The sequence below is a fragment of the Echeneis naucrates genome, chromosome 20 (assembly GCF_900963305.1).
Source record: "Echeneis naucrates chromosome 20, fEcheNa1.1, whole genome shotgun sequence".
Lineage (NCBI taxonomy): Eukaryota > Metazoa > Chordata > Actinopteri > Carangiformes > Echeneidae > Echeneis > Echeneis naucrates.
Window position 1 is genome coordinate 2,072,875 of NC_042530.1, and position 144,179 is coordinate 2,217,053.

Consider the following 144,179-nt stretch of genomic DNA (forward strand, 5'->3'; position numbering starts at 1 on the left):
CCAATTTTGAAACAGAGTTGCTGGAATCATCTTCAGTAACAAATTAGGCTGCTTCAGAGCTGCCTTGTTTGTTTGTAATATCAAGGCTACTCATGACAACACCTGCTTAGATCTCATTATTTGTGGTGGTGAATGTTGGAAAAAAAAAAAAAAAAAAGCATCCTGACAAGATTTTTTGTGTAGAAAACAGAGAAACTGCATCTCCGTCTGTCTTATCTTATCACATATACATTTAAAACGTCTGCATTTCTGTATCTACACTCTTAAGTGAAACTTTTATTCAATCATGTGTGAACATGTTATTGCTTCTTTGTGTGTCTGTACTATATCAGTGTATAAATCATGAATGTCTATTTTTGTCCGCAGCTCGCTCTTGAAAAAGTTATGAGACTACCTGCTTAAATAAAGGATTTAATAATAATAATAATAATCTTCTTTGCTCTCGCTTCATGCTCTCTCTGCTTCTTGTCTGCCATCCAATAAAGTGAGAAAAAAAAAAATACAATTGAAAAATCTCTTAAGGTACTGTGGTACATAAAACACTGCTCATTTGTGTCTTATTTGTTGTACTCTTCAAAGGACCTGTTGTGTTTTCCAGCTGAGAATTCAACTGACTTCAAACGGTACAGAAGAGTGTTGTCTTGTTGCATAAAAACACAACAAGCTTCAGGGACATCACACCCAGGTCCTACTTTCAAAATACTCCGACACGTTTCGGAGAAAATAGGTAACAACCAGAAATAATAAACTCTGCTCATATTCCTTTTTTTTGTTGTTGTTGTTTGTTTGTTTCCAAAGTACAGAAAGGAAGCCACAATGAGACACCTGATCCACCATCTGTCCCAAAACTCTCTGGTTCCTCCAGTGTGGGCAATTTAGTTTTTCATAATAGTCTGGAGCTCAAATAATCATACTTTTAATCGACTGCTTAACTGATTTTTAATCGTCTGGAACACTTCTAAGTCAACTTTTCTATTAAGGGTGTTAATTGTGTTTTGTACACACATTTTATGCGTAATGACAAAAAAAAAAAAAAGGGGGCCACAATGATAAATATTTTATCCTTTAAGAGGAGAAAGCAAACCTTTTTGGACCACGTGACATTTCTGAAAGCTCAAACAATTACTGTGGTTAAACTGTGTCAAAGATCAGCTGCCTTCATGATGATCAGTCACCACAAGGTGGACCATGTTTCAAATGTATTATCATAGCAACACTGACATTTACAATTAAAAACACTTTATCCCTGTTTTTAACCTGCTCGCACGTAAACGCTGGTTTCATAATTTAGCTCAAGGTCAAAAGCGGGTGCTGAAAGTCAGCCAAATCTGCAAACAATGGCTTGGCAATCACAAAAGAATGTTCCAATATTGCGCTACCAGGTAGAATATCACCGGTTTAAGGGTAGGCTTGTTGGGAGGGAAGATAAATTCTGTTTAAATGCATCTGTTGATTGGCCACACCGTGGGAATTCGTGGAATAATAACGCTGTGAAGGCAGTGGGAGAGAGCTGGGCTGAGGGGATCTAAATCCGCGCTGTGGACAAACTGGAAAGCCGTTTCCCTGGCACCCTCCTTCCTTCGGAGATTACATGTCTCTCGTTTTCATCATAACATCCAAGTTGGCTTGCCACCATTAATAGGACAGACCTCACTTATCCCATCACATCAACAGGGCCAGAAAAACAGGTCACAGCAGGGCAACTGCGATTTCCATGATATAATATCTCAGTACGGCTGCACTGAGTGAAATTTAAGTAAATTACGTGATCTTGGATAAGGAAGCAACACGAAATCTTTCTTTTCTCCTCAGTGGGCTAGAGGTAAAATTATACAGGCTGAGTGAAATACTAAAATAATCTCAAAAGGCTTAAGTGTGAATCTGGGGGCTGCATTCAGGTAGACAGCATGAAAAGTTAATATAGTGTGGATGGAGAACACAATTCAGAGCCTGCGGTGAGTGGAGGAAGTTTCTGCACCACAGCCCTCCCAGCTCTCCAGCACTTCCTCGTTCCCCCGTTCAATATACCTCCACCTCTGCAGGCTGCAGCCCATATACCGGCCGTTTCATCTCTCGGCAGTATTTAATGTGTTTCTTCCTTCCCACTCCCACTCCAAACCTTGCCAAACACTTGCCTGACAACACATCCCTCAGCCTTTTGCAGCAGACGAGTAATATGGGCTCATTTTGCAGCAGCCCGTGGCACCGACAGGAGTGGGCTTGCGTCCGCCAGGACTGATTGCTTGCAAAGATTGCTGATCAAATTGTCAAATCATCCAAACTTTGTAGAGTTTTCATTCCTATCTAAAAATATGTGACCCCCCCCCCTCCTTTGGATAGTCTGGCAATTTCATTTGACAGAATCTGATGCGACTTTAACTTAAATTGCTTGTGGGTTGTTTGTTCTGGGGGGGTTAGTTTGTTTCGAAAAATATTTTCTATCCGTGGAAATGAATGCCACATTCAATATTATAAATCCTGGTCCAGAATAATTCTCCGAGCATTATTATAGCACTTTTATCTTGAGCTGCAGGAAGAAAAATATCATCAGGGAAACACGCTCCGGCCTCTCTCAACTAAGCGTTTTTAATCTCTTTCATTAGGCTGGCATTACAGCTTCAAAAAAAGCTGATTAGATGTCTCATTCCTTGTGCCTGCACTGATTGTTGTTAATGGCAACCTGTATTGCAGGGGCATTGTCAGACGAAGTGCACGGTGTGCTCCGTTCGGGCTACTCTATGAAACACATGGCTGCTTTAATTACCGCTCCATTCAGATCAATGTGCCGTCGGTGCCGTGATCAGTATTAAGTCGTTTGGGTTTTCCATACAACTCCTGTCGCCGTGCCTCAGGTCTTGATTATGAAGAGCCTGTTTATGAGTTCCTTCTGCTCTGATTTAACACTGTGGAAGAGGACAAGTTCTCACAAGGTAATACCCAGAAGGTCGAGAGTTAAAGATGGTAAAAATCCAGCTCAGGCTCATTCTCACCAATGTGTTACTAGGACGCCTGAAGCTTGTCAAAAAACAAGGAACGCTTGACCTAAATGGAGCCTCAGCCAGACATCGTGAGCTGCAGATTTGGTGTATTTGTCACAGGATAATGCCCGTCCCTCTCCCGCTCATAATTGCGGTGAAGTCAGACAGGGGGAGGCAGACCGGGGCTCCAGATGCTCTCCTCTGGGCCAGACCTCCCCCAGGACAGGCTGGTCTTGAGCTGTGTGATCCAGAGAGAGAGAGAGAGAGAGGTGGACAAGTGATTCCATTAGCTTAGCTGCTAATCAGAACTGCACCTGGGTCCTTGTTGTCCTGCGACACATCCCCATCTATCTATCCCTCCCTCCTTTCCTCTCGGTCACGCTCCAGAAAAATAATGAGGCGAATAATAAATAAATAATTTGGATAAAAAGCTCTGAAATTTTCTCCAAAGGCCTCAAAAAGTCCACCCTCAAAAGAGCTTCACTGGAAGTTTACTGACACGTCATCACCAAGCTCAGCGTGCAGCTCCCATGATCCATGTGTATTTAAGATAAACACCTTTTTATTTCTTCTATATCATGATTAGTAATTTAAAAAAAAAATAGCCATCGCACTCCTCTGGTGGCCAATTAAAGTTAAAAGATAAACCAGACGCAATTAACTCAGAATTATTACTGTGCATTAGTTTGACAGTGTAAATACTCCCTTAGCTTATTAGCTATTCACAGACATAATTCACCACACACTGTCTTGATTTGTTACTTGAAACCAATCTTACGATATTTTAATCAAATAAGAAAGTATGGATCTATCCCGTGGAAATAAATCCAGTATGGTGGCACTGCTCAGCGTGTCTTCATCAGTATTTATCTGTGAACAACTTGGCCAACGACCCCAAAATGATCCGAGGCGGTGTTGACTATGATAAGTTTCAAAAGAACGAATGCAGGTGGGTGGATATTCGGAGAGTTGGGAACAATTTTTGGTGTTCATTCCTCTGTCTGCGTCTTTGTTTTTAAACTTCAAATTGCCACATGAAGTGCTTTGAGCTGCATTAGGGTGAAAAACGTAAACGACACAAACGCGACCTGCACGTACCAGGTTGTGTTAGTTTAATATTAATTTCAGCAAATGCGTTGTTGAGAGTTGATGCTGTACAGTCAAATATGCTGTGCACCAACATGAGAGGCCAGCAGCAGTGTATCATGACCTTCAATTAAATGTCAGCCACTTCTTGTATGGACTGATGCCAGTTCATCCCCAATTCTCCCTCGCTCGCCTATATGCACGCTCGTTTGGGACACTTTTGTTTCCCGTGCAGCGGCGGGCCGGTCTGAAAAGCCCTGATTGACGCCTGACTCCGAGCATCCGTTCCACCTCTTGCTTAGCGTCATCTGTGCCAAGAGGATTAAAAATGGAGTCCTCTGGGCCACGCCATGCCATCTGGACAGCGTTGATCTGGGAGCAGGGTTGTCAGCCAGGACCGCTGAGTGCATAAAATGCTGCATAACTACATTCAAATACAGCTTTCAGCTTTTGAGAATCATATTTTTTCTTTGGGGAGGAGGGTAAAAAAAAGAAAAACCCCAAACAAAACATCAGTGATTCACTGCTCATCTTTCACACATCGCTTTCTCTTTATATCGCTTCCTCTGAGGAGTGGAAGCAGATTATTTATATTCATTAGATTTTTTTTTTTTTGTTTGTTTTTTTAATTTCTGTTCCTTGATTTTCTCAGTCTCCTGTCATATTATTAGAGAAATGGGATCCAAATGGAGGAGTCTTCAGTGTAAAAATTCCAAGATGATTTCGTATTTGTTGCTTCATATCGTTCGATAAAGATCGTCACACTCAAGCACTCTACTATTATTTAGCATTTTGATGGCAATGGCACCTGTTCTGGAAGTTTAACAGTTTAAATGTCTTGTGAGAGGACTGAAAAGGAGAAGAGGGGATTTAGTTTCTTTTGGAGCTCTGTCCATCTTCAAGACAGTTGAGATGAAATATGGAGAGGACTAAATGCTAATGCCGCAATAACCTTTTCCATAGGGTGATGTGTGCCACCTTTGATTCCCTCACCATATCAAGGTTGAATTTTAAAGGTTAAACCTGATGTTTGCACCTCAATATGCCAGAAAGAGACAAGATGACATCTGTGTTCTGCATGACCAAGTGAGGCAAGAAGCAGTGCATTAAATCATGCAGGACATGAAAATTAGAGAATTTAGGTCACTGTCAGCAACAACTGCCAGACTTCAGAGCAACCCGTAAAGTTTTGATGTTTGGATGATCTAAGTCTTTCTCTCTGGTGATATCTCTTGGGAATAGAGGGGGGAGGTAATGGCTTCCTTTATTAGTTCCTTCTCTTTGAGAGGTTACGGTATTAGCAGAAGCCAGCTGATGCCTCCTCTTACAACTGGATCCCACCCCCAGGCCATTCCCCTTACCCTTGTGCTTTATCACCTTTTACAGCCAGAATGCTGGGAGACGTTTCACAACCCCAACAACATATCCCTGCACACACACACACACACACACATCTGGATTACAGCCTTATAGAATCCTCCATTTACCCCGCTGAACATCAATGATCGGCCATGTTTCAAATTTTATTATAAACCCAAATACAGAAATCTATACTGTGAGATCCAAGCGGAAAGCTGAAGCCAACCTGGAAGTGTCAGAAAAATGTAGTTCTTCAAATGGCCACTGGAGTCCAGCTCCAAACACCATATTTGGTCCATATTGAGAATAGATATAAACATATTTACATCCTTTATCCGTATCTCTACAGATAATTTCCTCTTTCATGACCGCAGAGGGGGCCACGGGTTTCTCTAACATGTCTGTTTAAATTTTATTCAGACTTCAAGAGCTGCATAATTGAGGACTCGCTGAGTTAAGTGACAGGTAGAATGAAACAAAGACGCTCCATCCCATCTGTCTGGCAGATCAGCCCACCTTCAGAATCCTTTATCGGGAACCTACGATTAGAAACCATTCAAATCAAAGAGAGGTGAATTATATATGAAATTAAATTCTAAATTCCTCTCCTATATCCCGATGGAGCTTTAATGCCATTTATGTCGTCACATCAAAACAGGCTTTAATATCTGTATGTGGCCGTGATGAGTTGAGGACAAATATTCAAGTGAAACGTGTACTCAAAAGCAACAAATTCGAAACTAATTTGAATTAACCTTTTTGTTCAGAGGATGTGTAACCGTCGCTCAGGGCGCCAACATTTTATTTAAAGCTGTATAAGCGTTAAGCTGTAATTTTCAGCTGCCTACTGCAGCACAACTCCAACCCTGGCAGCCAGCCATTCATGACATGGAAGGAACAAACGTGTGAAAACACGGATGGGCACCTTTGCCAACGCAAAGTGTCTATTTTGTCTACAAGCAGGAAGACAAGGCACGCAGAGGCCAACAGCAAAGTAAATGTCCCCCCACCACCACCACCTCCACCTCCGGGGAAAATGGGCTAGTTAATGTCATTATGTAGGCTTCACACTCAGTAGGTAGGAAGCTGCAGCAGCTTAACCAGCTTTAAAACTTTCTGGCATATCTCCAGACTCAGACTCAGGACACTTTTGACTGCGATAAGACAAAGATATGATATCATGTAGCGCCATTCCAGCATCAACGGATTGAGTTTGTTTACATTGTAGTCCCCCTTTTTCTCTTCACAGCTCAGCTGGCAGTCAAAAAAGAATAATGAACCCCTCCGCCCCTCCTCCAGCATCCACACCCTTTGCCCCAAAGCCCAACCTTCCTCATACAACATTAATAGAAAGAGAAAGGAAACCTTTTTTCTTCATTCTTTCGAAGAAGAGAGTAATTAAGTCGCTGACTGCAAAGAAGCAGAAGTTCTCCAATTTGAATTGCGCATGAGCTGTGCACAGAAGAAGCAACTCTACAATTAAAACGTCCCTGGTGACCACAACGCAGACCGCTGGCTCTGTGCTTATGTGTCATGAGGAGGTGGGGGGTGGGGGGTGAGGAGGGTGGGGGGCTTTCTAGTTGGCTCTAATCTGCTTGATGAAGATCCCCCAGAGCTCAAAGAACCTGACGAGAGAAGGAGGAGGGAGGAAAAGGAGGAGTAGGTGGGGGGGATTTGCGCTGCTGCCTTACGCCAATGCAATCACGGCTGTCGCTCGCCACTGAGCCTGCAACGCTCACAAACCCTCTCACAGTCTTTCTTCCCCTCTCTCTCTCTCTCTCTCTCTCTCTCTCTCCACACACTTCCTCTCTCGCTCCCTCACACTCCGACACATGCAAACACACTGGCTTCTCTTCTCTCACTTCACCGCTCACTCTCTCTCTCTCTCTCTTTCTCTCTAACCACCCCCCCCTCATCAGTCGTCATCCTCTAACCGCACAGACACTCCACTTTAGTGTGTATTCTCTAGCTATTCTGAAGCCGCCGTCTCTGTACGCCACGCAACGCGCACTCTGGGGCATCTGCACTGTTTCAACGTGGGGCTCACACTGTACACAGAGAGCCGGATAATGAAAGAAGAGCACCAAAGAGAAAAGCAGGGTGAGAGAGGGAATTAAAAAAAAAGGAGTAAAAGCAGCAAAAGGAGAGAGTCTCCCCTTGCGTTTAAAAAAAAAAAAAAAAAAAAAAGGTTTGATTCAGTGAACATTGGGATTAAACTGGCTACATCTCTGCTCAAAGTGTCCCACTAAAGGTAAGTCTTGCTTTCTTTCTTTTTTGCTCCCCCCTAACTCTGCCTGCTGTCCGTCAGATGCAGCCTGGCGTTCACCTTCATACAGATTGAACTGATTTCCAGCTCCTGAGCTGCCAGTCGCCGTGTGCTGTATCCTGTAGCTTGTTGACAAGAGCTTTGCAGCTTTTATTCGTTTACTGATGTCGTTCGCTCTGCAAACACAGTTGAGCCACTTATTTCCAACAGCCGGTTAAGTGCGATGACATGTGGCTCGGGCTGTGCCCTTGATGATGTTTCAAACCGAAGGACTTGGAAGGACCGAGGCAGCCGTTTGCGTCGGACACTTGGGCAGTTGTGCTGCGCCTCCTGGGCTTCTCTATCACGGCTTGTGCAGTCAAATGTGAATTAATTTTGAGTGTCAATTAAAGTGGACTGGTTCACATGTCAGGCACACTTCACTCTTTGGTGCGTACACCTCATTTGTAGGGAGTTATTTGAGTTCATCTGCATATGAAAGGGTTGTTGCTTTTATTTGTATTTACCCCCCCCCCCCCAGGCTCTGTGTCGCAAGTTGATTATGTGAAGTGGTTTTGACACCTTGATCTGAGCTGTGCATAAATCAGGCAGCAAACTACCACCTTTTGTTTTCCTCTTCAGCGGATGTAATGAAAATTGGAATAATATTCATTTGTAGTCGACTCCAGGGGGAGTTAACAGCTTCAAGGGCAACAGAATGTGTCCACTTGAAATGTTACAGATAGTGTGGCGTCTGTTTACCCAGTGCAGTGCTAATAAAACTATTTCAGCTGAGAGTTGAGGGCACGCTGGGCATGATGGCTCAATCACAGGCATGGGATTATTCCTTTTGTTTGCACACAGTGTACATCAGCAATATTATTAGTGGGTAAGGCTGTTCTTGTGGTGTGGAGAGGGATTAGAGTGAACAATCTGAGGGGATATCAAAGAGGCTTTGACAGAATCTGATTTGAGAAACACAGGATCCCAAATGCAACCTTGCCCCTTTTCTGCAGGAGCAGATGCTTCGGCTGAGCCAGAAGGGAAATATAAGGACACAAAATATAGAAATGTGCCCCTGAGCGACGCTGTACTGCATCTGCTGTGAACTCTGATTCCAACATTTGATTGTTACATCAGCAGCCCCACTGCAACTTGTTATAACATCGAATTTACATCTCCTGAAATATTCTGAGGTACACCGCTCTCAAATGCTCTGTTGCACCGACCGCATCCAGCGCCTGACTGACTTGCAGCCACATGAACAGGGGCAGACAACGGCTAATGTCAATTTATGGACTTTAGAAGCAATGAGCTCACTATTATTAACACCAGATTACTCATCTGCCATCACCGGTAAATGTATATGACCTTATTTCAGTCCGACTAAAGAGATTCTGTGTGAATTTCAGCGCCGCTTCTCAAAGTCAATCCCATTTTCGCTTACATCTTTTAAAAAAAAAAAAAAAAGCTCTTAGGTTCCTCTTAGCTTACTTAAAGCACATCTAATGTAACTCACCTCAGTGTCAGAGGCACTGGGTCTTATCAGCATGCAGCTGAAAACACCTGCTTTGGAATAATCAAATTACACTCCAAGGAGTCCACTTCCAGAGGAAAAGAGGAGCTGGACGCCGAGTACACAGAGGCTACTGTGCAGAAAATGAGCATTCAAGGAAGGCAGCCACCAAGCACTCAGGTATTACAACTGCATTAAAGTGGATAAATGAAGAGACATGCAATATACTGGCAGTGTATTAAACAGTGGTGACAGCGGTCTTACCTGCGTCAGGTGCATATCTTTATCAGAAATTTCACCCTACTAGTGACGGAGTTCAGCGCGAGGGCAGGAGCAACAGCAACCCATCATATCGTGTTATATTGAACAGCCTTCTACCAGATTGCCTCGTTTCACACTGTACCACGCCGGCTTCTGTTTACACAGATTTAATCAAGTCGTCTTCTTGGCCAATTTAACTAGCAATTTAACTGGATTTATGATTAATTCAACTTGAGGCACCTTTTGCCAGAAAAAGAAGACACTTTTTCCAGCCCAAACCTAATAAGTCACTTGACGTGAGCTGACTGTGTGGGATTCAAGCTGTGACCTGCACGAATCAGTTCATCGGTTCATTTTTGAGATACATTTCTATCTCTGAATGCACATGGAGGACCAGGGGAAACCTGACACGACCAAAGCACAACATGATGTTATCAATCGCCTGCTGACAGACACACATCGACCCCGGCAGGACATCAAGACCACTTGGCGGGGTAAACACCAAGTCAACCTGCTTCCTTATGCTTTTTCTCCTCTCCCAACCGAGTCCATGTAAATTTAATGGCATGACTGAGTGCTCTGCGGTAAATTAAAGCACGTGTCCACCTCGCTGTCACCACACCATCGCGTCTGCTGCACTGTTTGATTAGGGCGAGCTGTTATTCATGGACAGTCCGTAGCCTTTGCCGTAAGCACAATTACAGCGATCAGTCATGCGGATATGCCACCTATCATCGCATTTTCAAGTGAGTGTTCATCAAAAGCCTTGGGCTTAAACAGGATCAATACTTGAGATTATTTGGAGTCTAAAGACTCTCCCTTACCTTGGGCTCTTCAATCTCATACCCCCACTCAGTGGACTCATTTTGACATCATTCTGCTCCAGCTGAGGTGTGTCCAAGTGTACATATGTGAGACTGAGAGTCCGTCTGTGTGCGTGAAAGCCCAAAGTGCTGTATTTCTTTCTGCAATGGTAAACTCACTAATGCTGATGGGGACTTTGTTTTTTTCCGTCTGCTGCTTTGAGGCCAATCACTGATGACACTATTGTTCTTGTATGAACACGCTTTGTGTCAGGGGGCAATTTTTCCCGCAGCGGGCAAGATTCAGACAAGACCCCTGCAGACCTCTAAAAGAAGTTTCTCCCCAGCTCTCAGACAATCATCAGCCACAGTCCTAAACATCTCAAATTAAAGTCTCACAGTGATGGATGACTCTCAGTCTCCAGGAGATATTGTGCACGCTTCTGCTCTGAATGATGGGCAACTCCTCCACACTCCACTTAGCAATTATTTATATAGATTTGTCTCTGTTCGTTTGTCAGTTTTTCTCTCTCTCTTTTTTTTTTTTTCTTGGACTTGCAGTTTGAGTGTTCGAAATACCCCGCAGAGGTTAAACCTCAGTTTCTGCAGCCTACTGTTGCCGAGGCTTTTCTGCAAAAGCTAATAAATATCCTTCCCTGTGGTAAATGTGCGTCGTTAGAAGGAGCAGAGAAAATAGAGTAAGGAGGGATACAGTCACCTAAAGATGTGATTTTTGTATTAAGGACAACTGATTTGCACTAAAAACATCCAATACGATGAGGTGGTTCTTCTCAGACAGGCCTCTTAGGAGTTTGAACACGGATTCATATGTATTTTTGTGGCTTCAGTAACATTGCTAAGCTGCTCTGCTTAGTTCAAATCCCCTTGAATTTCAATTCACAAGCTTTTCCACATATTTGAGGAAGTGCCAAAGCGAGGTCAGTACATTGTCTCTCCTTTTATTACAATGCTTTAAGACTTTGCTCTACTGTAGTCAAAACTTGAATGAAATAAAGTTAAAGTAGCCTACAGAGACCTTGGGGGCCTTTTCCGCCTTTGAATATACAGTTGTGGTCATACAAATGTAAAAAAAAATAAAGAAAAATCACCAGAGGCCGCACACACAGCTGGAAGATAATGGAGGGCGTTTCTTCACCAATGTGCTGAGCTACTATTAATACAGCTGTTCTGTGTTGTGTCTGCTGAGAGGCAGGTTTCCCTTGCATGCCAGGACAAAGAAAAAAAAACAAAACAAAACAACAACAACAGGAAATTAGCAGGTTACATACGTATTCCCCAAACCTTTGCATTTATAATAGAATGCTTGAGATGTGACACACATTTAATCATCAGGATCCATCCAAACAACAAACAGTCATCTCGGGCTGGACTCGACTCTATAACCTTAAACACAACCTCGCCAGCCCCCAGTGGCAACTTGGGAAAGATTTCCTGTCACACAGGTGAATGACTATTAGTTTACTGACCCTAGAGGTAGGGGGAGATTGTAATGATTTCTGGAGACGGTGCTCGGGGGCCTTTCATTACAGGGGCTGAGCAGCACTGGAGCACTCCTGCAGTAAGGTGCGAGTTAGAAATAGATATGGAATACTCCATTTTGGTGAATTGATTAAATCTTGAAGATGACTGCAAGACCATTAACATGACTTCTCTCTCACTATACCAATTTCTCTCTCTCTTTTTTTTTTCATGTTTATTTGAGTTGGGCCTTGACCAAACCACCAATGACCACCAAGGAATATTAGCTTTCATTGCGCTGATTATTTTGGTTATTAATTATCAATCAGTTAATCATCTAGATAAACAACTGTGGGGATGCATAATCCAGTCAGGTTAATCTTATTTATGTAGCGGCAGATTACAGCAGAAGTTATTTGACTGCACCATCCCGATAGACCGGGTCAAGAACAGCTCAGTGAAATCATTTACTTAGAACCAACAGTTCCCACTACGAGAAAGCACTTGGCACCATCAGCAGAAACCTGGAGCACATTCTCAGTGAATGCAGACACCCATCTGCCTCGTCCGGCTGGCTTAAAAGACACAAGCATAGCAACCGTGACGCTGCAGCAACAACAACAACAACAGTACAATAAAATGAGAGCTGGTAACATTAGTTATTGTAAATTACAGTTAATATAGCAGAAAGCGGCACGTGGTTTAATAAACCTACATATTCAGACTGAACTATTTCAAACATGACAACAAATTTATAAAACAAAAAAAAAAAAAACAAATCCTCCATTTTGAGTCTTTTTGCAAGTAAAACTGTTAAAATCTTGTATATGAAATGTGTTCCTACCATGGCCACAGTATCTTTACATTATCTCTAAAAATGCACCCTCCCACTCTCCAGAGGCTGCTATAAAGAAGTTGAAGTAAAAAGCAGTGGCTCTGTTACTCACTTGTCTGTAGTTGTGACTGCCCCCCCCCCCCTTCCCCTCTTTTCAGGAAGCCTCTGCAATTAATTCCATCCTCTACTGTATGCCACATAAAATTTTCGCTTTTATTCATCCACGTCAGAACTCATCTTCATTTCATTAAAAGAAAATGTGCTCCTTAAATCACATCATTTCCCAGTGCAGCAGACACCACCTTACTGTGAAGTACCTCTCACAAACTATAACATTTCACATTTTGCTTAACATGCTTCAGCAAGCTATCCTCCCCAGCATACAGTATAGACTAGTTTAAATGCAACCAGTGCGGCATAAATGTTTTGTCTGTATGCAATTTTCTCAGTAATACTGAAATCTGTGTAACCTTTTAGTCTTGGGTACCACAGTTCAAACTGCAGGAGGTAACCTCTGCTATAAAGACACTTTGGGGGGCGGAAGGCAAACTCCAAAAAGCCCAAGGCATCGCTACAAAATGTCAGAACAAAACAAGGATGTAGACATTAGGAAACTGCTCTGTATGATCTACAAGGTCTGAGCTGCAATTCCAAGTCTGGCTGCACAGAACGGTTCGCGTAGGTGCCGAAGTTTAATTTGAAATATTTGCCCGTGGAAGTTGCTCCTTCTGATATCTGCCGCTTTTATCGTTATCACGGCGGAGGGGAAAATTACATCATAACTTACTGGAGTAGAACAGAGGCTGAGCTAGCAGGCGGCCGTGCGATATGAGAATGGGAACCAACCACAACACCGAGTCGCACTTACCCATGAAATATAAGTCTCATTTATATTATTATCATACTGAGTCTGTACCAGATGGAGGCTGCCAGTCACATCACCTGCTGCTGATATGATGAAGAGCTCAATGCGTGACCAGAGCTGCATTTAACTCCCTTAAACATGCCATGGAACTTTACTGACTTTGCTTCTTTTGTTGTAAAACTGGACTTTGGCTCTTACCGTAAACTTCATCTGACTCGTGGTTTAAAATATATATCTATATCTGCTTCCGATACTGGCAGCGGAGCGACAGTTAACTTCAGATCATTTGAGCATTTTGCACAATGGGGTTCCTCCAAATTATGAACAAAGCCTGAAATAATAATTTAATCAAACTTAAGTTAGATTTGAAGAATTGCAGCCTAAACTGTGATCGAAGATGAGAGCGTAAGGACAAAGAAAGACGGCATCCATTCAGGCTTATCTTCCAACACGAGCCTCAGTAGAAAGTGTCAGTGAGGAGATATAGCGCGGGGGGGGGGGGCACTGTCATCTGTTTCTTAGTTTACTATTCAGAAGTGTTCATTTAACATAAAATTACCCATTCACTCCCCCGAACACCTAAATCATTGTGACTCTTAAGGACATCTTTTTTTGTGTACAGGTTCTTTTTTTTTTTTTTTACTTAACTTACTTAACTTACCACTTCAAACACGGCTGGTGCTTATGCCTTATATAAACCATGAACCCGGGGAGTGATAAAGCATTGCACTTCCTCGATTAAATAGAATAAGAAATCATCTTGACAGACCCTGGGATCTTGGCCCGGGTGAGCCTTCTTACGAGCGAGACTTCCTCAAGGTCAGCATGATCGTACTCTCCTCAGTGTGTGCAGTGTCTTTGATGAATAGGACGAGGCGTAACGGGGAGAGGAAGTGAGGGCCAAAGGGGCGGGGGGGGCAGAAGACTCGGTGGGGGTTAATGTATTGTGGTTACCTGTAAAGACAGACTGCAGAAGAGAGTTTGGAGTTACTCAGTTGTGACTGAGATGAACTAGACAACAGGAGCCGAGTGCCTTTTTAATTAATGTCACACGCAAAAAATCCTTCACAGCGAGAAAACGCAAACAAGTCGAACAATCTAATTAAAAGAATACTCAAAAATGTCCTTATTAGCCCTGTTCTCAAATAAATCCAAACAATTTCACCATTTGAGAACTCGGCAAAACAATTAATTCAACTGCTGACAAATCCAAAAAGTTTATCTGCACTTATTTATTTATTTATTAGTTAGGGCTGATTTTTAATAAAGAAAAACTCAGAGTTAAGATTGAAGATAAGTAAAATGTTTAAAACTAACAATGTGCCGACAGGAATGAGTCTGATTTGGTGATAAGAAAATATGTACAAATGGAAATGAAAAGAGAACTGCTGCAAGTACTTTTTAAAACAGAAAATATCTTGGAGTTTTGTGTCAAGGACGGCATAGGTCGTTTTGTTTTTGCCTTTAAAAGAAAGGAATTATGTACAGCCAAACATTACACATTACAATGAACCAACCTTACTATGAAGGGGTTGATACACGTTTCTTGTGCACTTCAAAGAAAATAAAAGCCTAGAATGGCATTTCAAAAGTAGAGGACTGGAACAAACAGTGTCTGAACTTTGACAATCGAAAGCTTTGGTCAGTGCAGCAGACAGATAAAATGTGGCAACGGTATCAAATAGTCCCTCTTGCCTTGAGAAAAATAAAGTGGTTGATATAGCTGTTGCTAAGGCGTCGACACACAACTGAACAGAACCAAAAAAAAAAAAGTAAGGAAGAAATAAGAAAAAGGTGACTCAGTCATCAGATAAGGTTTGTATGCTGTTTTATTTGCATACTTGGAGTGCTGGCACGCTTTAGTCCGTGCAGGTGGCGGCGCTTAAACAGGTGAGGCACAAAATTCTGTCCAGTATTCACAAAAAAAAAAAAAAAAAGGAAAAATCTAATAAACATGCATGAGATAGAGTTTGACAATCGATGTCTCTTCCATTGGCTCCCAAAGAATCACCATGTATCTTATGCTGGTGGTCGCTTTGACTTCTTTAACGCTGTGAAATTATGTTTGGCACAAAAGCACACAAGTGAGCGCCTGTGTCTTTAAACTGTTAACGTGCATTTTTGAAAGCTGGGTGGTGGCGGCACCTGACAGGATGATGGGTTTTATTCATTCGAAGCACGGTTAAAATGGATGCACAATCACAGGAGTGCCCATTGTTCTTACTAAACCTCCGAAGGCGTCGCTGTACTTTACTTCATCAGAGCAGAACAATGAGTCAGACGGAAGCAAAATTCAAGACCAAACCCCCAAAGGCTCGAGTCTTTGTATTTGACAGCTGTGACCTACCCCCACTGAGTTTTTGTTGATGAGCAAGAGTCCTTTGACTTCACTGAGTGTGGCATAAACAACAACACGCCCAGTCACCCTTGTGCAAGCGAGGCCTCCACCAGCACCATTTCTGGTGGCCTATAAAAGTCTCCAGGACTTCAAGATCCATTATCTTTCCGAGATGGAGCCATGAATCACTTTGGTTTTATGTTTCTTCTGAAACAGCTCAACTTTTAAATGGTGAATTTTTAGGTTTCTCTTTTTCTTCTCTTTTTTCTCCATCTAATTCAAATTAAGGGCCTGAGACATTGCACACACTTTGGCCTCAGACCAAACCGAAAGCCACGTTTCCTGTTTTATTATGCAGAAGCCTCTAATGGCTAATACACTCTGCCATGTGGCACATTTGCTCTGAATTCTTAATGTACGAACACAAAGGTATCTCCAGCCGTGTCGGATCCCGCCTTTGTGACATCCAGCTAAAGAATTAAGTGTTCATTCATTCCTTCATTCTTCTGCACTTTAATTTCCTCACAAAGATCACTGAAGGAAAGGTAGCACAGCAACAGCAAGCCATCGCACACAACAAACCCACCAATAGCCATTTTCCATTCAGTCTAATTATTTACTCTGTTTGACTCCTGCAGAAAACAATTTACCTTTCACCTTGGAAAAAAAAAAGAATTAAAAACACCATGGAGACATTTCTGGGTGATCTATGATTTTGTCTCCACGTGAATCTGACAGCACAGCGATTGATCGACAAACCCTGAGTGGAAAAAATAAAATAAATTTAGAAAAAAATAACAGACATGCGAGTCATTCTATGAGCACACGGATGAGCTGTTATCGTATCATATGAGCACGGATTACGTAATTAAAATTTGCTCTGGGGAAATCATGATCTGAAGCTGCTGGGAAAAAAACCAAGCATGCGGTGTCGTCACATTAGACAGATTATGTCTCACAGTCGCTGCTCATCAGCCCTTAATCAATTTTTTTCTACCCCTCAGCTTAAAAATCCCCCCGCCCCCGGCCATCCACCAGACTCTCTTAGTGGGACATGATAACCTGTTAGTCTTGATTTATTTCCCCGATTTTATGGAAGCAATTTCTAGTAATATGCAACATGCTGTAACGCTAAACCTATGCATGTTGCAGCATTTCATCTATGCTATATTACACAGGAAGCCATTTCGGTGTGATTCAAATCCCAGATAAATAACCTTAAACGCTAATAGTTCTACATCATTATCCAACATCACATATCTGGAGACAGGAGATGAAGTCAGGGTGACGGAGAAAACGCTATGTGAGACATAAGGTGAAAAGGATTTTTCCCCGTTTCACTCCAGTATCAGATTACCTGAGCATATTTTATGGCCTGCAGTAAGAACTGATTTGGGGGGGAGAGACACAACAAAACTCTTCGAGAGCAATTTTTTTGATATATATATTCAAACAACATAAACAACTTTGATTTTCTGGGGAGGCTTTTTATCTTTTTTTAAAGGAATGCACATTAACCTGCTCCACTTTAAATACACAGTGATAGCTTTTCACAGTTTACTTGCTAACTGGAACTGAATAATGTAGGGAAGAGAAAGAGGAAAAAAACGCAGTATCTGACGTTATTCATAAGCCCTTTATAGCCATTGTCAGCATTAGACTCCATCTATTCAATATTTCAATACAGCTTGCAAAGAATAAAGTACAAATGGAGAGTGAGCGAGGGAGAAAGTTCCACCCTTTGGGACTTTTTTTGGGCCAGTATTGTTGCAACAGACCAAAGATATTGCATACTGTCTGAAATACAGAATAATCCTTTCTAAAACTCCACCAGTGCCATGAGAGAGCTGCTTCCATTTCTATTTCTAAAACACAATAAAAGACATTTTGACGGATACTTTGCCATCTCTAATTCAGCGGTAAATTATGTGACTGTTAAATACAGGAGTTTTCTATTGTTAGACACTTCAGTGGTGTTTGTTTTTTTAATATGCACAAACACACACTGGGAATGCCAAATAAAGCGTTCAACGCTGGGAAACCAAAGTGATACAGACAGACCATCAGACCTGTGTTTATGAGCAGGCCAAGTATTAACTTCTCCACTCTTCACTCCTCCACTTGGTGGAAAGGAGAAATAGATTCCATTTTGTTCCCATCAGCTGGAGCCATGAAACCCCAGTACACCATCCACAAATCTTCTTTCCCCCAATTCTGTATGCTATACCATTATGCACCATTGACCCAGTGAGACAGAGCCATTACAGAAAAGACTAATTCTTAATCTAGGATATTGCTTTCTCATTATTCTCTCTCCCTCTGGCCTCTTGCGTGATAACTGTTTGATTGAGGCAGTTATGTCACTCGAGAGCCTGAAAGAGCCCACCTTTTAATATTACCTGGCTGACTGATTACACCAGCGGCGCTCGAGGCTTACAATGCCCCCTTACTGCGATGCCTGATTACGGACGGCATCGGGTCGCTGGTGACAAAGTAGCCCTCAGAATCTCCAAATATTAAAATCGATAAATAACGCTAATTAATTTTCCCCAAACACCGCACCGAATGGATCTCATTTCCAGCAGCTCATTTCTTAATAGTGAACAGCTGCATTTCAAAACTGTAACTTATAAGTTGCCTCATTTGTCTGCACTGAAAAAAGGAGAATGTAGAGTGGATTTAAAAAAAAAAAAAAACCCAGCAGTCCACTTGTCATACCTTGAAGAACGCTTTGATTAAACTCGGTGGGAATACTTCTTGAGTCGCATTAATTAAAAGCTGAAAAACACTGGTGCTTAAGTAGTTTTCTGAATGCCTTTGAGGTCAGACCACTCCGCTTTAATAGTGAAGCTCAGTTGAGGGTCCATTAGATTATGTGTGATTTGAGATGGGAGCTTGACAGTCTTAGAAAAGGGGAGGAAAAAAAAAAAAAATCTCAAGAAGGGAAAAGCCATGACAGTCAAACGAAGAGAAAAGAGAAAACTCTCCAAGGGCCAAGTTACCAGACAATAAATAAAGATGAATGTTCCAAGCTTGTTATTTACTTCTAAAATCTCTCTTCGCTGTCAGACAAGCATCAGACTTATGGGCCATGCAATTCCACCAAGAGGGGAGGCTCAAACGCCGTGCGTGAAAAAAATAAAAATAAATAAATAAATACTTCCTTTCTAATTGAAAGCACATCACCCTTGCCATCCCTAATGTTCTCTGTCAGATTTGTGCCTCATATTGTTCTCAGTAATCACAGCCAGATGACAGCAGGCAGTGGAGGTGGCAAATAAATGAGATCTCGAGCGTTTCCAAACTGTAGTCCCACAGAACAGCCACCTCAAAGTCACTGACTCTCAAAGTGACTCAGCTACTATTTGCACAAACACTATCTCAGGTCAAAATTGACTCTTTTTTTTTTTTTTTTTTTTTGCTGGTGCTGAAAGTAATATGGTCCAGCAGAACAGATCACGTGGCTGCAAACATCAATAGCTCGCGGTGCCGATTGCTAAAGGGGAGGAAGATGAGATTCCATGAAGCGTATCATTTATAACGCATACTGCGGTCACCCGGGGCCGCCTAAGGTGAAATCCTGAATTCAATTCTCTTCTGCTTGCACTCATTTGATCTGCACCAATTAATTTGTAGATAATCATTACACCAACTGTATGTTTTGTTTGTATTTTCTATGGCATCTTTTCTCCCCCTCCTCTCCTTTCACACTTACTGTCTCTCTCTCTCTCTCAAACCAACCGGTCGAGGCAGATAAACCCCGCCCCCACTACCACCACGTGCCCAGTTCTCTCTAACAGAGTTTGGTCTGGACCTGCTGTATGTGTAAAGTGCCTTGATGTAACTTTGTCATGATTTGATTTGATTTGAGTTTCGAATGTGCACGACAGCCGCTGCGTTTCCAGCACTGGTCGATGAAAAAGTTAGCTGTGTTGTTTGTCGGTCCTCTTGCACCAGGCACACTGTGAAGCCCTGCGTTGATATCTAACTCTGAGGGACGCGGTACACGGCCATTAGCATCACACTCATACACACACAAACACGCGTGGAACTCAGACTCCCATTAGCATAACCAATGTGATGATCATAGCTATACATCAGTGAGCCCCCAACCCTAATGCTTTTTGAGTTTTCTGTCTTAATGAGGCTCAGCTTAATGTGACTGTGTGCCTAATAACCCATAGCACCGTAGGAGGGGAGGAAAAAAAAAAAAAAAAAAAAACAACAACAAAAAAATATATATATGTTTGTTTCAGTCTCTGTTCCCAGTTTTATTTTGCAGCACAGCTGAGCAGAAAATGGACAACCAGTAGGAGAAAATGAAGGACACATTAAGGCAAGGTTAAAAACGGAGCCAGTTGAGTTGAGGCCACGGCGTGGTCACCTGTCTGAGGCTGATTCACTCCCACCCTCTCTGACAAACTGGAGACCAGAGAGTTCAACTGCATCATTTTAGGTTCACTGACTTGGCAAAATCTACTGTTTAATGAAATTAGGTCCAGAGTGCTTCGTCGGGAGGTTTCATTTCAAGGACACAACTCCAATAAAAGGGTTATGCTCCTGATAAGATATTCCTGTTCAGGGTTGCACTGCAAATATTTTCTTTTTTGCATGTATATTTCCATTTGAAAAAAATCTTGTCTATTTGTTGAGAGGACGTTCTGAATGCAGATGAGCGATAACATTTCAGTAAACAGGTTGCAGAATCACTGTGTTATACAGTAACATGTTTTTAAGGAGAGCAGGGAGGAGAAAAAAGTAAATAAAAGCATCAACACCAAAGCTGACCCGTGCAGATCCAAATCAAGTGTCAAGAATTATTTGTGCCATGAGTGATTCTGGTTGCAGACAATTTTCCTGTTTTTTCCAGAAACAGGTGCACTCCACTTGAAGCCGGCTTTGTGATAATGTGACAGCCAAATAAGACAACAAAAATAAATCCTGGAAACATTGAAGGCAGCGTACGGCTGATAAACTGGAGCAGTCAGCTAAAAGTACACTTAAAGTGAAAACAACATTACAGCATTGTGTTTATTTATTTTTTTAAATATGGACCCTTTCATGTCTCAGCCCTTTTCTTACAATACAAGACGATGAAAGAAATCGGCTCTTATGAATCCTAAAATTTGGCGCGCTGAAATACATGAGCTACTTTGCAGCCTTAACTTGTGTTTGTGGGGTTTTGCTTTTTTATTTTTTATTTTTTTGTGGTTCACATATTGAACAGTTCTCAAAACAAGCTTTCATTTTCCAAAAAACACAGGAGGGATATAGCATTCAGCCTGTCGACCTTGGCAACCTCTCATTGAAGATCCAGAAGGCTGTAAGCTGAAGAAAATGTCTGATGTGACGAAACTCAGGTTAAACATGCAACAGTTTTGAACTGACTAAAATTCCCTTTGTGAATATGGACTGAATTCATTCACTGTGTCTGTCAGTGTGTTATTAAGATAATTAAACTCACAAGGGGGAAACTCTTGAGTAGACACTGCCTTCAGCAACTATTTAAGAAAGTGTTATCACTTCCATATCAGGCGTCATTTAAGGATTTTTGGAATCATTCCGGCGGTTTCTTTGCTGTGGATGGTGGTGTATTATGGGAATATTTAACTGTACATTGACCATCTAATATCTTAGACTGTTAAATAAGTTCACAGGAACCTTTTTGGTACTTTCACTAATACAGTCAATCTGAAAAAGAAAAAAGAAAAATGCAGTGCAAACTTTCAGCTCTTACAATCACACACAGTTCACTGCATATCTCTCCCTTCAATTTAACTGGGAAAGAGAAAAACCTTGAAGGGTACATTAGGTAAAACAAAAACCCAGAAAATCGCTACAAAGGCGCTCACTAAATAACAAGATGAACACCAGGTTTTCATAGTTTCATTTTAATTCCTCTGCGACGCAAATTTGTCGTGCTGACATTCTGACACTTAAAGCTGAGAGGAATCGATTGGTGGACTCGAGAGGCATTTGTTTGACTATCACCGCGCAACCTCCGTACATAATCCAAAAATCTATCAAAAGTGTAGAACACGCATCAAATTCTCAATCACATTATTGCAGCAAGGAAGGCACCAAGTTAAGCTGGCCGTTTATCAGATCATCAGCCAGGCATGTCACCCACCACAGACTGGACGTCTGCAGCGATATAAAAACCAGCAGACTATATATTTAATTAAATCGACCAGCCAGTGATCTATATCTTTATTAAGTAATCATTAACGCCTCTGATGTGTCCAAATCTCTCATTGGGCGCCGACGCCAACGATGTGTTTTCTGCTCTTAACCCCCCACCCCCTCCTTCTTTGTCCCCCCAGTGTGTGACGGGTCTATCTACTCACTTCGGTATTAATTAAGGTCAGGGCCGGCCAAGAACTCAACATCGGATGGAGCTGGCACAATTATCTAGAAACCTTCATTTGGAAGAGCCGCTGAAAGTAAATATATTCCAAAGTCAAGCTGAACATGAAAGTGGAGGGAGAAAAATAAACCCATCCCATCAGACCATCACTGTTCGCCAAAGAACAGGACTGAAATCTATGGGAAAATTTATACTGCTCCTCACTTGTCTAATTACTTTGTTGAGCATTTTTAATAATGACATTATGGACTCCAGTTTCAAGTCTTCTTCATACAACGTGCTGGGGTTTGTTTTTAATTAGTATTATTATTATTATAATCCCATTTAGAGGAAAATTTAGCATCCATCAGGGATGGTTTATGGTGTATTAATGTGAGGTACAGTCAATCATTCAGTCAGATTCCATGCCCTCACTCCTCCTCAGGCAGTTCACAACTCGTGGGACAACCTAAAAGTGGGTTGCTTTTTGCTTTCAACTCCTCATCCTGTTATACAGGCAGATAAAGGAAGTAACGCAACAAGCTTCACTGAGTACCGGCACATGGATATTTGGGAGGTTTTGTCCCCCCCCCAAAAAAAAAAAAACTTGGAGAACCCCTCAGGCTCAACAGTACCTGCCAAGTACTCAATCAGCTGCAGAAGTGTGCAGCACAAAACATCCTGTTCATTGTCATGTCTGGCTTTTATACACTCCCGATACGTGCTCATTTTTAATGACAGGCACACGTGAAGTAATAGGTCAGCGTCATGCCTCTTTTCCGTGCGCTGCAGACCTCAAGGCACGTCGTTCCTCCTGCATTTAAATGTCACATTTCGTCCAGGCAGCGCTCAATATGGTTGTGTCTTTTGTCACACAGGGTAATTATGGAAAACATTGAACCTAGGTACACACACTGATTAACAGCTCTGTATAATAAATTGACATATTAATGTGCTTCTTCCTGTGCCAGAACCACAGTGGACTCCCTGTAGTCACTCTGCATCTTCGTCATTATGTGTTACAGCAGCAAAGTCCAACAACGGCAGTACCTGTGGAGTCGAGTTATCTCAACCGTCAAAACATAGACAGACGGAAAGCTGTGTTCTCCTGGCCATTACATTACTTCCATGACACTCTGCAGCTGCAGTTGTCATAATAATGTCTTAATATTGGAATAAATTACTTCAAGTCACTGTTTAACATGCCACTGCTTTCCAACAACAGTTTGAAAATAGTGGCATGGCAATTGTTTGTGATTCCAGGAACACAGCGTTTCCACATTGAAATGCAAAGCAAAGCGCTAATTGATAAAAGATGACAGAGAGAGGAAAAAGGTCTGACATGTTTTTGTCTGATGGGGTACTTCCGAGTCAGCAAAAGTGTTTTCTACCTCCAAAACTTCAGACGCTTCATTCAGAGTAGGAGGGAAGTTCTGCAGCAGAGCAATTGTCATCTCCTTATCCTCTGAAGTTCCTCCATTTGATGCAGACTCCTGAATCCATTCGTGGCATTAAATAATTAAGCAGACTATTCTGAGTTAAAAAATTCCTCATCGTTTATTCCAAATGCTTATTGGACTGCAGCGTATTTGCTTTGAAATATAATTATCAGCACAATGATTAAAAGGTTTACATGAATCCATTTCTCTTTCAAAAGCGAAACTCAACACGAGTATACAAATATAGATTATTGGACTGTTGTCACATGCTCACAAAAACTAATTTAGTTCAGAAGTGCTTACACAAGTTATTCTATTAACTCCGAGTTTCTCTGAGCAGCTTTGAGAAATATTTGCATTGGTAATGGACTACAAAAGAATAAACTAGCGCTGATACATTTCTGATGTTTCCAATTATCCTGTTTTATCTTAAAAGAATTAAAATGGGAAACTGACAGACATTTAGCTTGTCGAAATAAAATTTTCTGGTCCTTTCCGTGACCATCATCTCATCTGCACCATCTAATTCTCTTTGATCGGCGTTCCCTCCACCTCTGACTGTATTCTTTCACTGTTGAGTGGCAACTGAATGTCAAAATGTTAGAAGAAACATTAAATACACTTTCTTTGAATGTTCCGCCAACACAGAGACAGAACACTTAAGTCAGCAGGGACTGTAAAACATATAATTAGCCTCTGTCGAAAAAAGGCTCCTCACACTTAAGCACTTATCAGGTATCTCTAGCAGCCCTGATAGCACCGCTGTGTTGGCACCACTTACCTCTCCGATTCCCTGCCTTGTTTTTGAAAGCAAAAATGTTGAGATATTTTGAGGACTGTCCCATTCAAACAACTCTGCAGAGATGAGGATAATTCTGATTTTCACTCGCAACCCCAAAAAAACATTTGTAATTGGTGACAGAACTTGGAGTTATTCTTTTAGAGGACATTAAAACACTGATAGTCTCATAAAAAAAAATAAATAAAAATAAAATAAAGAAAACTGTGTTTACGAGATGTTATGTAGAAATAAAGTTATATTGTTTCTTTGGGATGTAAACAGAAGTGAGCAGACAAACGAGGAGTAAAATAAGCTCCCGAAGGCTCATTTTAAAGATCCTCTCTGCTAGTCCCCTCCTTGTTAACCAGAAAGATGGAAACGATGATAACATCTGTCCCATTCAAACTTCTGAAGCCTGAAAGATGAAATTTCTTCGGGACTTCTATACTTAAAAAGTGTCAACCTTGTATTTATCTGATCATTTCTCTGTTGCAGGTTTAGCCTTCGAAATGAGTCCAGCATTCGTGTGTCGGTCTGAAAAGGAAAGATTTCTTTCTCCTTGTGAAATTGTAACAAAGCAGCCTCCCTGCAGGCATCAAAAGTTTTTCAGATTGTGATTTCGCCTCTTGTACATCAAGTACAATTCTCAACTTTGAAAAAGCTCCTAAACAAACTGAAAATTTCCACTATTAACAGAAACTGTGGACAGCGTCTATGCAGGAGGCTACACAGCCAACAGATGCGTTTTGTTACAGATGAATGTTGCCGAGCACGAAGGAAACGGCAAAGAAACGAATGACGCGGATACAGATATTCGACAGGCTTCACTCCTCTAATGAACAACAGATGATAAAAAGGAAGAAAGTCCACAGCCGGCGTCCTTGACCACATTGATAAGAGCACAATTGAGTGGCAATGCCAAAGCGGCAGTGTGTGGGGGGTGGAGATTATTGGTATCAGACCATCAACACGTGCGTTTAAAGTTACATGAGGACAAACGTGTTTGTCTGCTGCCCTGCGGATGTGTTTACAGGAAGAGGAAGAGCAGAGATAGCAGAAAGAAACTCACCAGGTGTCACTCAGGACTATATCCATGCGGTGAGAATTGATGGTGATGGGGGGGGGGCAGAGCAGGCAGGAACGATGAAACCTTTCACTGTCACCAACCCATAATGGGGCAACCAAGATGGCTGCGGCATCACGCTGCGTGCAGACCGTGTGTATTCTCCCACTCCCTGAGCAAAGAAAGTAACTCTGCTGGTGCCGTCAGCGACTTCAATTGTGCAAAGATCTCATTGAAGTTCACGTGGTAAACGCCAAGCATATGCCCCCCACGAGGAGGCAGCTAAAACTTTCATGAAAAAAAAAAAACAAACAAAAACATTACACTGATTCTGCAGTTTGAGTAGATTCAAAATTAAGATCTGGATCATCCAAGGGGACCAGAATCCATAACTAAACTTGCAGATTCTTCCCTGCGAGGCGATGATTTATTTTAGTATAATTTTGCACTCTTTAGTCATCCCGGTTTTACACAGCTGACGCTACTTCTCTGGATGCCGACAGATCATGTTAGAATTTAAATGAAAGGCTTTATTTTTCTGAAAGCAGCGACATCTCTTCTTTTACACTATGTCAACATGATAAGCGGTCTTCATTCGAGATTAAATTTGCATGTAACGGAGGTAGAATGAAATAATAAAAAAAAAAAAAGATCACGATTCTAGCACACATGCTGTGCCAGAAGCATCATCCTGGTGGAAAACGTGACGGTTGAAATTTGCATTTAGATTACTGTGGTAATAGAAAAACCACGGTGATGAATCTTGGTCTGAAAAAGAGACTAATGTGGTTGCATTTGGAACAAAATGCTTAAGTTAAACGTTCGGGGCAAATCCGTATGAAGAGATGTGTAATGAAATAATCATAATAAATCTATCATCATTAAAACAACAGCTAAGCCACAGCGATTAGCATGTGATAATGAGAGAAACTGTCCTCAGCCTGTCTTCAGCCAAACAGCTTCCACCGCTCAAACATTGCGATGTTGGGTTGTGAAATATTGTTTTCTCCATGCGTGCACATAAAAGAGGCGGAGTTATCGACATCCAACCAATAGGGAACATGGACGAGTCTCCTGCGGAGCGGCTCACTTCACCAACAAAGAGTGAAGAGTTGACAAGTTTAAGAAAAGCAGCACTGCTTTTCCAGACTGCAGCTTATAGACACAGAATGTAGAAGCTTCTGATATCTGACAATCTGTGAATTCCTTTAAATTTGCCACGTCACTCCTGCACTATTTAATACTTATGGCCAACTCATCTTAATCAGGCCTATTTATTTATTATTATTATGTACGTACATATTCTTGTAATAATCCAGTGTTGCTCTCTACTTCTATACCAGAGTAGAGAACGGGGACTAATCAGTATTTCTGATTCTGATGTCTGACTTCCTGCACAGAAGCCCTCAGTTATGGCCTGAGATGTCAAGTGTCCTGGGAACACAACAAACCCATTCAATGTGTGGGACTGTAGTCTGCCTGTTTAACTTTCTGCATCGGCTCCAGATTAAAAGTTCTCTCCTCATCTGAATTGGTGTACCGACGTCAACGCTCCTCTGAGTATCTCTGGACTGGTGAAGCTGACAGATGGATTTCAGTCCATCTGATCAATCTATGCGTCTCATATAGAAACGTTGTCAAACCTTATGAAATATCTTCTTCTCCATGTAAATGCCACACGTTTGTCCCAAATGACTTACAGACGGCAGGAGATGCATTCCCCCTGCGGTATTCCAGGCATGAGAGACGTTTGCCACACACCGCGACGAGTGCTGATTGTCATATTCATGAGAAGCACATTGTTGTCAACTGCGCATACCGAAAGGGCTTAATTTGTTTTCACTTCTCCCCCTCGTCCTCCAGTCGTGAAAGTGACGGCTCCGCGGCATCACAGCCACTTAATTAAGCATCACCAAGCCTCGGGACATGCACACTTTTTAGAGCTGTCTCAAATAATCAACTAATAAGGCGTTCATCGAGTGAGAATCCACCCATCGTTCGCAGTCTTTTCCGTGGAGGGGAGAATGTAAACAAAAAGAATGAAACAATTGAACACGAGCTGGAGATAATTTATTCATCATTAACTTATTCTGTACTTACTTTTGAAGTGGAGGAGAACTTTACACTGCAGCACAGCACGACAACAAGATGGCTGCGACTCCCGCTTACATTATCCAGCGTCTGCCGTTGACACAAACAAGTTCGGCGAGTTTGTAATTTCTGCACACACTGGCAGGGATGAACTTGTTGCACAGCAGAACTCTTGCAGACTGGCAAACAGCGCACTGTCAGATCACATTAGCAACCAGTTGACTGCGAACGTGGAGATGTTGGCCCCATTTAAGGCCTCAGTGGTTAACAATCCTGAGGAGCTTACGAGCCATATAAGATCACATAACTGCCGGCTGGGGTCGACGCGGAATCTGTCACCGGGTGAAAAGCCTTCTGATCTTGACTGTCGAGCATGAGATGCACTATCAAAGCTGTTGCTTTTGAATGTATAAGTGGAGACGCAAATGCAAACGAAAGTAAAATAAAATAAACCCACTGCAGATGAGGAGAAGGGTGAGAAACTGCATAAAGTACCAGCTGCACACTCGGTTAAAATAAAGATTGGCACCTTTGAAAATGCCACAGCAGTGAACATGGCAGGTTCTTTTTTTTTTTTTTTTTAATCATTAAGCGCTATTCAAAATTGTTGAGGCCACTACCCCTCCTCTCTGTCTTTCCCTCTCTCTAATATCTAACTTATTGCCATCTGCTCAGCTCGGGTATAAATCTGCGTGCAGACTGACTTGCTGCCTAAGCTTTATCTGTTAACATTTAGCAATGTCTAATTAAGCGAAAATGGAAAACGGGCTGGCTGAAAAATGCCACGGTCAGATAATGACAGCCCTAATAGTTTGGGATATACGTCTGTCACAGAAAACAAATGCACTTATTACATCAGGGTAATTAGACGAAGACAACAGCTGTAATGGACAGAAGCCGCTCATTTGTGATTAAAGAGGCCGACCCGCGGAACATCCGTTGCTTTCCCGTAAAGTTTCAGATGCGCTCACGACTGGTGAAGGTCAAAAAGGGCAAAACAAGAAAAAGAACTTAATCCACTCGCTCTCACCTACTGAGGCTTTGATGAAAACCTACAAATACTGAAAATGTTCTTTTAGATAATCAGATAGAAACAGCGCTAATTAACTGCGCAGCATCAGTTCTGCAACACTGAATCAGGCAGGCCTGCACAACAACAACAACAACTGAGCTGTTGATTGCCTTTCTATAGGTACAACTTGTCACCCCGGTAGAAATTAATCACTAAGGTACATTTCTGTGCTGCTCACTGTGTGCTTGCTGACAAAATAATTTGCCCAAAAGGTATATAATTAAGTTTGTGCTGCAAAGAAGGCACATTCTCCCCTGGCCAGACATCACTGTCCTGCTGCTGAGAACAACAGCAAAGATTTGTTTTTTGTTTCTTTTTGGGGATGTTTATCGGCTGACTTTAAGTTGTGCACGCAGGACTACTTTCCAAAGTTGGTTTATGAACTTCCAGCCTTCAGTTTTATTTAAGTATTGAACTAAAGTTGAGACATGAAACTGTAGCGCCATAATAAATTGTTTGCCCAGAAATAACAGAAGAACAGCTGACAAGAATGTCGACACATCGTTCGACACTTTTTGCGCGTAAAATTCACTCAGCGTCCAAAATTGACTTGCAAATGCTTCCAGCATGTGCAGAGTAAGATATTCAAAGGGACCAATGACTAGATGATACTTGGCATATCCTCCAAATGTGACTTTTGGCCTTCAAGTTATCCCATCCTTTGGGGATTTAACCCATCACTGAATTTAATGCACTGTATTTAAGGGGCCTCTCGCCTACTTTTCCAACTGTGGGGATAAGAGATGCATTAAATTGAGTAGTTTAAGGGACTCTTGATTTAAATTGTATTATGGATTACAGAAAAGACATTTTAAACTGGCTCATTTTGTTGGTTCTGCAGTCGAGTGCAGTATCCGCTGACTGCTAAATAACCTTTAAGGTGGTATCAGGAGATTTGTGGCCCGACTAGATTGTAGTTTTTTTTTTTTTTGTGTTTTCTTTTTCTCAAATCAGACTCACATATTCGGGGGGGGGGCATCAATGCTTTGCTGCAGCACTTCTGGAAGAATGGTAAATTACAGTGTTGTCAGCGCAGAGCCGTCACCAACAAATTATCTCTTATTGATTCTTCGACAAAAAGATGGGAGGTGCTTTGTTTTTTTTGTGTATTTTTATTTTTTGTCGGAGAATAAAGAAGCACAGTTGCATTTACACTGCTGGAAATTCACCCTTTATGTGACATAAACAAAGAAAATAATAGTTTGCAGAAGGATGTTTTAGATGATTATACTTTTCTCACCCATGTTATAGCCAATTGTGTAATGAAAGACTCCTTCGTTTAACAAAAAGGATTTCAAGCAGAGAGGAGTGTTTATTTCCCATGATGCTTACTTTTCATTATGTATGCCCATGAAGTTGTTTTCAGTCATCCACAAACTTTTTTTCACTAAATTACTACGATTTTTTTCCCCATTACTTGTAATGTAATAATGAGGATTTTCTCATATCCCCCCCCGCATTGTGAGAATGTTTTCTTCTCACCTAGAGAAGACAGAGCTCTTCCCCCTCTTGCCTGTCTTGTTGGAATCTGACTTCCCGTCGATAACCTCAGTAAATAGTTGACATTGCCTTCAGCACACTTTAATGACACACTCTGTAACAAAACAACAGAGTTCAAAATTCACCCCCACAGTCTCTCCTTTCTTAGTTCAAACTGCAGTAAGCAGCAGGGGTGGAGGCGCTATCTGAGTTGGCACTGCACACCCCGTCGTAACAGGCAAAACGAGATTCACCCCCACCGTCAATTCGGCCGGTGGGTTCCCCGTCAAGCTGTGTGCCGACAGTTCTCCACGTCGACACCTTTTTATTTTAATGCACAGCCATTCGGTTCAGATCAGAGAAACAGTAGCAGATCTGACTGAAACAATGGGAGCCAGGCATCGGTTTTCAGCCGCTCCACCGTTTTTGTTTTTGTTTTTTTTTGGAGGGGAGGATTCTTTTCTTGTGTGTGTAATGTGTCAGATAAACTCTGGCAAACGAAGGTTATTGAGAAAAATCCATCATTCAGGTCCTTGGCGCCTATCTGAGGTTTCACATGTCTTTTTCTTTTTAGTCATAACTTTTCTATGGAGCCATATCTGTTGCATCATAATCTTGTTGGCAGGGAATACAGACGTGTTCGCACCAGAGACAGCTGAGTCAGTGCGGTGCTTCTTTATTGCCTCGGGCCAGTTTTGTCGCTCTAGCTAAGCTTTCTATATCTTTGGGGGGAAAAGTTCATTTTTCTTACGGAGGCAACCTTCGGTCAGTAGGACACAGAGCTAATTTATTTTTCAGCATCACTGGATCATTACTACATCAAGGTGACGCTCTTTCTCAGGCAATGTACACACTCAATGATATGACAGCTTCTAATTGGAAAAAATTGAACTGATGAAGGTGCAACAACAACTCATGAAAGGGCTTTTTGTATGCTGCAGGAATAGATTTTGAAAAGAGCCAACTTTCTTTTAAAAGCAGTCGACTGATTTATGACTGAGCCAACTTACAAGGTCATGAGTTACTTTCTTCAAACACGTCAGTAAACATATTCGGCAGAGTTTCTGTAACAAGTGCTTTACGCCTGACGTTGTGGCAGCCGTGCAGCCTGTCCTCCACTGCACACAAGTGCAATGAAATATGTACATTTCGTTTAAAATCAATGCTGCTGCCTATACCAGCCAGGAGTTTGTGTCTCTCTTCATTCTTATTTTATTTTTTTTTTTTGAGCAACTTGCCTCCGACGTACATAAATAGCTGCAAAAAATACGTATTGGTTTATAAGCGGAGCTGGAATGCATGACTGCACAGCAACACTGTGACTGAAGGCATTCAGTGTAGACAAAGATGGCTGAAAGCGGCGCAGGTCTGGCATTATCCGACCGGTGATGAATATCTGCTTATTCACAATAGATGGCCATTAATGAAGAGCTGTTTAAGCAGGCAGTCACAGGGTCACAACTTAGTTGGAATGTCTACATGCTTGAGAGCTGTCTGTCTGGATGACAGCAGCTGCCGGCGCACCGATGGCACTCTGCAGCTAACTTGAGGCAACGGTGCTGCTTCTTTTCATCTTTCATCTCAGTAGCGGCGCGTCTTTCTCTGCTCCAGAATAAGATCAGACGTGTCTCCAGACTCTGAATATTTGTATCTGTCAAAACTTCAGATGCCACGATGTGATGTGATAAGACACGATGAAAGATGGCTGTGCGACACTATCAGATATAGGTTACTTCGGGGCGGAGGGGGGTATTTGTTTTTTGTTTTTTTCATTATTTACAGTCCATGGTTGTGTCGTTTACTTTAAAATGTGGCATGACAGTGAAAAATTAACAGGCCTGAGGAAACAAATTGTTGAAATGCATTTATTAAAATCAAATTTGATGTGCATGTGAAGTTTTAATATATTGATAATTGTAGGAATTTTTGTAAAAGGAAATGTGTAATATCCAACATCGCTCTCTCCCGCCCCGATGCCTTTTATTGAAAACAAACACTGCATTGGGCCGGGTTTAAACTGGAGCTGCAGTCTTTGGCAGGAAGGTGTCCAAACGAAAACGTAGGAGTGATGGATGACAGATTTCACACATGTGTATATCTAAAGAAAATAATGTTACAAGTTTTGGATTTCTTATTGAGGCAAACCAAACCTTGTCTCGTTTGCTTTCATTGCTGACTTCCTTCTGCTGTCACTTGTCAAAGCATTTCCAACCCAAACGCTCCATATTTCTGTAAATGCAGATGTCTTCATGAAATTTCTTTGGCAGTTATTCAAGTTTCTAACATTGTATCTGCTGGCTGTCTGACTTGATTTAACATGTGTCAAACTGAACGAACAAAAGAAAGAGCAGCCAGCACACCCCCAACTTTCAGAAGCTACTTATATAAATACTGTAAGCCCCGGTTAAAAAACTATTAAGTTCATTAGCTTCATTATTGAACTGGGAAAATGCAGCTTCTGAAGTCGATGTGAAACGTTTGGCTTGGAGAAAGAGACCGTTGGAACAAGATTTCTGGCCAATTACTGGTCAACAAACGGGTGTAATTTTGGGCTGTCATCAGTTTACTACCAGAATTAGCAGTCGCAGTAATCAGCGGCTGCTGATGTGACAGCTGCATTCGTCATTTTTACTGGCAAAAGAAACGGTCAGCTCTGGGCATCTGAATGTTTGTACAAAGTCCTCTGCTGATTAGAACCAGAGCCCAGGAGCTGGAATTTGGCAAATCTGTGCATTATTTTAAATCAAGGCAGGTGTTAAAACGCGCGGCCATTTTTACCAGCACACACAAACAAATCCACATTCAAACACTTTCTCTGGCAGACAAGTGGAAAGCTGCACAGATGAGTTACGCAGGACGAAGCATTATTTCACAGCACTGTCAATTTTTGTGAAAAGTTAGTATTTTATGTTTCAAACTAATTATAAGATTCCTTCTGGACAAAAACAATTTCTTCTGCTGTCCAAAGTCTTCTTTTTGGTAAAATTTACTGAGGGCACTTTTACCCAAAATGACCAGAACTTCCTGGTTCTGCCGACATAGCACTTCAGCAAAGTAAGCATCAGAGAACATTTATCACAGAAAGAGCCTTGGCAATGAGAGAAGCTGCTATTTGTCACTATTAAAAGAATGTTTTGGCTTACTGTCTTAGTGTTCTAATGAACTCAATGAAAGATAGAGATGTTTTTCAGGAAAAAAAAGAAATCTATGGGTCAAAAACAACAACATAAAAAAAAAAAAGATGCTGGCATTCAATAGTGTTATTCCCTCTTTTCAACCAACAAGGTTATTTATGACTGAACCACATTTTCAGGAAAGGTAAGAAATTTAAAGCGCCGTGTTGGTGGTGAAAAGCCCAGTGATGTATAAAAGGGGATTAGAGGAAAAACAAAACCACAGAAACCATCAATATTAAAGTATAAAAACTTTTGCCCAAAGGTTTACGATACCTGCATCTGATGTGGAACCACAACGGGTGAGAGCTTTATCATTAAACTGCAGATTGAATCACAACAGTGACACAACAACAGGTGACAAAAGAATATATGATAAAATAAACCAAATAAATAAAATGATTCAATTCCTGGTAGGAGGGCCCAAAGTAACACATTTGGCTCTCCCCAGACATAATGTGTGTGGGACGAGGAAGATGAGTCATCACATCATATTAATGTTTTCATTGTTCAGAGAACAAAAAAAGTTTTGTACACAGATTTTGCAGAAGAGCAGCCGTGTGGTACATATTGAAGGAGCATCACATCCACCATGGTGCAGTGTCGCTGTTTCACACCTAGACGTGCGTTAAGCTGCCTGTTGGCTGAGGCCAAACGGCATCGCAAAGGAGTAAACGTGCCCCGGGAACCAACAGAGCCATTTCATTCACCATTCATTACTCCAGTTGTGTTATCACCCACACATGAGGTGTTCTTTGATAATTTAGCTTGACTGGCCAGCTGTGTTGTTACTCCCTTTTTCATTACATCGCCTCCACCTACACCTCTCTCCTCCCACTCTTCCCGTGAAGAGTTCCAATGATAGTATAGGCAGAGAAAAACCAATGCCTTTGCTTTGATTTCCTTCACCACCGCCCGCCACCCGCCGCAGTGCACATATTTTCTCCTCAGTTCGGTTGAGGTCACCGTTTTCGATCACTGAGGTGACAGCACTGAACATCAACACATCTGTTATGATGAGGAGGGCCTTCACCGTCACAATCAGATTTTGACAGCAATAGAGAGGCTTCAACTGCTTTTCCAGTCTGGTGTTTTCTTTTCTCATCATTGCAGAGAATTGCTAATGGTTGGACCTGCAGGTTTAATGTGCATGCTGGCCATAAATCGGGCAGATAAATGCAGAAGCATTCATCATTTACAACACAACTACTACTTATTTTGTGCTTTTATTTCTACTGAATAAATTACATTTCAGAAGAAATCCCAGGATTTGTTGTTTAAAAAAAAATTATCCTGCATTTCTCCAGAGGCTCTTATTTCAAGAACAAAAGAACTAGAACTTAGGAGCTGTGTTTTCTCCCACTAAAGTCTCTCTCACAAGATCTTTCTAAAGCCTGAACAACAGCCCTGCAATGCATGCAATCAGAATTGATTCAACACTAATGTGGGTTGAGGACATTTATCACCTTGTAGTGTGGCGGTCCCTGTCTGCCAGGTCACCATCCTCAATTTGTTTTACTGGTACTGTTGGAGAAAATAGATGAGAAGTACTAGCTGTCACTTGGTTGGTATGTAAGAAAATGCTCAAAGTGAAACTGAATAAATTCCAATTGCTTTTTTTATTAAATGAAACTGTTAAAGCAGAAATACGGCAAGTCAGTCCACAAAAGCAGCCGTCGGTTTTCAGTCCTCTCTTTCATATCCACACACTCGTTTACATGGTGAGGCCAGTTTATGCAAAGTGAAGGTGTATGAGGAGGAGTAATGTGGACTACATTACAGAATTTATCTCCATCAGTTGCACTACTCTTACCTCTTTGTGCTTTTTTATTTTTTTCTGTGTCACGTTAAAAAGCAACCCAACAACAAACTATCACCAAATCACTGAGGAATACATACATTAAGAAACACCGTTAAAATCCAGATATTCAACCAAAACTCGGAATCATGGATAGGTTATGTTCATAAGAAGGAAAGATGGGGGAGGAGAAGAAATTCCTCTGCCTACATATCTAGCAGGATGTGAAAAATCATATGCAAAACAAAAACTTGATCCAGATGACTCATTATTCCCCTCTATTCTGGAAGTCAATGCCTACTTATTTGTTTGTCATGTTTGTGGCAGTCATGACGACAAATAACTTTCAGTGGGAGACTCCTGTGGGTGTTAATCTGCAGCGGCAGATCGGCTAGCCATATGTTCTTTGATTTTTGAAGGTGGTGTGTGAGAACGCCGTCAGCCCACTGTGTCGTGTTATCTGAAGTAGACACACGGGTCAAGGCTCGCAAACCGAAGCCCCGACACATGCTAATGAACTTATCTCATAAAATATGCATCAGGCCCTCCCCGGGCCACTCAGTGGCAGAGGCGTGATTTTGCAGGAATTATGGGAACAGTCATTTTCCATTATGTCAGGGCTAAATGAGGAGTGACCTGCGGGAGAGGCATGTCTGACCCGTGTCCAGATAGTTCCTGCCAATTTTGCACCAGGAACTTTGCAGATCAGTTTTGACTTTTAAGGTACTGTGGTGACAGAGAATAAATGGATCTGGGTGCACGGCGTAACCTTGTTGAAGTCGTCTCCATCTCGGGCCAGTGTTCCAAGTCGGTATAATTAATCAAAGACAATGATGTCAATGAGGGCCCTGGTTATGAAATTAGAGCCACGCTGTCCTCCATTACTGTACAGCTTATAAGTGCATTAGGAGGGAGAGAGGAACAATAAAACATCTGTGGAAACCATTAACATCATTCTTCATTTCAACCATTTGTGGCTTACCTTCTCTTGTTTTCAGCGTGATTAAGTGTCAACAAACAAAGCGTCAACGCTCCAGCGATGAGTTGATAACCAAGATTGCAAACAAGGTGTGAACATCAACAGTACGATAGCTGTTCATAATGAAAATCACTTCATAAATCAAGTTGGCTGTGCATTATCTCCTTTTTATGCATCAACTGTCATCAACCGCTGTTAAATTAGTCACCTGAATATGTGCACCCAAAGACAAAAACATTAAACCTGATAATTTATGCCATTCTGACATAAAAAAGTTGTACAGAGTAGCCTAACTGATGGAAGCGTGTTGTGTTTTATAAAAAAAAAGTTCTTCAGCCGTCTGTGAGTTGTCCCCTGACTACACCTGCTGATTTTACTCATGCATGCAGAATCCGCCTACATGGCATGACATGACGATGCTGTGACGTGCTGCATCCCTTCCACGCCGACAATCCGACGGTACTTCTGCTGAAATATGCGAGGACATAAAATAAGATACTGGAAGAAGGAACTAATTAAATATTCAACTGCACATCTGTGAGCTGGATTACATGTTGGTAATCTTCGGTACGAGTTTGTTCTCTCGCACAAAGCAGTCTGTCAAATGACATTCTGCAGCGAGCGGAACAATCTCCTGTGGCCGTGCTTGTCAAATCTGTTGTGCTCCTTAACGGAGTGACGCCTGAGAGACGGCAGAGCATCTTAAAGAAATCATTGTGTGCATGCTTCTTTGCACTGACATCTCATACAGCCCATGTGTCATTTTGATAAATGAACTGCCAATGCATCCGCTGCATCTTCACATGGTCGCTGCAACTGATGCAACAGCTGCACGTTTTGGTCAATGGCATGTTTTAAATTGTGTTTTTCCTCCACTTTTAGCAGCTTTCTCAAAAAGGTCCAACTATTCACACTTATTTTTGGCTTTGAGGCCGAGACTATGAGTCATTGCTGAGCAGTTTAAGCCTAAATCCAGGGGGAGGGGAGGATGAAGAATAAGAGCCGTAAATTAGCAAAAAGTCATTGGCATTTACGAGCAGCAAATGATCAACACCCCGTACCTTTTGTCTGTGATGAAAATGTGCTGGCAAGATTATTGAAACCCTAAAGCAACTATCTATTTTCTTTCTTTCAGGTGATGAGCTCCGTACATCTCTAAAAAAAGAAAAGAAAAAAAAGGGGGGATCCCACCAGATCCAGGGAAGCCGCTTTGTGGGATCGCCACACCAGGTGCAGCCCTGCTGTCCCATTCCCGCCATCACGACCTTCACAAGTTGTTTCAGCGTGGCTCAGCTCTCGTCCCTGCACTTTAACTTGGGGACCTGAACCTCACAGACTGCCAATGCTAACAAGGAACTGCCTGCTGCTGTTCCTGTGGATTGTCGTCGACGCAGGCTCAGTGTCTTCTTTGCGTCCGCCCTCGCCGCCACTGGGACGAAGCAGGACGGGGAGGGAGCACGCCAGGAGCTTGGTGGCCCCCATTAGGAATGGGGCAGCTGGATTTCAGCGGGTCAAGAGGGGCTGGGTGTGGAACCAGTTCTTTGTACTGGAGGAGTACATGGGGTCAGACCCGCAGTACGTGGGCAAGGTAAAGAGCCTTATTTTTCCTGTTATTTATGGTGTGTGAGACGTCATAAATCAAACAGTAAGGAGCTTGGGAGAAATTGAATCGTGGTGAATGGAGGGAGCGACAGAAGGACAAGGCAGGAGGAAAATAACAAGAGATCCGTAATACAGGGGAGATTTAAAAGTACTTTGCGTTTCAGCAGCGCAGCATCAACATAATATATCAGAATATTTACTTCTGACAAATGTGCATACGAACATAAAAACAAGTTGGTCTTCCCTCTTCAGCAAAACAACCAAACATGAACCCAGAAAACTATAGTTCACCTTGGGGATGATGTTTTCATATTGCTATGCAGCCCGGTGATTCCTTTAAGCCTTTAGCTGTTACTCTGAGGCTCTTTGTTACATTATTGAGCATTCTCTGCGGTGTAGCCACTGAATTAAATCACCTCCATTTACAGACAGGTCTTTTTTTTTAAACTGTGGACGGATAAATATCCTCCAGTTTCATGCAGCTCAACAATTCTGAGATTGTTTGTTTGTTTGTTTTTTTTTGATGCACAGTTCAGCTGATATTTCTTGTGAGTAGCAACAGACCAAAGTCAGAGTAGCTCTCACCAACACCTCCATTCTGGTTTCATCGATCTGACTCCAGGTTTGATATCTCCTGACTCCAATTCGCCTCTGTTCAAGTCATTAGCTGAGGGGCTTCACATACTTTATTCCTGCCATGTTTTCAATCTGGACCGCAAAACAAGACAATGATTTGTGAGTTACTGGTCAAAGTAGACGGTCTCTTCATGATTATAACTTTGAAGAAGATCCGAGCACATTTATACAAATAGAGGCAATTCCAAAAGACCAATTTGCTCTCTTGCAGTAGTACATTTACTCACTGATAGCAATTGCTGCAACATACTTATTTTCATTTTGCGCTGGCAGTTGAGCTTAATCATCTCAATCTAATGCATTTGTAAACAATAAATTCACTTTTTGCATGCGTTATGTTATAAATGCTTTCCAATGCATCCATACACACTAAAGAAACGGTGACAAGGTTGTGCTAGAGCAGCAAGCTGCACATGCCAGTGAGGTTTGAGGGAACCAATGGCATGGCAGAAATAAATTTAAGCTACAGCGCTTGTAAAACTGTCAGAACATCATGGTTATAAGCCAGGGAAGATGCTGACAGCAATAAAAAGACAGCACAGAGACCCAACAGTCTGAGATATACACATCCCATCAGACACACTTCTTTTTGTCCCACCTCAAATCTTTGCCATCTATGTTTTTAAGTATGGGATTTTTTTTTTTTTTTTTTTTATTCTTTGCTGTGGCTTAAGACGTCTGTAAGTAAACCTTGTGGGGGTTTAAGGCTAAAGTTGTAATTTGGCACTCCTAGCTTACACAGGATAATAGTAAGACTGACTTATCTGCCCCAGTGCTGCTGCAATCAGCCCTGACAAGCTTCGCTGTTTGTGGAAGTCTCGGAGGCTAAAAGTAGGGGAGGAGGGAGGTGGGGGAGAGGGAGGCTGCCGTCTCCTGCACTCTTAAATCACTTAATCCTGAACTGCGGCACTGCTTCAAAATAATTGACCGATTCTATGCCATATGAAAAGCATTTGGAGGTGTTTTCCTGGGATCTTTGTCAGGACGATCTTAAAGGAAAGTCCTTTGCTTTTGAAGTAATTGTTGCTCTAACACGATAAAAGTTGCGTTGCGATGGGAAGGGCAGAACGTTAGTGACACATCTTTTAAAGAATTACCACGTACCATCACAGAGGCCTCTTTCCCAGGGACATAAATGAGCTCTAATGGACAACGAGTGCAATTAACGATTGTCCTGTTTGTGGCAGGATATTCACTCTAAAAGTGTAAACATGATGTTCATTCATGGACCTGCAGTGTTAAAGCCCTTCGACATCAGCAGTAACATAACTTAGACGAAGGAAGGTGGAATCTAAATGTGCAGCAATTACTGCTGACCTGAGCATTAATAAGGATAGCTTGAGTTCTTTGAGGGAATAAATTGTCTCAGTATTTAAAATTGGTTTATAAACTAATGCAAAAAAAATCACCCATCTTAAGTGTTTATTGCCAGAATTATTACAAAAATTGACTGATTATCCACTGCGCTCATCTAAGGTAATGTAGACTTACAAAACAAGCTTTAAAATGCAGTTTGCTTCAGGCGATGCTGGCAGCGTCCGCTAACGAAGGCTAACGGAGGCAAAGAGAAGGTGATTTCCAAACATTTTTAATGGAAAGTATATACATTTTTATTATCCGTCTAAATTAGAACACTTGAGGGTGAAATCCAAGTGGGTCCGTTTTAACATCATGATAATATAAGCACTTCCACAGTGTTCATTTGATCCTGCTTGTGTACATCGAGAAAACACATTTTTTTATGACTGCTTGTACAGACAGCACAGTTTCCTCTTAAGATCATAAATAACATCCCAACACAAGACTGGCATGGCAGCTGCGAGTCTGTTATCTGAGCCCCTAGATCACCTGAGACGTGTAAACCCATGCTCAAAATAAAACAATATTTGGATTTATTTGTACACACACACACACACACACACACACACACACACCTTTCCAGCAATAGTTCTTTTGATCCGAACAAGTAGAAATATTAGATTAAATTTGGTTTCATCTTTACCTCACGGCACACTGAGACCCCGTGATCGTTCCGACATTAAAGTCTTCCTGAAATTTTGTAACAGTTGTATAAAAACTTGAGTGTGTCAGCAATAATAAAATCTATTTCACGAGTGAGTTAAATTAAATGCATCGCTAGCAACTGTAATTGCCGCAGACTAATTGGCACCGTCCATTAAAAACGTAATTCACATTACTAACAAGACGCAGTCATTTCTCTGTCAGCTCCGATTGTGTGCAAAATGCAAAAACAACCAGCAGAGGAGGAAAGGAGGAGGAGGTTGAACCACGGACGACGCAAGGAGGAGTCAGAGTAGCAAAGTTACGGATCAACTAGTTTGTCTATTAACTGGTGACGCTCACCTGAACGCACCGGTGCTCTCTTTTAAAGGCGGCGGCGGCAGACGTTAGGAAACAAAGCCATAAAAATTTCACTGACCTTGTGAACGTCTGTTTTCATTCCACCAGAATTTCAATACATGATGCGTCGCCTCAGTCCCCGAACCTTCAACTACAAGAGGCACTTTGGCACATTCGTCACCATAAATATATGTATTAAAAGAAAAACATCTAATGCTATTTGATGCCTTTCCATTTCACCACTAAACCAGTTTAATCGATGCAGCTTACAAGATTATAGTGCATCTATAAAATATTACCCCATCTCTGTGCGTTAATATAGTCGACAATGAAAATATAGATTTCAGCACAGTGCAGCAATAAAGCACCGCCTCGTTGCTACAAGTTCAACGACTTGCATTAGATTTTTTAGTTGCATCATATTTGTGTACATCTTCAGCACCCACTACAAATAATTGGATTTTTGCAACAAGTTAGGTCTCCCCCCCACCGATTTTTGTTTGGTCATTATTTTGTACTTCAAATTCAAAATTGCACAAACATTCATCTTAAAGCACGAACTGTCCTTGGCACTAATTACCCATCCGTATTCAGCCCTATTCATCTCTATCTGCTGTCCGGTCTATTGTGGACTCATAAGCAAACAAAGAGCTTTTTTTTTCTCTCTCTCTTCTGCAGCAACAGTCAAAAATGTGCCTAGTCTGCATTTCCTCTTATTTTACTCCAAAATAAAATATTTATTTCGATTGATCTTGTTTAATTAGACATATCCAACGCGTGCCTCTAATATGAGAGCAAACAATGAAAAACTGAGAAAGTATTATGCATATCGATGTCGGACACAGATACATTAATGCCAGAATATTTATGTGCTGGTCTAAGGAGCTTCTTGGTGAAGCCAGCTGAGAAGGCAGACTCTGAATGTGAAGAGAATGTCAGGAAAGCTGCAGTCACAACTGGACGCTGCTACTTACACTACTTAATTAATTATCCTCTTTGCACCATGAGGTGCAAATAAGGTCATGACAAGCTTCGGCATGGTCTGCAGAGCTACCACTGGTACCTCCTGCTGGCATGAGTGTGGGAACAACCACTTTATGGTCTTACTTAAAGGCCAGTGTAATGCGATGGTTTAAAAAAAATGCATTTATTTAATCTTTCAAAAAGTCACTTTCTCCTGAGAGCCGGTAATAAGATAAAACTGGAAGTTAATTTGATTTACATTTACTTTTAAAATTTGCACGAGGGGGGTGTTAATACCACAACGGACTTTGATTATACTTCAAGCATCCAGTGTCATTAAAAACAAACACACATATCCAGAATTTCATGTCTTTCTTCCTCATTACCTTCCACAAGACAAAAGACAACTGTGAAAAGAAACTGATTAGAAGTCACTTTGAGCTCTGATGTTTCTCATTTGATATCAGCCTTCACGTCAAGAAACTTCTGTTGACTACGGCCTCATCACTCCAGATTAGCAATTAAAGCCTGGAGGGCTTAAAATGGTTAATCTAAAAACCTTGCGCGCTCACAATTAGAGAGTGCCAAGGCCGTTCCCTATGCTGTGTCGTGTTTATCTGCAAGAAAAATCTGCCATTAGTGGTGAGGTCATGCATCAAGCCAAGCTGCCTCGCCTCACTTTCTGTTAAACTCTCCGCTGAGTTCAGCAGCATTTCTGTCTGGCTTCACAGCGCTTCCCTTCCAAGCATGAGCAGGAATTGCCATTTGACTTATCTTCTCTAGAATTACTGTAATGTAGCAATTCAGAATATAAATAAAAAACTGTTTTTGTCATTTCAGCGAATGGTAAATATTCTAATGACCACTTACTACCGGTGGAGGTGTGATCAAAAGCAAAACATCTCCCATCCTCGCCATCACAAACAACACAGGGGACACGGTAAATAGGCACAACACAGCATACCATTGGAAAGTCAAAGCAAACAAGAGCAGGGAAGAGAAAATTTGTTTTCGTTTGAGCCATCTAATAATTCTTACTGACTTTATCCTGTGATGGCATAATGCACACAAAGGCTTTGATATGCGAGAGAAGGAAGAGATTGAAAAACGATGGCGGCAGATGGAGAAAGCAAGGAAGCTGAAAGAGACTACACAGCGTGTGTTAAAAGTTCTATCCTCTGCTATCGTTAAGGGATTGGTCCCACATACGGGTAAAGTCAACTAGAGTTTTTCGGGGTGTTTAACAGACATCTTGGTGCGGCAGCGGGACGCCATTGTGTGCCCTCCGAAAGAAAGCATCAGACGCAACTATGTTTTCTTTCATACAAGTCGTGGGAAGGCGATAAAGGGGAAAATGTGTTTTTCTCAAAGGGGACTAAATAAATTACAAGCTTGGCAGGAAAATGCAGGAAGGGAATCTGTGCCAGAATTTTATTTGATTTTTTTAATAAATAATAAAAAAAAAAAAAAAAACTACTCAGAAATATTACAGCCATTAAGTTCAGAAACCAAGCATGACATTCAATCCCATCAGCTAACATGGCGTCACACTAAGGACCCAGACGAGGACAGAAAAACGTTTCTCGGAGCATGTGATGGCATGCGGCGCCATGTTTCTTACACTTGCTGACAAAAGGTCACTCATTTAAATAAAAGTCAATAAACCACTTTTCCTAGAAAGGGCAACCCCAGTTCTCCCACAACTTGTTTATTCCCGTGCTTCCAGCCCAACGAGAAATGACCATTCTTCTTTTCATTGATGGCTCTTTGCTCCCGGTTCCTCCCCACACCTGGCTGAGATTTATTACTGATGTGGAGCCCGCAATTTAATCTTTTCAATGAGGACCTATAAGGAGGACATAAAAACCTTTTCAACAAGACTCATGCACCGGGACCAACAAAGAGATTCCATTATCTGACCATAAGAAATTTACCGGCCTTACTGGTGATGGCGTGTTCCACGCTGTTAAATATGGTTCGGTTTAAATGCTCCCGAGTTTAACTGTAAAATGCTTGAAAACCTAAAGAGCTCCATATAAAAGCAGCAAACCCGTTTACTCATCGTGATGATGATGATGACTGTTGTGGTAAAATATCTCAGGGGGACAGAGTGCAAGCCAGCAGCTAATTAACACTGTCTCAAAAAATAAATAAATAAACAAATAAATGAATCAATAAATACATAAATCACATGCTTCATTACTTCCTTGCATTGTACTGTATGCAGAAGTCTAGTCAGTGACCTATAGCTAAACAAGGCTGCTGTATGCAGAGCCTGAACAACAACTGCGCTCCATAACATCCATAACTCATGTCCAATGCAGCAGCTGATTGCCTTACACAGGAAAACAAAGATCAGCAAGGAGCTCACCCCCTCACCCAGCTATTTCACAGGGAACGGCATATTTGCATGGAAAGGTGTTAAATATGTAGAAAACAAACTCATTTTAAAATACTTATGCATAATCTTATCCCCTAAACTCATCTCCAGAAGTGTTGCCTCACTAACTCACTGTCAAATGCGAAGTAATTTGAAGGGATTGCTCTCTTGAAGATTATGCATGAGGTGTGCCAGAGAATCAGTTGCTTGTTAGAAGATATTAAGAGGTCGGGGACATTTACAATTGTAACGTATTTTGATGATGAATGTTGCGAGAAATTCAGAGAAGAACAGCTGAAATAAAAGCTAACGATGTCATTCATCTGCCCTGCCAAGGTAATGTATTGCATATATTTTGTCCTGGTGGGTAATGGACTTTTCTCCTGAATTTCTTGGATCATATTTCCAAATGGCATGCTAATATCCCCAATCGGTATCACTTACTACCGCGGTCAACATTTTCCATTTGAATCTTGACATTGATGGGCAATACTGTTGTGGTTCTGGGTAGAAAATTGCATTCTGTGTGTTGTATCAATATCACTGTATTGTTTAATCAAGTGTGATATGAGAAAAGGGAATCAAGCTTTAACCCCCACTCTCCGAGATCAATAACAATCATGTACATTAATGCGATAACGTCAAAACAAAAAAAAAAAAAAAAAAAAAAAAAGTGATGCAAAAGATGGACTTATGTGGAAACGCCCCTTCTTCTTCTTCAGGTCATTTAGGTGGTTTACTTTTATTGACATGTACTGAAGCTGCTACAAACTGCATGTTAGTAATTCAAAAACAGCCGATCTGAGCAAGAGTCGTATCAGGTTGTCAGACTTTTTACAACTGCAGCTGAGAAGTACAGAGCACTGCAATATTACAGCTTAAGAGGTGAATATATCTCTCAATGGCTTCCACTTGCCGTCACACACTAAAGGCTATATCTGTCAATCCATTCCATTTTGTCACTTCTCTGTCTTCTGGTGGTATTTCACCCCCGTTCTTATATACAGAGATATACAGGTGCACACTAGGACTGAGCAATTAATCAAAATATGATCTAATTCCCCCCAATATGGCCGAATGCAGTATCCAAATCACAGAGGCTGCAATGTTTTGATAAAAAGGTAAAACGTGTCACAACACACTGTAATAAATCAGGCAGATCCTGTGCCCTACAAATCATCCTCCAGAGGTAAGAGGACAGACCAACGAATATCACATCTCCATCATTTTTTACTCTTCAGTGGAAATCAAATAAAAAAAAAAGAAATAGATAAATAAAAAAAAAGTTATCATTTCTGCTACAGAACAATCACAATAACAGGCAGACACTCGTTCTCTCCTGCACCACAGCCTCCTGATGAGATGTATGCGTTTTAACTCCATCCCCATTACCTGACTGAGGCGTGACACAACGCAGATAGGGAGCTCAGAGCTGTCAGTGGCAAAGAAATGGCTCACGAGCCAATATCGATCAGCTTTAATAAGCTTGCAGCATTTGACAGTGTTCCCTTTTCCATCAGCAGCAGCTCACCGGCGCACCGACTACTTCCCAAAAAAAAAAAAAAAAGAGAACCTGCTACTGAAAACAGCAGTCATGATGTGGAATGACACGGCGCTGGCCTGACAATGCATGAACCCGGAGCCACCTACAACACGCCAGCACGCTGCCAGTCTGTCACCTCGCCAGAGCTGGCTGGTGGGACAGTAGCTGCACAAAAATAAACTCAAGACATCGATACGGCACACAAATGATGTGGACACTGACCAGATTATCTCATTAACAAAGAATGACCAACACGGAGGATTAAATACGGACCAAAATCAGGTTCATTCCAAAGAATTTTACTGTAAATGTCAGTATCAAAGACATTCAGTTACTTTCATCCTTTACAGGGTGTTTTATGATTTGTAAATGTACTTGCTGGTGAAGACTCGCTGGGCCATTCAAGGAACAATGTTAGCTCCCTATCAGCAGCCGAGTTGTGGCTTCTGTATGCATTCCTGAGAGGAGCTGCACATAATCCCGGTTGCAGAAATCCAATTACAGCATTTTATACAGAGGATGGTTACATTCTCCTCTGAAATCGCTCAAATTAATCAATATGCGAGATGCGAGTTTACTGCATTGCCAGAGAGGGAACGTGCTGCAAAAAAAAAAAAAAAAAAAAAAAAAAAAAAAAAAAAGAGGGGGGGGCCCTCCCCTCCTCCACCTTCAAGTGTAAAGCACAGCCCACTATCATGCAAGCTGCCACCCCCCCATTTACAGCAGTAGTTCAGTGGCTTCAGTCGATAGAAGCATTTTGCATGGATGATTAATAGGAGATGAATAATGCTCTCATAATTATTTGTTTTGAAATGCACCATGACACCTCTGACGGGCCATCTAACGTCGCAAAACTGCACAAGATTGGCTTATGGTTGGAGAGAACACACACTCTGGCAAGATGAGGTTCAGAAAGAATTACAAAAATAAAAACTCCTCCCTGAAAAACTTAACATAGAACAATCATTTGAGAGGAGGAGAAAAAAAAAAAAAATCAAGTATAATTATTCCCACAGATGCTCACAGGGATTTTATTTTGGTTTGTTGCATTACCTCTTTCTTTTTATAGTCGTCATGTCAACTGGTACCGTGAGCTGAGAATCTAATTATGCTCATCATGAAAAGATAAAAAAATAAAAAACGGAGTGTCAAGACATCCTCACTATAATATGGGTGAACGCGCCGGCTCTTCTTCAGTCCTGCTGCGTGTGCTTGATGCCAAGCAGCACGTACACGATTAACCACCAATATCATCATTTGATTTTTTTGATTGTCCATGTGCTCAGTATCAGAAAGAACCGTTACCAGAAATAAATTTAATTTTTCCCCTCCCTCTTTTGAGTAAATGAAGAGTGTAGGTGTGATTGTGTGTCTTCTCCACTGGGACCAAAAAGTGTTTTGTAGTTTAGAAGAAGGCTTTGCCTGATCTTTTTTTTTTTTTTTTTTTTTTTTTTTTATACATACATAGAGTAATGGAATTTTTGATTAACATCAGTCAACTGCCATTTATAATTAATGACGACTATGTGCCTATTCTTTTTTCATTTGCATTTCATCTTTAATTGTGCAGCTCTGAATCGATTTGCAGGTGCCTCTCCTGTGTGCATGCATTGAATCTACTGCAACTGTGAAAGAAAAAAAAAAAATTATGCCAGTCTTCTTATTCTCATCATTCAAAGGACAACCGAATGTAAACATGCCCATTAACCATGAATACAGAGTGATCATTATTCTGCCCACAGTGCAGCGCCACTGAAGCCCCATCCAGCTCCTGTGAAGAAAAGCGCTGTGTTGTGTGAACAGCCTACTGAGTTATCCATACAGTAGTTATTATCTCCATAATCAGAGTCACTTTCCATCTGTCTCCAAATGGCTGTGTGCAGCGTTGTGTACGATGGAAGCCATCAAGCTAAAACAATCTTATGCAATCCAAAACAATGGCCCACTTCCAGTCTGGTGCGTTTGGACGTGAGAGTTGTGAAACATTCAAGAGGAAAAAAAAAAAAAAAACAAATAAAGTAAAAGCAAATACATATATATAGGCAGCGTTAATTAGAGGCAACTCGTGTACGATAGCATCCAACAACACCCAGGTGTTTATGATGATGTGTGCACTTTGTTTTCATTCAACACAGGTTTTTCCTTTTTCCCCGTTTGTCAGAGCTAGAATACAAACATTAAAAAATCCTGATGACTACATCGTTACAACAGTCCATCTGCTGTTCTGATATCTGCAGTATGCCAAAAGCAAAATGAGTCCTACCCCCCCACCCACAGTAGTGAAATTCATTGCTCAGTGGTGCTGACTGTCTAATAGGACAAAACTGTTTGAACAAGTCTGATACATTGGATCTACCATAATGAAGTTGCAGATGATGTGAATGGATTGCAAAAGATTACAGGATTACGGCACAAAAGAGAACAAGACAGATAACAAATAAACGGCTACGCCAAGCGGCTACTCTTGCAGGATTCCCTGCTGTGTGACTGAAACACTGCGTAGTGATTTATTAAAGAAAAAAAAAGAATTAAAAAAAAAAAAAACCCCAGTCACAAATTTCTAGGGATCACCTGAAGGCAACAAGACTCTTAAGCCAGACTGCTGACAGCTAAAAAAGACCCACGAGAAACAGTTCTTTCATTAGAACGTAATTGCTGGATGATTTCATTTTGTTTTGATTATCTATATCCACAGACAAACAAGACAACGACGACTCACTTAAGCTCATAAGGCCGGCGATTGTCGTGGCAATAATGATCAGTCGGTACTCTGACCTATAAATAACGCCAGTAAAATTTAATTACACAACACAACAATAATATTCAAGTATAATCGTCATTGCTTGAATAAGTGCAGATTTTTCTGGCTGCGGCACAACAATGAGAGAGGACGGCGCTCTGCTAAGCTCGTTTCACCAGAGAAGCAAACCATTTTACAACACAACCAGATACAAAAAGAAAAAACACAAAACGCCATTGCCGACAATCCTGCCAGAGGGCAACAACAGCATGACAGGCACACATACACAAAGGCAAGGACAGCGACCAAGATTAATGGCACCACGGCCCAAACCCAAGCAGCATGGAAGACAACAGGAACAATAGAAATGCATCTGTACAAACATGTATCGAAGACAAACAAAGCCATCACAGCATCCATTCCAAAGTTGGATCTTTAGACCATGTTAACAAAATGAGTACACATCAACAATTATAATCAAAACACACACACACAAAAGTCACTTCATCACTTTATGGCTAGTTAGCTCTTTAAAACCCATAAAGTTGAAAAGGAGACCCTGCTGACTTTGTTTTAATTAATAATAAATGAAGCATGCCTATATTTAAGAGGTATTCAATGTCTCACAATGTTGAATTATTACAACAATTACAGGCCAAAATATCCCCCCTTATTTGTCTGATGACACAGACTGACACATAAAAACCAAGCATCACAGCACTTTGGACAAAACCATGACATTTATTCTCACATCACATCGATGTGTAGCGTAAAGGCACGGCGGCCAAGAAACACAGAACACAACAGAAGAGAAACAAGTTTCTTTGGAAGTCAAGATGCCTCCAAGGTTTGTCAAATCTGCCATCTGGTTCGTCCAAGCCGGCATCATCAACATGCACATGTTATGAAAAACGCTTTGTCCAGCAGAAAGAAATCACACATTGCAATTCAAGATGTGAAAGTCAGCGCAGGAAGTTCAAACATTCGTAAATTTGCACATTTTCAGTGGCACAGCAGCTGACAACGGTCAACAGCACAGAAAAAACTGACAACAAGGTTCACCAACAAATTCATGCCTTTGCATATGTGTGCATCCAAACAGACAAATGAGACTGAGCAGCATCTTTCACATAACTGTCCAAATATTTATTTTGTTTCTCCAAACTGATATCATACATGTGTATAATTTGAACAAAATGTAGATATTAAATATAATTTTTTTTGTTTAAACTCACTGCAGTAAAAAAAGAAAACTGGAACTTCAGAGTAATTAGTTTAATTGGGATTTAATACGGGCATATAATGTTGCTGAAAATAAATTGTAAAGTTTTTGATGATTGAGTTGTTAGATTATTGCCCAGTCAGATTTGCGAAGAAACTCCAACGAAACAATTGAAGCACGCAGAAAAAGCAACAGCAGCCAAAACTAGAAGGAAAAAAAAAAGCAGGAAAGCGACAGAGAACGAGATAAAGATTAAAAAAGAAAAAATTATTTCCTACCGTGATCCATTTCTCCGAGTCCAGCTTCCTGACGGAGATCGTTCGTTTCATGCAGAACACGAACCTGGAAGTTCGGACCGTGTTCGGGCAGGTGAGCGTCCATGAGGTCAGCTGAGGCTGTGGCTCTTCAGGTGACTTCATTAGGGAGGTTAAAGGTTAAAGACCGAACCGGATGCGTTTAGAGACTCCAGAAACGGAACTGTTGCAGGAATGATCTCTCGTTTTGACTCCTAGCAGGTAATTTAAGAAAAAAAAAAAAAAACACACACAGTTGACCTTTAACCCTCCTTAAGGCACAGGTGGGGGTGTTAAAGGTGCCTTCTGGTCCCCTTTAAATTTTAGCATATATTTTCATTTAAAGCTCAATTTAAAATCAGCTTTGACTTTCTGTTTTTTCACAAAGATGCACGGAAGACGTGCTGCAACAGAAACGCTGCCAGGAGCGTTTTTCATTATTTTAATCAGGGACAGGTGAAAGAAAACGAACAAACAAACTAAATTAATTAATCATAAAAAGGTCATCTGAGTCCTTCCGAAGAAAATTAAAACAGGTCAAGGATGATTGAGATAGGTTTTCTGGTTTTGGTGACACTTGGAAAGCATTTTTCATTTTCACTGTTTTTTGTTGACTGACGATAAAGGGCTGATCAACCTCAACTTTATCTGGCCCCCTTGTTTGCTCTCTTCAGGCTAGAACAACCTCTTTCATTACCTGATAAACTCTATAAAAAACTCTTTCTGTATCTCAAATTAAAAGTGTGATCCACAGAAATTTGCATTTCCAGTCTCATTTGAGATGGACTTCCCAAAAGCGAAGGTGAATCCAGCGGCAACAAAGAAAAATCCCCAGCCTCCTCTGCAGCTTCAAGTTTTGGGGACGTGAAATTGTTGGTCAGATGATCCACACAAACTTGAGGGAAAAAAATCTAAAGTGAATTTTAGAGATTTAAATGTGTGTTTCCTATATTAGCCCGCACCTTTGAAAAATATCGCCCAAAAAAGTCCACCAAATTGACCGACCTGGCCTGACAGCCGCTGCCTGAACACACCCTGCACTAATCCAGTGCAATGTTGTCTGTCTGTCTTTGTGGAGGAGGAGCACATTGTCGAGATTATTCATACAGATGATGTATAAATCTACATTTCAGATTTAGTAATGTTGTGGAACGTAGTTGTCGCCCCGCGTGGGTCACACACTAAAAATAATGGATTCATTTGAATAGCAATGAGTAATGCACCTTTGGTGGGAGCGTTTGACTGCCCTGTTATGCTTTTGTGAACTTTTGCACTGAATCATCAATCCCCCTCAGTGTGATTGTGCTTGCATCTGCTGGTCTTGTGTTGTTTTATTTTGTTTTTTAACCGCAACCCGGAGAATTCGTAGTTGCTTCCCAAATTTCCCTTCCCTCTCTTTAGCGAGAGGTTTGGTGGAAAATTGGCTACGTGCAAAACGATAGCAGTATGTTCACAACTGGAGGAGAGAAAGAGAGAGGAACTTAATTACTCATGAAAATGTAACGAGGATCCATTCAATGAGTGCTGCACAAACAAAAAGGGGATTACAGGATTCAGTCAGATGCTAAAATTTTAAAAAAGGTTAGTTCACCTCATCTGTGAGCAGCCAAAATAATAACAACAATAACAATAATAATAACACTAAACATTTTAGTTGGAGCAAGACTTAAAATGGGCCCCAGGCTAAGTCATAAAATGCAGAATTAGAGGAATTTCAGTGCCTCTAATCCAAGTTGGCAGCAGGTTGATTGCTATTCAACGGTGTTGGTGGAAAGTCGGTGCCATTGATAGGAAGGCTAAAAATCAATGTCCATGCTCTATATGGTGATGATCACATTGCATTAGAGCCGTTAAATATTTAAAATGCTTTGACCAGTATAATTGATCTCTGCAGGGAGGTAAACATAACTATGTCGATGGGCTTCCTGCCAAAAACCCCCAAATGTGTTTGTCTTGTACAAAGACAGCTGCAGTGGCCTTGGATCGAAATGAACACAGATACTCTCCAGCCGGAGAAGTGATATTTTGCCACTGTGCTGAGAGTCAGGCTGGTCACAGACCTCTGGTGTCGTGTGGAGAAAAAAAAAAGTATATTCAGTACTTACCTGGAGTTGTCACAGTCTGATATTTGAGGCAGAAAAAACGTCTCCTCTCACACGTAACTGAAGCCTTTTGAGGCATTCTTAAGTAGAAGTGAGTCCAAAACGTTGAAGAGTTATCACTGCAGCATAATTGCACAGAGAGAATCCATTATTTATGAGAGATTTAGCCTCATTAATCTCTGAAACGTTTCTCAAAGTATGATCATTTTATTTTTCTCATGACTTAGTGTTCTGCAGGATTTGCACGGAGACGTGAATTTGCTCTTTGATGCTCAGTCACTTTCCTTGACTGTCTTTGTGAAATAGTGCTCTTTGGCAGATTTTCCCCAGCGCTTTCAATTAATCATTATCAGTGCCAAAGTTTGCACTCAACCTGTCTCTTTCCCTATTTTGTCTTGCAGCTGCACACTGACCTCGATAAGGGGGACAGTGCGGTGAAGTACACTCTCTCGGGGGAAGGCGCTGGCTCCATTTTCACAATTGACCAAACAACGGGGGACATCCATGCCTTAAGGAGTCTTGACAGGGAGGAGAAGCCTTACTACACCCTGCGCGCCCAGGCTGTTGACATCAACACCAATAGGCCCCTGGAGCCTGAATCTGAATTTGTAATCAAGGTCCAAGACATCAACGACAACGAGCCAAAGTTTCTGGAGGGACCGTACATGGCCAGCGTGCCTGAGATGTCGCCAGTAGGCAAGTGGCCATCTGAAGTGATTTGTTCTGCCCACTAAAGATAGTGGGGCCCGTGCTTTCGGTAATGAATTGGATTTCTTTTCAGTAAAAGCTCCGTTGTCTCCTCTTTAATCGAGGAAGACGTAAGTTGAGTTTCAGGAGCATCAGGGGGACAAAGCTGCTGCTTCCAACCCGATCTGACAGTTCAGGGATCCACTTATTATTGCTGTGCTCCGGGTACATTCACAGCTCTTTACACCCTCCCCAGGGAGAACAGAGCAAGGTAATTCGCTGAGGGAACGGTTCCTCTTGTTCTGAATTGTAATGAAGCTCCCAAAACTCCAAAATCAGCAATCTCCAGAGTACGAGTAAGGAGCAGGAACAACACAGCTTAGCCTCTGCGTGAACATCATTCAGCACAACACAAGCTGTTTACTGTAGAATCACAGAAGCAGAACAGAAATCGGCTTCAAACATCGATGAGCAGTTAGATTATTCTGCATACAAATCATTTCAGTTTGAACCCTAACCCTATCACTTGAACACGTTTGAAATTTCTGCAGTGTTCTCATACCGAATTATTTAAAAATTGATACGTACGTTATATATAATCATTATTTTAGCCTCTCCATATTAAAATGAATGCGGCTTCCAATTCTTCGGGCACTTTGTAATTTTTGGTGCTCTGTTTGACTGCGTTTCCCACAATGCACCTGGATATGAGCCAGATAAATGCCCACATCTCTACAGTTACATAGTGAAACACCAGCTCTCTGTGTTCAGCCCCTGAGGAAACTTCAGACTTTTGTTTTAACAGGCTGAGCAGCAGTTAACTTCACTTGTCTGCTTCTTTTAATAACGGATTATATTAATCACACATGATTGATAATGGAAATTATTCATGAAAATAATTCCAGCCAAAATCATGACTGATTGTTTTCTAGGTGGAGGCTAAATATTATTCTACAGTGTTTTGTTGCATTTGTAAATAAACGGGAGCAGAAAAGAGAGGAAGAAACATTAAAAGAATTCTGAAACAAATCATCTGTATTAAATAAAAAGAAATAGTTCTGGAAATCAAGCAGAATCACAAAATGTGCACTTGCAGTCTTTCAAATGAACAATTGTGATACAAAACAAAATAAAGCATGGGTGCAGAAATAGCCATCATTGTCACACATTACAGCCGATGCCATATATATCAGCAGGATGATGGATAATTGTCCACAAGTTATGCAGAATGACAATGCGATTAGAAATATCTTTGTTGAGAATTAAAATGCAAGAAGCTGTCTTTACCTCCAGCACAAAGAATAACACACCGCCGGAGATACAGCCATTGTATAAACATAAAACAAACTAAAGTCTTTATCAATATTTATACCGCCGAGACTTGTGTGATCAATGGGTTCATTAACTGTTACAACCCTCCTGTTGTCTTTGGCTAGAACGTCCCTGTGGATGTTTCCATGCTGTGGAGCAAAACAAAAAGAAAGAGAAAGATAGAGTGTCCAAATAAATATGCAATAATGGTCTAATCTATGGCCAAATGTGTAAATATACATAAAAAAACGGGTGGCGTTAGCAACAGGCTTCTGTCTGATTAACTTAGAGAAAGCGATGTTTAAAGACACTGAAGAATGAAACACAATGTGTCTACAAACTTGGATTTGAATTAGTGAATGTCAGACTTTTCCTCTTTCACGCTGACCGCTGCAGAAGTCCTTTTCCTGATCAGTCTTATAATTGAACTTATGCATTTCCTCCATCTTTAGCGTCCTGTTTAATATATGTATATATTTGATTACAATGCTGCACCACATTGTCAAACGTTGTCATATGAGGAATATTTTAATGAAGCCACAACTCCTGCGTTCACCAGCAATGACCTCTGAAGCCAATCTCTGCACCTAGCCCTTCCTCACACACCCCGAATTACCATAATTATACGACGGGAATCTATATTCATGTATTTTTTTGACTCGTTTATAAGCTCACGTTGAAGTATAGGCTGTCACCTTTGTTGCCTCGGAGTCTGTCAGTGTCAGCCACACATAGAAGCTTTTAAATTACACTTCATGTGCGTCCTTAGTCCTGCGGATTTTCTCTCTTCGGCTGAATTGAAAATACATGTGAATGTATTATCTCATCTATTGTATATCCCTGTTGAACACAAAGCGGCCCGTCTCTGTTATGTCTAATCAGGACTGTGTGGCTTTGCTGGGGAGGACTGAGACACTAATCTCTCTCACCTAATGTTTTAATTCCATTGTTACCATCTGCTCAGCCTGCAAAGCCTATTTAAAATACAGCAAGTTCTTTACAGGTGACTGGGAGCTTACCAGAATCTAAAATGACCGTGTAAACGTCTTCCCTGTGGTCAGTGTCTCTGTATTCACCATAACAAATTCCACAAATCCCACATTTTACACAGCATGTGTTCAAAGCTGCTGCCAGATGTGGGCATGTGATTGATACGTGAACATATGTGCACGGAGCTGTCTGCCTGTGAAGGCAACCGTATCAACCTGAGTCTCTCTCCAGAAGCTGGCCATCTGCCCGCACACAAGCCTTGTGTAAAGCTGACATGGCATCTTTCAATTTGTTAAAAAAATAAAAATAAAAATAAATTGATTTCATTGGTTGCTGAAACTGGAAACTTATGATTGAATCTGTTGTCTGTTGTATTAAAGAGGGACGCTGTTTGCATCGCCAGCTAGTTGAAGGAAATGAGCCTAACCTCCAACAAGTAATTACTCTGTCCCTGAATTTGGAGGAGTGCCATCTTAATTCTATTCTTCCCATGGGCTTTTGTTTTCATAATGGTACCATCATGAATGAAAGAATGGTTGCACAAGAGCATTTTTACTATTTCTTTATGTTTGATAGCTGTTTTTTGTTCTTGTTTTTTTTAACAATGGCCACTTAGTGCTCCTCCAAATCCGCATATCAAAACATACAGCGGGAATAAAACTGAACGACTTCCAGACGCTCCCCTCCGCGCGCCTCCTGGTTGCACCCCACCAAGGTCTTTGACGCTGCAGTGGTAATTGTAGCCTGTTCACAGCTGTGATTCACCATCCATTAATGTCAGATGAGATCATTCAGGAAACTGATGAGCCTCAAAGAGTTTGAATTTCAATCCCACAGGGGAAACAAATTAAGTCAACATCAGTAAGTCTGCTATGTACCGTGTATATATATATATATATATATATAAATATATATTTTATTTATTTTTTTTGCAGGGACATATGTGACACAAGTGACAGCCACAGATGCAGATGACCCCACTTATGGAAACAGTGCTCGGGTGGTATACAGCATCCTCCACGGCCAGCCGTACTTCTCTGTCGACCCCAAAACAGGTAACTGTTGAGTATTTACGCCACCAAACGCTGATTTCTCCGGTGGAAAGTTCACGATTATTTCTAAATATGCCGGTGAAAACATGTCAGCAGATAAGTGCCTCTGTTTTATGAGCACCTGGCAATTTCAGGCAGCCAATCTTGCAGTGAAATAAGGTTATCTAGGCCATTAGTCTTGAACGATATGAATGATTGAGAGTCTTCTAAGCAGTGGACTATTGAAACAATATATCAGGAAAATAAAGCAGGCTTAAGAATTGACTCTCGGGAAAACAGAGGAATACGTATTCTCAAAAGGAGACTTACCCGACAGGCATGAAGTAAAGAATCAATTCAAGCATCCTTTATCAGTGGATATAATGTAATTTGGTTTAAAACATTCATGCGTTTCAGAGAAAGCAAGATAAAATTAAATAAAAACCAAACGTATCATTCTTTTTGGCACGGTGGCTTTGAATACTTTAGGGGCTTCCTTCAGTGGGATTGCAGGATGTCAGAACTTTTAAAAGGTAAACCCACAAACTGAAAGGCTCAGCATCAAGAAATACACCGCTATCTCTAAACCACAAGTGACTCACTGGGCTTTTTGGTGGAAGGATCCAGCAGCAGTCTGTGCTGTGTATACTGTAATTACTCAGCAAACTGCGATAGCAGGTGGCTTTGAACCGAAATGACCAAAACCAGACCATCTGATGCTGAGACATTAACGATGTGTTGCCGTTTTCATTTTATTCATTCCTGCTCGCTGCTGGATGAGGCCTCATCGGCGGTTAAAATAAATAAAAAGGTTGTGATGGCAAAGAAGGTTGACGGCAAACAGCTCCTCTTAAATCTGGGAAAAAAACAAAAAAAAAAACAAACCTTCATACCTCCAGTGTTTGTCTGCAGTGGGCAGTTGTCGGCTTCCTTTCTGGCACAGTTCAAAGCGAATGAAAGTAGGTTCATACATATCAGACAGGCAGATTCTGTGGAATCTGCTGCTGATTAGGCCACTAATAGAGCAAATCCACTGACTGTATTTCAGCCTGATAGTTGGAAAAAAAAAATCAAGCTGTTAAAGTAAATGTTGGCCCCGCTGGGCCTGCATCTATCTCCAGACACACATCAACAAGTGGAACAAACAGTGGGAGGGAAAAGGTGAGCAGGGGAGCGATAACGGCGTCAGTAATCCAACCGTGCATGTCGCGAGAATTATCCCCATCAGAAAAAAAAATTCAGCATTTCAAAAACTAAACTTAGCGCTTGATTTTGGATTCTGTGGATCAAACGGGGGGATCCTTCCATCCTCACCATTATAAATGGAATAAGAAAAGAAGGTGGGCCCATCAACCCATCTATACGGCCTGCTTCCTTTTAACCCGCCAACCTTCCACCGACCGAGCAATTAATCTGCAGTACAAACGCTCTCTGATCTCTGGGGCTCTGATCCTTAAGTGAATCATCCTATGGCTCCTCAACAGTTCTCTACTGAATGTCAAGTGTCTCCAGTTTGTGGAATGACCTCTATTTCAGCCTCGGTCAGGTCCACATGTGCACCTTGTTACTGGGTGTGCAGGCTCCTTATCTGGAAATATACTGTGCATCTTGAAGTAAATTGGGCATTTGGCATCAAACATATTTCAGGAGGTTTTATGTGTGCAGCTTTTTCCGCCCCCTTTGTCCATTTGTCTCACTATCTCTTCCTCTATTTCTCCTTCTTTTTATTATCTGTATTCCTCATCAATCTTGCCGTTCACCAGGGGTTATAAAGACAGCCTTGCCCAATATGGACAGAGAGGTGAAGGAACAGTACCAGGTATTAATCCAGGCCAAGGACATGGGGGGCCAGCTGGGGGGGCTGGCCGGGACCACCACCGTCAACATCACCCTCAGCGATGTCAACGATAACCCACCCAGGTTCTCTAAAAGTGAGTGCCCTTTTGCTTTATTTTATTTTATTTATTACATTAACAGATAATACCAGCTGAGAATTTTGGAAAAGAGCAATAATGCAGGTGACCTTAAAAGGTTTGACATATTACTTTTATGATCACAAAATAAACACTGCGCAATTACAGCGGTGCAGGGGGTATTCATCACGTCTACTCTTCGTAATTGGTTTCCATTATTTGTCATTATGCTTTCTCGTAAGCAAAGGTCTGTTTATTTAGCATGATTGCATCTGCAGCAGCTACTCCTGGCAAATAAAGCAGGATTTGTGTTATTTCACTCGGGGGCATCTTTCTATATTTAGATCAGGCTCAGGCATGATGGTGCTGCACCGGGGATTGAGTCAGTCTGTTTAAACACTGTCTTTTATCTGGTATTTTCTATAAGCTGCTAAACCAGATTAATTTGATTGTACTTCTCACCGGGTCATGTTAAAAGCCAAGCTGGAATATGTAACTGTACACTCATTGATCTGAAAGCTTCTCTCTCTCTCTCTCTCTCTCTCTCACTTTCACTATATATATATAAACATTAAACACTGTGTGCAAAAATCTGCTCTTCTCCAACACAGCAAGCGTATGACAGGAAAGCAAAGACTACTGTGCTGTACTGATGCAGTCGCTTCAGGTATCTCGAGGTGACACCGAGTGGTCTCCCCTGAATGTAAATTCATCCAGTCAGACTCCAGTCAGTCCGGTCAAGCTCCTTTGGCTGAGTGCAAAAGATGATATTTCCATAATGCTGTTGCAGCACAGAGGTTTGGGCCAAGTGTAGGGCCTCCTCTGCCCTGGCCCAAATCCTCTCCTTGTCTCCTTCTCTTTTCAGTCTTTAGGGGTCTCATATGTAGGAAATATATATTTGCTCTTGCCATCCTGGGGGTCCCCATCAAATGTTTATGTATAAATATTATATTGCCACGTGAATCCGCCCCACATCTGTCCTTTGCAGAAATCTCTCTTTCCCTCCCCAGTTATTATAGATTAAGCGTTTGTAAAGTCAATCCACTAAACCTCTATGATGGCACCGGAGGTGGCTGCAAACCCTGCAGAGGTCATGAGTAATAGTAATGTACAGTAGATTAATCTGGATTTGCTGAATTATCCTCGAAGCTTTTATTTACTCACAGACAGTATCATCTAGCAGCTACTCTTGACTTGCAACTCGCACTGAAACTAACAAAAAGAAAAGTTGCCACAACGTGAACCCATTTTCTTATTAATCCGTGGCCTTGAATGTATTCGATTATTTATTGAAATTATGATAAATCACATTCACACCTATATCTCAGCTCTCCATCTCTCAATCCCTGGAAAAATAAAAAAATAATGACAAATGAGGAGTGCAATAACATACACATCACAGCGTCTTGTGCTGAAGCGTGACCTCGTGTATAGTGCTGACTTAAACCAACACTTAAATGAAACATTTTCCAATAAACTAAGAAGGGCATCTTGGTTTTGCTTCAGTACATCTATTTTTGTCCTCCTCCGGAGGAATAAGAAAAAACCTCTCTGCCAAGCAACATCCTTTTTCAACCTTCCAATGCCAAGTGTCTGACACTCGGGCTCATCGCAGACATTTCTGTTCAAGTTCATCCATCTCTAACTTGCCATTGTGTCAAGGAGTGATGGAGTTTATACGGACTCGTTGGTTCCTCTCTTCCTCTGTGCCACCTTGTTCTCTCCTCGATGCATTCATTCATAAGCTCCAGTTCAAGTCAGGGTTTATTTCTTAAATCAGGGCCAAATAAATCAAAACTCTCCTGAAATGAATCATCATAATTGGTCTTGGCTGTTCCTTTTCTTACAGCGTGGACTTTTTGTTCAGAAATTGTTTAATTAAAAATTTGGTTAAATAAATGTAAACAGAAAACCCCCCAGAGAGATGCAATGATTATGGGGACCAATGGAAATTCACTTATTTAGTCATAATGGATGTTGCAACCTTTGGTATGGCGCAAATTAACGTCACAATGATTTTGCTGACATTTCTGTAACAGTCAAGCGTGTGAAAAATGAAGTTACAAAAGTGAAAAGGTGCTATATTTATAATGCACGAGTAAAATTTCAATGTCTGTCACAAAAGCAAGTGCCCTTATTTGAAGAGGGAGTGAAGGAAAAGACAGAAAAGCTGAATTTCTGTGTACCTTTGGGGTCAAAAGTAACGTCCAAGTTATTCACTCTTAGCTGGTTTGCAGATTTCCACTTAAGTCGTCAGTGGTGATTTCTGCTGCTGGGAGCGCGGAGGCCTCTGGGCTCATAGGTTTGTTGATCTTACAGGTTTACCTGTCTAATTATAAGGAGCAGAGCAGCCTTGATGTCCACACACATCAAAATGGAATAATGTCATGCCTGTAGCCACAGGCCTAGCTTCAGACAGTGAGCATATCAGCTTCTTGCCTATGGGCGGATGAGACGCCCTCGGGTTGGTAAGAGACAACATAAAAGGCAGGGCACGGAGAGCTGAGTGTTTCCATCCAGTGTGCGGTGATGATAATGAATCTGATGTTTGTTTGTTTGTTTGTTTGTTTGTTCGCAGGTTTCTTTCACCTCAGAGTTCCCGAATCTTCGGCGGTGGGCTCGGCTGTGGGGAGAATCAAAGCCCACGACCTGGACATCGGGAGAAACGCCGAAGTGGAGTACACTATTGTGCCGGGTGATGGAGGCGCCATGTTTGACATCACCACCAATGAACACAACCAAGAGGGAATCATCATCCTCAAAAGGGTGAGCGACAAATCTGCTCATTCTCTTATAAAAATTCAAGTGAAGCGAGCTTACATGCAATAATGTGCTGCTACTAATCCAGGCTGGGAGGTGAAAAAACCCACTGAGGGGTATGAAAGTGGTAAATTCAGTGTAATGTACATTTCCACATCACTAATTCATCTGTACTATAAGGGAAAGTATAGAATCTTTTTAATCTGAAACTTTATGTAAAATGTGCTCGCCTTAAAGCTAAATGAAGTGAAATTGTTAATTAAGTGTTTTTTTTTTTTTTTTTTTAATCTCTGGGGGAGAAAAAAGCAAAGAGCAGCAGCACCAAATGCATTATCACACGACTTCTCTTGTACTGATGGATTTAGTGCCGTGGAAATCATGCAATCATGAATTCATCAGGTTAAAATAGAGAAAGGGGTTGAGTTTACATTATTTGGGAAGCATGTGAGTTTGAGATAAACATTTAATTAAATAACAGCTTTGTTCTCGCTGCATTTAATTTGATTTGATTTTATGAAAACGCATGTATTGGGGGGGGGGTTTACTCGCCCTCATAAATCACAGCAGAGCCTGACAGCCGCGTATCAAACAATCTGATAATGTGAAAAACCGTAGTTAACGTAATTATTCCATAAGTAATGCTGCTTCATGATAGTGCTGCAGCACATGGAACCTCAATGAAAGCTCCCTACGCTTATGAGGATTGAAAATAAAATAAAATATTGTTGGGGACAGGGAATGGGGCCGATGGGATGTAACACAACAGATCGAGGGGGGGGGGGGGACCTTCAGACAATACACATATATATTTATATATTGCCTTCCTCAGCAATGTGGAGGTGGATTTGTTGTACCTGGGGGCCGGGGGTGTTGCTGCAGCCCAAGCACCCCGGCTTCCCACCGGCACACAATTCTGTGTGTTATATTTACACCTGGATAATATTCCACCGGTGTGACTGCCAATAGAAAGCTGACCTTGCAGTATGATTTGCATTCATGTGAATTTATTTCAGCAACTTGAAACATCGCACTGCAAAACCACAAAGGATGTCGCTTTTAAATATTGACATGGAAGTAAATAGATGATAACAGGTGTGTCATTTGGCTGTACTGGCCTCTTACCTTGCAGGAACGAGGGCTGAACTGATGATCTTTTAGTTGTGTGATGTTGCTCTCTAACTGTTTCTCTCTATACGGTCTGCGCCTTAAAGAGCAGTTTGGAGGAAAGGCATTACGCCTTCTGACCGCCTGTATTATATGAAGCATTCATTCACCGTGTCAGGGCTCATTTCCAATGCTGTGTGCTCTCTCTCTTTTTTCTTTTTTCTTTTTTTTTGCAACTTGGATTAATACATCCAGTGCATAGTGACCCGCAGCAAGAGGTCTTGGTCTTTGCCTGTACTTTCTTTGAGCCATGCAGCAAAAGTGCCTCATTTAAAGAGCAACTTTTACCACATACAGAGCATTTGTAGAGCTGTAATGTCACTTCACATAATGGCAAGTGGCACAAAAGCACCGGTGATATGAGAGAAATTTACTACTCTGAGGATCAAACCCCCCTGGAGATCTATCATCTCATTTTCAAGGGGGACCCACAGCTGCTGGAGGTGAAGAAAAAGGACATTACAGCTGCAGACTAAAATTAGAGGGAGAAGTAGAGTGGTCCAGTCAGGGTAATAAGTACTAATGTACTAAATAGCCAGGCTATAATAAGAGTTATTATGTAATAAATTATTAACTTCAGGCTATATATTAAAATAAATTATGAAGCTCTGTAAAATTCTGTTCATTTATACTTAAATAATGTCATGACCTCATGTCCTTAAGAGCTCAAATGGCAGCTACTTCAATGCATCCAACCACATATCAGTTTTCTTTCTAAACAATCTAATTAATATCTATACCAACCAAGTTTGACCCTGGATTACAGGACATTGAGAAAGAGCAAGAGCTTGACAGGCTGATGCTCCGCGACGTCTTTCATGGTGCATTCGTAATTTTCGGGTTTATTCAGTCAAAATCTCCCCGTTAGAAGCGCTGCCTCATTTGTGCGTGTGCTCGGCTCTCTTTCGACGCTCTCCTTAGGGGATGCCGAGTTGAAAAACTTGTACATCCATCATCGCCAAATGCACTAAATTGAAGTAATACCATTGCTCTGCCCACAACGAGAGAAAGAGCATGATATTATTTCTCTTTAGATACTGAAAGCGTTCAGCTCAGTGACAGTGGGTGGGTAATGTGCGTTTACGAGTGCTGCATGGGAAGAGGCCAGTATGGTCTCGTACTCTTAAGGGGCACACGTACTTTGAAAAAGCGCGGAAAGCATCAGGGAATTAATTGGATAATTTGTATTAATGGAATCAGGACTCCTTGCCTAAATTTGGCCACATTAATCAGGATGTAAGTGCGACGTGCAGAAGGGTCTGGACACAGCGATGCCTGATCTAGGTGCTAGACTGAAGCGTCAGGTGTTGTCGGCCAGCCTGGTTAGCAGCAGACTGTGCAGAGAGCAGTTTTCAATCTATTACTTCTCGCAGCTCAGTGCTGCGAATGTGTCATGTAACAGTTAAGAAGCATGGAATATGAATGTTGCCCACACACCAAACCAAACAGCTGCACACAGACACAGTTCCTTGTGTACTCTCTCACTCATGCAGCCAAACATGCAGAAATAGAAGCTGTCAACGTGCTTTTGTGTTGCGTACTCGGGGCTGAATCACAGAAGCCCTTACACATTGATTCCTTCGTTCCTGGTACTGCGTTTCCCGCTGGCGGGATGCAGTAGACCCCCGTGGTGAGTTTAAATGCCGCTTGCTTTCGGTGCTATTGAGGTTCAATAGGGGGAAAAAGGCACTGCAAAGCAATGCTAAGATTGCATAATGTAACAGTAACACAATGTCGAAATGATACGACAAAGGAAGAAATTTGATTTGTGCCGGAAAGTGATGACTTCTGTAAGCAGAGCGATAATGCAGCAATGAGACGGAATCCCTTTCGTGGATTCATTTCTTTGCTGATTTTCCCAAAATGCCATGCAAGTGCTGTGATATTATTTCCAAAACGTATAAAAACGAATACTAAAAAATATCGCAAAGGCAAGCAATCGATCAAAATTTTGCTAACAGCTCGTTTTGCTTTACAGTCTCATGAATTTTTATCAGTAATAGGTATCTCATTTTTATTAGTTTAATCACACAGCAGCACTTCTGCTTTCTGCTGCTTTCTGCTGATTTCTGCTGCCATCACACAGAAACTGCCCTGCTGTAAAAAAAAAAAAAAAAAAAAACCTGCATTATGACCCATAGTAATGTTTTATTGTTAGGTGACCTCTGGGGGCTTTAATAATTATGATGGGAGCAAGTCTCTGCTGGGAGACGGTTGGAGTGGATCTATAGCTGCTGACTGCTCTCCTTCCTCTTGTGAAACTGTTTTTTTTTTTTAATCTAACTTGAAGGAAGCAAATATTTGAATCCACACTGCAGCCGTCTCCTAAACCTAACCAAGTAGTTTCTGTGCCTCAACCGAACCCAACGATTCTACAAACTTAACCTCGCCGTTAGTGCTGTTGTTTTTATCATCATCATGAGGATTCATTCATTAATTGCTCTGGTGGGTGTCAGTGACAAAGTGGCCACCCTTTGTGACGTCACCCATCATTTTGCTACAACTCCAGTTTGTAATTTGACTATCAGCCATCTTGTTTTGTTTGTTTCTTGTTTTTGTGAGGACTGTATGTGGCAGTATTATCTTTTTTCCACAAATTATGACCATAATTAAAAAAAAAAAAACTAGGGACTGACACCAAAAAGTCATTAGGAAAATGTTTAGTGAGCTGATAAATCAAGTAAAGAGAACAGCCATTGTCATGTTTCATGTAGACTTCAATACAATTTGAATTCTTTTTAATGATTGTCATTTGATGAAATACAGATTATTGGTTTATTGGCTCCAGCAGCATCCATCCATTTTTATACACAGTCTATGGCAGCGGCTGTTGCATTGTAAATATAGAGGAATCTCTTATCAAAAAGTTTGGAGGTTTTAGTGGTAAATAAAACTGATGATTTCCCCCAAAACTTTGTATATTTGGATGCAAATGTAATTGTAGAAAATTAAAAAAGAGAGGGGTGGAGAAAAAGTAGCTTTCTCATTAAAACTTGCCTTTTCCATGCAAATTCACAAAATACTTTCAAGAAATGACTATATATCTGTTTTTGTCGCTTGTTTCATTTCAGACTCTGAGCATACATTTCATCTGATTGCAAAAGTAATAAAAAAAAAAAAAAGTGCAGCCAATTCTATCCACTTCTGTGCCTCTCAGGGTATTTCTGATGTAAGTGTCGAAAATGTTCTTAGGGGCAATGCAAATCTGCATTTGTTTTCATGATGTATCAGACGGAGGTATTCGTTAACTGTTACATTTTTAGTACATGCCTCGGCACATGAGCGCACAAAGGTGTGCGATCCTTTTGATCCCCAAAAATATGCAGCTGAGTGAGTAATTGATTCCCTGCTCAGAGTAAGAACCCCCTCGATTCTCCGTGTGAGTGTGTGTATGTGTGAACACCCTGTTGTGTAAATTGGGAATGTATGAGCGGTGCTTATATTTGTGGCCATACATCACGGTATGGTGACCTTCTGATTTGGCAGTAATGGAATAACAGAACGTGACAGAAAGCAATTATGATGTAAATGGAGACGGTTATTTGTTTATATCGTGTATACCCTCGATGGATGGCGGGGATACATCTTTCCTCTAATTGTTTCACTTCTACTGTTTGATATGTTGCCATAAAAACAATGAGGCAGTGTGATGTAGTCCCTACAGGAGACGACTGCACAAAGCCATTGTTCATTGGCAGGGGGTGTGGGGGGGCATTCTGAGCCCCCTTTAACTGACCAAGCCTCCTGCAGTGTCATTTGCTAAACACGTAATTTCAACACGGTTGTGAGATTGTGATACGGGCGGAGAGGACGGAGAGAACGAGGGGGTGCAGCTCGAGATGAAGCCTTTTATGAGTTGCTCGCTGTGTTCCCAGAACATTGACCCGCCCACAGACTTGTCTTATTTCACATTGGTAGTATATCCCCAGAGACAGGTGTGCAAATGTGTGCAGGCAATCCTCACTTTACCTTTGTCCTGCTCCCTCTCTTTCTTCTTCCTGTCTCTTTTGACTCGCCTCCCTCACGCAAATGTTGAGAAAGGGTGGGGGGGACACAACACACAGCAGGACAGAGACGAAAGCCACAATGTACAAAGAGCAGAGTTTGGCAGACCCCAAATTACAGACTCTGGAAGGTTGGTTATGATAAGAGGATCAGGCGGAGTAATGGGTTCAAAGGATGATCATCTGTTCTCCGGTCTGCTGATACAGAGGGAGAGAAAAAAGAGGAGACACAGGCATGGATGGGGTTTTCACATCCCATCTGGAAAACAGAAGATTATGGTAGACAATAGGTAAATCCACCAATGAATTTCCCAGGGTAACATGCACACAGGAGCGACATACTGTACCCGGCTAAAGCACGTGGAAGGACAGCGGTTCATTTAAACGCCACCCTACACAGAGTGTGGAGCGCCAATTGAGCGTCTCCCAGTGATAACCTTGGGGTGTGCTCGTTTGAGAATTGCTATGCTGTTTCGTCCATTTGTGTGTTTACTTACTTTCTACAATGAAGTGGAGGAAAAAAAAATAGATGGCAGATATGCGTAATTGATATTTGCCGCTCTGAGCCTAAAGGAACTGCATTGTGTAATGATAGCATGGGTGGCGTAATAGCTGTTGGCTCGCGTTCAGGGAATCCATTTTAAAACGGGACTATCTTCTCACTCTGCAGCCTCGATGCCCCCAGCGCCCTCACTGCATTGAATAAAGAGCATTTGCTGCAGACCTTTGGCACAGCCTCCAAAATCCATCGCCCCGGAGTGTCAAGGGGTTCAAAAAAACAATGTAGAGAAGTTCTGTAGACTTCAAACTGTGTGGACCCTTAAACCTCCTGTATTTATATCGAAAAGGAATTCAAAGGAACAGCTCTGGGGATGTTATAATGGGTAATCTGACGGTTTCTAGGTTCCTTTGGCTGCAGCTAAGGTGATAGGAGCTTATCTGTCTGCTGTTTTGTTTTCTTACCTTTTGCGACTCACTTTGTGATCACAGTTGTTGCTATGGAGCTCCATACTCGATGTTGAATGGGCGGCTGTGACTCAGGTTGGCTCTTCTTGTCCACATATAGTTGAACTCATTGCTTGCAATGGCTCGGCATGTGGGCTGGGCTAATGAATTTGATTTGCCAGGTTAACATGTTGCTCTGGTTTGAAGTGTCGCCATGTCGGTGCTCATTAGGGTGCTTTTGTTGTCGGCTCATTGAGATACATGATTGCAAATGTAAAAGTAAACAAAATAAAAACAGTGTATGTTGAATCAGATCAGACTCTGGCCCTACAAGCACGTAATGGATTTACCGTCGCAAACTGATTTTGAATAAGGTAACATTTAAAAGGGGGGAAAAAAAGGTATCCAGTGATTCATCCAACTTGTATGAGCAGTACATTGGCATAATTAATGTTATAGTGTTGCATGACATTTGGGGAAGAAAAAAAAAAAATGCGAGTTTGTCACCAACAGAGTGCACAAACATTTGCATGCAGAACAAATGCCACTAATCGCTTGGATTGCCTCAGCTCGAACATGGCCCCATTTAGACTTCCCCAAAGTCAGAGCCATTGGCAGTGTTGAGGCAAGAAGCCTTTTTCATCCTTCCTGCCATCAATTAAGGACTTAAATTCACTAAAGCCAGACAGTGACTGCAGTCTAATTTCTCTATCAGAAATGTCATTACTGGGCTGTTTGAACACTAAATCATTTCAGAGGGTGGAAGCTGTTACTGCCTACTCAGTCTTGATGAGATACAACCAGGCAGTAAAAAACAGTAATGGCCAAATGACAAAAGTAATGAACAACCTGCTAACCCGACTGAAGGCCAGAAAACTGTGAGAAATTTTAGTCGAACACTCGACAAAACAACAGGTTGTGCAGCTTAGTGTGCAGTTTACAATGAGGACACAACTTAAGATCACAAAATGTCCTTGCCTTGAGAACGTCTCAAATGTGTACGTACAGTAATCCTTTTATTACAGCTCAAAACTGATAACCTTTACGTCTGAGAGCTCATCCAGTGGCACAATTCGTGCTCACAGACAGGAGTTGAAACTAATCTATTGATTATAGTGCTGAATGTTCCGGTCGGAGGTGAAATGAGTTATTTTCGGCCCTGGTGTGAAAGGAGTCGAGACAAGGGAGTAAGAGGGGAAACAATACCTTGGAGCAGCATGAGATCTGGGTGCCCAGCGCAGGCAAATAACACCTCAATGCGCAATGTTTTTGTGTGCATCTGCCGTGTGCAGGTGTTGTGAGAGAGGGACAAGGAAGAGAGATTGTGACAAAGAGGAGGCAGAGGCGGCGCTTTGAACCGATGGGGTGCCTTCCCCTCCGGTGTCTTGTGGCGGTGAGGGTGTAATAGATTAAGCTAGTGTCCCGGGGCTCATCCTGTGGCTAACCCCGTCCTATTTAGAGTGGCAGTGCAAGTCTTTCACAGTCGCAGTCCACTCCGCTGCTGTGTGGACGGGGCTGCTGGCAAAGGCTCTCAGATGGCACTCCACTGTTGTGAGCACCGTGGGGATGGAGATGCTCCGAGACAGCCAAGGACACAAACTGATGTGACTGATGGCAGCACAATAAAGTGAGCATCTCTTTTAGGACCCCCCGGTATTCAGAGGGACATCAAATGGCTTTCTGAGGCATGTAAGCTTTGCCCCACTGATAAGCTCATTGTGCTCGGCGGTCAATTCACCGCTGATGGCACAATGGTGGATGGAAGTCTTTAGCATCCGTCTGCATGGAAGAATTTTGCTGAACTGTCAGTCACCGACTACATTGACCTTATAAATGAAGCCATTCAGAGATATTAAACCAGGCTCAAACCACTGAATCATAATTGCACATCTCCGAATCTCTGTGAAATTTTTCACACTGTAGCGCCTTGAATAATGAGTTTAGCTTATTGGCCATAGTTACGGCTATTAGAACTTATTAAAAACCCCACAGGCAAATGCTCAGCTTTTTCAGTGATAGGTGCCGTCATGCGGGATCAAAGGTTTTGGCCTTGCAAGAATGAAAACACTGAGACGTGAGCTTATGCTTTTGTTTGGGGAAATATGTTGCCATTCACATCTGCAGTCAGAAATGTGATATTCAGGGCATATTTTGACTCAGCTTTGATTCACTCTCTGAGGATAAATCATATGAAGGGGCGTTAATGATTCATAAACTGTATTGTAAATTCATAATACCGTGATTAAATGGATGTTAAGGCCCCTCTGCATTTCAGGGATTAAACAGTATTTTTCACCCTGTTTAATTATCACCCTCTTCAGGTAATACCTGTGTTCAACACAAACAAATAGATCAGCCTGCTGATGACTAGCTGTGCTGTGATAATGATTCTTCAAGGAGAAAGACTCAAAGATGGGTGTTGACACAAGAACGGTCCCCGCCTGAACTCCGCCATTGTACTACTGAACTGAACACACAAACAAACTGAGACTATTAAAAATGCATATCATCCTGCTTTTCCCATTCCCAAAATAACCTCCGAGATGACAAAACAGCTGAAACCGACACTTTTATGCTGTGCACGAAGAAGTGCGAGGGAGCGACCGACCAGAGACGCACTTAAGTATCAGACGAGAAATGCATTCTTTCGATTTGTGGATTTTCTCTCATCTCATCTCGCTTTAAATAGTCAACAAGATCATCCATTATTCTGCGTTCACACATACGGATATGATGATGCAAGGGCTTCCTAATGTGTGAAGTACAATGCCGTACCTGTGAAACCGTGATGCCTGATTAGTCCCCTGTTCTAAATTAACAAATTCCCTTGAAACAGAACAGGTTCAACTGGCATGATAAAAAAAAAAAAAAGTTCCTTCATTCAGTATCACTGCCAGTGCAATGAAGGTGCACATTTACATATCAAAGGGCGCAGCACCATGTCTAGAATTTCAAGTGTGTTCTGTTGTGATGTTGAAGAGCAGCAGCACTGACATGGGAGGAACTCGGTCTGTCCTCTTTACAAATTTTACCGTTGATACACTTCCGCGTTGTGTCCACGGTAACCCATAAAAGGTGCATAACAAGTGAGGCTTTAATGAGGCACTTCAAACGTGTAATTGAACGTGCACATGTGTACGCAAGTTGTTTAAGGATGATCTATGAGCACATATGGGTGATACTTTCTCATACAGCACCCGTTCTGAGTGCATAAGTAGGTCATCTTGGAGGAGGTGGCGGCGGGGGGGACTAAAAATGATACATGCAGGCTGAGAGTGAATGGCCATTTTTTTTTTTTTGCTTTTCCTAGGAAATTTCCCCTATGGCCTCCAGATCTGATTTGATTCTCCCCAAGTCAAGTGTTGACACATTAACACGTCTTCTCATTAACTCAGAGTTTCTCATTACCCCCTCCTGGCCTCATTTTATTCGTATTTAACAACAGATATCCCAGACACACTTGGACCATCCTGCGTCTTAGAGCGAGTGAGGCGCTCAACGTTACAGTTTTCACACCCAAAATACTAAATATGTAAATCAATCTGTGGGAATTGCGTGTCAGTTAATCATATGGTAGTCCATGTTGGGTTCCACTGGTGTCAGAAAGGCCTCTCCCTTCTCCATCTGCTGAGGAAATGAGCTGCAAATTGTTCCTGCAATGTCATCTCTCTTCTTTCCCGCAATTTAATGAGTACCTTTGGCATTTCAGCAGGATTGAAAGGTTTTGCTATAGCGTCTACAACACAGGACAAATAAATCCAGCAGATTAAGTACTTTTCTTTTTTTTAATGAGTGGCCATATAATGATAAATGGTTGTACAAAATTGCCCATCTTTGGTCTGGAGAGTGTCTGGAGTCCCATTCAATGCAGACATTTGTCAGGATGTGGGAAAATGCCCTCTGGCAGCCATATTGGAGGTACTAAAGAAAAAAAATACAGTGTTTTCTGATGGGGCTAGCCAGTCAATCATCTACTCTCATAAACAACAATTTTTCTGAGGCCATCTGGACTCCCTCTTATGAAGAGGTCATTAGCTGCATCTTAACATTGTAAACACAAACACTGGGCCCTTCAAAGGTGGAGAGCTGAAACTACAGCAGCAGTGATGTGAGAAGAGGAGTTACTCTGTAACACATAGAGAAGTCACAAGACCTCAGTTTTCTGCCAGAAAAGTCAGAAAACCTCCTAAAAGGTGAATACATCATGAATAATTTAGTCTATCCAGCTTGTTTGTCAGCTACATAAGCTAGTTAGCTAATAGTCATTATGCTGAATGACAAACAATGTTGGTTTGTGATGATGGAAAGAGGACAATCACTGAAAAATTTTGATGTTAGCTGGCTCTCACCGACTTGGTTTATGCTTAGGGGTCAGGGGTCAAAGCCACGAGTGAACCAAACAAGTCAAACAAGTTTTTTCAATTTATTTAATTTTTAAGAAACAAGAGTTTGGGTTTTGGTTGTTGTAACACAAGATTAGCCCTCCAGAAATTTAGTGAGGCTATTTGAGATTGAGGCGGTACCTGCCATGGTCAAAGTAATTAGAAGAAAGTTGTATATTTAAACTTTGAGTTATTTTTTCAAAGCAGTAAAGTTTTTAGCATCACTGACTGCACTCGCATCTGAGTTGTATTTCTCCACCTCAACTTTTTTAAATTAAGGCACTATTTGTCAACTGGAACTCCAGAAAGCCGGCGGTGCACGCTGGGAGATTTGTGTCAAAGCTGCAAATTTCTTCTGTATGTAAAGAGCAAATGCCCCGTCACATCCCGCGGGCGTCTGTCTTCAGGTAGCTGAGGATTACATGAAAATTAGACTGTCATAAGGGGTTCGGGTTTGGGCCACCTAATTGTAGCGATGCGGCATGTCGAGATGGAAAGCAACACTTCTCCGCGTCCCCGGTGAGACTCGTGGCTAATGAGGCCTGGTGTACACCTCCTGCTGTCCACCTCCCCAGCATCTTCCTCCCTCCTCCTACATCACCTGTGCATGTATTTCAGCTGAGCTGTGCACGGCTGTCTATATATGCTGGGCCGGGGACGATATTATACGCAGCACGACTGATATAAATCCTTTTTAAAATTTTCTTTGTTATTTGCCTCGTGGTTGCTTTGCATCAATAAACTTATAGTGAGAATGAGTTGACTATAACGTTGATGTACTGTACCTACCAGTCTGTAAAATTCGTGTTTTATGAGGAAAAGTACATTGAGTTCCTTTTTGATTTAGATTTTTATCAGCGCTTGGAAGGCAGCAGGGAGCTCGACAAACTGAAATATCGACCGCTGTGAAATTTTCGCCCACTTTGTAGTCATCGCTCAGCGCAAAGTCTTTGGGTCTGATTGTAGGGATCGGCATTTGAATGACACCTACAATGACTTCGGTGTTTGTGTGCCACCGTCGATTCAGGGTGCTCGACCTTCTCTCTGTGTTGTCACTTCTTGAAAGAGAGTGAGAGGGGCAGCGTGTGTTTCCTGTTGAAGGATCTTATAGCTGTGCCGAGCCAGTTGCATCTGGCGCACTGTAATCAAACCAATCATGGCGGTTGATGGTCAATGATTGCCTTCAAATTGGCTTGCCTTCACATAGCTCTCCTTTTTTTGTCTTTCTTCTTCTTCTTCTTTTTATGGACACCTGCTGTAGCACAGAGACTGTGAAACCATGGAGATGGAGGAGAGACCGAGGGCTCGAGAAGCATCTGCTATCCCTGTGAAATCATGACTGAGCCGCTTCTGATCATGTCTAGTGGTTGGGCTCTAATTATATCACTAATTCATGTATGTTTAACTTGGATGGATGATTGGTCGTATTTATCTTTTATTTATGACAAACTTATTTATCAGAGGCTTTTTTTTTTTTTTTAAAGACATCCTCTGCTACACATCCACATCTCACAGTCTGTTTGCTTAAGCACGTTTCATTACCAGCTGTTTTCGTTTGGTGTGTTTTTTGGAACAATGCACAGGAGAAGCCAGAGTCCTGGAGCTGAAAGATAGCATTGCCGCCATTGTGGTTACATGTTAGTCAATTTGAAATACACAGAAAGGAATGTCTCTCATGTGACTCCAGGCCAGCGGAGCATGACCGAGTGCAAGCTCGCCAAGTATGGTTGGTCACACATGAGAGGGCAGGAGACGGGCAGAAGCACGAGCACAGGAGTCACTGCTGTCGGATGTTTACACCTCAGCTGCAGACATGCCGAGGATGCCAAGTCCTCAGCTCGCTTTTGACTAATTGACCCTGAGCTGATATGTCAGAGGCTCGAGCAGGTAGAACATATGAACCAGTAAGCCGGTGGCAGAAAGAGTCTTGTGAAGAGGTGAAGTTCGGCTGAACCAAATAAGTGCAGCCTGACTTTTGTGGCGGGGGGGAAACACTAACCCGGTCAGGACACATGGCGAGTCTCCCTCCTCACGGACGCCCCTCTGCTCGTGACCTGTCATTGAAACGGTGAAAACACACTTAGTAAACAGTTTTAGCGACACATTCTCACCGCGGGGGGTGGAGCAACACAATTTCAATGCGTCTTTTTCCTGACGATGCAAACATCTAAAACGCTGGAATCTGTGCATGTGAGATGGATGATGTTGACATCTGACGGCACTTGGTCATCTTTTAAAATGCTAGAATATCAGAAAGGAAGTGAGAGCAAACTGCTGTCAAATCACAATGTTCACTTACAGCACTTCCTGAAGAGCTCGTGGCTGGTAAAGGGTGATCGTCACAGAGAGAGTGCCGACACGACTGTGTCTGATTAACGCTGCTCTCTCCTGTTTTTCTTCTAGCCCCTGGACTACGAAACCAAGAAGGCTTACACCTTTAAGGTTGACGCCTCCAATGCTCATCTGGATCCCAGGTTTCAGAACTTTGGGGCCTTTAAAGACACAGCAACGGTGAAGATTAACGTTTTGGATGTGGACGAGCCCCCGGTGTTCAACAAACCCGCCTATGTGATGGATGTGTATGAAGACACCCCCGCGGGCACCATCATCGGGGCGGTGACGGCACAGGATTTAGACGCCAGCAGCAGTCCAGTCAGGTAAAGTTGGACTCTTTTGTCTCAAACAAGCTTCATGTGCGTGGTGTTATATGATGGGTTAAAAGCCAAAATCGTAAAATTAAGATTTGATTTCATATAAAACAAATCTTTCTTTTCTGGTGTAGGTTTGAACGTCTCTAGCAAACAGTTCAAAGTTAGATGGACATGAAAATGCTTAAAATTAGGTTCATTTGTAGAAGATATCACAGTCCACCCTTATGGGTTCAACTAGAAGGACACTGAGAGAGCTCAGATCTTCGCCAAAGGCAATGTCAGACAACACACACCAGACTTCAGATGAAAAAAAGATTAAATTTCAGGGTAAATTATCCAGATCTGTCCCAAAAATGTAATGGATCCCCCTCCCGGTTCGTGCCCCATCGCTGCACCAAGTTTGGTGCAAATCAGTTGCATAATTGTGCTGCTAAATAAACAAAACCTCCTTGGAGAGGCAAAAATACATATTTCACCCATTTTCAATATCTTTATGCAGAATGAATGAAAGATGAGTCAAAAATAAAATCATTCAGTCATCTCGCGAAAAAAATAAAAAATTAAGCAATTGAACAAAATGCAACAATCAAGCACATTTAATTTCTGTGCTGAAGTATTCAGATAAAGAGGCCTTCTGATTGTGGTGTCAGTGTTTTGGAGACACATTGAAGAGTATGCAGCCGTCGACACGTATAAGGATAAATTAAGACACAGAAGCAGACCTGGAGGGGCTTCACAATTGAACCAGTTCTCCCCTCGTCACTCTGGTGGGGACAAAAGAGCTGAGAGGAGAACTACTGTGATACTGCAACCAGTGATTGAAGGTTTTGGAACTCTAATCCATTCGTCAATGTCTCCAGTCTCCATTCATCAATGTCATCACAGCTTTAATCTGCAGAGTATTGTCAGGTTTACTCATCAGCTCGAGGACTAATCAATCTATGTAGAACATTTGACATTGTCGTGTAAAATCCTGCTGGCGTCATCTCTCAGCAGGTCAGCGGTTGCTGGTCACGTGGTGCAACTGAGAATATTCTAACATTATTAGCCACCTCTGCATTTGCATATCAGCACCTGATATCTGCACTTTCAAAATGAGAGTAATATCAGCATGAGAGTGGAGATTATCTGACTTTATTTGATAAAAACTGATTAAACCTTATTAAACGTCCATTTTAATTTGTTCAGCAGTTTCTGTCATCGTGTAAGTTTTGCGTGTTGTGTGTTATCTCGCCATGTGAGCTACGGGTGCTGTGGGATCTCAGTGGGCTTTGTCCTCTTTCTATTTTAATATTTATCGATGTTAACGATAGTTATATATTCTTTAGGAACTAAAACACGCAGCGCCCCGCATCGTTGTGCTTGGCAGACCGGTAGGACATCACTGACAGGACAGTGAGTTCTGTCAACCTTCTTGGCGGAAATTGAAATGGATTGAAACGTTGCACGGAGCAGACCCTCCCTGTGCTTTTATCATGTCCTCACTTCGCTGTCAGGAAGCAACTAGTTAACGGGAAGACTAATAATGTACCTTGGATTAAAAAAAAAAAAAAAAAAAGCTGCTGTTTGGACGGCGACAAACGAGCATTTGCACGTTGAAAAACGTTGTTCATTAACACAGATACGATCTAAATGGAACGTGACAGCTGATAAAAGAATATAAGTGGTAGCGTGGTGTATCAGTGCAGCCCCACAGAAGCAAAGGAAATGAATATTTAATGTTATCTCCACTGATTTAATTTATAGATTAAAATGAATTCCTTTGCTTTTGATTTATGTGGGATTGTTTTTCATCCACCTCAATAATGAATCCCAATGAAACAAAAACTCACATTCCAACAAAATACTTTTACGAGGAACAATGCTGTCATTCGCTGGTCGCTGCTTGGCAATTATGAGGTGACAGTCAAGCATCAGTGCTCAGTTTGGTAGATCTGACTGATTTATACCCAGAACAAGTCATTGTTTTTTTATTTTTCCCCCCTCAGTCTGTCTTGCCACAGAAATACATCCACTCACGCTGCCCTAACACAAAAATTTGAGTGGTAGGTAACAATAGACTGGCTTACACAAAAGAAGTGCGTTATTAAAAATGTATGAGAATCCTTTTGTTTTTAGGATCTATTAGCTGCTTTTTCTCTGACTGCCTTGTAGAAACGGTTCTTGGAAGATGTATCACTCAAGCGTTACACAAATGGCAAAGCTACCTGTTGCACGGAGTTGTTTTATTATGAATATTTTATTCCATTGAAAACAAAAGAATGAAGGTAAAATAGGTTCGTACAACAAGAGGCTCATACCCTCCACTCTGTGAATCTCCACTTTGTCTCCCGCACTTTAAATATTCATCATATCACAGCTGACATTGTTCATTTGTGTGCCTTCAGAGGGAAGTCTTGCATTCTTCACCTCAGAACAATAGATCCAGTGACCCATGATGCATAGGGAATTATGCTTTTAGACTTGAAACTCAGATGATTTTTGCTATTTAGCGGTATAGTGCCGGGTTATCTCTGGGGAAACAAAAGGGCATCATGAATACTGCATTGTTGGACGATTCCAAAGAGCTTCCTAGACTCTGAATGAGATTTAAAGACTGCACTTTCAACCCCTGTCTAAAATCGTAATGTCACAAAGCTGAACCCAAATGGTCGTGGATGTTAAAAGGCCCTTCTGCTGCAAAAGCTGCAAATCTAATATTCAATGGCTGTGGAAAAAAAAACTCATACATGCCTACTCCAGTTCTTAAATTACCTATCGTATTGTGACCAATGTTCACTGGGCTGAATTAACATCACTGCAGTTCAAGGCGGGAGATAAAACTCTAATTAATTTTCATATCTACAGCTCTTAGCGCTGAGCTGAGATTGAAACAATCACAAGCAAAACATTTTTGGCATTTCAAATATGAGAATATATGTAACTGTTGTGGGTTGCGAGGGAGGTACTGTAGTTGTCTTGTTCGAGGAGCTTTAAAAGCACCAACGTACAGTGATTGTGCTTTAATCTGTAATATTGTGGTGATGGGCAGTCTCTCTAACCGTGAGGGCCATGCCGGAGTGTGAACGTGTACATCAGCAACAGCTTGACTCCAATAACAGTATCCCAATAAAATAAAATAAAGAAATCGCTTTGCCCTGAGGTAAAACTGCAAAGCATTGATCTTTTGAACTCTTGATGGGAGTTTGACTGTAATATTTATCAAAGAAACTCACACAAAACTATCCTGACACGATCATGTTCACTTCAAGGCTGCACGCAATGGCGAGTTAAAGATGTGGACAAAATTAGAGTTGAAACAGAAAATTTGATGGAACGAAAGCTCGTAAAATAATTTGACTGAAGTGGTTTATTATTATTTTTCATTACAGAAAAAGACTCGGGGGTTGGACTGCACAGTGGACGTCTTTCTCTTAATGACTGAGTCAAGTCCAGTTTGAGGCTTTATAGTGTAAAAAACAAGCATGATAAATATTAATGAGAAATGGCCTTTTAAGATCAAATAGCTCGCCAAGTGAAAGAGGGTAAAATGGCAGAATCGTGGCACAGAGATGCTGCTCTTCATTTGAAAGAGCCAGGCTCAAGCCCGTGAGAAATTAAACATCAGTCATGCAGAAATGCCCAAGAGCAAGGCATTAAAACCCCGACCTCTGACCTCTTTCTGATGGGGTATAAAAGACAACAACAACATATTTTCTTCTGGGGAAACTCAACGGACGATGACCAAATAATTGATGAAATATTGCCTTTACAGATGAAACGCTGCGTCGTGATGAATGACGCTGATGCTGGCGTGCGGTTGGATTTCAAATTTCTTTTCTTTTCCACTCGGAGCCAGCGGCCAAAACCGAAGAGGCATTTCACAGAGAGGCCGTCTTCAGCTCTGTTCTCGGGGAACCAAAATGAACAAAAAAACGAAACACGCCAGTGTTTTAAAAACCTTGAATCTCCCGTTGGCCCTGAGAGATTGATATGACTTCAACGATGCCTTGAATTCATTTTGTGTTCTCAAGAAAACCGTTTGCTCAGCATGGCCAAAGTACATGTGGCCCATTACTAGATTGGAATATATATGCGATCCTCAGCACATTTGCTGTAAATGACCATTCAGAATGAGTAATGAAGGCTATGCCAACATAATATTACACCTAATTCAAATACATGAGCCCAGAGGGAAAATCGCTGTACTTTAATTCTCTGGTTTACGCGGGAAATGAGCGCCATTAAACAAACATTTTCTTTCAGGTACTCTATTGACTGGAAGAGCGACATGGACAGCTTCTTTGACATCGATCCCGTGGAGGGGACGATCTCCACAAATGAACTCCTCGACAGGGAGAGCATCGCCCAGCACAACATCTCCGTCGTAGCGACCAAACTTAGTGAGTATGACAACAAAAAATAGATTGTGATTCATCCGGGTGTCGTTGTCCTTCCCCGGCCATAATCTGTGTGAAGGATTTAACACACTTTTACTCAAGTCAATACTCAATCCCATTTTGCCGGAAAGGTTTATAGGTGACTATAAACCATGATGGCTCTCCCGGAAGAATGTATCTTCAGGACATTGTCTCCTCCAGCACACGCTCTTCAACTCTGCTTTCTCTTTTTTTTTTCTCCTATCTTTATCATTTGATGACATTGGCATTGGACAGAAGCTTTCCTCGCCAGAGTCAACTTTTACTTACACTGCAGTAAAACTATGAACCTCGCAGAGTTTTTACAGCGAAGCCGACGCAGCCACGGAGCGAGCCGAGCCGAAATGAAGAGCGAGCTAATGTGGAGCCGTGCCTTTAAGACATGTCATCAAGCTAATTATGTTTTTTATGAAAGAAGTGGAGCAAATTTCCGGATAAATAAGCAAATCCATCGTCATCAAGTCATCAAATCTGCTAAGAACCGTCAAAGTCATTATCCCAGAGGCAGACTGGTGCTCAATCAAAATTACCCACGCTGTATATTCATTAGGAAAGACTGTGAAATATGGGCTATTAAAACTTGAGTCATTGTCGCCTTGGAAACTGATATTTCTCACTTCCCCCCAAGGTCATGCCAGTGACATGCAAATACACTTTTCTATTGCATGCATGCACATGTGTGCGCTTCTTTTGTGTGGCTTTCGTGTGTAAGTGTCAAGGAACTGGAGGATGAGGTAGAATGAAAGGATGCCGTTTGGATGGAGCAGGGAGATGGAGATGGTTTTATAAGGCTGACTCGACATGATGCAGTAATCCAGCAGTATTTCTTCACGTCTTACACTCACCCACCTGCGTTTTATTCTTCTTTCTTATCACCTTTTCCCAACACGGGCCGGTGAGACAGCCTTCTGCTCCCTCTGCGGTTCCTTTCTCAAAAGGCCGGCGTTTGACTAGAGACAGGCTCCCCCACACCCCCAGACAGAAAATAAACATTAAAAAAAAAAAAAGGAAATAAACAACGGGAGGAAACATGGAGATAAACATGGCGCCCTCAGGGCTTGCGTCCCAATTTATAAGTTCAAATCTGCGTTCGACCTTGAGTGCGATTTTGGCAGAACTTTGTGCCCAGAGTATCACATAGCTGTTCCTGCTCCTCCGCAAGGCTTTCCGTTACCATAGCTGGGATTTTCTCTGTCTGTAATTCGGATTTTAAACCGCGACCAAAGAGCCCTTCATTGCTCAAACAGATAATGTATTCTTTGTTTGAGGGGAGTTCAGCCACACAAAGAAAATGACCAGTTTTCTGTCGTCTTACACCGACACAGCACTTTTCATTCAGCTCTAAATGACTGCTGACCTCTTTGTTCGACCCGTCTGTGCAGCCACTGAGCGACCTGGCTGTTTAAAATGACAATAATTCAGAATTAAAAAAACAATTCAACTGTATCAGTTGTCCAGTTGACGTTTTCCTGGAACTACCTTTACCCTGCAATGATTAGCACTGCACCTGAGTTGGGGGGACTTTTCACTTCAAAAAGCCTCTGAGACTTGTGCGGTCATTGCTAGACACTGCAGTCATGCAGCAAAATGAGAGCAGTGTGTGCTGCTCTCCTGAGACACGGCGCACAGCAGAGGGCGGACTAAATAAGAGCCAGGGCAAGATTAACGGTTTGCTTTTTTGCATTTCAGCCCAGTGGCAATTTTTAGGAGTCAAAGTGAGAGTAAGATCTATTAAATGCAATAACAACCTTGGCAGGAGGCGGTGAGGAAGCACACTTTCTATCTGTTTACGGCTGGATTTATTTTCCCACAACATTTATGTTGTAAGTTTGCTGACTTTTTCTGGCCACTTGCACTTTTAACAGATTTTTATCCACAAGGAATCTTTCTATGTTTTTGTTTTTTTTCAGCACTCTGTAGAGATTTGTGCTGGATGGCTGGCATTAGTGCTTTTTTTTTTTTTTTTTTTTAATTAAATTGAGCTTCATTAAAAAAGTAATATCCAATGAAAAGGCTGTATAGGGGAAGCAACTTTACAGCTGTCCACTCAAGCAAGCAAGATGGTATTCTGATTTTAATAAAATAAACAGAGCATGTGTTATTGAGCTAAAATGCTGATTCTGGTCAGATTTGAACAGAACTGCTGTACCATTGCACCATCTAGTGGGCTGAAAGCTTCATCACCGAAGACGCACTCAGTCAACAGAAAGGAAGATGAGTTCTCCAAATGAAATGAGAATGAAGTGGTTCACTCCAGACTTCAAAAACTACTTTTTTTTTTTTCGGTTTCACTGATCTGCAAGATTCGAAATTGCTACAAAAAATTCAGGATCCCAGATGACAGAAAAGATCAGTATTTTCGCTGGTGGGGCATTAATGTTAGTAGTTCAGTCAGTGCAAGGCAGCAAATCCCATGCTCAGTGTCATTTTTACCTCAGTGGGAAGATTGCTTTTTCCGTCAAGGTCAGAGACAGGTTACTAACTGAGCTGTGGCTGCGTCTCCAATCCCTGTGGAACGACTCTCAGGATACCCCCCCGCATCCTTTTCAACCACCCACCTACACACCAACCTGTGCACCTACGCACCCGTGCGCTTGCATTCGCACAGACAAGTGCACGCTAAGCCCCCCACTGAAAGGCAAAGCCTATTCCCACAGCAAATCCATAAAGTTTACCGTTCTCAGGCTTCCACACAAAAAGAACATTTCCGCGCTGTGCCCCTACAGTGAGGAAGCATTGTAACAAACAGCCCTGGATTCAAGTTAGTCTCTCTCATGGGGGCTTTCACACTTTAATTAATATGGGCTGCACATCTTATGGCTAAAACCCACAACAGAACCTCAGGAAAAAATAAAAATACACCTTGTAAAGGAAAATAGTCCCTCTGCAGAGCCATATTCCATAATATGACGCACACTTCATTTGTAGGCAGTACATGTTGTGCATTTATTGTGTGTTTTTATTTAATTCTCCTTTTCACCATCAATCAAAAGCATCATAAAGCAGCAGAGTCTCGGTGCAATTTATGCATCAGCATGTCCCTGGCACGTCTGAGGTTTTCTAGCATTTAACCAGAGCGCCTTAGAGTGGGCGAGCAGCTGGACAGTATCACATCTGCTCAAGGACACCGACTGGCTGCTCATGGCTCGGCCACTTTGCCTCAACAGTGATAAACCTTTATGATTTGGCTCATCATCAAGGTGGTCTTACTTTAGATATCCACATGATGTCAGTGCTGTAAAAAAACATTGTCTACATTTGTTCTTGTTTTAAACCATTTTCCCTTTCTTCCTCCTGCAGACAGTCCAGTTCTGACGAGTCGAGTGGCCGTCACCGTTCATGTGTTGGACATCAACGAGTTCCCGCCTGAACTCGCCAGTCCTTACGAGACCTTTGTGTGTGAAAATGCTAAAATGGGACAGGTATGTTATGGTGTGTTCCTTCCTCCTGCCTCACTCTGTGCACTTCTGGCGTTCAGTGTCGCAACTCTTCAAGCGTTAATGCGTGTTGATTTTTCAGCCAGTTGCCAACTTTTGACTGGAGTGGTGTTTGTCCTCCCATCGAGCTGATATAGCTTCAAGCTGGCTGTTGAAAACTCTCTAAAGGTGCTAAATTGTATCTGAAAGGTGTTGATTTGCACAAACACTGCCAAAGAGTCAGGCACAAATAAATGCAGATGTGCTGTGAAGCTAAAAGTGTAATAATTTTTTCCTCCTTTTCTGGAGCTTTTCGCTCCTTTAATGGCACCGAACAGAAGGCCAGTTTGCACTAACTCACTAAGGTCATTTTAATAAAACCTTTTACTTCACGGGATTGAGCAGAAAACGTCTGAGTGCAGATAGTCTAAATCATGAGGCGATTGTGTCATATAGTTCCACCCACAAGCCGCTGACTTGATGTCTTTATCCAGCTGTTTACTACACCGACAAACTGACCAGACTAAATCGTGCCGTTTCATGACAGTAGCGGCGGCGGCAGCGGCTCTCTCTTAAATTCAGCACCTGTCCTGTTTCATGATTATGTGCCGCCTGCTTTCCGGGGCTGAGAGTCTTTCCTGCATCCTGCTGCTGATCTGCCAGAACATCATCACCTTAATGGACCCGGCTGAAGATGTGACAGGATTAATGAGAGTGAACATGCCAAAGGTGCAGTTTTGGTGAAAAATGACCTCTTTTGTAATCTTCAATATGATTTCTCAACCCTCGCAGACTTACTGCAGACCTCGCACACAGGTCCTAAAACTTGATTAAGAGAAAAGGAAACTAACCGGTGCAACAATTTATACCAGTTCGAGACGATTACTTAGTCAGGGAAAGACTGTCGAAGTAATTTCCATATTCATCTGTGCATAAAGATAACAGATTTTATAGATTTTGACAAGCCCTAACCTTTGTCAGTGGCACAAAGTGTATGAAAATGATAGAACTGATAGATGGAGCAGCTCGGAGTCAGGCTAGCTTCCAGAGGTAATAGCCCATTATTGCCACTACATGGCAGTAAATCGCAAGATGAAGGCAACAGGCATCAGAAATATCTCCTCCTATTTTCAGCTGTAACGTGTCAAACACTGCGTTCCTTGGCTGTCCTGACGGCACGCCACTGTTTCATGAAATGCTTGATATGCAGCAGAGAACTTTCCTGTGTGCATTGTAAGCCGCCTGTGAATTAGCCCATTAACTGGCATCTATATGCAGTCAGTGTTGTGAGGGAACAGGTTCTTTGGCAGTTTATCAAATTACTGTGGACTCCTCATCACACCGAGGATGCTCTGCTGGTCCTCAGACCCCTTCAAATCAAAACAAGCTGCTGCGCTCTCCACTTGAAGGTGCCCGTTTTGCCTTTTCAGCCTTCAAGGTTGAATCGAGTAACGTGTTGGAGGCCAATCTGATGTTGTTGGAGAAAAAAACATTACAAATGCAAAAACACACAAGCACAGAAACGTTTGTGTGTTTGTTGCTTCTGATGGTTCTGATGATCTTTACATTTTCCAGTTAGAATGTGCTGAACTTCACCCTGCTGAATGAACTGCTGATAGTTCCAGAAGAGGTGTTCTGCGTCACTTCACGTGGATGTTTGCCATTCACGTTCATCTGCTGATGTGTGCTCACCTATAGTCTGGGTGTAAGGAGTTTTGTCAGGCTGTTGCCGGTTTGGAAAGCAACTGTGGTGCAAAAAGCTTACACATGAGACGGGTGTGAACTCTGGAAGGCTCCAGTGAACATTCACAGAGAGTTTACAGCGAAGAGCGAGACGTGCCTGTAGAAGTGTGCTGTTGCATATTCACTTGCACGAGTTCTGCTCTGAATTCACAGAGGACTGCATTTCTCCGACACATGCAGCTGCTTCTCTACATTAGACGAACTCCAGTCGAGGTGTAGAGAAACTCAACCACAGCGTTGGCAAAGTCAGATCAGCTGCCAACGTGCAACATGCGCATGCGTGTCTCCTCTCTCCTTGCCTCATCGTCTTCTATCCTTTTTCTTACTCACTTGTTCTAATCTCCTTCTCCTTCCCCTTTCCCCTCCACCTCTTCTCTCCCTCCTGCCCTCCACCCTCCTCCAACGTCTTCATAACACGACTCCACCAGGTGTTGAGCGCAGCTGGTGGATGATGAAGAATTGCAGATCCTCACGTGTAAAATCCATCACATATCCTGCTTGCCCCCGCCGCTTGATGATTATCTGCACTCACACTGCTCCAAAGAAAATAAAATGATAAAAACATACAGGCCACTTGTTTTGGAGTGTGTCACACTGCGGCACAACCGATGTCATCAAATCACCTCCATCCAGGACGTGGCAGAGCTGGAGAGGGAGCAAACTGACGGGTGGCAGAGGAAATAAGGCGGAAATTTGCACATGAAAGAATTGCCAGCGCAGCGGCAAAGAAATATCGAAGAATATTTCCTTTTTTCTTTTTTTTATTATTTACTGTAGTCAGAGGCCTGAGTGGTCAACTGGTCAAGTGTGAAATGAGAAAAATGCAGCCACAAAGGAAACATACAACAAGCATTTACTAGTGTGGAGTTCTCTGAATTAGCACAACAGGTGATATAATGTGTTCCCAGCTCTGAAACGTATTTCCTTTCCTTCTTCTTTTTTTTCTTTTTCTATAATAACACAGAGAAATTCTAACCACCTCCATCACTTTGTTATGCTGGAATAATTACATTTACATTTATACCATTTAGCTGACACTCTTATCTATCTTAACTTAAATGCAGCCGGGTGCAAAAGAGCAGAGTGCTCTTAAAACCATTTCACGTGTACAATAGCAGCAAGTAATAAGCAGCTGCAGCTCTATTCGTGGATGAGAACAGGTTGGAATTTGATTTGCAAGGGAAGGAGGATTTGTACACGACAGACTGAAATGATTATTACAATTGGAGAATGCAAGAATGCAACGTCAAGATTGAAATGCCACTAGAGGAGACCACTATTTATTTTTCCTTCCAACAGTTTTTGGCTCACAGTTTATCTGTAATGTGATTGTAAGACAATTCACATTACAGATACAAGGTACAAACATAGGATGAGGTTGAAATGAAATATGCAAACTATTATTGTCGGCATTATTATATTTTATTTATGTTGTGGTCTGTTAGATTAGGCTTTTTCTTAAAGCTTAGTTCTTAGTTTGATTGCAGGCTGGATATAGAGATGGACTTTTTTTCCTCATCAAAGATTAGATATATGGCAGTGGAATGACAGAACAGCTTCATCAATTCTTCATGATGTGACCCAACATGAGCTGGCAAGTGACACCCCACATGTATGTGGGTATTCCCAAAATATGAGTGAAACCATCACCAGGGACCAGAGTCAGGTCAAGCCCACCACCCTGTGAGTGGGAGCACATGAGGTAAAGCCCAACTGATTAAATGAAAGTGTAATTGTTAGTTGCAGCTTTTCATTTACTCATCACAGAACTAATTGGGTTGCTGGAAATCAATAGTACGAAATGTAACGTCTGTTGTGGGGGAACACAACAAAGCGCTCAAAACAGCCAGCGTCAGGGAATTTTATTCACATACTGAGGGGTGAAAGAGATGGAGAGCAGCACAGCGGCTGGTGGAGGGGGGGGGGGGTCCTGGGCCGCGATGCATCAGGTGTCCACCAGGCCAGGGAAGAGCAGACTGGTCGCCCAGCTGGGCTGGCGTGACGACCCCGTTTTAAAGGAGAAACAAAAAAAATAAAAAGCCTTGAGAGACTTGTGGAAACAGGAAAGTAAAACGCCATCAGCAGTCTGATACAGCGGTGGCTGAATCAGCAGCCTGTGTGTAGTGGGCTGTAAGCTGATGCTTGTTTTGCAAGGTGTCGGCTGAGTAAACTCGGTAGCACATGAATGATTGAGTCTGTTTGCTCAAACGGTGTCTTTTTCTTCAGCCATTGCATGTTTCTCTGTGGTTACAGCATGAAACAACCATCGATGACCCTTTGAATAAACGCATTTCAACAAGTTATCCATGATTGTATTTGTTCCAGTGCTGACAGGTCTGGTACGCAGCCAGTTCAGGACTAGTTGAATATTTTACCAGAACAAATTGACCCGTAGGAATTTTATCTTCTATTAAGTACAAGCTTTTGACATCGAAACCACCACTCAAAAAGAAAAACCCCCAACTGTAGAGGAAGGAAAGGGTCATGGGTCAACTATAAATGTTTCACTGCACAAGCAGAAAAACACAATGCTGACTACTGCCTGAAGTTACAGCTGAGAATCAGATAAGAATCTCTTCCTTTTAACTTTGTTTTCAACAGGTGATTCAAACCTTCAGCGCTAAGGACCAGGATCTCCCGATGTCTGGACAACAGTTCTCCTTCAAATCACCCAGGGAGGATGTAAAAGTCAACAAGAACTTCACCATCCGGGACTTTGGAAGTAAGTGCTCTTACGTTGTGACATCATCTGTGTGAGGTGCCGTGATGCTCGACAGGGCCTTAGAGCATCACCTCGTGACAGTTTACGTAACTCCATCCTCTATAAACGACTGCAAGCTCAGGTCTGATTATTAGCCAGTTGAAAGGTTTGGTGCTCTAAGCAACAAGAGTGGCATGTTTCAGGTCTAAAAATAACTCAAACACATGCAGTCGGACATCATCTCACAATAAGGGCATATGTGACACTGTATGTGTGCGCTGGCCGAGCCCTTTGAAGTCGAACCAGAAAGACGGTAATGAAAAGTGGGACATGGCAGGATGAGGCCAGAGAAACGAAAGCATTCACCATCCTTGACAAGCACCCGGTCCGAACCTCTGATCCAGTTTTACCTTTTTGGACACGCTGTCTTGCAGTTTCCTGACTGCAGTTTCTCTGGGAGCACGCTCTCCAGATATAGAGTGAGATCTGATAGGCAGGGACAGGAAATAAAAACACCACAGGCTCCACCAACAGGTTCAGCAAGAGAGAGGGAGAGAGAGAGAGCACAAACAAAAAAAACACGGTTGTGCACAACATGCAAGGTGTGCTGAAACGCATGCCCTCCTGTCAACAAAATGTGCTGGGCCTCATCAGGAGAACAAACCGGGCTTGACAGAGGTCAGACAGTCTAGCTGCAGCAGACAGAACCGGGCAGGTCCAACCTGACACGTTCCCTCGCTCTCATATACATTGTCGACCTCTATTCCACTCGCCATCTACTCACCTCCGGCTGTCTTCCCAAGTTGTTCCCTTTGTGTGTTGTTATTTCAGTTTTTTTTTACATTTATTTATTTATTATTTCTTATCTGTTATCTATCATTGCTAATCTGCTGTTTCTCTGGAGTGATGCCACCTGCACAAAGAGATAACAACACATCCAAATAGTCCTCCCGCTGCAGTGTTTCAGGCAGTAATGTACCAGATGGGGTTGTGCTCTTCTCCCTCTCTTTTTTTTTTTTAATTTTAAGTGATTGGTGTAAAAATGGGAAGAGCAGCGTTAAGCCATGTCTCTGATATGTTGCAGTTTCTCCTCACATTCAGATGCACCTTTTACAGGATCTCATATCAAACATAAAGATTTACTGGACGTTGGTTTATTGATTTGTCTTTCCCATACTTGGACCTACGGAGGTGTAATGTAGCTCACTGATGTGAGGGTGAACTGCAGCTTTGCTGGGAACATCTGGCTAGATTGACGAATAAAAGCTTGCGGCTTTTCATATGAAATTTATAATAGTCCTTTAATCTAAAACCACGTACATCCTCCTTTATCCCCTTTTTCCAGATAACACAGCCGGGATAGTGACGAAGCGGGGCGGCTTCAGACGGCGTTTACAGGAGATCTACTTCCTTCCTGTTGTGATTGAAGACAATGGCTACCCACCTAAGAGCAGCACTGGCACCTTGACCATCCGCGTATGTGGCTGCGAATCAGATGGATCCCTGCTGACCTGCAGCGCGGAGGCAATTTTTCTCCCCGTGGGTCTCAGCACAGGAGCTCTGGTTGCCATCCTTCTATGTATCATCATCTTGTTAGGTGAGACGTAGTTGCTCATGACTTGTAAACAATCTTCGTTGCAGTATAAAGATGGCGTAATCTCAGTAGGTTGGCTCTCACTGGGGTTTTCTGGAGTCCCAACACCTGATAGACTGATAGACCTCAAAAGGCAACACACTCTGCCGCCCTCTATAGAAAGAGATATCTTTTAGCCCTCTTTATGCTGTTAGACAGGTTCTGTTTAAATGATTTCTGGCAGTAATCAGGGCTGGGTGTGACTAATGAAATTTAACTCAGCTTTCCAAAAAATGTGGTTAATCAGAGTTAATTCATGACTCAACAAGGGGGGCAATTAGTTTTTCATATGAAGCCAGGTTATTTTGGATAGCTTTTTCATTTAATAAATGAAATCATCATTTCAAAACTGAGTAAATACTTTTTAAATGTATATTAATGATTTCTTTGATGATCTGAAACAATTAAGTTGAACGAATGTGCAAAAAATTGGTATTCCTTCTTGTCATTGGCAGAAATGTCACCATTATCTTTTTTTTTTTTTTTTTTCATCGAAACTGTGATGTGAAATATTCTGCTAACCTCAAACATGACACGCTGCATGGATTTTAAGTCTTTCCTGGTGCAGTTCTTAATTTTTGATTAGCTTGAAATGTCACGGTTAAAAAAACCATTGAAAGACGATGAGTTCATATAGTAGAAGATCTAGTTCCATTCAGCTACGCCTGGAAACAACCGATTCCAAACAGACTGAGCTGACCATCCGTCAGGCTGGGCATCTCTCTGGGAGTGTCTGCAGATAATCATATAACCCATACGATTCTGGTCATTCAGTGAGACGTTTGAGATTGGAGGGAGGGAGGCTTTGCTCTATAAACTAAATCCAATTTGGCTGCCCCCGTGGCTGCTTCCCTGGCTGCAGATTTTCCATTTCCCACAAGGTCATAGTTGTAAAACTCCTCCTTAATTCCTCTGCTGTTAATGTCCAAAGTCATTTGCATAGCGGGGAGGAAGTAAACGTAGGTTTATGGCATCATTTTCAGAATTATGAATGTGGGATGAGCGGTTGTTAAAGAAGTTCCTGTTTTACAGTGGAAGTCAGGAGCAGCCATGACCTTTGAATTGAGCTGTATTTACTTTTCTCTATCTCGCTCTGTTATGCATGTTAACAAAGAATCATGCAGCCATGAAATTGCAGCCATGCTTTGACATTAATCCTTTTTCATTTTTATTCATGTCAAATATCTGCTCGAGTGTCACTGTTTTATATGTGAGCATGCAGTCATGTTTGTGGCGGTGCTTTTGCTTCATATGAGGGGGAAAAAATTATATTCAGAGCTCCGACTCGGCTAAATGAGACTCAGCCAAATACAATCACACTGTCCCTGAGAAGGAAAGCAGCAGAGAAAATCTGAACTCGCACTGAGAACATTTCCATGGAGCCACTTAGTTCCTCTGTAGGATTTGTCAGGATGACCCAGTTGTAGTGATTCTACTGTGCAGAGAAAAGATGAGGTAAATTAAACAGACCGGCACAGAGACTTTGATCTGCACTGCTGTTTCCCCCGCACCAATATGGATTGGATGGGCCCAGTGATAGGCTGCATCCAACCAGGGTGTCCCTCAGTAACTTCCTGTTGTTGAAGTCTGGGTTTGTGCCACTGGAGGGAGCTGGTGCACCATCCTTCTTAAACAGCAAGCTAAAACAACTTGGAAGTGAAGGGATGCAGAGAAGATGAAAGTAAGACACCTACTCCAGGCTTCTTCGTCCTTTTCTTTTTTTCATCTTGAATATTTTTATTGGATTCTTTCATTTGAATGATTTGAGTTTTGTCCTGGCCATTGCTCTTCCTCCAAGATGCGACTGTATATTAAAAAGCCAGAGGAAAAAAAACATATTTTACTATATTTTCAAAAAGCAGACGAGGAAGATAGATGGGGAGGGGGGGGGAGATCACACTGACAGGCAAAAGGGAGAGAAGGAAATTTATTGTAACATTACGTGTTGGAAATCACATAGTGGTACTACAGTGCTCAAAATATGCAGAACCTCACGCAAGCTCTGAGGGGATGTGTAAACTGTCACTTTGGGTATATTCTCAGTGGTGCACTTCCACCTCCAACAGTGTTTACAGCTCTTGTGCTAACTGAGTATGTAACGCTGCCAGTACACCACAAAAGCAATTCAGGTCCCAGTAGGTATTGATTTGCAGGTCAGAATTGGCCTCGACGTGCAGGGGAAAACCAGGGGAGGTTTTGGTTTTACTTCCAGATGTGCCGGTTTCTCGCTCTATAACTTTTGCTTCAGTTGTGGTTTTGTTGACTCTGCAGCGGTTCCCAGTTGTATGATTGAAATAACTCTGAATGATGGTTAACGTATGACCTACAGTCAGCAGGGCTGAGGTTCTGTGAGGCTGTATATATAGAGCTGACTGCCGATATCAGCTAACATGCTCACACTGTTGGCACTGACATGAAAAAAAAGAACCTGAGGCTAATTGATAAATATATTTGCTAACCCATAATCAACTGCATAGTGATGCATTTTTAAGCCCTTTCACATAAAACCAAATACAGCAACACAATGAAGGCTTCATCTTCTGGAAGAATATCTGACAATGCCATCCCTCCAGCTGACGGCTACACTGAATTCAACACCTTTATTATCAGACAAGACAGTGTAAAGAGGAAAGATATTGAACGGAGAATCGTGGATTGACCTGGGAACTCGCCTGCTCAGAGCTTTTGCTTCCACACGCGACGTGAGCTCAACACTCGGCTATCTGGTTTTTTACAGCATTGCTATCTTTTGAGCAATGATTACTGGGCTGTCTTCTTTTCTCCCAGGAAGAGTGCACAGCAATCTGGGTCTTTGACAGTGGTCTAACATGTAATACTCTCCATTTGTTCCCCAGTTATCGTGGTCCTCTATGTCGGCTTGAGGAGGCAAAAGAAAAAGGAAACCCTCATGTCATCCAAGGAGGACATCCGGGATAATGTGATCCACTATGATGACGAAGGAGGGGGGGAGGAGGACACGCACGCCTTCGACATGGGGACGCTTCGCAATCCCAAGGTTGTGAAAGAGAACCTGTACCGCAGGGACGTCAAACCTGAGATGAAGAGGGACCCCAGACCGCTGGCCTCTCAGGACAGCGCAGACATCCGAGATTTCATCAACCAGCGTCTGAAAGAGCACGACGTGGACAACTCCGCCCCTCCCTATGACTCCCTGGCCACGTACGCCTATGAGGGCGACGGCTCCGTGGCCGAGTCCCTCAGCTCCATTGGGTCCCTCGCCGTAGACCTCGAGGAGGACTACGATTACCTCAAAGACTGGGGGCCCCGTTTCAAAACATTGGCAGGGATATTTGGGGAACAGTCAGAAACTCAGTCAGACTCAACAACCACAGAGAACGCACATTGATGTTATTCACAGACTCAAAAAAGCAAGTATGTAACAACGTTCTTTTGGTTGCTGACATGACGCCACAGAATTTATTTCCTCCTATCTTATCTGTTGTCATCTTTTTCCACCTCACTGTTATTGATTCTTTTTATGTGGTACTTTACCATTCTCAGTCCCAAAATTGTAAAAAAAAAAACAAAAAAAACAAAACAAAACAAGGGAACATATGGTAACATGATTAGATGAGCAGAGCAGCCATTCAATTGTCATTAAATTGAATGTTGTTTCATCTTACAACTTGTTTCCTCTTGGGGAAAACACATACACACGGAAATGTTGTCATTTCCTACAACATCCTTAAAAGTGCCTCAATATAATTGTTCTCTTTCACTTGCTATTTTATGCCACATATCCAGTGTTGCTCCTTAGACCCTCATAGGTTACGCTGATTCCCTCAGCGTTCAGTACTGTGCTGCGACTGGCCCAGGCGTCGACCGAGACCAATGTCAACTCTGTGGGGACAATGAGGTGGCCTGAGTTTGGCCAAAGATGTTTTGAATGTTATTTATTGTTCTATTTATTCGCTGATTGAGTTGATTTTGATTTTTTTTTTCTCTCTTTTGTGTGTGTGTGTGTGTGTGTGTGTGTGTGTGTGTGTGTGTGTGTGTGTGTGTGTGTGTATTTATCTATTTATCTCTCAGTCATCGATCTGTATTTTTTATTTTTGGAGACACTCGAGTAATTTTGTAATTAATCAAGGCCCACATGAAAATGTATGTTTCTGTTCGGTGGGTCGTGTGAATAGACTTGTACTAGAAGTTGTAAAAAGATAAATTAGGGCTAAATACTGCAGTTCAGTCATGTAATAAACAATGTTTTCTTAAATGAACAACACTTGGACAAAATCCCTTTCGATAACTCATTTGGTTTGTCTTATCTATTTATATTCGAAGGCCATTTTAAAGCAGGAAACATGGTGAGTTGAGTTCATGTTTGAATGAAATATCTGTTAACAGCTTTAAAATATGCACAGAAAAACCTCCAATAACCTCTAAAGAGGGTTTTAAATCCCCACCTTCCTTCGTTTGTACCTTCAGATGACACCATGTTTCACTTTCATCTTATTTCCCAAATTCCAGCAACAGCACGTCGCAACACTCCCCGAAGAGTGGAGCTTCTTCACATCTGATTGGTTTTCTTCAGACAAATCAACAAATAAATGCTTTCAAAGAGAGTGTTTCCTGATTCTGCTAAATATCGGCATGCTGGAAAAAGGCAATCAAGGTGCAGCAATTACAAAGTCACACTGAGGACTCCAAGATGGCCCCGTTTCACTAGTCGCTGAATAGAGCCCCTTAGACCTTTGCCTCCTCAGTCTACTGAACACATAATGGAAGGTCTGGTTAAAAGCCCAAGCAGTCAGGTGACAGCAGGTGACATACAATGCACAACGTGGACCGATGGATGTGAAGAGATTCCTCTTTCTGTCCCTCTCCATCACATCTAACAGGTTCGACTCAAGCCTGAGCTTTAGTAAATGTGCACTGAGATGCTTAAATGGGCTTCAAGTTATCTATGACCCTATTGGGTGCAGGAAAAACACAGACTTTAGTTAAACGCTTCACCTTTACTATCATCTAGAGTTACAATGATCTCTGGCAAATTAGAGCAGAGATCCAGCAGAAATAGATATAAGGGAGGTGATGCACTGTATAATGTGGCAATTCAGAGCAATAATAGAGAACCATCTACTGTTGATAGCAAAGGTGGACGGCGTGTTTTACCCATGACCACGATATCCGTCCACTGTAAAGGACGACGGCCACCTTTTGACATTTTTTTTTTTTTGGGCAGCGGTTCATTTTGTAACATTGCAGGGAGTTATGGAACAAGATGGCGCTGCTACAGTGAGCTGTTAGATGAAGAGCTGTGGGCGACAAGCTGCTCATCTCCAAATTATCAGACAGGTAACCAACTCTTTTCACGGCGCCTGCTGCTCTGGGACTCGCTCTGGGACGCCATGTGCAGCAGAAAACCAGATCACCGTTTGCCCCACAATGATGGAAAGTAAGCACATTTCTGTTTGGCCTCCTTACTAAGGAGATGATAGTTTTTCTGGCCCCTGAAGTACTTAACCCATAAACTGAATATAAACCTGTGTGAAAACTGAATCCATTGCTGAAGGAACCGCAAACCTGCATTCCATCCAATGACCATTAGAGGGCGACTGCAACAGCTGTAGAAAGATGTCTGATAGTATTGAATTAAATGGGGAAATGGTCCTACTTCTCACTTGCTTTATTATCTCAGCAGATGTGTACTGTCCCCTCTTAGTTGAAATAAATGTTGACTTTTAAAATTCTGGATACTTTTAGAGGTGAATAGAAATTACAGCTGGGTAGTGATTATGATATTGATTCCATGTGGCTGACAGACTGTACAACACACAGTGACCCATAACGTGACAATCAATTTACAAACCTGAAGCTTTAAACCGGCTTTTCTATGAATCATCTCGGCACTTGAAAAGGACATTTGCAGCTAAATATAGATATTCTGACTGAATTCTCCAAAACCGTTGGATGAACTAATTTCAGATTTGGTACACATTCATCCTTCCCTGAGGATAAAATTGTGTGAGTGACTTTGGTGACACAGAAAAAATCTAATTTATGACTAAATACCTGCTAAATTAAGCTCCACTGTGTGCCAATGAGTTTCTCTTTGTCATACGTTTGATGAAAATGATTTTTAATTGGTACAAGAGGAGAATTGTGTGAACTCATTCCCATACTCACCCTCTACTTTCCTGTGGCCTCTCCCAAAACGCACCATTTCCACAGTACTTATGAGTCACCCTGTCCAGCAGTGTTAGGCTGCAGAGACAGACCAAACAGAGACATCAGCACTAACAGAGGAATGGTGGGTGTTAGGTGGCAGCCACTCCATGCATAAACATGAGCGAGCTGGCACATTGTACCCAATCGCTCAGGGGAGAGGAACCATTACCACCAGCCAAGGCAAAAAGAAGTGATGGCATTGATACTGTTTGTGTTGGAGCTGGTTCAAGCCTCTTTGCCCCAGTGAGCAGCACTGTCCAATCTCATTGTTCAGTCCCTTCCCTTGCCGTTTTACTGCCAGTACTCCACTATGAGTGGAGGGACTCAATAAAATCAAAATGTGTCCTTCCTCAAAACTCATTCATCAATACTTTCATCACAACAAGGGCCTTTCATTGGCCACAGGGAAAAGGTGCAGCGAACATGTCCTTACATTTGACTTGGGCATTGTGGGGAAACATCACAATTTACAGAGCTTACAAATCACACAGGCATTGTTTGATTGTGAAACAATGTGTTTACAGCATTTGGTATTGAAGTCACACAAGTCCGTGCTAGCACTGCTATCATGACTGAACAAAAACACCTTTTAATGTAATCTTTTGTTAAAGGCGCTGAACAATTTGTTTAGACGGAGATAAATGTCCATCACGTAGACCGCTCTCTCTTGTTATTTCCCAGTTCACCATGAAAATATGCCTCTGTTTCTAATGAAGCACTGTACTGAGCTGCAGTCAGGGATTATGATGCCGATACATATGGGTGCTTTAATTAATACCAGTCACTTTGTATTATTCAGAGAGAGTGTGCGCATATGGAAATAAAGCTGTCACTGCTGCTGCTGAGTGCTCTCTAAGCTGACAGGTTTGGTTTCTAGGAATGTACTGATTTTAGTGTGCGAAGCTGTGTTGATTCGTGGCCACAACCTTTGTTAACCCTGTTAATTATGCAGGAGCGGCGGTGACTATCTTCAAGTCCGGCATGTAAGTAAACACAGTAGTCATCACTCTCCTGGAGGATTTCTGCTGACTGCTGAAGTCGTTTTCACAGAGAATTCATGCATAGTTTCCACTTTACTAGATACCTTTACTGGATTCCTAACCCTGTAATACTTTTCTACTGAAGATAATATAGCTTGATGAAGCTCATAATTTTCAATTTTTTTGTCTCTGGTGTGTCAAGTGATGGGGTCGATTTGAAGGCCGCAGTTGGTGTTCATTTGAGTTATGATGTATTGTATCAAACCCCATTTAAGTCAATATGGGGGAAAATGATACTGTTATTTTCCCCGTGATTCGAAAGCAGCAATGAGACCATAAAAGTGTAGTTGCATGAACAGCTCATTTCCTTGGAAATCACTTGAAGACACACGGCTACTGAACACAACCCTATCTCTGGTATTACACCGGAGACGGGGTTTAAAATAACGGGGTGGAAAAGTCTGCCGCTGAATAAAAAGCATTGTGCTTTTTTTCCTTTGAAGGTCTTACATGAAAATTAAGCTGCAAAGTAAACTTGTCCTCAACTTTTTAAATTCCGTTTGTGAGAAATTGTGAATTCTTGGTGGATGCAGTGTCTTCATTTCCCAACTAGTTTTCTTTTCTATCAATTTACAACTGTAATAAACAATTTTACATTAAATTACATTAAATTAGTGAGCAAATCAACAGTGACATTCAAGAATCAGACCTCACCTCAGCTTGGTGACTTGGGGACTGTCCTCCGGTGGTAAAACGATCCCATAGGTCATCAGTAATTATGACTGGAGTAAAGGTGGAAGTTGTTGACTTCGTAAAAAGATCGATGAAGTCGATGCCAGCAGGAGGAGGAGTGATTGGACAGGTCAGCAAAACGCATGAGACCATGTCCCATTTAGAAAGCTTTAGTGAATAACAGACTCCTAATACTCACGAGGCTGCATTTAAAGTGAATCCTTCAAGGAGACTCCCAGGATTCCTTGCGTTGCTGTGATTTGTATGTCAAGTATTGTGTTTAAGCTCGGTTTAACAGCTAATCTCGCTAATGCTAATGCACAACTGTTAAACACCTGAAAACGTGATTTTTTTGTCAACGTTGCTAAGCAACAAGGGTGATGCTTTGCAGCATATCAGCAAAGAGGAGGCACAGCTGAGGACGCAAAGCAGAAATCAAGAGGCCAGATTGTCTCATTTGTGGTCTGCAACGCCCACCACTTGTTTATGGTGGGAGCCTCAAGGACACCGATCATCTAACCTTGGCTAAATTCTTCTTTGAATCCTAAACTCGACCTTTTTCTTGAACCTAATTGAGATGTTTTTGTGCTAAAAGCAAAGCATAGCTTTTCCACAACCTTGACATCCAGCACTATACCACTATGTAAGCTGTTGGACTGATAATATTGGACTGGCTGAGAGTAGATAGACAGTAGATAGACTGTGTAGTTAACATTTCTCAAAATGTGGTACATCTCCCTTGCAACACTAATCCAGAGCCCTTCGCAGTGAATGTTAAAAGTGCAAAGAGACAAAGAAAAGCCATTCAGAATAATAAAACAGGCAAGGGGAAGTTTATTTGTGTTCCACTTTTCACATATAGAGGCAAGACAGAGAGCTTTTCAGCAGGAAAAAAGAAACATGGTTCAATACCCAAAAAGGAAGGAAATAAAGCAACAGAATTCAATAAGATGGCGCTCTCACTTCTTCCATTTCAAACCAAAAATGTAATAAATAAAAAGGGGCTAAGTGATACTTTGCAATTCCACAAGCTACATAAAGCGCATTCGATGCCACATTTTGAGCGGCACCTTAACTGTCCCCGGCGCCTCTGTAATTCAGAAAGTCACGAATTTTGCTGCTGCAGGCGATAAACAGCAAGAGTGGAAACAGATGCATTAAACATTAAATTCTATAATAACTCAGCATGCTGCTTGGACCATGCATCAGCTCTCACTTTCTTTCTCTTTGGCTTTAAAAATGCAGTGACCTACAACATAAACCAAAAAAAAAAAAAAAAAGGCCAAAACTACGTCTAGGTGAATGAGGTCTGCAGCACAAACTAATATACCATGTTGCATTTCTCCAGTCCTGTGAGTCTCTTGCTTCACTTTACAAAAAATTACCTTGCTGTTACATCAAGTGGAAACCCACCAAGATGTAGTCTACTGGCTTGAGACCTGCTGTTTTCCAGCCTTGAGTTTGTAATTTGGCAAAGTATAACATTGAGAGAGTCAAGCCAACAATCAATCTGAGTGACATCACCCATCAGTTTATGAGCTGCTGGGTTGAAGACTCCTGTTTCTAATGTGTCTCTTGATCTTTTACAACCAGATGATGGGAGGAGAGAGAGGAGCTGGGAAAGGAGTGAGAATTAGATCTCACCTTCTCTGTACTCTGCCCCCCAATCAATGCTTTACGGTCTGTATTCCTCTGAATGGGAAAAAATAACATCATGTTGTATTGAAGAAGACTTAAAACTGGAGATTGAGACCGCAAATTCATTTGGAGGATGTTTACTGAGTGAATAAATCAAGAGAAAAGTTGGAACATTTTCCAATACACTCCAATATACCACCAGCAGTGTTGCCCTTTGATGGGAGATAAAATGCAGACTTAATACCAGCTTCACTTTTCAATCTCTTGGTTCCACTCGTGCTTCCCTTGTGAGTTAACATACATATTAATGTAGAACTAAATTATGTGTAATAATATAGTTGAGAGCTTGACACTGCCGTTAAATTTAATTATGCCGCTAAATTAATGCTTTTAAAAACAGATTGTTTATTTTTCCTCAAAAAGGTGGTAGAAAACACAAGATACAACAGTCTGATGCAACAAAGAGGCGGGAAAGACGAGTGTTGGCGTGCTTTTCATGTTGTGCACCCGGAGGTGAAACTGTAATTGTCTCTTAGTCACCGTTGTCTTTGCCAGTTCATTAACAGAGACGAGTCATCTTCTCTGTGTACCGCTCGTTCAGAATTAACGTGTAGTGGCTCCCTCGGCTCGAACTCAACTCCTCTTACTCATCCGGTTGGCTTCCTGCGTGCTTTTACGAACACCAACAGAAACAGACCATTTCCCATGTAGTTTCTCCCAAAGGGATGGTGCTATTTTTAAAGGCAGCTGAAAAACAGGTTGAGCTGCCTGGCAAGATACAAACGTGCGTGCTATTAGCAAGCCACCCAAGTACAGAGGTGTTATATAAATGTGTATTGGGGATCTTCTGTCTGCAGCCCTCTATGCCTTTAACACATTTCTGGAAATGTGTTTGTACTTTTCTTTTTTATTTTGCTAGAGGGAAGGACTATAGCTGCTTGCCTCGCTCTCAAACTCCCGAAAAGCCTTGATAAAGTGGAGGATTAGGCTTAGAATGTACACATTTAGCATGCTCGGAGCATTTTATTCCAACTTTTTCAGACAAATCTGCTTGGTACACGCGGCAACAAAGAGCGGTGCAAAGATGATTCAAAACACAGCTCTCAGGTCTCGGTGCTTTTGGTATTAAAGTGCAAATCTTGCGGACAAACTACAGCGAGCACACGGCTATATGGCTATAAAAAGGCAAACGCAGATATCCAGCAGGCAGCTCTTACTCATGTGTAGAAAAATGAGCCAAGGGCAAACCGCAGCTTCAGCTGCTGCGACTCAGGTTTGTTTTTGCTATCTCTTGTTGGATGTTTGGATGTGAACTCTCATTACCGCGACGCCCAATTTCGATCTGGGTCTGCTGTGAGTGAAAAGCTGCAAAGACTATCGAATTTAGCTGAACATCCCTGGTTTAAGCTTTGTTTGTAATGCTCGTACAGTTAACATGGCAGAAACCCTGATTCCTTGAAAAAATTTGACCACAGCTCTGTGAAATTGAGCAGATTACTGATTATCAACAGAACGTTCCCAGAAAGTGCACGCCTCTGCCAAGGCTGCGCAATCCACTAAATCTGTTGTTTTAATAAAACTCCCTGGGAATATATGGGGATTTGAGGCTTTTTCACAAAAAGTAGCTTTTGACATTTTAAAAAATGTAATTAGCAAAAGTTCTGATAAAAAGAAACAAACAAACAAAAAAAAAATGATGTCAGTCTACCAAGACAAGCATCAGAAGTGAAAAACTCAGTGTATGTGTTTTTCTGAAGGTCACCTTTAAACACAGGGCTTTGCTGCACTAGATCATTTCAAGATTTAGGCAACAAGTAACGTTATAATTAATTACTATAATTATCCTCAAACTCATTTCTTAAATATGTGAAACTAGAAGTGAAGCAGGAAATTGTAATCCAATCTCTTTGAAATTTATGCTTTCTTTTTCTTTATCTCCTTCTCCTCTTGTAATTTTTTTTATGCACAGACTGTAAATATGACCTGACATGGATAAAACCTGATTTTTTCCCTAATTGATCTGCTTTCATGTTGTGTTGTGTTTTTCATCATCAGCAGCTGAAGGAATCTAATGTTGAGTTAAATGAATATTTGAACAAAATCTGCAAGAGATTCAGAACAAAAAGAAGGTTTGAATTATTATTTAACCTTATTTAAGATGCAGCTGACACCAACACAGGTACAGCTGCTGAATAAAATGGGATTGAGACGGATTGAGGGTAATTGCAATTAAAAAAGGATCAGGAACAGGTTCAAACTTAAGAGCTTGGTACATTTGTTTTTGGAAAATAGAAGCACATTGATTATAATTGTCTCAGCGATAACGTTCTAGACATATTTCACACTTGAGGTAAGTTTTACTGATACACACATGCTACAAGTTTGCTAATGTCATGTTGCTCTATCAGGGCCACTTCACAAAATTCAAAAGCACACAGACAAGAAAAAAAAAGCGGAAATACCACCACTGTTTAATACAGTATAATGATGCTTGTGCTTATCACTGCACACCTTGGCCACATCTATTCAACTCTGCGGCTGAAAATCCAGTCTGAAGCTCCCAGCCAAGTTGTTTTTATGGCACAGTCTGGGAATATAAACAAAATGGAGTGGCTGCCTTCGGGGGGGTCTCTCATGGGACAGCAGAGACAAAATAAAATAAAATAAATACACCAACACAAACTAATAAATATTGCACTTTTATAGATTTTTCTTGGTAATATAACAAGATCAACTGTAAACATATTTTTAAACAATTGCAGTTTAGAGTGAGGTAGCTCGTGATCTAATGCTGTTGTGTTGCGTTGTATTATGTTGTATTTTATTTGAACTGGGGCATGGCAACCTAGTGTGTAGTGCCCCACAACATGCGTTCTCGTCTCTAATGTCTCCATGTTCTCCTCGTGCTCCACTGTCAAAAGACATAATGTTTGGGTTCATTGGTGACTCTAAATTGTCTGTAGGTCTGAGTGTGAGTGCGAGTGTTTGTTGGTCTCCTTCTGTCTTTGTGTGTTGGCCATGTGATGGACTGGAGACCTGTCCATGGTGACCTGGGTGAGCTGGCATTGGCTCCAGCACACACCACAACCCACAAACGGATAAGAGGTAGAAGATGAATGACTGAATATTTGACTGGTCACCAGTTCAGAGTCATTCCACTTCTGTACCGTACAACCTTAAACTGCTGCTCTTCAAAATATGATCATCTAAAGCAACTCAACTGAATTTATTTGAGCACAGACAAATGCAATAAAATCCAATGCACTCTGACGATCACTTTGAATTTGTCATCATCTAAACACATTTCTATCATCCATAATAATACATAAATGCATTTGTAAATACTTTTGTGGGGTTTGCACAATTTCATGGCAGAGCCTTGATGCTTCTATCACTCAGCCTTTTTTATTTAGTCTGTAATTGTTTCATTACGCTGCAACAAGAATCTTATCAAGGAAAAAAATAAAAGAAGATTTCTCCCAACACCAATTCCCACTGACTCTTTTTTGTCTGTTTGTTTGCTGTCGACAAAGTCTTAAATGGCCGCGGCCCCTTGTTACAGAGTGGACTCCTCTCTCCATATTTGAACTGTCAGGCAGCTGAGATGATATTAGGCTCTTGTCTGTCCCTCGATCCAGGACTAAGTGTTCTGGGGACAGGGACTTCTTCAATATCTGCCTCGAATCTGTGGAATTATCCCCCACTTCCTGTAAGTTTCTTCCTTTCAACTGCAGATTTCAAAAGCTAACTTCAAATTAATTTTTTTCTTTCTTTTTGGCTTTTTACCATTCCTCACCAAACTTTGTTATTTCTCTAAAGAGCTTTATAATCGTAATTAAATACGGTTCTCCTTGTCATCCACTTCTAATGTCAACATTGTAATGCTCTAATGTTTAATACTCTCCAGCTGTGTGAGCTGGATCTAATGTTATTTTGTATCAGTACAGGCCATAGGGATAACTTTTTTCCAGAAATTATTGAAATACATAATGAAAACGGCAATGAAAAGAAACTAAGTGATGCCACTTCACCCTCTCACATTATGTTGCTAATGGCTGCCTTTCAAAGTATCCATACAAAGATGTGACAGGTTTGCTTTAATGCACTAGCTGCTTTACTTGACAGTGGAGTGACATCCATGTTATTCAGACAGTTTGATAATAGTAATTACAGTGCAAACACAAAGTGTTCAGACCCGCTCACTTTATTTATTTATTTAACATTTTGATGCAGCACTTTGCTAAGATTGACCCCCCCCCCAATAATGGCAGCAATTTTTTGGCAACTTAAGCTCAGCAGATATGACGTGACTCGGATAGGCCTGCTGGCCAAGCAGTTCAGAGCAAAAAGCAAGTTAGGAGTTGAAGCAACTGTCTTTTGAGTTAAGGGAGGCCAAAAAAAGGGGAAATCTGTATTGAACAAGAACCCCAAAGCTAAAAAATACTGTCTGGCTGTAATTTCTGCTTGTTGTTGTGTTGTTGTGTGTTTTTTTTTTTTAAAGCCAGAGTATCTGCACAAATTTGTTATGTTTCATAATGACAACAAAGACTCTTGATTCTTGATTGATTGATGTGATTCCAGCCCCAGCTTTTGTTTATTTTATTTTATTTACTTCGTTAGAAAGGAAAACGGGCATTGTTGACCAGAGTATGTAAAATACAAACTTATAAAAAATGCTATTTTATTATTCGCCAAAATACGGCGGGAGCGACTCCGCACTCCGGATGTTTGACCCTCATCGTGACCCTTACAATCTAATTTTCGAAATGGCGACTGTAAATAAAGTTTTTTTTTCTTTTTTTAAAGGAAGTTGGCTGCTAATGCCGGCGCTTCCTGGACAGGACAGGTGGACATTTGATTGTCTTTTCACTTAAATACGAAATGTGTTTGCCCAATATGAAAAGAGACTTGTTGTTTATGAGCCGATCAATGTCAAGAGACGTGCTAACGCTAACGACAAGCTAACAGCTAACAGGAAGCGAAAAAACTGAAGCAACCGGAAACTGTTGCAGCTTTTTCACAGTTAAAACGGCAACACCAAGCGACACTAACTGCTAAATAATGCAAACTTTTTTATTTTATCGAGCCCGAAATTATCAAAGACCGTTCAGACGATGGTGGAGAAGAAGCAGGTTGCTAATATTTGGCTTGGAGAGTTGGAGATATTTCTTCAGGTATTCAGAGACAGTTGGGTGGATTTTTACTTTTTTCTTTTTTTAATGAAGATAGCCTGCTATGAATTTCTGATATTTTGAGAGGAGTCGACGATGAAATGAAGGTGTTTGACCTCCAAAGCCTGAAGGACCAAACAAGAGGAATAGATCAGTGGGATTATTACAGATGGATCACCTGTCGTGTCTGGAGAACGAGGTGGATTATCAACCCTAATCTGTCAGCGAAGAAGCAGGTAAAGATATTAAGCTCCGTTGTCTTACTAACCAATAAGGTCGCAATGCTTATGAGATGTTATGAAACCGGTGATAAAGGTTATGAAATTAAACCCTGCCAAAGAATGGTTCACTTTATCAAATCTGGACCCCTTCTGAAAAATGTCAGGACACTCCTGGACTATGTTGAAGAAAATCCTAATCATTGTGTATGACTGATGTTTTCAACAAAGAGTTCAAGATATCTCTGAAAAGAAGCTGCATTTTGGTTCGGGTTAGTATGTACACTCATACTGAGTCTTGTAAAAATTTAAACATATGCATGACAAAGCTTTGGAAAATAATGAGGAGGAGGAATAAGTACTTCAGGTTTCATCAACCATTAGTGCATATTTTCTCTTTCTCTTGGGGTGATGTTGAAACCTGTGCAGAAAATACCGACCGGCAGATGGTGGCACAAGTGCGACTTTTGTGACTTTGCCGAAAGCGCTCACATCTCTGAAATGAAATCTTGCAGAAGGAAAATGAGGAAACTCACTAACCATGTCATTTTTGGTCGCTGATGAGAAGCACACAAGTTTAACTCAACAGCTGCCAGGGGATGGGGGAGTATGGAAGAAATAATATAGCCACCCAAAAATTGGCCACTCCATTCAGGTGTAAATGCAGGCGTTGATAGTGTAATTGTGTTCTGCATGATGAAACTCTCATTATCGTCCCGGCAAAAAGGAAAAAACTAATACCTGAAGCTTAACTGAGATGGTGATCAAACCCAGCAAACAGCATCCTCTTGCAAAGTAACTCAGTCAAGTTGAAAAAGCAAATGTTTATGCTGCAATGTTGGTGTTGTTCAAGAGCTCTTTAACGCCTTAATGTCATGAAAACCATTTAAACAGTTGGACATTTAAAATATGTGGGGATATCTTTTATATGTACAGATAATATAAATTATTGTTAATATTTTGTTGTGTTGTGGACAGTAATTTATCCGACACAATATAGAAATTGCATATTGTAGCTAATCATTTGCCCAGACAGCTTTAGAAAAACAGATTTTGCTATTTATAAATGTGGGGAAAGATGATGACAGACTGAAATTGCTAATTTAAATTAAATTATTTTACTCTGTGGGTCAGTCAATATTAACCACTATCCATTACGCACTTGAGATTTGTTGCACATTAATGAAACCTACATCTTTCTCTGCACTTTCACAGTGTCAGGGCCACTCTAGTCAATTTAATTATTTCCAATTCATCCAAGTAAAACACTGGTATCATTTAAACAGTATACATAGCATGTTTTTGTTAAGAAGTAATTCATAAAAAACTAAACAAAACATATATATATGTTTTGTGCAACTTTTAAACAGGAAAGTAAAAAAAATAATAAAAAATTTACATCTAAAATATATGTATAGTTTCACATGTCAGATTTCTATTTTCTATTCTATATTCATGCCAAAAGCAAACAAACATCAGTGACATGATTTGAGATGAATCTGAGGATTAACTGTAGGCATTCTTCATCATTATTGTAGGTTTCTGAGGATGTCATTGAAGTGTGAAGAAAGGAACACATTCCCGAGACCAAGACATTTATTGAAGTTTGAATTGAAAGACGAAAGATGCAGCTCTGCTTCTGCTGTGCTGACAGCAAACAGACGGAAGTGACTCACTGATTCTCTTATTCCCATCCCACAAGTTAATGAAGCAACTCTGGATTAAAAGAACAACAGGAAGCCTTTTGAGTCTGCATCTGTTGAAGGTTGTGGTTCAATGGTTTGACTCTGAAGAAGTCCTCTGTCTATTAAAATGCCCCATATTGCGGCTTCAGATGTTATTCATGCGAGTAGTTTTGAGCCAGCTACTCCTATGGTCATGGTGGTGTTAGTTTAGTCACCCACTCTCTGTCGCTGCTGCTTAGGGAGGACACTAATTACTCTTGTGACCACCAAATGTCACTTGTGAGGGAGTGTAAAAAGGCCCTTTTTAAGTCTCTGAACAATTAAGCAGCGGGGAGAAGATTGCCTTCACTTAAGCTGGATCTCAGATGAACTTGGTCACGCCCTTTGGGTTTCCAAGTGTCGACGTGTCAACCTCGGTGTGAGCCTGAGAGCCTCACAATAATGAAAAACTGACTCGTTCGTTGTGACTTTTGCTGCACTTGTTTCTTTCACATGCAGGTAATTGGTGGTAGGCTTCCTTTTTTCTATAATCATAAGGAAAAACTTCTTTGAGGGCCTGTGTGGCGTAAATCATTAGGAGTACCTTGAGAGATGGCAGGCAAAGTCAACATGCTTCATCATTTTCTCCCCAGAAAAGAAAAGGAAAGCACATAGGACACATATGTGACATCACTGCTGATTTCCTGATTTCTTCATCAGCTGGGTTTCCTGTGGGCCAGTTTTCAGTCGATCACCGCTGACAGAAAAAGATGAAAAAAAAAAAAAAAGTCCAAGACTATTTGATCCTGCAATAGACTGGCTGTCTGGCTCCACACCTGGTGTGTGTTGTCTGTGTGGGCCATAAATTCTTTATCTTGCGAGTTCACCATCTCTCCTTCAGGCAGCTTTGCTTTGGTGAATTCCTCCTTCCTTAAACCAAGCTGACAATGACAGACGTTTTTGTTTTATGAGCAGACCGAGCTGCAGGAAAGCAGACTAGTATGGGGACAGTCGGGACCCCCTCCCTTCCTTATGATCCCAAGGTTGCCAGGTTTTGTTACATATCCCAAAATAGGCTAAATCCCTGATGATGCTCGGTTGGACACTGTGAAAACTGGGTGGCATATCCGTGGATTGCAGCAAAGGGTAAGGCTGGGTCAAATTTCCTGGGACATATTGTCATCCCAGAGACCAACAGATGGTGATATAATGAAGTAGGCTGAACAGCAACAATGATTTTTGTTCACCTGAATCTAAAAAGTTTTTTGCTTTAAGTTAGAAAATATTTCCTTCCTCTTTAGTTTTGTTTTGTTCAATACCATCAGTATTTGGTCACAATCAGAGTGGAATTTTAATAAGAAATAAAAGATGATGATGAAATATACATTACAATACATCTTGGGAAAGACATGAATACCTGCACTGGACATAGATATGGGTATAAATAGCCAAAAATGGAGGCTAAAAATAAGAGAGTGCACAACTGAAAATGAGATGGGCTTTTGAGTCCCCCACATAACAATCAAACAGGAAGAAAGTGAAAGCTCATTAGATATGAGAGGTAGCCAAAAATATAGGTATTTAGAGACAAAATCGGTATCAGAAATCCAAAGGCCTTATAGCAACGAGTTCCACTGGGTCCTGAGAGAATAATTACTAATCCCCAGATCCTCCCCTGGTAATACTGATACCATCTGGAGTGGGCCTTTTCATCAAAAATATCCTGTTTTCACTACAGATTAAAAAGTTTTTGGGTGCTCCTTCAGCATAAACATTGCCACAACAAAGTAGAAAAAACATCTTTCTGCACACTTTTGAAGCTGGTTAATAAAGCACTTCATCCTCATTAAAATGATTCTCACTAAAACAAACATTATTGGTTATAATCTCCTCCTAAGTACATGTCACCAACAATGCTCAAGGGTACTTGTGGGTGCTTTAAGCTTCTGCAATGTGTTTACCTGGTGAAACAGTGACAATGACACAAAGCTCATTAATTTCTGTCTGTTTAACTCCTTTGTAAACCAATAAAAACAAAAATAATTTTGTTATATTCCATATTGAATCACTCCTCACCAAAGAGTCACGCAAATAAATTTCAATGTAAGACAACAAGCTTTATCTGTGCAACCCTCTTTTGTCACCCCGCCCCCCACACGCCTCCCATGCATCCAAGTTGCCATCTTGGCATTGCAGGTGTGGATCAGCACCGGAACCCAAGCGTCTTTGGCACAACTCGAGCTTTGTGTTGTCTGTAAGCTTTGTGTTTTTTAGTGCATGAGGAGTAAATGGCAGATTATGCATGAAGCCCCTCGCAGAAAAGCAGTCAGACAAGGTGACCCCAGAGAACAAGGCTGTGTTTGGAAGATATGGAGATCAGTGTGGTCATCCATGACTGCCAGTCTCCCACTTTGCACACAACCTCCCTCCCCCTTCTTTTTCCAATTCCAATCTTAACTGCCGAATTCAAGATAGCCTGCCCTGCATTCCCAAAATGCATTCACCCATGGACATTTTATCTCCACTTTTGCTAAGTAGCATTTTTATGCATACATGGATGGTTATTTGTCAAATGATGGAAAGATTCATTAGAATTGATTTAGTTTCATGTCTTTTTTTTTTTTTTTTTTTTTAACCAAGAGACACATCGGGAATCATGTTTATCTCAAACTTATCAACAAATACAACTAATAAAAGTTGATATTGGTAACATCACTCATCTGGAAAAGTCATAAATGTCCATCACATCAAACTTCTGCTGCTGTTATTTTTGCTATATGTTGATGAAAAGGGTCAATGTACCATTGCGTATATGTCACAGTGACGCATATAAAATCAGGTATCACATATCCGAGTAATTTTCAGATATATTCTGAGAATCAAACAACTGACAGCTGTCTCCTGCAGCGAAACATTTATGCAGTAAAATATACAGGGAAAGCTAAACATATATGTGTGTTGAGTCAGGAGATAGTTCGTGGAGCTGAACATCAGTCCCTGTCAGCTCTGTCTGGGGGTTTGAATGTCTTCCTTTTGCTGGAATGTGTTTCCTCAGGTTTCATATGATGAATATGATTATTCCAATAGTCACTTCTCACCACATTGGCAATACTTTCTACAAGACATCTATCTCTGGCATGTCAGACACCAAATTCAAAATAATTTTAAGACAATTTTGCCACTTGATCATGAATGTAGCAATGCTGTTTCTTATTTCAATGCATCACTTGTAGAATCTGTCATTTCTTGCCTGTCTTACATGATGAACAGGCGCATGCCAAAGCAAATGGTTCACACTGAAAAATACAGAGAAACAAACAAGCATTGGCCAAAAGGCCAACGTTCTTGTACAAATGTTCATCACAATTCACTTTGACAAACCTTTAAGCTTAAATTTTTATTGATCACATTTCAACTAATAGGATTATTAAAAAAAATCTATGCATAATTGTCAATATGTAGTCTACATTTTACATGACAAACACATGCTCTAGACAAAACCTCAAAACAAATAATTATAAAATTGAACACATCCATGTAAAATATGTTTTACATTTGTTCCCATTTTTTTATATTGTGTTGGCAGATATGAGGCCTCTCATTCTCTGTTTTTCAGATTATCATGCTGCCTTTCCACAATCTATTAGAAGTAATTGCACCTTTTGTTTACATCCCTACTCTGCAATTCCTCTTTTCGAAAAAGAGACCAAATTTACAAAATAGTTTTCACAAATATTTGGCCGCAATAAGCTTTCAATGAAAAAGACGAATGGATAATAAGCAAAATAGTTTTTGTATCATGCTGTCACAAAACTTTACATTTGTAGAGTCAAAACATGAAAGTCTGGGAAAGTGTTGAGGAACTGCTTGAGATGAGCTCCAGTTTCTGTCTGTGATACACTGAAAAAAGTGATTCTGACCCCGAGTAAATGTTACATGTAAAAATCAAGCACATTTTAGTAGAAATGTGTTAATTTGACTACAGTACTACATAAAATATAAGTAATTCCAACATAAAATGTCAAAATTGCGGCAATCGTAAACTATTTGATTAAATTTAACAAAAATAAATAAATAAATAAATTCATCCTAATTTGTGCTTAGCATCCTGCTTGGGGTTTGAATTTCACCCATGCGCAAACACATATTTCGCCAATTAAAGACCTTGGGCACACAAGTCTGTTAGCCTGTTTGCTGTGGACACCTGCCAGGTGAGGTGCATACTACTCTTCATTCAACAACTTAATTCCTACTTTGGGTAAGTAAGTCTTCCACATTCATCAGTGTGTCTTAGTTTTACTTTGACCACAGTGTTTTTCCATTTTTTAAATGTTGTGTGTGTGTGGTGGGTTGGTGTCATGATGTGTTAACATGCTACCAGAGATGCTGAGGGGAGTGTGCTTTGACTTGGTCAGACTTTTTCAGACTACTTGACTCCTGCTCCAGCAAATCACCAATCTTCTTCAATGTGTGTCCGGCGGATTAATTGCCTGGCTTGCTGAAATCGGAGGGCATTTGCTTTTCCGGCCGAAGCAGCACGTGGGTGGGGGGCCGTTATCAACTCCACGTCGATCTCAACTAAGTAGCTACTACCTGCAGTTCAGTTTAGCGGCTCACTTTTTTACTGTGTGTATCGTTGACTTAACACTGATGCAGCCGACTAGTTTCAACGGTGTCTGAATAGCCGATGTATAGTTTTATGGAGGATTGATGTTGATGGTGCAGTGAATACTTTGGATGCTGTGAAAAGTCAGGTTTACACTATTAATAGGTTATTCTTAGTATGCAAAGGTTTTACTCACTTGATGGCGATACAGCCGGGGACATGGCATTTATTACAACCACAAAATAAATGTTACGACTGGTGAGCATCTCTGTTAATCATTAGTATGTTCTGCAGGGGAGAAGAAACTACTGCAATTCCAACAACCTGTGTTCTTGTTTGAACATGGGAATCATATGAACATTTCTGTATTTTCTATCAATGCATTCTTTCAATTCATGATTAATAGTGTTAATAGAATACATTCATTTTTTATAAATGAATGCTGTGAAGTGAACTATAATAATATAGCAGTACTGTAGCACAGAAAGTAAACTAGTAATAAAAATTATTAGTTTAGTTAGTTGAGTCAACACATATACTACATTTATCTTCAGATAAAATGATTTTGTGCGAAAAACTTGATGAAATAAAATTATGTTCGTTCAACAAAGCATTTTTTTGCAGTGTAGCCACCAGGTTCAGGTTAATGCTCGTGGGCAGTTCTGGAAATCTCAGTTAACTATCGACGATACTCGACTGCAGCTGCAGTTCGAAATAGTTAGCTCCCAAGCAATAAACTTTCAATAGTCCTTAACTTTTTTTTTTCCTTTGTTCCAACACCTTTGAAAGATCATTTCTTATGTTTCTGTTCCCTTAAGATGCCTCCTGAAATCATGTCAGAGCGTTCAAAGCAACTCGGGCTGATGCTGCCCTATTTCAGTGACAAGACAGGCGAGGGAGCAGTGTAGCAGTGCAGCAGAAAGAAAAGAGACTCTGTGGAGACACTCTCCATAGAGTGTTTTTTTTTTTTTTTTTGGAGGGGGGCGGTGAGCTTGCAACTCACTCACAGCACTACAAAGCTGAATCTCAGTAAAATTTAGACATCAAGAGAAGGATTCCCCCTTTTGAAAGTGAGTTTCTTATACACCTCTATTGGTGGCTACTTAAACTGCAGTATCATTCAGTCAGACATTCAAACTAAGTGAAGTATATATATATACACACACACACACACACACACACACACATGCTCTTGGGTGCGCAACACACACTCACACAAAAAAGTTTTCCAAAGCCATTTGAAACCAAACAAAGCTGACTTAGCCTACACTAAAACCATTTTCCGGTGTGTCATCACCGTCCTCTCTGAAAACCTTCACCTGCTCGACCCCACATTAGTCTTGTCTGATATTTACCTTATTGCAGTGAAATTCGCCACAGGCCACCCGCTGACACTCTTCTCATGCAGGAGAAAAATTAACAACAGTGCTCTTGCTTCCCTTTTCTTCAAAAAGCAGCTTTTAAAGCTGAGTAATTACTGGTGGAGGTGGGAGCCAAGGGCAGCAGCCTTCTTCGGTAAAAGTCCGTCGGGTGTACAAAGCGTGCTGACCTGAGCGGGTCCCCCTTACGAAGCTCATGTATTGTAAAGAAGTGGAGGTGATGTGCTACCCTGGCTTCTTTTTTATGATTTGATGAAAAGGCCAAAACCCTGGGGGCTGGTATTTTACTGAATAGTATGCTAACCATGAACTCAAACTAGAGCTTTACTTTCAGCTAAAATGTACCCATATTTAGAAAACCTGAATAAAACCATTCTAAAGCATTTTAAAACATTTTTTCACGCCATCTCTTGACATCATCATTAGCTTATTAGGTGTTTTTGGCTAATCATTCTATCGTCTCTCGGATTTATGTTTCTTTCTGCTTCATGAATTTAATTCCAATATCTGTAGTCAGTTTCAGTTTTGATTTGACACTTGTCAGAAACATTTGGTGATGTAGTAGCTAAGTGTTTTGTTTTCTTCATCAGCTAGGAGCTAACTTTACCTGCAGTTTAATTTGTGGCAGTTTAATCAGAGCTTTGTTTTCCTGCGGTGAATGAAAATGGGCTTAATGAAAACAGACAGAATCAAAGAACCATAGATTTAAATGTGTTTATTGAAAAAAGGAGTGGAAATTGGCTGAAGTTGCTTTGGCAAATGTGTTACCAAGGAATTAGCATAGTTAGCACGAATAACAGTCATTCTGAGTTATGTTTCTTTCCACTCGATGAATTTAATTCCAATTTTCACTTCCAATTTTAGTCGCAGTTTGATGTTTATTTCCTCTTGAAGCTAAACGTTAGGTGATATAGTGGCTAAATGTCTCATTTTCTTCACCTTCGGGTGCTAACTTCTTCTACAGTTCAATACTTATTTAATATGTAGGTGAAAGTTGCTTTGGCTAATGTGCTAGCAAAAAATAAGCATAGGTGGTAATGGCCCTGATCTATGTTTGTGTGAAAGACCAGAAATAGGTTTGAATTGAAATTTTCTCTTAAATCTTCTTGTCTTTGGAAAAATTTGGTTCATTTTCTGTATTTATCAGCCCATTTTATGTCACGAGGACACAGACTGAACACAGCTAATGCCATAGCAGGGAAGTCTGTGATAATAATGCCTCTTCTTAATGATAGTCAATGAGGATGAAATGTTTCATAAAGATCAATTCATGGTTAACCTGCTAATTGCTGGTTTTAAGATGATAAGGATTTATAGGATTAAAGAAAATGGAAAAAATAGTTTTCTTTCTTTTATTTTCCTCACTAATAAAGCTCATGCATCGCAGCTGCAGCATTTGTAGCAGGTCTATTGGGGCCATAACCTGAAATGACTGTTGTATTGATTTGTTAAATGTTGTCATGCAGGGAAACAAAACCTTTTACTCTAACACGGTGTCAATATTTGTTTTGACTGTATTGGAGACAAATAGATTACACTTATTTTAAGGCATAGTTTGTCATTTTGGTTGAATATACATATTTAGTCTCCTTCAGAGTTATCATATGTGATTGATTTTGTGTGGTGGATATATGGGCAGGGGAAGAAAAGCATCTCAGCACTTCTAAAGCTCACTAATGAGCAGATTTTGACTTGAATGTTCAAAGCAGACAAAAATTGTAAACTTGATTTTTACCATTCACAAACAGCTCCATGTGTTTGATTAACTGCCACCTTGCAATTGTTTGTTGGAACTCAGAAGAAAAGTTTGGCTTTTAATATTCACCAGTAAAAATGTGTCCACCAGATGTTACACATCCTGCACCAGAGACTTGTCAGTTTTTGAATTCCCTAATAGTTTTTACAGATTGATTAAAAAATATCCCAGAGTTCCTTTTGTAACCTGGATAAAGAGGTTTCTCAGCACACCAGGCATCACAGGTGTATTCATGCTCAGAGCCTTTATTTCCTTTAAGCTGCAAGGCATTAAAATGATGCCACTACAAAAGCCAGCACACAGGGACACTAGCTATCATTGGCAGAGAGACTTTAAGTATGTAAATCAGTGCTAAATTTGCATCCTGCCTAGCACCAGTGTTCTTTTCTGCCTGAATGTAAGGCAGAAAGGGATCCACACATTAAAAACACAGAAGAAAATGCGTTGAAGTGTACAACCTTTTTTCTTTTGAGGGCTTTTAATATGTATGTAACAGACACTTATTTTTTTCCTCTCTGTTTCATCTTCCTCTTTAAGTACATATGTGTGTCTGTCTGAGCACAGACTGACACTGCTGGTATGGCGGAAAATGAAAAATAAACCATTAATAGACAAGGCTTAAAGAATATATATATATATATATATAACTCATTTAAAGGCAAACATGGTGAAATATATGTATTATGGGATAGAAAGCTAGAAAGCTTACACCTCCCAGTGGAGATATCCTGAGTTAAATCCCACTTAGAACGTTAGATATAGGCTCATCTCTGGTAATTTGTGATACTGAGCATTTTAAATAAAACACATAACAGACTTTCTTTTCAATCATTGTTCCGGGAAGATTCAAGAATACAAAGTCTCTTTCAGGCTCCATCACCGACCTTACTGGACACACCACAGGACTTTATTGCAAACAATGAATAATTAAAATTGAACTTGCAAGCGCACTTCTTATTTCATTGCAATGCCGACGTGTGGTGATGTAACTGATGAAATTTTGGTAATAGGCCGACCTCTCCCACAGGTGCTATAGTAGTTGTGTTTTCAACAGTTTTGCGGAGCTGGGAAATTGCCTCGCTGTGAGGTATGTGCTCTGATGAGCTTTGATTTCTTCAAAGGAAAATGCAGCACCTTTATGATCCCCCGCTCTTCTGAACGATCGTCCTCACTTGTTTCGTGCAGCGAAGACAGTCTTTCTTATTTTGGTGTCTGAGTGTCAATAACAATGCCGTTTTTGGATTTATTTTTGCTCAAAGTTGTGTTCAGGTCCTTTTATACTCTAAAGGATCTCAGATGTAAATCTCACTTTTAAAAGACGTCACACAGGTTGCTATATGTGTGAGTATGAACTATTTTGGAAGTGCACCTGAAGTTTCTTATTTGCTCAAACCTCTTTGGAAAACAAATAAAAGAAAAACGGTTCATGCGAAAAAACATTTTAGGTAATTATTAAAAGCCATTTTGCTATTTTTCATAAATTTCTTCTTATTTCTAATACATAAACAAATGTTTTTTCTTTATTGGCTTTGTTTACAACTTCATGATGAATTCCCTCAGCTTCTCAGCAGAATTAGGCCATAAAGTTGAGGAGTTGATTGTTATGGTAACAAGCCTCCAATTCCGTAAATCCTCCCCTTCCTTTTATTCTTTTATTTTATATTTTACCAACAGAAAACCTTCTCCTATATCTTGGCATACAGTATAAGTAACTTTCTTTCAAATTTACATTCCTCATCTCCTAAACTCTCCCTTTTCTCTGATGTGTGAAATATGTAATTGAACAGGGAAACTCTCTATAGAGCTGTTTTGCAAACTGAACAGAATTAAAATTCGCCTCACTCAGGACAATAATTATTCACTGAGGGCTTCTCTCTCACTCCCAGCCTCTGCTCATGCAGCTGGAATTGAAGTTGATTCAAATGAAATACCCGAATGTTAACCAACATATGCACTGTTTTTTTTTTAGGCGAATGTGCCAAGAACATTTGTGAGATACGTGCAAAGGGACATCTTACTGTAAGCCAGAAAACAGGCTTAACTCTTGGAGGCCCGAGTCCAAAGTTTGGTTTTAATATATTCATGCACACTGAAATAACGCATAGAATTGGACATAATAGTGTGCACAGGTTATAATATGATGCGATGCAATAGCCTTACAAATCCCCAACTTTGTGAGGTTGTTGTGTCTGGATTTTGGGGAGCTCATGTCAGAAACACCAGGTCATTTGTGAGACCTTTATTTTGGTGCTGGATTGCATTATGTTGCATGTAGTTCCTGCTCTTTAGTCTACAATCTGTAGGTGGACACGGCTGCCAATCCTGAGTCCAGCTTTCCTCCCACACAATACCTCAGGGAACATGATTGTAAATGTTTTTTTTTTTTTTTGGGTCTGTGGTTTTTTTTTTAGTTTTTTTTTTTAGATCCATAGAACATATCTGGACTGGATTACTGAATTCCCCCTGACGTGAGCATGGAAACTGATCCAATTGTCAAACACTGTAAACATGAAATCGCACTGCAAATCCAATTGCGTGCTAGAAGTTACATAAAGCGGAAGAATGCGTAAAGTATTTAACAAACAAACAAAAAAAGCTTTAACCATGTCACAGATGGGTGTGGGTCACAATAACCTCTTCAGCTCCATATCAATATGCTTAATTGTCATTTGTTTATAATAGGCTGTGCTGCAGCATATGGTTCTGTCAGAGTGGTGTGCAGAAGGTGCCAACACATGGACACTTCATGGGCCCAAGCAGCAACAAATCTCAGAGGAACTTATGAGATGTGAGTGGCCTAAAAATTACAACTCTGAAGATTAAAATGTAGGATGGAAGGAAACTGAAGTCGCAATGTGATTAACATCAGGAGAGGAAACTGAAGTTTAGGAGGGGAAAAAAAAACACAAAGAAAAACCCTATTTAATTTATTCTTATGTCTTATATTAAGTAAGACTTTTCATTTACAAATTTGCATCGCCAGACAATACGGGAGTAATTCTGGTGGATATATGTTTTGTTGCAGTGGATATCCTCACATAGGAATTGATGCCTGGAGTAGTGTACACACCACTAATGAGAGCTTACCGTCGTTGCCCAGGGGTCGGAAATGCAAAGAGACTCCCGATTACACAGTGGTTGTCCCACGTGTGAACATGTACTACACTGAGTCCATACGTTGGTCATCAGAATTTATTCATCTAAAGCTGCACCGACATCACAGAAGGGATTCATGAGTTCCAACAGCAGAATTAAAAATTAAATTAACTCCATAAATCTTTTTTTTTTTTTTTTTTAACTTCTTCTTTCTTTGGGAATGCATGTTGAAAAGCTCATTACTGAGTGCGATCCACATGCAAGTTAGAAAAATGTAAAAATTTAAATTAACCTGCTCTCAGGCTGCTTTCAGAATTTTTCCCTATTGGCATATTGATAGAAAACAGAGGTCAAACGAGCGAGCTCAGCACTTTTACTGGTAATAGTGCATTATGGGATGTTTGCTGTTTAATTGAATCACACGCAAAGGTCAAAATTAGTTTGTTTCTTCAATAATTCATTGATTCCCCCCCCCCCCCATGTTGTCTGTCAGTGTGTCTGAGCTTGTGGAAGTTTGCAGAACCAACTATGATTGCCCAAATAAGAATCACAGGCATATTTTACAGGTTTAGATGGTATATACGGCCTAAATGGCATCAGCTGCTTGTCAGTGGGGACATTAGGCCCAGGGTTATATAACGGGTAGGCGGTGCACCCACTTATCCCACGCTGTCCTGACAGCAGCTAGCTTGTCTCTCTGCTGTTGAGCTAGTCCGTTGTCTCACTCACAAGCGAACAGTCCTGGAAATTTGGTGTTTTCCATCTCCTTCCACTTTTTTCCAAAAAAATGTCCTCTTTTTAAATTTGTGCATCCAGAATGCAGTGAAGAAACTGAAGCACAAGTAAAGATGGATGTGTTAACACTGCAGTTGGCAACAGGAGTGTTTAACAGCGGGCACCACTTGTTTTTTGAATTTGCTTGTAATTTGTACATTTGTGCATATTTTCTTCAGCTGCATTGTGTTAAGCTCTCAGGGCCTCCATAGTTAGCTCTTATGTGAATCGTAGCAATGTCGCAGTGAATGGAATTTATTCTCGATTCCATAAAAGAGAAAAAATGTCCGAAATACTCACATCTTGTCTTTTTTTAGGACATATTGGCTAATTAAGAGAAAATTGTGATCATGGCTTTGATCTGGCAAAATATCTACTCACTCAACATCAAAAAGGCAATTTGAGAACAAATTTAAATGATCATTCAAATGTGGTACGTTGACAGAGAGGTGTCTGATGGGGCTTGTTTTCGAATGTCATGTCAAAATGTCCTACAACAATTTGGGATTTTTAAAAATTTTTTTACTGGACCCACACAGACTTGGCCTTTTTTTTTTTTTATTTCAAAGAGTAAACCCTAGAGATCTTAAATAATGAAGGACCTCTTACTATTTCAAAAGGAGCCTTTCACAGTTAATTTCACTGCAATAGGTCTGTCAGACAGGCGGCACTATGTCAAAGACTTACATTTTTTATGAATTTTCATTAATTTGATTGAATAATTCAACTTTGATGAAAGTGACACAATTCTTGTGGCTCTCATGGTTGTCAGCTTTTAGCCTTTATCTAAACACGATTACCCAAGTGCATTACACAACTTAAATGTACTTCATGTGACACATCAGCTTTTTTATCAGCCTGTTTATCCTATTTTTTTTTTTTTACTCGTATCTTTACATTCAATGTTCAAAGGCCGATATTTTATACGTCAATCAAATTGAGACATGCACAAAAGTGTTTTTTTTTTTTTTTTTTTTTAAGTTATTCTCCAGTTTGAAGGTGCAGGTGATTCCTACGAATAGCCTCATGTGCTGAAAGATGAACGCCTCTTTTGAAATCTGAGCATATATTGCTCATGTTTTCACACTTTCAGTCCAAGAGCTGTTCATTATAATTTCACATATCTTCCTCATTGGCTCATATGGGCTTGTCTGGGCTTTCTCTTTAAAGAGATTTTTCCTTTTCTTCTCATGACTGACATCTTTCTTTGTCCCCCAACCCCCATTCCTCTCATTACTATCTCTCTATTTTCTTCTCACGAAGTAAAAATAGGATAAATTTAAACTGTTCTTTCTGACCTTTCTTGCTCTTGATGATCTCGTCCCTGAAGAAACATGCCAATTATTCAGATTTTGTTTAAACACTTGCTTTTTGATATGAGTGGAAACAAATTATCCTGTGGATTTCTTTCCCTCTTGCATTGCGCCACAAGTGGTGGATCAACCCTTACAAACTGGTGTCCTATGTGTCACAATGAACAGCTCTGTATTTGCTCTAACAAGCAAACCACAGGAAAAACTCCAGACATCTTAGTATTGCGTATTGCATCTTTTTTCTTCTTATTTTTTTGGGAGGGAAGCAGGCTGTGTACAATACTACAGATTGAATTGTAATAGCTGAGAACTTGTGCTGTCTAGTTCAATAAACAAAGCAAAAGGAGCTTCCTACGTGGGTGTGCGAGAAAAAAACCCCAAACTTTTCCACAAACTCGCAGCCAATCCAATTGTAGCACAGTGCGCCGCACGCAGCCCACCTATTCCGCGGCCTCTAACTTGATTTTCCCTAGACCTCTCAGAATGAGCTGGTGTTGTTGCTTCGTCACTTCACTGCAGGTGTGATAGATGGCTGAGGTGCTGATTGAACTGATTCAAAAGTGCATTTCTGAAGGGGACAAATGCTTGAGGCACAACCGCAGGCAGGGGGAAGTTAAAACGTTTTTCAAACCTCTCTAGTTTTTTATTTTCTATTCTTATTTAATTTTTTTAATGGAATGAGATACACTTTCAAAATTCATATTTATTGCTTCATTTGTTTACAAAGAGACTCTGTAAACTCCTTTCAACAGCTGCACACTCACAAGAATGCCGAAGTGCTTTCTGTTAAATGAACATAATCAGGATGTAATTAAAATCTGCTGTAACGTACAATTTAGAGTATATGCAATAAAGTGATTATACATTTCAAAAAGCAATTACGCTAGTAAGCTTTACATTTTTTAAAATAAATTAGCAGATGTCACAGGGTCTTTTGGCTTAACAGCCACTCCTTCACTCCCTCTTAATGAAAAAAGAAAGGCCAGGCACAGAAAATGAAATGCACTTTTAATTATTTTGCAAACTGCTGAATGAAGCTAAAACACTGCTCTCAATATTAAGGAGAGCGATGCAGTGGGGATCCACTTTAGTCAGTCACGCATCCAAATGCTCCGCTCTCTGCCTCCTAAACAAACCGCCTCCCTGGTTACTGGGGAACTGCAGAGGAAATGCTTTTGTTTGGATGTATATTTAACTCCTTGTCACATCCCTCACCTTGGTGTAAGGAATATCTGAGATCGGATAACCCAAAATTTGGTTCAAGAAGCTTCAACCAAGGAGTTTTGAAACAGACTTTTTTTATTTTGGGTAGAATTTCCGTTGATCAACAGTTGGGAGATAATTACAGAACAAAGTTTTAGCACTTTAATGAGTCATATCACACATATTCTCAAAGCTGTAGCGAAAGACATCAATCTGCAGGGAGAGGTGTGATTATGCAGATGCAATCTTGACAAATAATTTCACTTTTTATGTGAAAAAAAAAAGACCAATCTGCAGGTTGTTTGTCCATTATTGGTTTCAAAAATAGCCCATGTAAACAGAACACCATGTCTGATTCTTTCCAGTGCAAGAAAAATTATTTTCTCACATAATTGAGAATTTTTGTCAGCTGCATCTTTTTGTGAAGGCACCAAAAGGTAGAACCACAAAAGTCTATTTTTTGAACACATCTTATGACCAGACAAATGCATATTTGGTGAAAAACCTCACCTCACGGTTCACTCACTCCATATGAACCTGACCATGTCTTTCTTCTTTCGCTGGGCTCTTATATGTTGAGAGACTTATAACCATCAAACAGATTCTCTGGATTTCAAAGACGGCGCTGGAGGTGTTGCACGAAGATTTGTACATGCAAATTCAAAGCCTCTATAGGGAGAGGCTTCGCTCCCGAGACGAAACTGATTACTAATATGTATAACTGTACGGTGAAGACTTTTAGTTCGTGTTGTGTATTTCTGAAACAGAAGCTTCAAATGCCTGTGTGCCTTCAAAGACAACAGCCCGAGTCTTTAAAATGTGCAAACAGGGTTAATAATTCATCAGTGAATCACTTAGGTGCCTCATCTCATGATACTAAGCCTATTTCATTTAAGTCAGAGCAGTTGGAAAGATATGTATCAATAATAGCTGATGTCTGGAAGCAGCAGAATTTGTCAGACTTTCAAAATCAAATCTGTCATTGCTCATTAAAATTACATCTGGATAGTAAAGAATAGAAAAGGGAAAGACAGTGGCCTTAGGCTGAACTTTTACCTTGGTGTGACATCATATATAAGTATTCCCATTTGCCTGGAAATGTTTATATCCCTGAGAGCCCCAAGGAATTGCTGCCGGTTCGTATTTCTACCTGTGGGAGTGTTTTCGTCAGACAAAGTCTGTTTTTGTTGTGTAATTTTTTTCTTGATTCCTCTCCCAACAGAGAAAATCTCCTTAATCTGAAACGCAGCTGGTCCAATTTCAGCTGCAGCTGAGCAGTTACTTTTTAAAATAAGGTTTAAGGACAGTGTTTCACCGACATATCTTTATTATTTCTTTGGAGATGTCACTTCTGTGACAAATCCAAGAATGCTCTACGTAAAAAAGCATTTTTTTTTTATCCCCTTGAGGAAATAGGTTCTGCAGAAGAATCAGTTAAACTCAATGAACAGAGAACAGAGGCTGAGACAGTGTCCTTTTATTATTGTTTTATTGAATATTGCTGACCAGAGCAACTCATACTGACTTGTTCCTGTTGGAAATATTGCGGTTACCAGAGAAAGGCAGATGACAGCTGTTGGATGAAGAGATATGGAAGAGAATTTAATATGTGCTTAAATACAGACACTTAGTGGTGTCAGGGACAGAAGAAGTAGTTTCTGTTGAAGTGGAAAGATAACTTACTCATTACCTGAAATTTGTGAAGGGAAAAGAAATGAAGGGACATTAACTATTATCGAAGACCAGGATCAGGTTTTTGTTCAGTTTTCTTCTTGTTTGATCAGGTTTCTTCATGTAAAGCATGAAGCTTTAGACATGTATGTGAACACTGATGGATAGCATATGGTGAAGGTTAATTAATATGTTATAACGGTGTAATAAATACATGTGGCCTTTATTTTCACAAATCAAGTGAAAATGCACAATATAGTGAAGTACATGTGACAATGTTAAAAGTTGGTCATGTGTAGGAAGCTATTTCATTTTTGACGTGTCAAATGAAAAATCAACGAGATAGCTTGGTCCCTTTTTACTTATTTATTTTTTTTCGAAGTGGCTTCTGTGTCTTTGACCCATCAGATACTGACAGATACTTGTGCTCAGCGACCAAATCGACATCCGTGACTTTTCCTTTTTTATCACAGAAACTCACATGGGTGTTAAAAATTCAGCTAAGGCTACTTTAAACACTGTTATCGGGAAAATTTACACCCTTTCAGCCAGTAAACCATATGTAGGGACATTTCTCCTGTATCTATGTAGGACAGATGTTGTGGGTTGTTGGTTTTTCCGGGAGGTTGCTGGCAGCGTATTGGGTCTGCCCTTTCATGCCGAGTCGACGAAGGGAAGGTCACATGTGAGTCCCAGGTGAGGCCATCAGTGGCAGGATGCATTTGTGCAATAGACTGATGAAGCGAGAGGGAAGAAGTCTGATGGAATCGAGGAAGTACGAGGATGCACGGAGGAGAGAAGGAGGGGGGTGTTGGGTGCTGGGTTGACCTCTCCTGTCCCTGTAAAGCTGCAGTTTACTTTTGTAATCCCCTACAGAACAGCTAAGAGCGATGTCCACACTGTGCCTTCCTCCAGGAAATAAAGGTGACAGTGGCAATGATGCATTCTGTGCTTGCTGAGTTAAATGTGGATTGCCTTGTCTGATATTCAGCTGATTCCTCCTAACTAGCACGGGAGCATTTCCAACAAACTAAACCTACAAAGCTGCATCAAATTAATTTCTAAAATTGAATGCGAAAAAAATATTTAAACCAGGTTATTTGGAACTACGAAAGCCTTATTAAAACAATAGGAATCCTCAACATGGGCTGAAAAGGCTGTTTTCTCTGCAGTTGTGGGTAAACTTGTGTTCGATCGGTTTTGTGTCTCTTATTAGCACCTTAAAAACTGAAGCGCTGGCTAATGAGAATATCCTCAAGCTTGCCTGTAGCGAAAGAAGCCCAAGCCAACTGTCAGAGTAACTGCACAGTACCTGTGCAATAATCCACAATATTGCTTTGCAAAACAGCAGTGCTTTGGTTTTCAAATCTGCCCATTTGTCCTAAATGCCCTCATGAGATTGGAATCCTCCAGGAGTTCTGTCCTTACATGCACACAAAAAATTAGCGGTAACATGGTTTTGTTTACAATCTTTCCTACACTCGTAGCCAGTCTTCTATTCATTGCCCTCCTCTTGTTGACCTGGCGAGGGATGCGGCAAATAATTTTACTGACAACTGCGGGGCGAAAAAGCGGTGGAGTTCAGCAACATCAAGGTGTTGCAATGAGATATCAGAAAAACCCGGCGAGGTTGATGTGCCATAGTGAGGAGAAATGAGAGAAATCTCTCAGAGCAGATCAGATGGGTCTCAAGCTGTATAACCCCAAAAATCAGCTTAAAGAAAGAGAGAAGAACGAACGTCAGAGCTGGCAACTTAACATCAAAGTAGAATCTCCCCCTCAGATGTTTTTCTCCTTCTTACCTCAAAGGCCACAAGATGTTCCTCCTGTTGGCCTGTTGGAATGAAAAGAAAGTTGGATGAAGATTCGCTCAAGTATTGCAGAAAAGAAAAAAAGAAGCCGAACGCATGCGGTGAAATTAAACCTGATCACTCTCCATGAGATTAGATATTGATTCTTCCTCCAAATGACTATAAAGAGATCTCTCTACAGATGATTAGGTATTTATACTTCATACTATCACTTCCTTTTCCCCAGTGCCAACCACAGATTTGAGACTCTGGAATGATTACAGAGCTTCTGGCATGGAAATCTGTATTAATAATAATCAATACAAGAATTCATTTTTTTGATCTATTCTCTGGCCGGTTCATGCACCATAAGCTTTTAGATCCTGAATGTATGTATTTTGCTGAAGTTAGCTCGAAACTAATTTCCTTTCCCCCTTTGACAGACTGCGATGGAGGAGTTTAGCAAGGCGCCATGACCCTGGAGCTCTCTGCTGTTTAAATTTCTTCAGCCTGGTAGAAAAGGACTTCTGCTGGAGAGAGACAGAATGACAGAATATAACGTATATAACGACGAATATAACGACGGTATGAAGCTGCGCATGCACGTGCAAACCTCCCAAACTGAATGGTGCCACAAAGCACCAGAGTGTGTAGATGAATCATAGATGAGGTAAGGAAGTTTCTGCATAACCTCACGTACTGTAAGGTGAGTGACTGGTTGACTAATATTTGTTTTCTTGTATTATTTGATGTGCTATATGCAAAGAAGTGAGCCCAATGCTGAGTATACCAGCCCTTCAGCTGTTTGCATGTTATGAATCATGAAACATCTTGGCAGGTAATTCTAATAGACCTAAGGTCCATACATTTTTCATATAATTCATTTTTCCTGCAGCGGCACAGCGTCTAAACAAAACAAATTGCTCTCCTTCAAAAAGAACTTTTATATGCACCTCAGTCGGTGAAATCAAAGCAGGCTCGGATCTGTTTCCTGTTTTCATTGAATAAAAGAAAAAATGTGGAAAATAAGAGACAGGCATATTTTTCATCTGTACATTCATGAGAAAGGTTTAATTGGACATTTGCATTAAGGCCTGGACCAGCCAGGAGTGTGCCCGGATCAATCAATCGTATCTCAAGGCTGCCCTGTTCTGTTGTACGTACATGAAGCCATTCGCCCAGACGCGATGAATATTTTCATAGCTTTTTCTTTCATTTTGGACGAATTTGTGCATTTATTAAAATCAAACTGCGTAGTGTCATGAAATATTGCACCAGTCAAAACAAAGCGTATCGAGTTCAGCATCTTACTGCCTTCATTTACTCGCCACTTTTAACTACCATTGTTTTACTTCAGCTGGAGTTAGCATGCTAACCAGGTAGTCTCACTTTCCAAGAGCTGTAGTAATCCAGTAGTCCCTGTAGCCTCCAGTCTGGCCTGAAGACGAAGCGCTGCTCACCTTTTGTAATGTGGCTCCCGGCGAGAATTCCCCATCAGGGTCACATTACAAATAGCCTACTTAAAGTGTATTAAAAGAACATATTTCCTGCGACAAATTTATATGGGTCCGTCTATCAGTTTCATTGTGAGTTGATTATCTAACTAAATTTAAAATGAAAATGTAACAGCTGAAACTGAGTATCAATTTAAATCAAACCGACACATTTCTCAACATGAAACTGTGACATGAGCAGGCGTAGCTGCTCGGCGAGGGGAGGTGATACGCTGAAAGTGAGGTAATGCACTGTTTCCTGTTGTGTGCTGTTTTCCTACACTTGTGCTCAAAGATCCCTGTGTATTTTTCCTTTTCCCTTAAGGAACTAGCTAATGCCTCACGCTCACAGCAACTGACATTATAGCACTGAGAGACGTGAACATGAGAAAGAAATGAAATGTAAAGTTATCTTTATTTGCGCATACTGTAATTTGGCAGTGAAGTGACTCGAGTTCACTCAGTGACAGAAAGAGATTAAGCTTTGACCTCAAGCTTCTGGGGTTCATGTAGATTAATGTCAAACACACATCTGCTCCATGAGAGAGTTATAAACTTCTCGACACATAAAGGTTGCTGTACAAAGAGCAATAGTCAAGAGTGGCGAGATCGCCCTACACAGGAGCCTGATCTCATTTCACAGTGAGTGTCAGGCTGACACCAGCCACTTGTCTTGCTGCACAGTGCAGCATTGTCAGGGAAGTCAGAAGTGCAGATTTTTCAATCCAGAGATGTTATAAAATATAGATTTTACAGTATAAAATCAGAAGTATGACATCCTGTCTGCTCAAACAGCCCTTAGTGCAGAAGGTGAATAATGAAGGACCTACTTCCTTCAGGAGACTTCTGCTGCTCGACTTGGGGGGAGACACTGTAAATAAACTGCTCAGAAAATAATACAAGGAACATTGTAGATGATGTATTTGGCAGCTGATCAAATTTTTTTTTTTTTTTTTTTTTTTTTACATAACACCCGACAACACCTCTGGAGGCTGAGCCTTTGTTTCTCTTTGCTGTCTTCAATTATACAAGACCCCCCCAACCCCCTTTTCTCCCTCTCCTCTCACTCACTGGCCCCATTTCAGCACCCTTGACGAATCTCCTCGAGCTATTTTTGTAATTATGTTTGTCTATTTATTCACATAAAAGCAGATGTGCAGGTATGACTTGTGGGTTGGAACGGCGAAGGATAAGAGGAGAAAATTTTCCCCTTCACCCCCACCAGCAAGAACCACCATGGTTTACCGGATAAGTGCAGGTTGCTGGAGAGCATAAAAGTCGACATTCGTCCATGCAGCTCTCCACCTCTATGTGCACTTAAAAGGGGAAACAAACCAAAGTTTGGTTTGGTTGGAAAAAAGCAAAACAAAACAAAACAAAACAAAAAAACACCATTTTGAATTTCCCAGTAAGTTGAAGCAAAGTTGCGCTATTGTTGAAATGTACTTTCAAAAACAAGCTTGAAGTTGAAAAGAAACTGCAAAGAAAAGCCGAAGGAAAGAAAATCATAAAATTCCTGCATTGATTTTTTTTTTATGCTTTTTTTTTTTTGTGTGTGTGAAATAACATTCCAGCTGTATCTGCATCTTATGATCAAGTGGTTTTACGCTGCATGAATTTAAAAAAAGATGCTTTTGTGCTTCTTGTATTGGTCAGCCATTAAATGAGAAGGCAAGGTCAGTGATGAGGAAGGCGAAAAGGGAAGTAGAGTAGAAAGATCCGAGGAGAAGCGCTATATAGACTTATTTTCACATCTGACCTCTGACTCCTGCTGGGAGAAACTCACTGCAGAAACGTTCTCTCCTGCCTCAGTTTATCACAGTGCAGGTATATATCACATATCCTTATAGATACCAGGGACTTCCAGAGGAAAACAGATTTAGTGTTGGTACCAAACAAGAAACCCCAGCCTCAGATAACATACCAAACCCCAAAGACAACTACATCAGATACCGGCGATGAATAAATATAATCCAGGCGCCGCTTTCGTTGGGGAGTATTATTCAATCCAGTATGGTAACAGTACTGCTGCTACAGAGGACATCCCAGTAACATAGGAATCTGAGGAAGGATCCCAGGGAATATTATCCATGCAGAATATGGACTCTGCACAGGGAGATGTTATTGATCGGTGGCTTTCCAACTGTATCCACTTCCCCTGATGAATAAATATGGACCCAGGGATTCTTGGGAGACATTGCTCTTCTCACTGAAGGAGTTTTATTATAGCAGATTAAGAATAAGGAAATCATGTTGGTGTATGTGTTAAAGTGGCCAAGTGTGATGCGTCAGCTTCTGCTGTAGCTACCCATGAGGCCATGCATTTTCTTTGTTTTTAAATTGAAAACAAACATACATTATGACCACAAAATAGAATTAGAAAAGCTGTGGGGAAAGATTTTTAGAAAATCTGTTGAAGATAAACTTTCATTTTTCTAACATTTAATTGTTTTGTTAACTTCTTTTAAAACTTGCTCATTTTGAAACTCTAAAGCAGAATTGTGTTTGCAGTTACAGTGAGACACCTCCTGTTAACTGTTTTCATCCGCCACATTGTTCAGATTGTGCAGTTGTGATTTCACAAGTAAAAGGTCATATCTTCCGCTTAATCTTAATATTTTATATTATATATATTATTTTATTTTGAAAGATTTTAATGTTTGCACAGGAAGACATTAAAGAAGTAATAATCTTCCAGACCCATTCCCAATTCTAATGAGCGTAATCATTTTTATTTTCCCTTGTACGACCCCAGAAAATAGCAATAGTTGATACATAACCCTTCGGGCTATTTAGGAAAGGAAGTTTTCCTCAAACTGACGTTTCAGGCATGCCTCAGTAGATGTTTAGGTAGATTGATTGTTGAGCATCACTTGTTGCAACATGCATCCCTTTTCTTGATTTTATATCCGTTACAGTTAACAAGAGAGGAAGCCAGCAGCTGCCGTGTCTGCCCAAAACATACGGTTCGCTTGAAAATTGATCTTCTGGGGCAAAAACGGCCCCCAGCCATCTGTTTGATGAATTAGTCCAAAGGTCAAAAGATTAAAAAAAATTAAAAAACAAAAAAAAGTTGGGTTTTGTGGGCGCATCTTTTCAAATGAGGTCGGATCAGGGGTCGGATCGGCTTTTATAACACTTAGGTAGTAAATAGACAGTTTCATCCATTTCTTTGGTATATTTAACTGCTACTCCTACTGAATAAATCTCTTACAAAGTTTTTATTGGTGATTTACCAACATTTCCCTCTTGAGGAAAATGTTGCAGCGACAGCGTGATGGACGGCTGAGCTGACATTACCATCCCTTGGGCCACGCCACAAGCACTGTGACAAACTGCTGTATTATTTAATATCTCTCCTAGTTTTTGCAGTGAATGGACAGTCTGAGATGATGACCTGGGGGAGGATATAAAGAGCTACAGAGACACCTGGTATTGCATCAGGATACTGTGTGCTGCATTGTCACCAGCATCTCCAAGCTCCATCCCAGTTCTTTCAAAGGGGACACTGGGCTGACAAAATGGGGGTAGCAACTCCCTTTCGGGGACACCCAGGAGGTTGATTGGTTGACATTTTCAAAAAGACACACACACCCTCACACATCAGTACAAATATATTTTACGTACTCAGGGCAAACAGTTACTGAGAGAATTAATAAAGTCAAGTGATAAGGTACTGAGAGCAGGAAAATAGTGAAATACTGGGAAATGAAATATCACACAACAGAGAAACATTGCACACCCTTTTCCTGACAGTTTAAAATAACCCAAATAGACCTTTTATGAAATAAAACTCAATGTGGTTTATCGTGCCACAGTCGTCCTTTCACTCCATCATATATCATCCTGAGTCTGCTGCCAAAGTCCCGCTGGGAGCCAGGCCTTCCTCCTGGGAGAGCTGCAACCGCATCTTAACCGGTACATCTTCATCAATCTTGAATGACAAGGCATCAAAACAAAGCAGCCCCCTGCCTGTCAGCATAGCAAACATGTATATTTTATCATCAACCTTTTGAACTGCAGGACGCTGGGGATACTCTCGTGCTTTGATTTGGGATTGAATTTGTTTTTTTTATTGTTTTGTTTTTTTAGGTTCTCAGTACATCAGATCCTTTTTTTTTTTTTTTCCATTTTGGTACACCTGTACTGCGTAAGGAAAACTAACCCAGAGGCTACAAAAAAAAAAAAAAAAAAGAAACTGCCCTACTTTCATTAATAGGCATTTGTCACCAAATGACCTAGTACCACACTCTGTAATGACTCCGTAGACGGCTCTTGCTAGTCTGGACCGAGGAGACAACAGGGACCGGGGCAGGAAAAGATTTTACACGGTGGTGGTGCAGGAAAGACCAAATGGGGTTTAAGGCACAGAACCACAGATTGGTTGTAGGTCACTGATAGCTGGAGGTGCAGATGGATGTCTGGTGCATCCGGACTGTGGCTGCAGCAAAGGTAAATAGCCAGTGGACCAGTCAGCCATTGCTTTCTGGGAGGCCCTGCTACCACCTGCTTTCTCTCCTCCGTGTTGGATTTTCCCAGCTGCAGCCACCACCTGCCCATGAAGAGAAGCTGCTATGCATAATAAATGAGGTGGCCTACAGCCACGCGTCCCTGCCCCGGGATCACATTTTCCAGGAGACTGTGTGCAGGCGAAAGTGAGAGCTAGCTGTCTGGGCTACGACGCTTTCCAAGACCTGAAGGTCAGTTAAAAAATCCTGACTTGCCAACCGTATCTAACGCTTTTGGCTTCACCCGGACTGGAAGGTGGTGTTTTTGGAAACTTTTGCTATTGACCTGGAAATCTTTCCAGGCCTGAGAGTCCACAGCCAGCTCTTGCACTTGGAACAATGCAAAAGAAGCTGAAGCTAGTTTGGTCCCCAACTACAGCTTTTTTTTTTTTTTCTTGAAATTGCAGCCCTTTCGTAGGGGGTCTTGTCTGGTGTGTTTATTTATTAAAGGACGGCTCTCAAAACCACCTGTAATTCAAAATTCATCAAATCATATTGTATCTTACATTTCTGAAATTCCTTGTATGACCATATCCTGCCATAATCAAGTACCTACAAGTAGTGTTGATGTTAAAGGAGCATGAACAACAGCTAAAAACGAGTTAGTTAATTCATTATTCCACTCAAGGGCTGAAATCTTCACAGGAAACTTCTTGTGATACGAAGAATCTCTTATTGTATGAATGTGAAATATTGGTGAATGTCATTGAATGCATTTTCTATCCTTGCTCTGGAGGCTGGAGCGATCCCATTTCGCCTTTGGGCATTCCTCAAAAACATCGAAAAGAATCTTTTATTTTTATGTTTCGTAGTGTGACATCAAACCGAACACTTGATGTTCACGTTTAAGTTCACATACTCTCTTTATTTTTTTCCTTTTCCTGCCAAGACACCCCAACTGGGGAGGAATTGTCTCAATCTTTGATAAGAAAAATACACTGCAGCAAAAATAGACCAGGTAATCTCAGGTATGTCCGTCATTTCCGCCTTTTTTTTTTTTTTTTTTTACTTTCAGTTGCAAAACGTTAGCGAGCGCGTGACGATTTGGGCTTCTCGGTTTCAATGTATTTATCATCAATCCTCCCTTTCTGTGGTTTATCATCATATGGTTATTCCATTCAACTGAGCTGTCAAATGGTGTATGATATCTGTTGCATAATAAAGTGGGAGTAGAATGGATGCAGACATACAGTATACAGATGTTGCATCCATTCCTGGAAGCGAAGGCTCAGCTTGTGGCCTGTTCTGCGGCGATAAAGGAGATAAAGATACAGACCAGTGGCACAAAGACACACAGTTCTGGCATACACGCAAAGAACAGACACACTCGAACACATGCACACACACAGCAGTCTACACAAATGCGGCACGAAATCCTGACTCGTACTTCTAAACATCCGACAGTCTCTCCATCTCTGGTATAGAGAAATGCGGGAAAATGCTTTTCGGGTGACAGTAAATGATTTATTTATTTGCACCACAGTGATGTTGTTGAGCGCTGTCATAGAAAATGTGGGCTTTATCTGAATCTGATTTTATCACGGCAGAATAGTTCCCCCCTTGATGAAACCTCTTTCAGGTCCTGGTACTATTTTGAGAAGTTGATTTAAAAGGTTAATGGTGTTTGAATTTGGTTTTGATGGCAGAAGAGAATGAGCTAGACCAAAAGAAACTAGAGGTCCTTTGTTCTTCACCTTGACAGGTTTATGTTTATTTGATGAAGCTGAGCTGAGATAGAGAAAAAAGGGGCTCTGAAGCTGAGCTGGACATCCAGAATAAGTTAGTTGATCTGCACAAGCGTGCAATAGAATAAGGTGGAGACGAAGCTCACAGTAAACACAGCTGCAAGACTCATCATCATTGGTTGAGAGACTGTCTGACACCATCAACCTTCATGAGGACAGTTTACAAATTAAAAATGACCCGTTGTTTCAAATGGATAGATGCTGAAGTGCATACAGTACATGCACAGCAAAAAAAAAGAAAAGTCATTCAGATCATTCAGGAGGTTGCAGACTGTAAATGTGGAGATTCATTAATAATAAGTCATTCCACTTGTTGCTAAACATCGTCAGAACACTGTAGCACTCACAGAGCCACCGTGTTAAGAGATGCTCTGACCCCCCCAGTTGGTCATGCCAGCGTCGATCCTCACACTTGACCATTTTTCCTGCCTCCGAAACATCTTCACTTACTGCCAAACGCAGTATATCCCACCAACTGACAGGTGCCACTGTAACCAGGTAATCACTGCTATTCACTTCACCTGTCAGTTCTGGCAATGTTCTTGGAGATCAGTACATCAGAAATTCTTTACTAAGGGGACACAGAAACACCAGGGAGAAAGGCTTGAAATGTGTGCGATCACCACAGAATCGAGCACCTCGTGACCTGCTGGATTGTCCTTGTGCAGGAGACTAAATCCCTCAGAGGAACGATCAATGAGTTTGGTTCTGTAGGGTGTCATCTCTGTGGAAAAACAGGCTTTTAAAAGATTGATAGTCCCCTCGAGGTATTGCAGCATCAAAGGCACAAAATGATGTTTTTAAGTAAAAACCTCTAAGTCATTTGAAACTTTCTGATGCAATCTCAACAAAAATTCAATATCTGGAGCTTCACAAAACTAGGTGTTTTTGTGCAATTCTTATTGTTCTGGATTAAAGTATCATGCAATGTTTTCCTGCTATTTTTCCACCACTTGCAGAGTCTCTAAGCCATCAATCCTCCCTCTCCTTTATAGCGGGTGTCACTGCTTTCTTTTCAAACTCCCCGCTTTGTCTTGTGGGGGTGAAAATTGTTCATGTGTTGCATCGATATGGGAAAATACTACCTGGCTATTTTATTGTCATTCTGTCATGCAATTGGAAAAACATGTTTCAACTGAATGAATGACCTGCTGTCCTCTCTGTCAGTCACAGTTAAACTCAGCATCCACCAGGACCCATATGGCTTCCATTGTTGCTTTCAAAAAAGTGAGAACGCACTCTAGCATATCTCTAGTAATGCCCAGAGACTTCTGCAAAGTTCAAATATATTGTATATGGGAGCCACAACCCTCATTTCTCCAATACATTTGCTTGCTGTAGATTTGGGAGTCAGAAAATCATAGATGGCATTTTGTATTTAGAGCTTCTGTGCATTAGGATGATGCAAATCAGGGAAATAAATGGATGACATTGTGTTGCAAATAATGTTTTTCTTTTCCTCCTTTTCTTTTCTAACTAGTTGTGGTGTTGGATTTGAAATACACCGCACTATTTAGTTTTTTTCCTACGGGAATAGACTTTTAATTTGATTCTTCCTTGTCCCACATGGACATTAAAAGGTTTCTGCACCCATGCTCAAGTCCTTCGGCAGATGTTTCTTTAATGAGCTCATCCAAAAAAGAAAGGGAAAAAAAAAAACCCAAACCCCACTATATTTTGATATCAAGGGGGACAGACGAGTAGGCAGACTGTTGAAGCTACAAAGAGACAAGAAAAAAAAAACAAAAAAAACTTGGAAGTTAGAAATTCACAGATGGTAGGTTGTATTTACAGCCGCTGTGCATTAGAGGCATCCAACTTGGAAAAATCATGAGAAAAACATGGATGCCCTCGAGTTTTCCCCTGGAAAAATATGACACTTTCCTAAAGCAGTGGCCAGTGTTCATGCAGTTATCCCACACGGCCAAAACTAAAATACCAAAGGAGAGTCCGCATAAACATTCAGCTTGTCCCTCAGCCCCTCCTCTCTGTACTCCGGATGTACAGTATATACTGTGTCCGAATAATGCCGGTCCGACTCTGATGCAAAGTCCTCCCAAACTACATAGAATTAAACAACACAAGGAAGGGGTGTGAAACTAAATTCCTAATGCCACTATTTCTTTTGTAGACAATACCAATAACACATTTGCATTGTACATCTGCACAAAATTTATGTCTGCGAAAAAAAAACAAACAAAAAACAACTGCTCAATAATTGTTGCCTCCCTGACTCTGCATTGGGGGCCGCAGAAGGGCTGACTGTTCAACACAGCCTTCATAATGGGCTCCCATTAACCGTTCAGACAGAACCAATTAGGAACAGACAAAAGAGGATGTAACAAACAAAAATTTCAGACAAACAGAAAAGATGAAGAGGTGCAAGTTTCTGCAGATTTTAAATGGTGGAAGTGATGAATGCAGAGAAAATGTGACAGCGAGGCTTCTTCTTTTTCTTAGAAGAAAGAACAGCAGCAAGAAAAACAATATGATGTACCTTTTCTGTGAATGGCACTCATGAGGTCACATGGGGGTAACGTATTGAGACATTTCACGCTCAACAACAACAATCCACACTCAAATTTATCACCACAAGCAATTTAGAGACACAAATTAACATTAACCTACTTGTTTCCAGATTCGGAGAGGAAGTCAGCGTCAAACCTGCTCAAGGAAACATGCAAATGAGCTCGTTTGCCCGCTGGCCCACCAGTTAAAGCCTGTCTTGCTTTGAGACATCATGTAAATAAAGAAGTGGAGCCTCCTACTTGATTATCATTTCCGTGGATTTTCTCCTCTCAGAAGGAGCCTTTTCAATCTGGTGCCATCCGTAGTTTTGCACATTTAATTCACAACCCCGGATGTCCTTGCAATAATTGCGGGTAGAGGTGATACAATAAATAGTTGGCAGTGTGGGATAGTTTCAATTACTTACTCATATCATAATATATTGAAAGAACAAAAACACTTCGAGGTCATTTTTAGATCAAATAAAATGCATGTTCAGGGTTAAAAGGATTTTTTTGGCCCCTGTACAAAAAAAAAAGAATAACTTGGAAGTATGTTTGGCTCAGTATTCAGCGGCTGAACTGATAATGTGTTTCTAACCTCTCCAGGAATAATTGATTTACATGGCAAGCTCTCTCCCCATAGCCAGATTTATGACAGTGCATAAGATGTGTAGCGGTCAAAATAGAAAGAGAAAGAAAAGCACACAACACAACAATATTGAATAAAAAAAACAAACAAACAAAAAAAACCAAGCAAACAATAAAACCCAGATACTGAGATGTTTTGAAGCTGTATGATAATAATAATGATACACATAAAACAATGAGCAAGAAAGTGAATTATTGTTCTCTGCAGCTGGTCGTGGTCGGGAGTGAGACACGTCAGGCATCCAGTTAGCTGCTTTTTTAGAAATGTCATCACGAAGCATGGAAAAGATGATAGAAAAAGACATTTGATGAAGAGCAGTCTTTGTGACTCTATGACAATATGATCTAATTATTTAGGGAATAAGTTATTTACTCTCTAATTTACTCTCTTTGTTTTGTCTTGTTCCTGAATGTTGTATAAACGTGCCTTTGTTATCATCGGGCATTTAAATGTTGTGTTAATGTTGCGTTGCGTAGAAATAGTGTCTTCTCTTACATATTTAACCATGAGGATATTCTTTTCTTCCTGAAGCATAAACAAGCAGGTTTAATTGACCTTGGGTCTGTAAAAAACAAAAACAAAAAAACAACCCCAACTTTTTCAATATTCAGAAACTTTATTTAGAACTGATAATGATTTGCAGCATTTATTTATTTTTTAATTTTTTTTTTTTCATATCAATACTTTGTTTGCATACGAGGTTTGTCACAATCAGCTTGAAGGGCTAGTCAAAGGACTGGAGCGCTGCTAAAACTAAAATGCATGCCGCACTTGTGAGGAGTCTTTTAAATGGAAACCAGTTTAATGGCACCTTCAGGCAGCTTTAATTTCTTTTCCATAAATTTGGAAATCTGGAAAATGAAGGTGCGTTGGCGCTCTGAGGCGCAGCTCTTAAATATATACCACTTCCTGTAAATTTGATTTTCATGAAATTGTATTATGTTAAAACTTTTCTACAGTGATGAATCCATTACATCACCCACGGGGGAATGTAACCCCTGAGGCGCACATACAGTACAACCTCTACATCGCTCCCTCGGGTTACAACTACGATTTTAAAAAGTGCTATCATTGCACCATTTACGCATATGTTTTGGGGAATTCTTTGGTTAGTGGGTTAAGAGAAAAACAAATTTCATTAAATTCACCTGCAGGGGAAAAATTAGCAGACTGTACATGCTTAAAGCTTCAAGTGTGAGCAAACTACACATATTCAGCCGACCCCACAGTGAAGGTGAGGAAACCAAACAGTAAGTAATTCAGTCTCATAAACGACAACGACAACGCTGTTTACACTATTAATACTGCTCTGCTTGTAAAACAATAAGCTGTTAATATGTATTTATTCTCATTTTTCTTTTTTCTTTTTTTTTTTTTTAGCTGGCACAGAGTCAGCACCCAGAGGGCCATTTGCTTGGAAACTTCCAAAACCTCAAATTCCCAAAAGTCATGAAACTCAATATCAGCAAACAGTGAGACTCCTGTGACCACTCAGGGACAAGAGAGGTAAAAGACTCCGGGTAGATTGGCCACAATGATGCAACTATGCACATATATTCATGAAAAATTAAATAAATGATCATGCAAACTAATTTAAGCAAATTTACAGGGTGTGTCTGTAGCACTGAGGCTCAAAGTAAAATGCATTGATGAAGCATATATTTGCCCGGGATATATTCTAACTGGTTTAGTATGATTTCATTTTACATAAAAATGAAGCCTAGTGCAGCTTAAAGTAAGATGTTATACTCAATTTGATTTATTGCTGTGTGAACTACATCTCAAAATATGCTGATCAAACCACTTAAGACTAACAGCAGAGTGATTTATGTACAGTGTAAGTTAGCCATCTTTGCAGACTGCTACATTAATTATTCTCCCTTGATTGTACAATAAAGAGAAAATTGAAACCAGTGCGGAAAGAGTGCAGGATGATTCATCACCCAAATGCCCCCCCCCCCCCCCTCTTTTTTTTAGGTTTTTTTTTTTTTTTTTTTTTTTTGTTGTTGTTTTTTTACAAAGTACTGGGAGAAATGCATTAGCTGTGGCGCTGCAGGATAAAAATTCCCCTCCAAATGTATTGAAACGTCAAGCTGCTGGAAGTGTATGGCTAAGTGCAGCGCTTGCACTGATGTGACAGTTCATTCATATGGTTTATTCAGGACGTTGTGACTCGGATGTTAAACAGTGGGAAGCTGGCATTCTGCGCTCTGATATTAACATGTAGGAGTGAAGTGGAGGTCGAGTCAGCCTGCTGGTTTTAGGTTTTGGGACCAAATTAGATGAGCAAAAAACACATGATGTCGAGTCTATTAAAAATCTCAAAACTTTGCACAAAAATTGCCGTCCTTTTTAGCCCATGTTTTATTATCCATTCCTTTTTCTTTCAAAGAATTGTCATCTTTTGTTTCCTCCTCTTCTTGACAGAACTGTTTGAAGTGGTTTGGGAATGGATTTGACCTAATTTGATTTGACAGCGTGATATGTCACTGCTGCAGGCAGCTCGAAAACAGTTCATTGAAGGATAATAGTGTGTAAGGATAAACTCAGTTGTGAAATTGCATCCATCACTCACCTAAATGCCTAAAAAAATTATGATGAGAATGTCCCACCATGAAAACAAATTGAGCACATTGTTGTCATCCTCTGATTAAATAGAGTGACGCAATGTATTTTTTTTTTTTTTTTGCAGGTGAAGAATTTCCTGTTGCTGTGTCCGGCCTACTCTGCATGGAGGACTGTCAGCAGCCTGTAATACCTGAACGAGGCTTTAAAAAGAAGAATCCTTCTGGTGAAATGTCAAGTTGCCCATCAGAGGAGGAAGAAGAAGAAGATCCATTTGCTGTAAGCCCAAACAGTAAATCTAAGCAGCCACATAAAGAACTTTGTAGCTTTGAGCTTGAACTTGAGATGTGAATGTATAAACTCTGACACGATGTGAGACCAGGAGGACATCACGTTCCCTGTAAAGAGAGATGCCACCAATTATTTATTGGTCCTTCTGTTTTTAGGTTAAAATCCACTAACAGTCTGTGCAGCTACTACATGAGCTGCAGAAGATCAGGATACATGCTTTTAAATAAACAGATTTTAAATACAGTCTAAAATAACAGCTTTTGGAGGGAAACGTGTGTGTAGACAGAAATACGGTATTTCAGATGTTTGGCTTTTTTGTTAGATAGGACAGAAATGTTGATGAGACGAAAGTTTGGATTTTTCTTTTAAAGAGTAAATGAGAGAAAACACAAAGTACGACCTTTGAGTCAATATTACTTCTCAAACACATTTGAATTTGTTCATTTCTTTTTCTTTTTATTACTTTTTCATTCACCTGCCAACATATGAACTTTTATTATAACTATTATTTACAATAATAATCAGTAATAATTTGTTTAACACACACACACTTAGTACATGACTTGTTTTTGCTGTCAGTCTAATGCTCATACATTATACATGCACACCATTTTCATCACATGTATTCAGTTATTAATAAAATAAATGAAAGAAAACTTCTGTGATCTCAAAAGTATTCACAAAAATGATACGTCCTTCAAAAAAAACTTTTAATATTTCTTTTCAAGTAAGCAGATGTGGAGAAATTGATTTTCAGTGATATTTCAGTATTTTTCCGAACATTCTTCCCTTGATAGAAAGTGTTGAAGGTGGCAGTAGCTTCATAAATCTTGTTTGAGTCTGTTCTGAAGAGGAGTAGATTTGTCTAAAAATACCTCTTTGTTGGAAAAAGAAATAATTTAGCTTTGAACTCAGGGGGAAATAAAAGTAAATCTAATATATGATAATAAATTGTCCTTGTCAGATGGGCATGCCAATTCAATTCAATGTTTTCCATCACTAATAAGTCAAACACAACTGGCTACAAAGGCCCATCTAATTATCTCCAGATGAATAGCATGCCATACAGCAGAACAAGAAAAAAAAAAAAAAAAAGGGCTTTAAGGTGGGTATGATATTCTGCTGTGTGGCTTAAAAATGACACCCTGCTTTAAAATTAAAGGTTATTTGTCATTTGACGTGCTCATCTCAAACAAGTCTGTCATAAACCTGATGTGTGAAATAAAATGGTAATTATATGGTACATTCCAAATACGGTTTCAGTTAAATCAAGATGGTGGCCCAAACTAAATAATGATTTTACATTTGTCCCTCCTGCCACACCCAGCAGAGTCTGCCTTTGTGTGTGTGTGCTGGAGCAGAGCTTCACCAGCTGAATCTCATTCCCTAATCAAGCCTACCTGTTCTGAAAGCCCAGTTCCACCCTCTGATCAGTCGCTGCCCTGGATCTCGTTTTCGTTAACAAACGGTTTCCCCCTTTTAAACCTTTTTGCTCTCTCACTGCAGTTTATCTGCTCTGCTTCTTGTCCCTGTTCATGTGCAGGTTCCCGTACGTGTTTCTGTCCCCCAGCCTGATTCCCCTACACTGTTTATGTTTGCTCCTGCTGGCTCCCTGCAAATAATTCCTGTGTCTGCGCCCGAGTCCTTCCTGGGTGTCCTGCAACAACTGGAAGCTTCAAAACGGCAGATTGCACCAACAAATGATGTCACCTTCACCAGGTGAGTCAGTCATGTGACTGGAGCACATGAGGTTGATGTTAGGAAGATCAAATAACGGTGGTACCAAACGTGGCTGATGTGCAGCGTTCATTACGGCTAAAAGTTATTGGAGCACAGTCAGACAGCCGGCTCACACAGTTTGAAGAATAAATATCATGCTGTATGTTTAACTGTTCTTCATAGTTTTTGTATCATGGCGGGTGCCACTTCTTGCTAACGGTGCACCTCATTTCTGAACGGGGTGTTTGACTGGAAGGCAGCTGCAGCAGTTGTCAGTCAATTTCCTGCAGTCTCTCCTTGTGGGGCTTCAGCGGAGCTACGGGCTTTAAGCGCTGTTTTTCCACGCTGCTTTCAATTAAACTCATCCTCATCAAATGGAGTCTGAATTCTTTCTCAATACCGCAGTGCCTGGAAGGGCTTGTGTTTAAAAACAGACCATACAAATAGTCCATCCATTAGCCATACTGCTAATGCTTTTTCATTCGTGCTTCCTTTGGGCGTAATTGACAAGAACAGGAAAATGAAAGTAACTGAATATAGATCTGCATAGAAACTGAATTTTAGCTGCAAAATTAAACAGCTTCCTGGCTACACTTGATAATATGGTTAAAATATTCTTACAGCTCATCTAATTCCTTTCCTTCTCATATTCCTCAGTGAGCCATGATAGTGGAGTGTCTTGATTACAAAAAATGCAGTGCTTTTTGTTTTTGGCTCATGTGGTGGAATTAGCTTCTTTTTTTTTTTTTTTTTTTTTTTAAATAATTTCCACTGTCAAATCAAATCAGATCATACAGCAGGCAGAAAATGAAAGCTTGCCAGTGTTAATGAAACAGCCATTTAACGTCCAGATATGACAAAGAAGTTCATGTTTGTGGAGTTCTATGTGATTCATTGAAATCGAATTATTGTTGCATCTTATTTATTTTTTTTTTGTTGCAGTGTAGTTAATTTGAAAAAGAAAGAGCTAACACTACTCCCTGTTAAACATCATTGCTCATAGTCTTGTTTTTTTTTTTTTTTGGAAACATCAAGGCCTCTCTCAGTTGTGAAACACACTTTTTTTTTTTTTTTTTTTTTTTAATAAGTCCCAATAGGGGTGTGTGGTGGGGTTACTGCTTTTTGTAATTACCCTCATAAAAAATTTTACCCAACCCCCGTCAAGCCTTCTTTACTGTGGCACTCTCTTCCAGAAATCCACATTGTCATCTAAATAAAAAGGCTGCTGAAGCTTTGGAAGGGGAAAAAAAAACAACCAACTTCCACCGTCTAGACTTGGTGGTTCTTTTTCGAGACTAAATTCTGGAATTGGGGCGGGGAAGAAAACAAAACAGTGGAAATGTGCTTATTTATTGGGAGAGAAACAGGTTTGACAGGTAAGCTAATGATTCAAGAGTGGGTGATTCTAATTGTGGGTCCATATGGCTCCAGCGGCCCGCTGGTTTAGATTCTAGCCATAATCAGAGACTGATTTACGCCGGGGGTGCGAGGTGAATGTAATTATCGGTAATCAGCTACCTGGTAGGATAGAAAATTAGCAGAAAGCAAAGTGCTGCTCATGGTGTGATCATTTACAAGTAATTTATCGTGCTGCTTATTGGATAATACCTGGATATGATTCATTTCATTTACACAAAGGATGGCCATCAGTGTATGACATGTGGGATGTTGGTTGCAATTACAATAATTAGTTTTGTTTTATTTTTTTATTTTTCTGGTCCAAACAGTGTTTAACAAAGACGACATGACCATGTGTGGCTTGAGCCAGATCATGTGCCACTTCCACTTAAAGACTAGAACAGCAACAGTTTACATTTGTGACAGTGACTTAAATACTCTTACAGCTTGAGTTCATTGCTATGTTTAAGTGACAACCTCAAGGGCTAAATAATGAAACTAGCAACTGCAGCGCTTCAAATGGCCATTCAAATCTGTTCAGTCCCCAAGTTAAAACTAACAGCAGAAACACGTGATTTTTTTGCATCTTGTGGCAAAGAAAGATGTCTACAGCTTGAAGCGACTCAGGCACTAATTTTTTTTTTCTCCAGTTGAATTCAAACCCTAATAAAATGATTGTTGTGAAGGTCAAACGTGACTGTCTGCTCTTATGATCGTTTCCCTAAGCAGCTTCCAAAAATAATGAAGTGTAAATCATTACGATTACCTGAGTGTGGTTTTGTTCCAAGCCTTGGCAGGGGTGAGAAAGACTCATCTGAACAGTGGGAATGTCAGTCAGGTGTTGCATGTTTTCAGTTCTTTTCCTCAGAGTGAAGTGTGTGTGTGTGTGTGTGTGTGTGTGTGTGTGTGTGTGTGTGTGTGTGTGTGTTTTTTATAAACAGACAGCAAATTGTGGTTTGACCTTTCAATGAAACCAAAGCTATAAAAGACAATCCAACAGTCACACTTCTAGAAATCACATAGAACGCAGTCCAAGTCTAGTTGGCAAGATAATGGCTTCACAGGGTTAGGGTGTTCATGTTCTATTCACTCAAGTCTCTTTGCTGGAGAGAAAATTAGTCATGCTTCAGTGGAATCACTGTTTGATAACATGAGTAATAAAAATCATTTTTCATAAAAGGACCATATCAAGGTCCAATCCAGAGATTTATATATATGGAAAAAAAAAAAAAGGTGTTGAACTAAAATGTGGTTTTAGCCCAGTGAGTGTTGGGGAAACCTGAACTGACTGCTTCTTCCAACTACTGTTATTAAGGTCTGCTGGCTGAAGGCAGACAACATCTGCTGGATCTGAAAAGTGTAGTGGTCTTTGAGAACGGTGTGAAGGGCAAGAAGTGGCCAAAACTCACCATGGCGTAATGGACGGGTAAAAGGTCTAACCGCTTTTACTGTCACATCAAGGTAGTTGCTGGGGGTAGGGAGAAGGGGAGGGGAGGGGGGGGGGGCTGCTCCTATACTTCTTTCAAGAATGTCAAATAGTTCAGGACTTTTGAAAACCTTTCATGTGTATGCATCCAAGCATTCATTATCAACATTCACATGGCTTGAAGCGGAGCAGCGAAAACGGATGGTGGGGAGCTGGTGGGTGCGGTGAATACATAACGGTAATAGAAAGACACAAATGTCATGACCGACTCGTACGCCCCAGAAAATATTTTTTTCTTTTTCTTTTTCTTTTTTTTTATCAGCAAAACCACCTAAAATGTCTGGGGAGGGATCTTATTGAGAAACTGTGCACCTTTTGTTGACAGTAGCAGAAATGGAAAAAAATGACCAGGAGACTAACAGTGTTTCTAAATCAAAATGCAAAAACAATTATTCACGCCAACAGGCAGCAAATGTTGTGTAGCTCAACCACATCGGTTCAAGTCTCATTAGCATTCTTTGGCACTGACTGGCAGGGGAAGGGTTTAGGTGTATCACTAGCATCCGAGTCAACGATGGAGGCCAGTGCAGCAGCCGTCGTATAGCTGTGCAGAGAGAGAGATTATTGTGAATGGAGGAAATAAAGAGCCAGCAGGAAATGAAGTCGTAAGGGAGTGATCTGTGGGTTTTAATTTTCTTGGTGATGAGGAATAGAGCTTAATGACAGCAAGATCTCGGTGGTCTTATTGGATGGCCTTATGCCCACACATGAGGGGTCGGGCATGGTGCTAGAATGAAAGCAAAGATGATTTTTAAATCTCAACGGCTTCTGCAAGGCTGCGATTGGATGAGAATGGATGCTGAGAGAGCAGAAATTGGTGACTGTCTTGCCGACTTTTGGTTCGGAGATGAACTTGACATATAGACGTGTTTTATGGCTCAGAAGGTGATTGACTTCAATGCTCCAGGACCGCGGTACCTTCAGGACCCCGAGGCAGCAGCAGTGCAGACAAACTTTGAGTCGCCTGCTCTTGTCCATCAGAGCATCTTCCTTTGCTGTAGCTGGCCTCATCAACAAGGCTGAACCCAAAGTGACACCGACTTCCCCCTCCCTGCCCTCCTCCAAAATTGTTGAACTACTGCACCTTCCTCCATCCCCACTGCACATGAAATTCTTCACCGTACCCTCCAGTACTATTATTTATCTCCTTACTGTTTTTATTGTCATGCACCACAACAGCACAATAAATTCCTACTGTGTGGAAACCGTCTTCTGATTCTGATTCACAAACTGGAGCAAAAAGCAATAAATCCCAGTCAACATTTGAATTCTGGATCATAAAGGATGCAAACAATATGGCATTTACAGCAAAAACTATATTTATATTTCATGAGCAGTTTTCTACAGAGGGATACTGATGTGGAAAAAATGTGAATGATGGAATCAACTGTTTGTCCAAGGGTTATATTAAAGTTTCTAGTTGCGTTAAAAAAAATAATATATGGGGAAGTAAAGAAGTGAAGAAAAAAAAAAAATAATTATTTATCCCCCCCCCCCTCCCTCTAGCAATTTGGAAGTTGCGTTTTGATATGAGTGTGATGATAAATCAGTCATTACATTTGCAATGTTTTATCCTTATTGAGATGCCACTGCTGCTGTTGGTTTGTATCTACGTGTAATGAATTTTTTTTTTATTGCGTGGGCACTTTAAGTAGATACAGCTGTGTGTGTTGGGGGTGGGCAGCTATATACGCAGGGTTGGTGGCTTGGTTGTGTCGATTTATATCAGCTTGGGGCCAGTGCGTGCAGTTTGATTAGCCCATAGCAAATGACTCGACTGCTAAGAGAATGTGACCATTTGGTTGTTTTTGGTGTGTGATGTGAGTATGCATGTCAGATTATCTGCAACTGTAAATCCTGATAACTACAACCATTCCAACCATCTTATTTTTTTGGGGCGGGGCAGAAAGAACTTTCCACACTCATGAGGCTGCAGCAGGTCATATCTTAACAGTCTCATTAAATAAGCACTCGCCCTGTACGCACAGCATGTTACAGCCATTTTGGCTAATGGGCTGTAAAACTTGGGCACCTTTCTCGGACAGGGGCAGGAAGCAGGTGCGTTTCACGAGCCACCAGTCGCCCATTCCTCAAGTAACATTGGGGTCACAGGTGAAGCAGCAAACGTCCACAAGCTCACACCTCGCTGTCATTAGAACCAGATGAGCCTCTGAGGGCCGATGTCAGGCAGACAGCCGAAACATGAATTTGACCCTTTCTCTGCGGTGACTAATGGTTCAGGAGCAGCTCACTACATCTCCTGGGCAGAAGTGTGTCACACAGTCCAAAAAGGTGTCTCTGGGGGTCAGCTTGTGTCTTTGTCTGTTCTCTCCAGCTTCCTCTACCTTTCCCTGCTCATGTTAACATATCAATTCACCTCTTCATAGAAAGTATAACACTGTCCTCTCTTATCACTCACGCTGTGATGGATTAGAAAGCTGGCAGACCCAAAAGCGCAAAATAAAGGGCTAAAACAAAAACTTCCACAAAAGGTCCACATCATCATCATCATCATCTGAGCTGAGATAGGAAGGGCAAATAAATACAAAGAAGTCTGTGGCAGGAGAAGAGCAGAGCCTGTGGCCAGGAGTCTGACTCGGAGGACATGAAAGAGAGCGGCTTTAAAAAGAGGGAGACTGATGAAGAAGATCAGGGTCAGCTGTGGAAGCGTGGCGGCAGGCTCAGGTGGTTGCAGGGCAGAAGGTGGTCGGCTCTGCAACGACAGAAGAATTAGTGATGCAACGAATAGGGAGAGAAGGCAAAATCAAAGTACTCCAGCAGTTGAACCCGTGATAACCACCCAAAGGAAGAACGCAGAGGAGGGAACAAAGGCTGATGCTAAAAAGGTTATTACAGAGGTTAATGCTGCACTGGTTGGTCACAGCAGAGTGAGATATTGACCACTATTGGATCGAATCAGATTGATTGTAGACAGACCTGGTTGCTGTAGTGATTCCTACACAATGAACTGTAGTAACTCTGGTAATGTCGTCAGTCATTCTGGCCTCTCTCCATTGGTTTTACTTTAGAAGAGATGTCAAGGTTATGGATTTACCCCTCCCTCCATCTTTGCCTCCTTTTGTTTAAACCCGCCATGTCAATCAAATCCGCTCCTTGGACTGAAAAACGTTTATTCTCATTTGTGTTTGTGCCCCCCTTTAGGTTTGCCTGCTTGTTTTGCTGCTGATTGTGAATTATAGCCTATGCCCCACGACTGTGGCGTTGGCCTGTTATTTCATCATTTTGTCATTTGCTGCTGTCTCGAGTGGCAAGTGAGGTCAAGCCTTGACAACATGGAGGAATCTCCTGCCGTATACACACCTCCACTTAGGATTCTTCTGATATGGACGACCTTCAATCATCTTAAGTTGTACCAGCAAGTTACATTGCTGGTACGATTGTTTCTGGGTGACACATTGGTGATTTTCTGACCTTTTTTCAAACACACGCGGTGTTAAGATGAAACGCCCAGCTGAAATATTATTATGAATTTGGTGATAGCAGTGTGAAAATGCTAAATAGAAATTTATTTATATGAAAATGTCATGAAATTCAGTTAACGATGAAGATTAAAGTTCAGAGTCTGCATGCCCGGGCTTTCCTTTCAGATCACGCCTTAATCTTAAAGCCAAGGAAAATATTTCCTTTTGGCAAAGGGGAAGATTCCTGCGCACACACATAAACCCATAATGTTTATGGATGATACAATCTCAACATGATTGAGCCATAGGTAAGGAGGAGAGGATTTAGAAAACCTCAATTAGGTACGGGTGAAGTGTGGGATGATTCTGTGGGGAGAATTGCGTTCATACGGAGGGGGGTGGGGGGGTAATGCTTTTTACAAAGGGCACAAATGAAAGTGAGGGGAGAGCAAAGAGATGAGGGGGAAAGAAGAGGTGTGCCCTGATGCCACTGATTGGCCTCAATCAGCGTTGGTGATTAGGAGACAGGACGATGGAGGGCTTGCAGGATGGACTCCGTATTCCCCCACCGTTCCTCCACCTCATACACATTCATTTATTCGTGTCAGGGACATTCAGTGCACTGTGTATAGCGAG

The 144,179-nt window shown here is 41.1% G+C and overlaps 1 protein-coding gene across 1 annotated transcript; it reads left to right on the forward strand.

The window, feature by feature from the left end:
- Window positions 1-37,328: 37,328 nt before the first annotated feature.
- LOC115060779 (cadherin-12-like) lies at window positions 37,329-90,944 on the forward strand. The gene is made up of 11 exons (XM_029528869.1): window positions 37,329-37,574; window positions 52,230-52,524; window positions 55,752-55,871; window positions 57,611-57,778; window positions 60,339-60,526; window positions 73,419-73,672; window positions 77,912-78,048; window positions 81,385-81,506; window positions 85,845-85,965; window positions 87,290-87,541; window positions 90,433-90,944. Exons 1-11 carry the CDS (start codon window positions 37,329-37,331, stop codon window positions 90,942-90,944), a joined length of 2,415 nt encoding a protein of 804 aa, XP_029384729.1.
- Window positions 90,945-144,179: the final 53,235 nt, after the last annotated feature.

Bases quoted from the DNA above. Each gene is read 5' to 3' on its own strand.
- LOC115060779 (XM_029528869.1), top strand. From the start codon at position 37,329: ATGCTAACAAGGAACTGCCTGCTGCTGTTCCTGTGGATTGTCGTCGAC. The intron at 55,872-57,610 runs GTAACTGTTGAG...GCCGTTCACCAG, and splicing joins CTCTGTCGACCCCAAAACAG to GGGTTATAAAGACAGCCTTG. The intron at 60,527-73,418 runs GTGAGCGACAAA...TTTTTCTTCTAG, and splicing joins GAATCATCATCCTCAAAAGG to CCCCTGGACTACGAAACCAA.